Source organism: Castor canadensis, chromosome 2 (assembly GCF_047511655.1).
Source record: "Castor canadensis chromosome 2, mCasCan1.hap1v2, whole genome shotgun sequence".
In the NCBI taxonomy this organism is placed as follows: Eukaryota; Metazoa; Chordata; class Mammalia; order Rodentia; family Castoridae; genus Castor; species Castor canadensis.
The window spans coordinates 68009322-68153500 of record NC_133387.1 but is presented as its reverse complement, the minus strand read 5'-3'; the positions used below and the strand labels follow the sequence as shown (position 1 = coordinate 68153500).

The following is a 144179-nucleotide window of genomic DNA, read 5'->3' as shown; positions in this document are numbered from 1 at the left end:
GACAGTAATCTGACTGATATTAAGTATATCTAATGAAACAGGGAAGACAGGAGCACTGGAATCAGCATAGAATATCAAACCACCAGCAACAACTGGCAGGATCCTCCAAAGTATTGTGCTGAGCAGAGGAAACAATCCCAGCCCCATGGCTGGACCAGTTCTAGCAATAGGTGGAAGCATTAGGTTATCCCACTGATGCTGTTAGACACTGGGCTTATCTTAAGAACTCTCTTTGTTCTGGTTTCCTGCTCTCCAGGCAATTTCTGTTTATTATCTGACTTCCTCCTTAGGTTTGTGGAAATGGATCTGTTTCAGGGCTTTTAGTATCCCGTTTCTCATAATAGTTTTTTTTTTTTTCTGATCATGAATGAAAAACAAAGGCATTTGACTGCTGTATTATATGGCTGCTGTATTGTCTTCCCTGTAGATTCACCAACAGAGAGAGAGAGAGAGAGAGAGAGAGAGAGAGAGAGAGAGAAAGAACTGATTATACAGGAGTCTACAGTGCCTATGAGAGGCACTTCCCATTGCAGAAGAATATTCTGGCATTCAGTTATTCAGTTTGAAAGGAATAGGAGGTCTCAGCGGGCCCCAACCCCCTTGTTGGAGAAACCAGTACCAAACATCCCATGTAGATAAGATAAGCAATGCGGCAGGGCTCAGTTAGGGCATATAGAATGTGGGGAATGTGAGTGGGGGTACATGCAAGATGTGAAGTACGTGCAAGATGTGAGGTACGCGCAAGATGTGCTCTGCCTGCTTGCCCAATGTTGATAACGAAAATATGCATGCCACCGCAGTCTATATAAGATTTCCCCTAAAGAGGCTCAGGGTCGTGTTTTCCTAACCGGTCCTGCGTGTCCGTATGGGAGCTCGACCCTGGCTAGCCAGCCCAATAAACTCTGCTTTGTTGATTGCATTCTCGCCTGGCTCTCTGTCTCTCGGGGGAATAGGATTCCGGGTCCTAACATTTGGAGGTTCCACCGAGATTTCATTTTCTCGAGAGACAGAACCTGCCTGCGAGAAAGCAGGGGCGATCCCAAGTCCTAGGCGTTGGGAGGGGATCCCAGACCCTCATTTGGAGGAACTTGAGTGTTCCATTTGGGCCGCGGTGGGGATTCGGCCAATCCCCAGGGAGATTCATTCTGGGAATCTCGCAAGGAGGACCACAGGGTCCTATTGGGAGAGGCTTTCCTCTCATTTGGGCTCGAGCATTTTAGGAACCCTGGCGCCAGGTGAAGAACTAATTGAGCTAGTCGACCGACCACCCGTCAAGTGGACGCCTTTCGGCCTGATATCCCAGTTGGACGGTGAGGAGGTTGAATGGGGTGCGCACCAGTGTGAGAGAAGGACCGGTCCGAGCGAGTGCTGGAGAGTGTTGTGTGTGTGTGGAATTATTGTTGCCTTTACCCTTTTTGTTCTATCTCTCTTGGTGTTTGAGTCTCCTTCCACAATGGGACAGGGACAAACAACCCCAAAGTCTCTGATCCTTTCTCACTTTCCAGAAGTTAAAGAAAGGGCCTTAAATGCGGGTCTGTCATCAAGAAAGGTAAGTTCGACACCTTTTGTTCTGCAGAGTGGCCCACCTTTGGAGTCGGGTGGCCCATTCAAGGTTCCCTCTCCCTAGACCTGATCACTAAGGTTAAAGCAGTCATTTTTCAGCCAGACAATCGAGGCCATCCAGACCAAGTTCCTTACATTTTGGTTTGGGAGGATCTGGTGAGGAACCCTCCCCCTTGGTTAACAGTTTTTCTGACCCACCCCTCCAGTTCGGCCCCCGGGGCTAAAACCCCAGTCACGCCCGCCTTGGTCATAAAGGAGGAGGAAAAACTTCCTCTTCCCACCTTGACCGGTCCTCAAATTAGGGCATCTCCTTCACCATCTCCGGTCTTACCAGAGAGTTCCCCCCTTTACCCATCCCTCGCAGGGGCAGAGGAAGATCGGCCGCCTCCATACGTGACTCCCCCTGGCCAAGCCAGTGCCCCGGAGGAGGAAATTTCCTCATCCTCCTCAACAGGACTGGCAGCAGGAGGAGGAATGGGTCGAAGACTTCGCCCCCGAGGGATCCGGGAAAGGGAGGGGGAAGACGGGCCCCCCTCATCAACACAGGGGGAGGAAACTGTCCCTACACTTCCAGTCCGGATGGTGGGCCAAGGGGGACCGGGAGGAGGGCAACAGTTTCAGTACTGGCCCTTCTCCTCCAGTGATCTATATAACTGGAGGACGCAGAACCCGCCCTTTTCTGAAGACCCCAAGTGTCTCATAGATCTCCTGGAGTCCATCATGCATACACACCGTCCCACTTGGGATGACTGTCATCAGCTGCTCAATACTCTTTTTACGACGGAGGAACGAGAGCGCATCCTCAACGAAGCGAGGAAGAACGTCTTGGGGGATAATGGGAGACCCACAACTCTCCAACCGGCCATAGACGAGGCTTTTCCCCTACGCCGCCCTAATTGGGATTTCGGGACCGCAGAAGGTAGGGAGCGTCTTCGGATCTACCGCCAGACTCTTATGGCCGGTCTCCGAGCGGCCGCCAGAAGGCCCACCAATTTTGCAAAAGTGAAAGCAGTCATTCAAAGGGAAAACGAAAGCCCGGTCGGTTTCTTAGAGCGCCTCTATGAGGCATACCGTCAGTACACCCCTATTGACCCTGAGGCGGACCTCCACCGGTCTGCTGTGGTACTCTCATTCATTAATCAGGCAGCTCCAGACATTAGGAGAAAACTCAATAAACAGGAAAACTTAGGGGAGATGACTATAAGGGAAATGCTGCAGGTAGCGGAAAAGGTCTTTACCGCTAGGGAAACTCCAGAAGAAAGGGAGGAAAGACAGAGAAAGGAAGACAGGGAGGCCCAGGAGAAATTGAGAAAGGAGGACCGGGAGTTCCAGGCTAAGGAAAACCGAAAGCAACAGAGAGAAATGGCTCGTATTTTCCTAGCGGGTGTCCGGGACCAACCCAGGGGAGGGGGCCACGCCAGGACCCCGGATAAGGAACACTGTTTTTACTGTAAGGAAACGGGGCATTGGAAGAGAGAATGTCCTAAGTTAAAGGGAAGAAGAGGGTTTGGAAGGAGACCGGGGGAAAACAGGGAAAGGGAACGAGCAGTAGAGCAGGCCAGAGTCCTCCTAGCCGGAGAAGAGGACTGAAGGAGACGGGGCTCAGACCCCCTCCCCGAGTCCTGGGTAACAATGCATGTGGAGGGGAAGCCGATGGGGTTCATGGTGGATACCGGCGCCCAATATTCGGTTTTAAACAAGGCACATGGACCTTTGAACAAGGCACGAACAAGTGTTGTTCAGGGGGCCACCGGTACGCAGTTATGTACATGGACTACCAAAAGAAAGGTGAACTTAGGAAAACACCAGGTCACACACTCCTTCTTGGTCGTCCCTGAGAGCCCCGCTCCCCTGCTCGGACGGGACCTACTCACCAAAATAGGGGCCCATATCCATTTTGAACCAGATGGAATAATTGTGACTGATCGAGAAGGGAGCCCGATTCATGTCTTGTCCCTATCATTGGCTGACGAGCATCGTCTGTTTGAGAGTCAACAGGAACCAGGAGGGGACATGACTCATTGGGTAAAAAGATTTCCCACGGCCTGGGCGGAGACTGCGGGAACCGGCCTCGCCAAACACCTCCCGCCCGTAGTTATACAATTGAAGGCTTCTGCTCTCCCCATTCGGGTGAAACAGTATCCTATGCCTGAGGAGGCCCGAAGAGGCATAGCCCCTCATATCCACAGGCTAATAAAGGAAGGAGTACTGCGACCTTGTCAGTCTGCCTGGAATACTCCTCTGCTCCCCGTCCGAAAGCTGGGAAGTGGGGACTATAGGCCTGTGCAAGACCTATGAAAGGTAAACGAGCGGACGGAGGACATTCATCCCACCGTTCCGAATCCCTATACCTTGCTCAGCCACCTACCCCCCTCGCAAGTATGGTATACAACCCTTGATTTGAAAGATGCTTTCTTCAGCATTCCATTGTCAGAAATTAGTCAGCCGCTATTTGCTTTCGAATGGCAAGAAGATGGGGGCCAATCCGGACAGCTCACTTGGACCAGACTGCCGCAAGGATTTAAAAACTCTCCCACCCTGTTTAATGAGGCCCTGAGCCAGGACCTGGAACGTTTTCGTCGGAGCCACCCACGAGTCACTCTATTACAGTATGTTGATGACTTACTGTTAGCGGCAGAAACCCGAGAGGAGTGCATCAAGGCTACTGAACACCTGCTAACGGAATTAGGTGAGCTGGGGTATCGGGCAAGTGCCAAGAAAACTCACATCTGTAAAAGGTCAGTGACATATTTGGGTTATCGGATTGCAGATGGGGCAAGATGGCTGACTGATGCCATGAAACAGACTATTCTGGCTATCCCATCCCCGACATCCACTAGGGGGGTGAGAGAATTCCTGGGCTCCGCGGGGTTCTGTAGACTCTGGATTCCAGGATTTGCAGAAATAGCCAGACCCCTATATGAGGCCACCAAAGAAGCTCCAGATTGGAGTTGGGGAGAGAGAGAACAACAGGCCTTTGATCAGCTAAAAGACGCTCTTTTGCAGGCCCCTGCCTTAGCCTTGCCAGATCCTACAAGACCATTCACTCTGTTTGTAGATGAGAAAAAGGGGGTAGCCAAAGGAGTCTTGACCCAACAGCTAGGTCCCTGGAAGAGACCAGTGGCATACTTTTCCAAGAAATTAGACGCAGTAGCGGCAGGATGGCCCCCCTGCCTCCGCATCATAGCGGCCATTGCCGTGCTGGTGAGAGAAGCCGATAAACTAACCTTTGGACAGGCCCTCTGGGTAACGGCCCCTCACCCGGTGGAGGGAATCCTTAAACAACCCCCTGGGAAATGGATGACGAATGCCAGGCTCACCCATTACCAGGGGCTCTTGTTGGATTCCCCTCGGATCACATTCACAGATCCCGTAATCCTGAACCCTGCCACCTTGTTGCCTAACCCGGAACTGCAGACACCTGTCCATAACTGCAAAGAATTCCTCTCCGAAGTTACACAGGTACGGGCTGACCTAAAGGATACCCCCCTGTCCGGCTGCAAATTAAACTGGTACACGGATGGAAGCAGTTTTTTCCAAGATGGAGCCCGAAGGGCAGGGGCAGCTGTAGTCGACCAAGAAGGAAATACGGTATGGAGCAGCGCCCTCCCACCCGGAACATCAGCCCAAAAAGCGGAATTAATTGCCTTGGCAGAGGCCCTGGAGAGGGCAAAAGGAAAGCGAGTCAATATCTACACCGATAGCCGCTATGCTTTCGGTACCATCCATGTCCACGGGGCCATCTATCGCGAAAGAGGATTCCGCACAGCAGAAGGAAAACATCTAAAGAACCTAGCCGAAGTCCAGCGTCTATTAATGGCAGTGGAAAAACCGAAGGCAGTGGCAGTGATGTATGTCCCAGGCCACCAGTCTGCCAAGACGCCGGAAGCTGTCGGTAACAACAGAGCAGATCAAGAAGCAAAGAGAGTAGCAATGGTGAGTCCTCCCATGGAGACAGGGCAACCTTCCACGGTTGCGGCGATAGACGTGCCGGTCCCAGAGCTCCCTCCGCTACCCCCCCGACCAGAATACTCCACAGAGGATTTCACTTGGATGAGAGCCCACTCCCCCTTTAGAGAAGGGGAAGACGGATGGAAAAGCGACTTGGAAGGCAAGTTAATTCTGCCTGAAAAACTCGGACGATTCCTGTTGGCTAACTTACATAAGTCCACCCATTTGGGGCGGAGAAAATTACTAGACTTGTTGACATCTGCGCAGCTCCGATTTCCGAACCAGACCATAGCAGTCCGCCAAATTGTGGAAGATTGTGCCAGCTGCACAATCATGAAACCAGGACGAAGGGAGGGGCACCATACAGGTACTCGGGAACGGGGGAGGGCTCCAGGAAGAAGTTGGGAAGTGGATTTTACTGAGGTAAAACCGGGAAAGTTTGGGTACAAATATTTGCTGGTATTTATAGATACCTTTTCAGGCTGGGTGGAGGCTTTTCCTACAAAGAAGGAGACGAGTCAGGTAGTGGCAAAGGCTTTGCTAGAGGAAATCATACCCAGATATGGGGTGCCCGAGGCAATTGGGTCAGATAACGGTCCGGCTTTTGTTAGTAAAGTCCTGCAGGGACTAGCCCAGACTATGGGGGCCAATTGGAAGCTACATTGTGAATATAACCCCCAGAGCTCAGGGCAAGTAGAAAGGATGAATAGGACACTAAAGGAGACCTTAGCTAAATTGGCCCTGGAGACTGGCGGTGATTGGGTGACGCTCCTTCCCTTGGCCATCTTCCGAGTCCGGAACTCCCCCTATGTCCATGGGCTAACTCCCTTTGAGATCCTGTATGGGGCTCCACCCCCCATCATTCAGAGGACCTTAAGCCCAGAACTAGGTGATCTGGCCCCAAATTACCTGACCATGTTGCAGGCTTTAGCTAAAGTGCAACAACGGATTTGGCCCTTAATTCAAGCATACCACGCTGTTAAGAGGGACCCGGCTCCGGAACATGGCATAGTCCCAGGTGACATGGTATGGGTTAAAAGGCATCAGTCCAAAACCCTAGAGCCTAGATGGAAAGGACCTTATGTTGTACTGTTTACTACCCCTACCGCCCTCAAGGTCGACGGGATTGCAGCATGGGTACACCATTTCCATGTAAGACGGGCTCACCCTCCAGAGAAAAAACAGGAAAATTGGTCCGCACGGAAGCATCCAACAAACCCACTCAAGCTCTGGCTGATACGGGATGCTCCGAAAAACGAGAACACTCCAGATGCTCCGCAGCCCTCCTAGAATGGGATTATCACCTGGGTCCACTACACCCACATCAGACCGGCAGATCCGGTAGCTATGAAGAAAGGCTTCCTGCCAACAAGAAGGGTGTCCCACCACAAGGAAAATTTTTTCAAACTCAAACTTCATACTGGACCTCGGTAACTTTATTCCTTTTTCTAACCCTGTCCACCACTTGCTGGGGGCATACAAATCCACATCAACCTTTTAACCTGACCTGGATGATTGTAGATGTGTCCACAGGAGACATTCTTAACCAGACCTCCAAAGTGACCCCTCCCAGCACCTGGTTCCCAGAATTATACTTTGACTTAAGGGCCTTATTCACTGGCAGGGGACAATGGGATTTGCGCCAAAGTTACTTCTATGTCTGCCCCGCTCCCCAACCCAACCACAGAAAAAAATGTGGAGGAATCGCAGACTATTATTGTAAGTCATGGGGTTGTGAGAGCTCAGGGGATATATGGTGGCCACCCCCCGAACAGGGGGACCTTATTCAATTAAGTAGAGTCTCTCAATCTGGCATTACATACCACCAACCTAGACCTATAAATAAGGGATGCCCAACTCCCCCCAATTGTAATCCCATTATGATAAATTTCACTGATTTAGGAAAAAAGGCAACGAATTGGGAATTGGGTAAATCCTGGGGAGTCAGACTCTACAAAACAAATCATCCAGGAGCCCTTTTTACTTTGCGGCGTGTGCAACAACCAGTCTCTACTCTAACAATAGGCCCTAATAAGGTACTTAGGCCACCCTATGTAAAGCCACCTCCCCAACCTCCCACAGCTCATCACCTTCCCTCAACCATAGCCTGGGCTAATGTTACAACTCCAAGACCATCAGAAACCAGCCCTCCCCTGGTGAGGCCCAGTCTCATGACCGCATCTAAAGACCCCCTCTGGGAGCTAGTGGGTGCTGCCTTCCTGACGTTAAACCACACCAACCCTAACATGACTAACTCCTGTTGGTTATGTTATGATGTGAGGCCCCCATTCTATGAGGCAATAGGGCTAAACACCACTCACGATACCTCATCTGAGGAAAACCCTACTCAATGTTCCTGAGGAGACCGTAAGAGAGGTCTGACCATACAGCAGGTAAGCGGACAAGGAACCTGCTTAGGAAAAGTGCCAAAGAACAGACGGGACTTATGTACTGTTATTAACGCCAGTTCTACCTGGGAAAATGCTATTAAATGGGTAATTCCAAAGGACAATGGGTGGTGGCTATGCTCGCGGTCTGGACTCACCCCGTGCCTATCAACTAAGGTGTTTAACAGCTCTAAAGAATTCTGTGTTATAGTGACTGTGCTGCCCCGCATCCTCTATCATTCGGAAGAGAGTCTATATTCATACTGTAATACAAAAATGGTTGAAAAAAGGAAAAAGAGAGAACCTATTTCCACAGTAACTATTGCTACCCTACTCAGCCTAGGGTTAGCGGGAGCAGGAACCGGCATAGCTTCTTTGGCCACCCAGCAGAAAGGGATGTCTTCGCTGCGTGCAGCCATAGACGAAGATATAGAGAGAATAGAAACCTCCATTAGCCACCTAGAAAAATCCCTCACTTCCCTGTCTGAGGTAGTACTTCAAAACCGACGAGGTCTGGACTTGTTGTTCCTCCAAAAGGGGGGACTATGTGTTGCTCTAGGGGAAGAATGTTGTCTTTACGCTGACCATACCGGAGTTGTTCGTGACTCCATGTCTAAACTTCGAAAGAGCCTGGAACAAAGAAAACGAGAAAGAGAGGCCGGGGAAAGCTGGTTCGAGTCTTGGTTTAACCAGTCCCCATGGTTAGCTACCCTTTTATCTGCACTGGCAGGGCCAATAATAATCTTCCTATTACTTGTTACCATAGAACCCTGGATTCTAAACCGACTTATGACTTTTGTCAAAAGTCGAATTAATACTATCCAACTTCTGGTCCTCCGCCAACAATATCAGGCTCTTCATCCCCTTGAGAATGATTCCTCAATTTAGGCCGTAAGAAAAGGGGGGAATGAAAGGAATAGGAGGTCTCAGCGGGCCCCAACCCCCTTGTTGGAGAAACCAGTACCAAACATCCCATGTAGATAAGATAAGCAATGCGGCAGGGCTCAGTTAGGGCATATAGAATGTGGGGAATGTGAGTGGGGGTACATGCAAGATGTGAAGTACGTGCAAGATGTGAGGTACGCGCAAGATGTGCTCTGCCTGCTTGCCCAATGTTGATAACGAAAATATGCATGCCACCGCAGTCTATATAAGATTTCCCCTAAAGAGGCTCAGGGTCGTGTTTTCCTAACCGGTCCTGCGTGTCCGTGTGGGAGCTCGACCCTGGCTAGCCAGCCCAATAAACTCTGCTTTGTTGATTGCATTCTCGCCTGGCTCTCTGTCTCTCGGGGGAATAGGATTCCGGGTCCTAACAAGTTTTGGGGATTAGTGGGTGTGAATCTGCCCCAGAGGAGAGTAAGAGAGGCAGGGAGCTCTTGTGTTTCTGAGCCTAGAAAGAAGAAAGGAAAGGCCTGACCTAGAGTGTGGAAAGTTCTCTTGCTGAGGATGTGGCCAACTGAGCCTGGTTTCCTACGTGATAAACACATATGCTTCTAACTGCTGTTATTTTACCTTTTTTAGGCAAAGAGAAAATGCTCCATTCATAACATATGACAAGTGTGACTGTGCACAGAGTGTGCAACATTAACATCTAGGTTTCTGGAACGTACGTGTGGTATTGTTTCCTTCATGTCTAGCCTTTTAAAGTTTTTACCCCAGACTCAGTTTAAAATAAGCAATACATTAAAAAATTTAACTTAATTAAAATCCTTATACAAGTGCATTTTTACAAGGCTTACTCATTAAGAAAGGGGAAGGTGGAAGGTAAATGAATTTTCAACCTCAAATTCAACCCCTCATGTTCCCCTACACCCAAGAGGCAACGTGAGGTCTGTGCCCAGGAATTGGAAGAATTTTGATCCTGTTTCAATTATTCTGGGATGCTCCTGAAAGATACATAAGAGAAGAAAGCAGGCTGGTAGGAAAGTACAATTCTCTATTTACTTGTTTATTTTTTGTGGGGGAGGCGGTGCGCATTTAGAAAGCTTCAGAACCATTCTCCAAGAAAGCAGGATTTCTGAAGTAAGCAGAAGCACGGATTTTTACCATGGAATTGGAGGATTGCCTATGAGGGGATCCTCTCTGGAGATAATGGCTACTGTTGCCATGGCAATCGCAGATTCACCTGCAAATCCCATCTCTCTGCTCCTTTTGTTCAGAGAGAGCTCCCATTAAGCAGCCAGTGTTATTAGCAAGGCAAAAGCATTTGAGTGAACTGGTTGCCACTGTTCTGTGTACAGACCCTTTGTTCTGTAATGGATCTGAAACTCCCTGGTTGTTAACATAACAGAAGGAGAGCACTTGATAAAAAAGAATCCCTAAACTGTGTGTGATCTCTCTTGGACCAAATTTTTCTAAGAAAGAGCTAAAATCTTTAATTTTCAAATCCAGTGATCTCCAAGATCCCTCAAAATTCCCTAAATCTGCAAAGTACAAATTTCCAGATTTTACCTCCTGAGAATCTGAGTTAGTGGATACCGTAGTTTGTTTTGTGTTACTATAATTGAGTTCTCACAAACTAGGTCATTTATAAAGAATAAAGATTTGTTCATGGGAGCAGCGTGTTCATAGCCCAATCACCTCCCAAAGGTCTCAACTCTCCTATACCACTGAAATACAACCTTGGGGACTGTCTCCAACATGAAATTTGGGGGAATCATTTAAACCATAGCAGTAGGTCTCAGACAGGGACTAGGACAGAATTTTTAATGGGTACCATAGTTGATTCAGCTCCAGATGGGACAAGATCACACTTCTGAGAATCCTTTCTTTGAATACTGCCCAAGTATCCAGTAGAGGACAGAATTGGACAGTGTCTGTAAGGTGGGAGACGGAGAAAACAGAGAGCCAAGAGAGAGCCAAGAGAGAGAGGGAGAGAGGGGCAGGGGCTTAAATACCCCTCAGTGGGACTCAGCATGATCTGATTGGTTAGGATCTTATGGTTCATGCTGATTGGAGGTTGGGGAAGAAGGAGGGTTCAAGCTAGACTTGAGGCTGGACTGTGACCCTGGGAGGCAGGACTGTGACCCTGGAAAACAGGAGCTTAAGGGTGCAGTAAGAACTGAAACCTATCGGCACCATTATTGCCAACAGTGTCCTCTTTATGAAAGATCATGATTTTAAAGAGAACAGTTGAGTCTCAAAGAATTTCTTTCCTAATGAATGTGCTTTGAATCTGTTGAGGAGGAAACAACTCTGCCTCAACACCCTCCTCTCCTCCCCACCCTGCCCTGTTTCAGAGGTAACGTCAGTGTGCACCTGCCAAAGGCTACAGGTGACACTTCTGCTTTTATGTAAATGCAGTTTCTCTTTGAAGGAGAATTGAGTTGATCTGAATAAAGGTCCTATTTTTGAAAAGGATAAGTAAGTAATGCACTGATATTTACAATGTAAAAACTCTTTTCCTAAAAAAGAGCATTCTCAATTACTTACTTTTCTTTACAGTAGGTAGCCCAGGGAGAGCACCTGATGACCTCTTGGACTGCTGAGATTTTGAGGCTTTTTTTATTTTCACAAATTAGGAATTAAAAAAAAATTGGTTCCTGTTGCAATACATTGGCAGTTGTTGGCAATCTTTTTTGTTTTTGTGTTTTATTAATTTATTTTTTTGGCAGTAGTGGGGTTTGGACTTAGGGCTTGGCACTTGCAAGGCAGATGCTCTACTACTTGAACCATACCTCTGGTTATTTTAGAGACAGGGTATCACTTTTATCCAGGCTGGTCTAGACTACAACCCTCCTATTATAGAATTTCTGTGTAGCTGAAATGACAGGCACATGCCAATGTGCCCAGCTATTGGTTGAGATGGGGTGGGGAGGAAATGTTCAAACCTTTTACATGGGCTGGCCTTGAACCACCAGCCTCCTAATCTCAGCTTCCCGAACAGCTAGCATTACAGGTGTGAGCCACTAGCACCTGACTTTTTCTTTCTTTTCTATAAATTTCTACTAACTGTTGTGAACTAGGATCTCATTTGCACCAACCTTTGTAAACAGGTCACAGGTTAGGTCTACGTGCTGATGCTGGGTTGTTACATATTATGAAAGTAGCAGTGAAGGGAAGCATTGCAGGTGGTGATGAAGCCTGAAACCACTAATCCACGTTCTATCACATAATTGATAAGCTCCTCACTATGACATAGGAGTAATGAGAGTTACACCATGTGGTTATGGAGAGCATTAGACAATGTTATGCATGTTAAGCCTTTAGTGGGAGGGCCAGCACTTAGCAAGGGCCCAGAGTAAGCATGCTATTCCAATTTTAGAGAGAAGACTACTGCATTTGCTGTGACTTGATGGACATGCTCAACTTTATTTGGAAGATCAGGAGACAGAGCTATTACTATTTGGACTGGAAGAGTTAGCTCTCTGGTTGACATCTTGTGTCCATAAGGTGAATGTTGTGTTGTGGGCCAGTGTTGAGAGTTCTTGCCTCCATGGGCCAAAGAATTGGCTCATGAGGCAGCAGATTGACTCATGAGACAACAAGGTCAGCACACAAAGTAGGATTTATTAGAGAGAAAGGAAAAGCTACCCCTAGAGACAGACAGGGAGACCAGAAAATCGGTAGCTCCCTGTTGTTTACAAAGGGGGGAGGTTTTATTTGGTCCCTTTTTTGTTTGGGGAGTCAGGGGTGGAGTGGTCTTTTGACATATCTCTGTAAGAACACACTCTGTTGGGGAGGAAAGTCAGGAGCCAGGGGTGGAGTGGTCTTCCCTGCAGGAACATATACACAATCCTGTGAAAGCCTCCTGGTTACCAACCCTGTGGCATTTTGAGACATCCCCAGGGGCCATGACTTGTGAAACTGCATGTCCCTTTACGGGATGTAGGGCTCACAGTGCTCTCATGGGGGATTGGGGCAGTGGTTCATTTTTACCTTCTGATTCCCAGATCCAACAAGTCCTCCCTTCGAGACAAGCACCCAACTGTTGTTGGAGAAAAGGGGTGGCATCTCATCTGGATGCTTCCTGCTGACAGTGGGGCAGAAGGGGGAGGGGAGGTTCAGGGCACTCGTCTCAGGAGTTGACCTGTGTAGTCTCCAGGTGATGCTGATAAAACTGGATAGAGGGGTCATATATCAGCAGAGGTGAGTATCCCTTAACTAAGAGCTGGAATTTTATCTTTTGCATCTGTTGAGATATAAATTTGGAAAGAACATTTAGTATACAAGGCCCAAATAGGAGTGCCAAAAGAAGCATAAAGAGGGGGCCAGCTAGAGGTAAAGCCCAGGGAGCCCAGCTCAACATGCTGTCCCAGAAGGATCATGGATTGGCTAATTCTTGCCTCCTTTTTGTAATGTGTTTTCTTAATTGTTGGGACATGTCTCTGACCACCCCAGATTTATTAGTATAAAAGCAACACTCTTAGTCTAGGAAGAGGCATGTTCCACCCTAAAAAGGGTCAAGTGTATGCCTATTTTGGAGCACTACTGATGCAAGTGAATCTACTTAGTAAAGCCTGTAAAGATTGTGTAACTTGTTCTATATCATCAGACAATTTTTTTGATAATTTTTGATAAGTATGGACTGACAAGGCAATGCCCCCAATGCCAGCACCTATTCCAGTGGTGATTCCCATGGCTACTAGTAGGGGAATGATTTGAATGGCCCTCTTTGATCAAGTGTAGGCTGCTAGAGGAATAGGGAGAGATTAGTTGTTAGGGGTAATATTGATTTGTGGGGTTAGAAGGGCTAGAGTGTAGATTCTTCTCCAATCAGGAAGCAGGCAAGCATAGGCTGTGGTTCCACAAACAAAGTAAGTTCCAGGAAAGGGCAAACACTGAAGACAAAATATTAGATCAGTTGACAGTGTTATTTTAACACAAAGCTCTTAGGAATTTTCCCTAGTGGCCTCAACCCCTGTAGGCTTTGGAGGCATTGGGGGACTGGATGAGTCAGTTTTACGTTGGCAATATCGGGTCTTGTTAGAGGAAGACCCAATATTTTACCTGGTGAAGTCCCAAGTGAGTCCATGGGTGTAGCTAATACCTGTGAGAGTCTTGGGGGAGAGGCACAGCCAGCAGTTCTCGGCTAACCAGGGATTTGTATAGTTTAGGAGATCATGGGTGGAATTAAGTGGTCTGTATATCTGGGGACCTAATTCATAAGCTCTATTGGGTTGAGGGAGGCTTTCAAGCTAGTTGTTTGGGTTAGGCACCAAGCAGACAGGGCCAATAGCTTGTTAAATTTTCAATTCTTAAATTGTGAGTTGTTTACATTCTTGTTTCCCTTATCTTGAGTGTTGGTTTGTGGGTGACCTCTCCCCCTGAGTGAACATGGCTCCAGTGACTGGCCTTAAATGGTGAATACCTTTTCCTGTGTGTCCTGTTCCTTGTGCTCCACTTATTCTCATAATCTGGGCCTTACTTTGCCCTTAACAATGGATTCCTACTCCCCTTGTAGATTAAATTTTCAATTGTTAAATTTTTGATTGAAATTTTTCTCCTGTTCGTATAACCAGAAAGGTCTCTGTTCTTTAACATTTTTGTGGCATATGGGGATAGGCAGATGTGCAGGGACATTGTAGCAGTGGTGGGTGTACAGGGGCTGGAGTCGGGTTATCAAGAGGTATGGCCAAGTATTACACTTATCCCAAAACCAGGCAAAGACACCTCCAAAAAGAGAACTATAGGCCAATCTCCTTAATGAACATTGATGCAAAAATCCTCAACAAAATAATGGCAAACTGAATTCAGCAACACATCAAAAAGATTATTCACCACGACCAAGTAGGCTTCATCCCAGGGATGCAAGGGTCATTCAACATATGAAAATCAATAAACGTAATAAACCACATTAACAGAAGCAAAGACAAAAACCACTTGATCATCTCAATAGATGCAGAAAAAGCCTTTGATAAGATCCAACATCATTTCATGATAAAAGCTCTAAGAAAACTAGGAATAGAAGGAAAGTTCCTCAACATTATAAAAGCTATATATGACAAATCTACAGCCAGCATTATATTTAATGGAGAAAAACTGAAACCATTCCCTCTAAAATCAGGAACCAGACAAGGATGCCCACAATCTCTACTACTATTCAACATAGTACTGGAATTCCTAGCCAGAGCAATTAGGCAAGAAGAAGGAATAAAAGGAATACAAATAGGTAAAGAAACTGTCAAAATATCCCTATTTGCAGACGACATGATCCTATACCTTAAAGACCCAAAAAACTCTACTCAGAAGCTTCTAGACATCATCAATAGCTATAGCAAGGTAGCAGGATATAAAATCAACATAGAAAAATCATTAGCATTTCTATACACTAACAATGAGCAAACTGAAAAAGAATGTATGAAAACAATTCCATTTACAGTCGCCTCAAAAAAAATCAAATACCTACGTGTAAACCTAACAAAAGATGTGAAAGACCTCTACAAGGAAAACTATACACTTCTGAAGAAAGAGATTGAGGAAGACTATAGAAAGTGGAGAGATCTCCCATGCTCATGGATTGGTAGAATCAACATAGTAAAAATGTCTATACTCCCAAAAGTAATCTACATGTTTAATGCAATTCCCATCAAAATTCCAATGACATTCATTAAAGAGATTGGAAAATCTACTGTGAAATTTATATGGAAACACAAGAGGCCACGAATAGCCAAGGCAACACTCAGTCAAAAGAACAATGCAGGAGGTATCACAATACCTGACTTCAAACTATATTACAAAGCAATAACAATAAAAACAGCATGGTACTGGCACAAAAACAGACATGAAGAACAGTGGAACAGAATAGAGGACCCAGATATGAAGCCACACAACTATAAGCAACTTATCTTTGACAAAGGAGCTAAAAATATCTGATGGAGAAATAGCAGCCTCTTCAACAAAAACTGTTGGGAAAACTGGTTAGCAGTCTGCAAAAAACTGAAACTAGATCCATGTATATCACCCTATACCAAGATTAACTCAAAATGGATCAAGGATCTTAATATCAGACCCCAAACCCTTAAGTTGATACAAGAAAGAGTAGGAACTACTCTGGAGTTAGTAGGTATAGGTAAGAACTTTCTCAATGAAAGCCCAGCAGCACAGCAACTAAGAGATAGCATAGATAAATGGGACCTCTTAAAACTAAAAAGCTTCTGTTCATCAAAAGAAATGGTCTCTAAACTGAAGAGAACACCCACAGAGTGGGAGAAAATATTTGCCAGATACACATCAGACAAAGGACTGATAACCAGAATATATAGGGAACTTAAAAAACTAAATTCTCCCCAAACTAATGAACCAATAAAGAAATGGGCACGTGAACTAAACAGAACTTTCTCAAAAGAAGAAATTCAAATGGCCAGAAAACACATGAAAAAATGCTCACCATCTCTAGCAATAAAGGAAATGCAAATTAAAACCACGCTAAGATTCCACCTCACCCCTGTTAGAATAGCCATCATCAGCAACACCAACAACAACAGGTGTTGGCGAGGATGTGGGGGAAAAAGGAACCCTCTTACACTGTTGGTGGGAATGTAGACTAGTACAACCACTCTGGAAAAAAATTTGGAGGCTACTTAAAAAGCTGGACATCAATCTACCATTTGATCCAGCAATACCACTCTTGGGGATATACCCAAAAGACTGTTACTCCAGAGGCACCTGCACACCCATGTTTATTGCGGCACTATTCACAATAGCCAAGTTATGGAAACAGCCAAGATGCCCCAGCACTGACGAATGGATTAAGAAAATGTGGTATCTATACACAATGGAATTTTATGCAGCCATGAAGAAGAACGAAATGTTATCATTCGCTGGTAAATGGATGGAATTGGAGAACATCATTCTGAGTGAGGTTAGCCTGGCCCAAAAGACCAAAAATCGTATGTTCTCCCTCATATGTGGACATTAGATCAAGGGCAAACACAACAAGGGGATTGGACTATGAGCACATGATAAAAGTGAGAGCACACAAGGAAGGGGTGAAGATAGATAAGACACCTAATAAAGTAGCTAGCATTTGTTGCCCTCAATGCAGAGAAACTAAAGCAGATACCTTAAAGCAACTGAGGCCAATAGGAAAAGGGGAACAGGTACTAGAGAAAAGGTGAGATCAAAAAGAATTAACCTAGAAGGTAACACCCACGCACAGGAAATCAATGTGAGTCAATGCCCTGTATAGCTATCCTTATGTCAACCAGCAAAAACCCTTGTCCCTTCCTATTATTGTTTATACTCTCTACAACAAAATTAGAAATAAGGGCAAAATAGTTTCTGCTGGGTATTGAGTGGGGGGGAGAGGGAGGGGGCGGAGTGGGTGGTAAGGGAGGGGGTGGGGGCAGGGGGGAGAAATGAACCAAGCCTTGTATGCACATATGAATAATAAAAGAAAAATGAAAAAAAAAAGAGGTATGGCCATAACTAGAGGAGAAGGGAGGGTCGTTATACATGGAGGAAGAGGGACGGGGGCCAGAACTGAATCTCTAGGAGGCATGGCTGGATAACAGATGTAACAAGTGTCCCAGCATGGCCCCATTATGCAGGTTTATACCCCGTGGAGGCAGAAAGTGGGTCCTTGTTTGACACATAAATCAAATTGATTGCCCCAAGGGGGTGGGGGTGGGGTGATATACTTTGCATCTACAAGGGGGGTAGGAATCCATTGTTACAGGGCACAATAAGGCACAGATTATGAGAATAAGTGGAGCACAAGGAACAGGTCACAGAGAATAAGGTACTCACCACTTAAAGCCAATCGCTGGAGCCATGTCCGCTCAGAGGGAGAGGTTGCCCACAAACCAACACTCAAGACAAGGGGAACAAGAATGAAAATAACCCACAAAAAGAGAGAGAGAGAACATAAGTTATGTGTCCAACATGGTTCTTTTGAAGTTATTTGAGGACTTCCACTGGTTCACAGGAGTAGGCTAGAGTAGCTGAATGTGGTTTGGGGCTGGGCTTATCAGGAGGCTCTGGTGTCCAACGTTTGGCTTGGGAGATGTGAATCCAGGAATCTAGTCCAACAACCTTAATTCCTGTGGGGTAGATAACAGGACCAGGTATGGCCCCCTCCCAAGGAGCTTTAAGGAGGCCACAAGAGGCATGAGGAAGTTTAACCAAGACCATATCTCCTGGGCAAAATGGTGGGGAAGAGTCTCCCCTTGGCTCATCTCATCCCAGCTCAGAAAGAATCTGTTGGAATTTGGTTAGCTGGGTAGTGTGGAACACCAACTTGACAGTCTCAGTGTCCAGGAGGAGATTTTTTTTTTATTATTGTTTTATTATTCATATGTGCATACAAGGCTTGGGTCATTTCTCCCCCCTGCCCCCACCCCCTCCCTTACCACCCACTCCGCCCCCTCCCTCTCCCCCCACCCCCTGGATACCCAGAAGAAACTATTTTGCCCGTATCTCTAATTTTGTTGTAGAGAGAGTATAAGCAATAATAGGAAGGAACAAGGGTTTTTGCTGCTTGAGATAAGGATAGCTATACAGGGCATTGACTCACATTGATTTCCTGTGCGTGGGTGTTACCTTCTAGGTTAATTCTTTTTGATCTCACCTTTTCTCTAGTTCCTGGTCCCCTTTTCCTATTGGCCTCAGTTGCTTTTAAGGTATCTGCTTTAGTTTCTCTGCGTTAAGGGCAACAAATGCTAGCTAGTTTTTCAGGTGTCTTATCTATCTTCACCCCTCCCTTGTGTGCTCTCGCTTTTATCCTGTGCTCAAAGTCCAATCCCCTTGTTGTGTTTGCCCTTGATCTCATGTCCACATATGAGGGAGAACATAGGATTTTTGGTCTTTTGGGCCAGGCTAACCTCACTCAGAATGATGTTCTCCAATTCCATCCATTTACCAGCGAATGATAACATTTTGTTCTTCTTCATGGCTGCATAAAATTCCATTGTGTATAGATACCACATTTTCTTAATCCATTCATCAATGGTGGAGCATCTTGGCTGTTTCCATAACATGGCTATTGTGAATAGTGCCGCAATAAACATGGGTGTAAAGGTGCCTCTGGAGTAACCTGTGTCACAGTCTTTTGGGTATATCCCCAAGAGTGGTATTGCTAGATCAAATGGTAGATCAATGTTTAGCTTTTTAAGTAGCCTCCAAATTTTTTTCCAGAGTGGTTGTACTAGTCTACATTCCCACCAACAGTGTAAGAGGGTTCCTTTTTCCCCACATCCTCGCCAACATCTGTTGTTGGTGATGTTGCTAATGATGGCTGTTCTAACAGGGGTGAGGTAGAATCTTAGCATGGTTTTAATTTGCATTTTCTTTATTGCTAGAGATGGTGAGCATTTTTTCATGTGTTTTCTGGCCATTTGAATTTCTTCTTTTGAGAAAGTTCTGTTTAGTTCACGTGCCCATTTCTTTATTGGTTCATTAGTTTTGGGAGAATTCAGTTTTTTAAGTTCCCTGTATATTCTGGTTATCAGTCCTTTGTCTGATGTGTATCTGGCAAATATTTTCTCCCACTCTGTGGGCGTTCTCTTCAGTTTAGAGACCATTTCTTTTGATGAACAGAAGCTTTTTAGTTTTAAGAGGTCCCATTTATCTATGCTATCTCTTAGTTGCTGTGCTGCTGGGGTTTCATTGAGAAAGTTCTTACCTATACCTACTAACTCCAGAGTATTTCCTACTCTTTCTTGTATCAACTTAAGGGTTTGGGGTCTGATACTAAGATCCTTGATCCATTTTGAGTTAATCTTGGTATAGGATGATATACATGGATCTAGTTTCAGTTTTTTGCAGACTGCTAACCAGTTTTCCCAACAGTTTTTGTTGAAGAGGCTGCTATTTCTCCATCAGATATTTTTAGCTTCTTCGTCAAAGACAAGTTGGTTATAGTTGTGTGGCTTCATATCTGGGTCCTCTATTCTGTTCCACTGTTCTTCATGTCTGTTTTTGTGCCAGTACCATGCTGTTTTTATTGTTATTGCTTTGTAATATAGTTTGAAGTCAGGTATTGTGATACCTCCTGCATTGTTCTTTTGACTGAGTATTGCCTTGGCTATTTGTGGCCTCTTGTGTTTCCATATAAATTTAACGGTAGATTTTTCAATCTCTTTAATGAATGTCATTGGAATTTTGATGGGAATTGCATTAAACATGTAGATTACTTTTGGGAGTATCGACATTTTTACTATGTTGATTCTACCAATCCATGAGCATGGGAGATCTCTCCACTTTCTATAGTCTTCCTCAATCTCTTTCTTCAGAAGTGTATAGTTTTCCTTGTAGAGGTTGTTCACATCCTTTGTTAGGTTTACACCTAGGTATTTGATTTTTTTTGAGGCGACTGTAAATGGAATTGTTTTCATACATTCTTTTTCCGTTTGCTCATTGTTAGTGTATAGAAATGCTAATGATTTTTCTATGTTGATTTTATATCCTGCTACCTTGCTGTAGCTATTGATGATGTCTAGAAGCTTCTGCAGGAGGAGATTATTTTGAAGAAATGGACTCCCATATAGTGCCTCAAAAGGTGTCAGACCAATGAGTTTGGGGTATTTGTGAGTTGGGTCAGAGCCAAGAGTAACAACCTTGGCCACAGGAGGTGAGTTTCTTGAGCCAACTTAGACAAATGTTTCTTAAGCAGTCCATTGTCCTGTTTCACCTTACCAGAAGATTGGGGTCTCCAGGCACAGTGGAGGTGGTATTTGATTCCCAAAGCCTTACAGATCCCCTGGATGACTTTGGCTTGGAAGGCTGGCCAATTGTTGCTCTGGAGAATCCAGGGAAGTCCAAATCTAGGAATAATCTCATTAATTTGGACCTTAATTACCTCCCGGGCCTTTTCAGAGGAACAGGGGAATGCTTCTACCCATCCAGTAAATGTATTTACCAAGAACAGAGGTAATCTTGAGGTTGGGCCTCCTGGTAGGTGAGTGAAGTCAAATTGCCAGTCTTCCCCAGGATATGTGCCTCATCTCTGGGTCCCAGGGACAAGTAGGACAGAGTTTCAGGGATTGTTGCACTGGCAAATTTCACATCCCCTGATAATATTTTGGAGGGTATCTTTGAATTTTATCCCCTCAAATAATTGACTAGCCAGTGAGAGAGTCTTATGAATCCCTAAGTGATAGGATTAGTGTAAGGTTTTGAGGACCTTCCATTGGCTACTTTGTGGAAGAAATAGCTTGTCCTCAAGAGTTATCCACCATTCCCTATGGTCAAGGCAATACCCCTGTTCAGAGACCTGTTGGAGTTCAGTGGGCCAGTATTGAGGATGATGGGGGAGGGGGGAAGGGATTATTCCCATAGAAGGGGGGCTTGAACATAAGGTTTTTGGGCAACCTCTTTTGCTGCCATGTCAGCTCTATTGTTTCCTTTTGTTATTTCATCCCTAGATCATTGGTGCCCAGTGCAATGGATTTTTGCCACCTGCTTTGGGAGTAGGGCTGCCTCTAGAAGGTCTAGGATTGCTTGAGAGTAATTAATGGAAGATCCTATTGTAACTAGTAATCCTCATTCTTTCCAAAGAGCCACATGGGCATGGAGGACCATGAAGGCATACTTAGAGTCTGTATAAATATTGGCACTTTTTCCCTGAGACAGTTGTAATGCCTTGGTAAGAGCTATCAACTCAGTCAGTTGGGCACTAGTGAAAGGAGGCAGGGGCTCAGCCCATAGGGTCTGAGTAAGAGATGCCACAGCTGCCCCCACCCATCTAATTCCCTCTTGGACTGATGAGCTCCCATCAATGAAGAGGGTGAGGTCTGGATCTGAAAGTGGCTGATGAAGGAGATCACATGAGTGTGTAATTGGGCCTTCCTCTGTGGGGAGAAGGAATGCCGGATTTAAAGCTGAACACACTCAGAAGCTTCTTTTTTTTTTTTTTCATTTTTATTTTATTATTCATATGTGCATACAAGGCTTGGTTCATTTCTCCCCCCTGCCCCCACCCCCTCCCTTACCACCCACTCCGCCCCCTCCCTCTCCCCCCCACTCAATACCCAGCAGAAACTATTTTGCCCTTATTTCTAATTTTGTTGTAGAGAGAGTATAAGCAATAATAGGAAGGAACAAGGGGTTTTGCTGGTTGAGATAAGGATAGCTATACAGGGCATTGACTCACATTGATTTCCTGTGCGTGGGTGTTACCTTCTAGGTTAATTCTTTTTGATCTCACCTTTTCTCTAGTACCTGTTCCCCTTTTCCTATTGGCCTCAGTTGCTTTAAGGTATCTGCTTTAGTTTCTCTGCGTTAAGGGCAACAAATGCTAGCTAGTTTTTAGATGTCTTACCTATCCTCACACCTCCCTTGTGTGCTCTCGCTTTTATCATGTGCTCATAGTCCAATCCCCTTGTTGTGTTTGCCCTTGATCTCATGTCCACATATGAGGGAGAACATATGATTTTTGGTCTTTTGAGCCAGGCTAACCTCACTCAGAATGATGTTCTCCAATTCCATCCATTTACCAGCGAATGATAACATTTCGTTCTTCTTCATGGCTGCATAAAATTCCATTGTGTATAGATACCACATTTTCTTAATCCATTTGTCAGTGGTGGGGCATCTTGGCTGTTTCCATAACTTGGTTATTGTGAATAGTGCTGCAATAAACATGGATGTGCAGGTGCCTCTGGAGTAACAGTCTTTTGGGTATATCCCCAAGAGTGGTATTGCTGGATCAAATGGTAGATTGATGTCCAGCTTTTTAAGTAGCCTCCAAATTTTTTTCCAGAGTGGTTGTACTAGTCTACATTCCCACCAACAGTGTAAGAGGGTTCCTTTTTCCCCCACATCCTCGCCAACACCTGTTGTTGTTGGTGTTGCTGATGATGGCTATTCTAACAGGGGTGAGGTGGAATCTTAGCGTGGTTTTAATTTGCATTTCCTTTATTGCTAGAGATGGTGAGCATTTTTTCATGTGTTTTCTGGCCATTTGAATTTCTTCTTTTGAGAAAGTTCTGTTTAGTTCACGTGCCCATTTCTTTATTGGTTCATTAGTTTGGGGAGAATTTAGTTTTTTAAGTTCCCTATATATTCTGGTTATCAGTCCTTTGTCTGATGTGTATCTGGCAAATATTTTCTCCCACTCTGTGGGTGTTCTCTTCAGTTTAGAGACCATTTCTTTTGATGAACAGAAGCTTTTTAGTTTTAAGAGGTCCCATTTATCTATGCTATCTCTTAGTTGCTGTGCTGCTGGGCTTTCATTGAGAAAGTTCTTACCTATACCTACTAACTCCAGAGTAGTTCCTACTCTTTCTTGTATCAACTTAAGGGTTTGGGGTCTGATATTAAGATCCTTGATCCATTTTGAGTTAATCTTGGTATAGGGTGATATACATGGATCTAGTTTCAGTTTTTTGCAGACTGCTAACCAGTTTTCCCAACAGTTTTTGTTGAAGAGGCTGCTATTTCTCCATTGTATATTTTTAGCTCCTTTGTCAAAGATAAGTTGCTTATAGTTGTGTGGCTTCATATCTGGGTCCTCTATTCTGTTCCACTGGTCTTCATGTCTGTTTTTGTGCCAGCACCATGCTGTTTTTATTGTTATTGCTTTGTAATATAGTTTGAAGTCAGGTATTGTGATACCTCCTGCATTGTTCTTTTGGCTGAGTATTGCCTTGGCTATTCGTGGCCTCTTGTGTTTCCATATAAATTTCACAGTAGATTTTTCAATCTCTTTAATGAATTTCATTGGAATTTTGATGGGAATTGCATTAAACATGTAGATTACTTTTGGGAGTATAGACATTTTTACTATGTTGATTCTACCAATCCATGAGCATGGGAGATCTCCTCACTTTCTATAGTCTTCCTCAATCTCTTTCTTCAGAAGTGTATAGTTTTCCTTGTAGAGGTCTTTCACATCTTTTGTTAGGTTTACACGTAGGTATTTGATTTTTTTTGAGGCAACTGTAAATGGAATTGTTTTCATACATTCTTTTTCTGTTTGCTCATTGTTAGTGTATAGAAATGCTAATGATTTTTCTATGTTGATTTTATATCCTGCTACCTTGCTGTAGCTATTGATGATGTCTAGAAGCTTCACTCAGAAGCTTCTATCTGGACATTCTAAGAGCTGAGCCTGGTATTTGAGCAGTCTGTTATCTGACAGCCATAGTCCCCCTTTTGAGGTTAGGAGTCCTCCCAGATCATGAGGAGTGTATATGGTTAGGGGCTGGCCAAGAATTAGTTTTTGGGCTTCTGGGATTAAGAGACAGACTGCCCCCAAGGCTCTTAAGCTTCAAGGCCATCCCTTAGCCACATTGTCTGTTTCCTTGCTCAGATATCCCACTGGGTGTGGGGTGGGCCTTTGGAGCTGAGTGAGTATCCCAAGGGCTAGGCCACTCATTTTATAGCTGGAAACAGTCCTGAGTAGGCAAGCTCAGGGCCAGAGTCGATTGGAGTGCCTGTTTGAGAGTTTGGAAAGCCTTTTTGCTCTCTGGTTTCCATTCACAATAGAACTGAGAGTTTTGTTGAGCCTCTTCAAGAAGCTGGTATAAGGGCCTGGCTAAGTCTGCATATCCCAGAATCCAAATACAACAGAAGCCAGTAAAAGGCTTGCAGCTGGCGCAAGGTCTGGGGCAAGGAATACCCTACAATTGGCTTAATCTGTTCAGGACTTAAGGGATGGGTTTGCCCCTCCAGGCTCATTGCAAGATGATAGGTAACCCAAGGGAGGCAGAGTTGGGCTTTTTCTCAGTTGCTCTGGGAAGAAGAGGCTCAGTGGATCCACAAAAGAGTAGGTCATCAACATACTGGAGAAGGGTGACCTCTGGGTGTTGCCAATCCAGTAAGTCTTTGGTTAGGCTTGCCCAAAAAGGTGGGGGCTCTCTCTGAAGCCTTGAGGCAAAACCATCCATGTCAGCTGTTGTGAGGGATTGGTAAGGTCCTCAAAGGCAAACAAGGGCTGGCTATTAGGATGTAAAGAATGCAGAAGAAGGCATCCTTTAGATCTAGCACAGAGTAGTATTGAGCTTCTGGAGGTATCTGAGCCAATAGAATATAGGGTTTGGGGACAATCAGATGAAGGGGAATGACAGCCTCATTAATGAATTGGAGGTCCTGAATCAACCTCCGTTTATTTGGCCCCTGATGGACAGCAAGAATAGGAGTGTTATAGGGGCTTGAGCATTCCACTAAGGAGTTAATAATGGGCAATCTACCCTGTCACCCTTCAGGCTTTAGGGGATATTGGTTTTGATGGGGAACTGGGGGGAGTCTTTTAGATTTATTTGTACAGGAAGAGCAGGTTTTGCTTGACCGACAGTTGTACCATTAGTCCAAACTGTGGGATCTACCTGTTCTTCAATGAGGGGGAAACAAAAGTATTCCCCAGGGGAAAGTAGAATTTGGACTTTATGTTGGGACCATAAGTCTTGCCCCAGCAGAAGTATTGGAGTTTCAGGGCCCACAAGGAAAGAATGACAGAAGTGGAGGTTCCCCTAGGAGCACGACAGTGGCTGGGTGAAATAACACTCAAGAAGCTTGCCAGATATGCCCTGAATGACTATTTTATTTTTGGAATTGGGACCTGGAGAGAAAGGAAGGACAGAGAAGAAGGCTCCACTGTCCAGGAGGAAAATGACCTTTCACTTCTCTATCATTATGGTAACCTGAGGCTCCTCAGTTTTGATATCAAGGAGTGGAGCCTGGACAGGAGGCTCCAGGACCCATCAATCCAAGGGAGATGGCACCCTACCTTCTGTCCAGAGACAGGGGCACTTAGACTTCTAATGGTTGACATACCTATGGGACATGGTCCCAGAGGGGACCAGGGCTGTCTCCCAGGCTGCTTCCCTCTTTGACATTCTCTACAGAAATATCCTTCCTGTCCATGGTAGCATGTCCTGGGAGTGGGGTCCCATCAGGTGGGGAACTCCCTGAGCACAGTGATAAGGTCCTGGTGTTTTTTTATCTTTATCTTGCTTTTTAGTTAGGTCCTGGTTGTAATACACTGAGGTGGCAAGCTGCACCAGTTGGTTCAAAGATCTTTCTCCTTCAGCTACCACCTTTTGAAGTTTTGTACAAATGTCAGGTGCTGATTGAATAAAAACTTTATCCTTGAGGAGAACCTCCCCCACCTGTGACTCTGGGTCCACAGTGGTATGTTTTTGAATTGCATCCTTAAGACACTGTAAAAAGGCAGAGGGAGATTCATCAGGACCCTATTGTATAGTAGTCACCTGGGAATAGTTAGTTTAGTGGCTTGACCTTGGCCCTTTCTAGTCCTTTCACTACTAGGTAGATAAAGTGATGCTTCTCCATTCATACCCCAGATCATTTGGGTCCCAGTAGGGGTCTGCTTGGGAACACCTTGGGACCCTTTTGGCATCTGGGCAATCTCTACTCCCTCATTCCCTGAGGCTGGGGGCACAGGGGCCCACTGGAGGAGGAAATCATTTCCCATTTGAGTGTCCTGGGCCAAAATTCACTGCTTTTCAAGGGAGGTAAGTGTTTGATGATCTATGTTTCATTCCAACTGTCAGACCTAAAAGAGATGAAAAATTATGTGGACAAATATACAGACAATCCTGATCAATACATCCAGGCCTTTTATCACAGAAAAGATCTAATTGTAGGATGGTATTGCAATGTATAGAACCCTCAGGGGGCCACCTCTATTGATCCCCCAAAGGATATTTGGGTCATGCCTCAGTACAGAGAACGGTGAGAGTCTTCTTCTTAAGGTTGTTGGGGTCTAGTCCTTCCAGTGTTTCAAGAGGCAAGCCAGTGGAGATCTTTCAGGCACTGAGATTGGAAGACTGGGAGGAGCAGGTCCCATCTACAAGGCCAAAGAGCTCACAGTCAGAGTGCCCCCTTTATTGGCATGCCAACGGGAGCTGACTGAACGATGGCAGGTATCCCCGCAATGTTGTGACTCCCTTCTGCCATCCATGGCTAGGGCCAAAGGAAATAAAACTGTAACTCAGATTCCAGCCACCCTATTGAAGCCACTAACTAATGAGGTATCTTGTCTCCTTACCCTATGTCCCAAGCATTTGAGATGTTTCTACCAAAAGAAGCAAGCCAATTCAAATAGGACCCTATGAATAAATGGACTGATAACCACCATAAAGGCTCTATACATGAGGAGAGAGGGCTGATAACATGTCTTCTTTTCTCTGGGGAGGTATTGCCCAGGAAGGCCTCAAAAGGGAATGTTATACTTAAAAGGGTGGAAGGGGTGCCTCTCTTCTTCCCAGGAGCATTCTCCCAGGCAAGCCCAAAGCAAAGACCAGGCCACCATGGCAATACCAAATTCCCTAGGCTTGTCTCTAATCATCACACAATCATGACCCCTGGGCCAGGGAGGGTGGTAGAATAAATGCCAGAGGAAGTCAAAGAGGTAATAAAAAGACAGAGAGCATAGTCCCCATGGGAAGGTGGGGTCACAGTAAGGACAGGGCTGGGGAGGGAGTGAAGGACAGAGATGATTTAGGAAGTGGTGAGAGGACTGAGGGAGCATCTGTTCCCAAGGTCTGGGAAGAATGTTTGCCACCCTGAGGAGGACAGAAGGGGCAACCTGACATCCTAGGTGAAGGAGGGAGAACAGAGTCGAGAGACACACACATGCTCAAGGGATTAACAATTAGGTGTGCTTTCAGATCTCTCCCGCTAAGTGGTACTGGAATACTGTCAACCACACAAAATCTCCACTCTTAGGTTGCTGCCTCCGTCAGAAAGGGGTACCAACAGGTTGGGGAAGAAGAAGAACGCCAGGTGCCAAAACCAAACAGGCCTTCTCCAGCATAGCATAAGGTGTACCCAAATCAACCCTGGGCTCATTCTTGACTCGCAGGGAGGTAGCAGAGAGCACCCCAGAGCACCAACTTTGACCATGAGGTCAAAGTTGGCTAGGAGCTGTTGGTCCGATACCATGACGGGAAAGTCCCTCAGGAAGACAGGAACAGAGAAGGAGGAAGGGGGAGTGGCACAGGAAAGTCTGCTTTTGGCTAGTCCTCAGCAGGGGGTTTCCCCCAGCAGAAGTATCCAGCAGGGTGCTGGAGGCTCATGGTCACAACTTAGGCAAGCTTCTGCTGGTTTGGCGCTCAGTTGTACTGACCTTGGTTCAGGAGAGGTGTCCCTTCATGGTTGCCAGAAATGTTGCAGTCCAGTGTCAAGAGTTCTTGACTCCACAAGCCAAAGAATTGGCTCATGAGGCAGAGATTGACTCATAAGACAACAAGGTCAGCACACAAAGTAGGATTTATTAGAGAGGAAGGAAAAGCTGCGCCTAGAGATGGACAGGGAGCCTGGAAAATCAGTAGCTCCCTGTTGTTTACAAAGGGTTTTTTTTTATTTGGTCCTTTTTGTTGGGGAAGGGTGTCAGGAGTCAGGGGTGGAGTGGTCTTTTAACATATCTCTGCAGGAATATATACACAATCTTGTGAAAGCCTCCTGGTTATTCCATTTTTGAGGCATCCCCAGGGGGCCTCAAAAACCACTTGTCCCTTTACAGGATGTAGGGCTCACAGTGCTCTCATGGGTGATTGGGGCACTGGCTCATTTTTGTTTTCTGATCCTCCAGACCCAATAGTTGGAATTAGTCATTGTGAATCCCTTAATTAAACAAATGGGTGAGAACACACTAATAAGGTTAGATTTGACTCTAGCTCTCCCTGTTTGCTGCCTTTTCCTCCACATCCAGGTTCCACACTCATCCTCTTTACTGACTCATGTGCCTTATCCCTTTAATAACCAGAACTCCTATTTTTGCCTCAAGCTTGGCTCATTTTCTAAAATAGAATGAGGAGACTCCAGCCCTCAATGGAATCATTTCCTTCTGTGCATTTCAGCAAAGTGGAAGGGCTTGGGATAAACAGGGAGAAAGCCTGCTCTCCTTGATGCCTCCCACTGCCTCACCTCTTCATCTTTCCCGCCTTTCCTCAGGCACTCACTATGTGCCAAAGTGCTTCAAAGAAAAGGAAGAAAGGAAGGGGAGAAAAGAAGAGAGTGGAACAGAGAGTAGGAATGTATCATAGAAAAGGTGGCCAGGAAGGGGCTGCTGTGTGTGTGGACCTCAAGCTGAGAAAAGACTCCTTTGTTAGAGGACTGCAGGTGAGAGAGCAGGCTTCAGATGAAGTGAAGATTTGAAAGTACTTTGAAAAGGCTGAGATGATGGTGCTGATGCTCAGGTCAGAGGGCTCAGGGAAGCATGTTTATGGAGTGGGTCCCTAGGTTTTTGGTATATTAGGAACATCCAGAATACAGTGCCAATTTGTCAGTTCATTCTTACACTCTCCAGTGTTTATGAGGCACTGTGACATGTCAGGTACTGCTCTGGGAGCTCAGGATTTATCAGCCAACAAAATAAAGATTTTTTATGTTTTAGTGGGGAAAGTAGAAAACAAGTGACAAAGTAACACACAAATAAATTATGTTCTTTGTTGGAAGGTGTTAAGGTCGATGAAAAAATTAAGACAAGGTAGGGCAGGATAAGAAGAGAATCAGGAGTGCCAAGGACAGGTGTGTGTGTGCACACATGAGGCAGGGGGTGCATCACAAGGTGAGATTGAAGGAGATAAGGGTTTTAGCCTTGCAGGTGACAGGAGAAGGGGATTCAACCAGACTACACTGACAGCATAAAGGCCACAAGAAGTGGGTTTCAGCTCCAGGACCATCTCTAATCCATTTGATACTTGATGAGTAAGTTATCTGACCTTTGTGAAGTTGCATATTTCTAATCTAAACAACTTGCTCAACATGGTGGTTGTGAGACTCCAAAAAATAATGCATTCATGAAAGACACAATTATAAATTGTGAAGTGCAACCCCCCCCCACATTTGTTATATAATTATGAAGTGGACTCAAGTCCCCCTTTTCTCTTGCTTAAGTATCTCTCCAGCAATGGGAGCCCATTTCTGTCCCCAGGGATTTGGAGACTCAACAACAGAGCGAATGAACATTATAACCACAATGCTACCAAACAGGATGGTGGATACAAAGAGAAATTTTTTTTTTTTTCCAACAAGGGGAAACAGAAAAGAACAGAAAGGAGCCATGCATCACTGAATTCACGACAGTTCTGGGCTGCTCTTTGGGCTGGAAAGGTGTGATATCAGGAAGCAATGGGGAAAGCTGAAACCACTGGTGCCTTTCACTAGTGCATTGATGGTGGGGCATTGAAAGCCGGGGAAGGGGAGAGCCTTGCCAGGGTGGGACAGATGGCCATGTGGCTGCTAAGGGCTATGGAGAGGGAATACAAGATAGGACTAGGTCCCCTGAGAGCCTGCCTGTCAGCCCAGCTGCCTTTGTACTCCTAAGAGAGCTTCCAGAGGGTTCCCAAGAGTTCCCTAAGGGCCTAAGGTGATTATCTGACCCAACACAGAAAAATACCCACTCTTCCACTGCCCCTACCATCCTTGTTAAGGCAAGCATATTTCCCACTAGCAGGAGGAAGAAGGGGCATCTTCCAGTCACACTCCAAGGTAGAGGGAGGTGGGGGATCCTGCGGCAGACCCATTTTCTGTGAGCAATGCCGTTTATGGGGAAGTAGGGAGCCAGGAACTTCAGTAGGAGGAAGTGGGTACAGGAGTCTGGAGGGTTTGTATTTTGCTGTTGCTGAGCATAGCTCTGAGAAAAGAGGAAGAAAAAAAGCTCAGGCCTGAGAGCCACCTGCCATCACCCCAGGCCCCAGCTGCGCCATGGCTCCAGCTTGTTGGTCAAGAGAGGAGGCTCTGCCTAGTCCTGTTCTAATGGCACGTGTGCTTCCACAGGAGGGGATGTGGGCTTTGCAGAAATCCTATACTGAATATCAACCATTTGTTTCTGTTTTCCATAATATAGTTTATCTTGTAACTCTTGATTCTCACAACAATCTTGCAAGGCAAGTAGAAACAGTATTATCAGGTCCATTTTATAGAGCAGAAAACGGGTTCCTTGTGGTGAAATGAATTATCAAAGAGGAGTTGAACACACATGTGCTGACTTCTAGTCATTTGGTATTTCCTCATGTTTCATTTTTGCTTCTTTCTCCAGTGTTTTGGATTTGCCATCACCAATTCTGTAATGTTGCCAGGCCCCTGGACCCACATCCATTCATCCAGCCCCAGTGGGCAAGCTCACAGTGTGAGCACTTTTGTGTCTTGGCTCCTCTGGTGAGCCTAGGTTCTGGCTGATGTGTGAATTTGAGCTCCTGCTTTTGCTCTGTGCATTGTGTATATTTAATCATGTTGACGGAATTTACTTTAGTCCAAGTTCAGGCTGTTACCCTTTTTCCTCTCATTGTTTCTTTCATTTTTACCTAGAATCAAAGCAAGCAATTTGTCTTCAAATACATAGATTCTTTCTCTTTCATGCTCCCTCAGCCACAGAAGATGCTTCCTTTGAAACATTCTCCCTTTTCCCCTTGGAAGGGGCATTTAGCTTGGGGACAGACTATTGCCTTTGGAAAAGGAGCCAAAGTTCTCTGAGCCATTTAGCTCTTTTTCTTTTTTAAGCTGCATATTTGTTTTACTCTTCCCTTCCCTGTCTCAGTTTTTCCAAGTTTCCCTCCTGGCCTGACTTGAGACTTCTCTTGCTTAAGTTGCCTGAAATTTTCCTGCTGCTCTGAAACCTTTCTCATTTAATTATTCCAACCAGAAACTATGTTAACTTTTGCTCTGTCTGAAAAAGAAAACTAGGGTCCACCATTTATAATGAGCAGTTCCCTTTTGTGTTGAAGCAGGAGGTAGGGGCGCAATCATGTTTGCATTTTGTGGAACTTCCATGTTTGCAGAGTGTGTTTTTATGCATTTGATGAACCACAGCAAGAATGCAAAGCTGGCAGAGTGGGGATTATCATCCCCATTTCACAGAGGAGGGAATACAAGATCAGAGGACTTATAAATTCATGTTTTGGCCTTGAATCATGGACTTTTTCATAAGAAAACCTATTGTTTTAGAGTAGATTATAAAAGCTCAAATTAGATCCTAAATTGTTATAGGACATGACTAGGAGGGAATCAGCCTGACTTCTAACACACAGTATTTCTTGTTTCACTTTGATCCAAGGTCTGGCCAATTCTCAGAACTAAGGCTGGTAAGGTCAGCCTTGTCTACATTCCAGGGGTGATCAGCTATTATTATTATTTTTTTTTATTTTATTATTCATATGTGCATACAAGGCTTGGGATCAGCTATTATTGATTTTTGACACATCCTACCCAAGCTCCAAAGTTAGCCTGTTTTTAAAGATAAAGTAATCATATTGCAGTCAATTTTCTAATCAAAACTATCAACTTTTCAAATCTCCAATCTCATCCATTAAGTCTTGCCTTACTTTACTCTAAGTGAGCCAACCAACTTTTTGTTTCCTATGGGACATCTCACTGTCACTTTCATGCAACATTTATAGGACCAAGAGAGGCCTCTTCACTCTCAGTTATGATTGATTTTTCCCCCCTCTTTTTGCTCCAATTATCCTCCTAATTGGTGAATCTCACCAATACCCATGGACTCATCATTTCTTGCATCAGAGAAGGCCGACTCTCTACCTTACCGTCTGCTTTATGTTAATGCAGCGTTTGTGTTTTTGTGTTCATTGTTTCCATGAAAAGTCAAAGAAAATGTTATTTTCACTTTAACATAATAATTTTGGGTTTTTTGAGGGGAGTAATTATTTAATCCTAGAGATATAAGAAGCCTAACAGAGGTTACTTTCTAATGTCAATAAACACCTCCACAAAGCCTGCTTGAAATGCTCACTTCGCTTTTCTTACATTGACTATAAGTCCACTGATTTTAGATTCCACCTTGAAAAAAGTTAGATTAATTACCTTTTTATCAATTCGGCATTCTCTATGAATTAGATACTGTGCTATGGAATGCTTTGGGATGCTTAGGCAGAGAAAGTCTTTGTTCTCTGGAAGCTTGTAAGCTTATGTAGAAGTCAGATAAGTGAACCAACTGCTGCAGCAGTGTGAAAAATCCTATATTAGAAATTACACAAGATTGGACCAGGGACACTGGGGGCATAGGTGGCCTTCTAATTCTCTAGCAGTAGCATCTTCCCTAACTCCAGTCCCAAACAGCTGACTCTTCTCTCCATGACTTCAGTTCTTCCCGGGCTTTTGCATCATTATTACCTCTCCTGTCTCTTCAGCCCCTGGTGGTAACTGCATCCCACCATTGCTGGTGGATCAGCGCTCCATCTGCCCTTGCTGATTCATTTCACACTTCTGAGAGTACTCCTTTCATTTGAAGGTCTTCATTTGACCAATCTTAGGTGAGTTCTGTTTCTGCCAGAGCTGATCAACAAAGAGACAGACACTAGAAAACCAGGGAATTTTGCAGGGGACTGAATGTAGTTAAATAGGACCTACATACAGTGTGAAATGGTGGGAGGGCAGATGAATGGGCAGGGATGGGGCCAATAGAAACAAACTCATGAATGCTGAAGATTTAAAGTTTTTATTCTGAAAGCTCTGATTAGCCATTAAAGGATTTTAACCAGGAGAGAGACATAACTGGTTTTCTATTTTAGAAAAAAAAAAAAAGAGCTTGTTGGTCACTGTGTTTAGACACAGTGTCAAAGTGGAATGGGAGAGGTTAAGACTGTTGGCAATAATGGCGCCGATAGGTTTCAGTTCTTACTGCACCCTTAAGCTTCTGTTTTCCTGGGTCACAGTCCTGCCTCCCAAGGTCACAGTCTTGCCTCAAGTCTAGCTTGAATCCTCCTTCTGCCCCAACCTCCAATCAGCATGAACCATAAGATCCTAATCAATCAGATCATGCTGAGTACCACTGAGGGGTATTTAAGCCCCTGTCCCTCTCTCTCTCTCTCTCTCTCTCTCTCTCTCTCTCAGCTCTCTGCTTTCTCCCTCTCCCACCTGGCAATAAAGAATCTCTTGGCCAGATCACTCCTCTCCACGTGGTCATTTTGGGGCCTATATTTCCTTACAAAGACAGGGAGATTAGTTAGGAGGTACCCAGGGGAACAATTTAATAGGAGCTGAATCAGTTAATGATATGTCTTAGAAGGTTTCTTACCTTTGTAAGTCATTGGTTCCTGTCCTTCCAATGGTCTAGTTATTTTTTCTCCAGTTTTGGGAAACTCTCCTGTATCCTTCTGAATATCTATCTATCTATCTATCTATCTCCTAACAACAAATTAGCCAAAGGTACTTTCTATGTGCAATCAAAGAATCCAAACCAATATCAGATTCAAGTAAGAAATGAATAGAGTCCATATGAGATGGATGTATTCCACAGATACTTAGGAATAAGTGCAACTGGCTGAACTTGGTGACTGAAAGAATGTGTGTGGCTAAGAGACGAGTCAAGAATGACTGTTGGTTTTCAGTTTGAAAGACTGGGGAGATGCAGACTCCGTCAGATGAAGGATATTGGAGGAAGATCACATTTCCCACTCCCACTGTGGGGAGTGATGAGTAACTCAGTTTTGACAAGCAAGTTTGAGGTGCTTATGGAAATGTCCAATAGACACTCAGTTACGTGGCTCTGGAACTGAGGGGAAAGATCTGACTGCAGATAGAGATTTGGGAAGCATCAGCTTATTTGGAGCAGTGGGAGTAGATGAGGTCAGTCAGGAAGAGTATAATGAGAAGACAGGAGAGGAGCTGAGACAAGGAAAGGAGTCCACGTAGGAACTGGGCACCGTAGAGCAGGTAGGAGGCACATTTTTGTCTTAGCACAAAAGTGAAGGAACACAGACTAGGTTTGAGGGGTTGGGGAGAGTGGGTGGTATTCAAAGTTGGAGATTCTAATCTGGTTGAATGATGGCTGTATTGTCATCTGGAAGAATAGGATGTGGTGGGGGTGGGTGAATATTGAAGCCTAGGATTTCAGACATGGAGCAATTCAGGGAAGTAATTAATTAAACTTAAGTTGTGGTCACAAGAGGTCAAGGGACTGTGACGAAGGTGGCTGATGCATGGAGATTAAAGTGGTAGTCCAGAGGGAAGTGGTGACCCAAGTGGCTGAGTTTACGGTGAATGTGTAGTGAGGTTGGAGGTGAGCACGACAATGAGGGGCTAAAGGAAGTGTTCATGCTTTGGAATTGGAAATGGGAATTCTGCCTTCCTGCAGTACACACACAAGCAGAGCCTAAACTACAGAACAGCTGCTGTTCCAGAAGACTGCAGAGAAGCATCTTGGGGAGACTCGAGTTTCCCTCTCTGCAAGGAAGGATAGAGGGCTGGGAACGTCCTCGAGTAGGTTGAGAGTATTGATGGAATTGTGTATCATCAAACAAGAAATCCAAATGACAAGAAGACTTAGGAAGGAGGAGAATGTCAGGAAATTGGATCTTGGGACTAGAATATGGAAGGGGATAGATGATTCAAAGACTCTACAACCCCTTGGTTACGTGTCAGGATGACAAAGCATTGCTGGAATTCTGATGAAAGCTGGGATAATGCTGGTGGTCAGACTTGGTTGTTACCCATTCACAATAGCCTAAGGCTTTTCTGTGTCCTTCTATGCGGCACAAGCGAAGTCAAGTGGGTTGCAAGAAATTCTGGGACATTTGTTGGCCTGCAAGGAAGTAATTTCCATTGTAATCTAAAGAAGCAGCTCCTTTTCTAATAGGAATATCCTCCAAGAATACTGAATTAGGTGTTAATCTGAAATTTTAATTCCATAAACACTTTTTTGTTTTGTGGTACTGGAGCTTGAACTCAGGGCCTACACTTTCAGCCACTCCACCAGCCTTTTAGTCCTTTTTTTTTGTGTGTGTTAGGTATTTTCAAGATAGGGTCTTGAGAATCTGGGCTGGCTTCAAACCACGGTCCTCCTGATCTCTGCGTCTTGAGTAGCTAGGATTATTTGTGTGAGCCACTGGCACCTGGCCTCATAAGCATTTTAGACAGTAAGCAGTTCCCAACCTTTTTTTTTTTCCTTTTTTACTTCACTACAATTTACAGCTAAGGTCAGATACAAATGTAACTTCTGTGAAAATGTTTTATGAAGAGATTTTGTTAATTTTAATTAAAAGATATATTTATTGCAATGGTTTACTTCTAAAAAGATACATTATATCTGGGTGAATATAAAACCCATTTGGCCTAAATCAGAAAACCAGCAAGAAACATTCTTGCTAAAGGATAAGAAAAGACTTAAAATAGATTAAAATTATCAAATTAGGAACATTTTTGTGCAATATACAAAAGGCTCATTAGCCTACTGACAATGATTTTGACATTGTCTTCTCTTTTTGTCAACCAGACCTTCTCCTATACCATGAAGAGAAGTAAAAAACACACAAAAAAACTCAATTCTCTCACAAGAGGCTGCTTTCCAAAGAAAAGGAGGTGAAAGTTCTTGAGTTGATGACTCTAACCCGCTGAAACCGCTTCTAGTTTGTTAATCCTGACCCCTGGGGGTTGGGTTTGCAAATGCAAGTCTACTTAAGCATGGGAAGGCAGGATAGGCTTAATTATAAACTTCATCCGCCCAACTTTGAAAAGTTAATTGAACTGGAGCAAGAATGTGGAGCCATTTATTACCAAACTGAGGTGAAAACACAGTATTAAAAAGCCCCTAAATACAAAAAGAACTCGTTAAAAAATAATAAAGCCAAATAAAGAACTTTGTAATTAACTGGCAATTATCCTTACTCAGAAAAGAACACATATTGACAAAAATCACAAAAGTTTCTCATTGTTTATTAATTTTCTTCATAGAAACAAAAAAATGACTCGTAAACAATAGTTCCTCTTTCATTTAAGACTTTAAGCATCAATTGTGTGGTAAGTACAAGCAAATATGTCCTTCAGCGGCCATGTAACATGGGGAAGAAGAGTCGGGAGAAGCTTATACTGGTAATAGATGGCTTAGTAGAAGTAAAAATGTAACTTGCAATTTTATTTTAAGAAAGCAATTAAATTGTAGGAATGAAAAAAGATTCAGAATATGGGACCAGGCTACAAGGAATTTGGTATATGGGGTAGTGTAGAATGTGCCCTCAAATCTTTAGATTTCTGAAAATGAGAATTGAATTGCTACTGATGCCATGTCCCCAAATAAAATGAAAAACCTGATTAGCTGAAATTACTGAAGGTCAAGTGCAGATCTTGTAAAAGAAGATCTTGGACTCACATCATCTTCTACAAATCCCATTAGTACAGATATTCAGCCAGGGTGTCATATGGAACAATCCGGGGTGTCATGTGGAATTGCTCCTAAGTAAAGGCATTTGATGAATAGGGTCCCGTTTGCGCTCAGGGTAGAGGGGCAGGGAACTTTCTAGTCTGAATACAACTATGGAAAGTAGAAGCCTATGACTATTATTATTAGGGAATTCTCTCTTTTCTGGTTTGACCTCAGGAATTAAATTGTAGATAATCCAATAGAACTTAATCAAGACTAGGAAGCAAAGTATGTCCTTCAGCAACATTCTTTCAACTTTGTAAAAAATGAGCACCTACTATGTGTCAGGTACTAGAGATATATGTCCTTAACCTATAAACTAATATTCCAATGGAGGAATCAAAAATGACTGTAATTTTTGATGAACGTTATGACTGAAATGAACAAAGAGAGAAAAATGGGAAATGTTTAAGCTGGACTGTAAAGATTAACAGGAACTTGAGATGAAAAAGATCTTAGGGGGACCAAGAATATAGGAAGGGCCAGCTGGAGCTGAGGGAGAGAAAGTGAGATGTGCTGGAGAGAGGCAGAACTCCTTTCCTCATGGCTAGGATTTTATTCCCATGACCTATGGCACAGGGCATATCGTTTACCTATGTACTCCCCAAAGGGAGGCCCTATTCCAGGTGCTCAGATTAGGTCAGGGAGCCCAACACAAAATTTCTGCTCATAGGACTCTTACATTCCAGTAAATATCAGGACATTGATTGGATCATTGCTATGAAAGTTGTATGAGTGGCGAGTGAATGAAAAGAAAGGTGGGTGTGAGTTGGCAAAGGAGAAAAATCGTTGATACAGGGTGGTGGGAAGACTATGGTTGACTACTTTTCAGCCTTTCAAAATAGAAATAAAAAATCCAATGTCCAATCAGGTGTTGATTGGCTTAAGAACTAAGACATTGTTTTGTCTGGGGAGTATTTTATTTAGTACTTGACATAAACTGTGTTGGAATGGTCTATTTGTTCTCCAGTGTAGTTGAATGTAAATTGGGGTGGATATGTGTGAGAATGAGAGGATTGCTGGGGAAAATAGGCTTGGAGCTGAGCCAGGGGACCAGCAAGGTTTTGACAGAAAGACAAAGAAAAAAATAGCATTCCAGGCTGAGGAACAACTTTGAACAAAAGATATGGAAGTGCACTACAGCCAGGTAGAGAAGATGGTTCTCTTGTCACCCTGGGAAGACAGAAAGGCTCACCATTCTCAGGTTAGCTAGAAAACACAGTATGCTTTAGGCTTTTTAAGAAGAGGAAATTTAATGTAGAGAATGGGTCATAATGGCGATAGGACAGCTGAGAAGTCAGAGATGGTGAGGCAGCTCTGAGTTTAACAACTGCAGGAAGCTGTTGCCTCCTTCTAGGGCTGAAGGGACAAAGAGACATGAAGCTAGAGCCCAGCATCTGGGACCATCTTATAGAAACAGGAATCACAATAAGACCTGTCCTATGAGAGTTAGATCCATGAATGAAACCTGCCAGGGTGCTCACTTGCCAACTCTTCCCATAGGCTAGAGGGCAATAGAGCATGGAAATGCAGTCCCTTGTGATAGAGAGCAGAAGAGGGGCAGGAAGTGCATTAAAGACAGACAGGCATGTTATATATGGGGCAGCAATTCAGATTATAGAAGATGAGGCTAGAAGAAGGGACACTGGAAACATATCATGGCATATTTTGGTAGCTAGGTGCTTAGGTTTTATTTCTTCTTATTTGCTTCTTGTGTTTTAACTTCATGAGTAGTTTCTCCCCCTCAACTATTAGCTTTAATTTTTAGGTAATTTTACTTAGCCTTTTTTGGTGTCTACAAGAGTCCTTTTTCATCTTAATAAAAACATCTCCCAATATTATAAAACTATTCACCTTTTTTTTCCTTTTCTATTTTTTTCATGTTTTACGTTTAAATCTTGGACTCACCCAGAATTTAGTTTGATGTGAGGGGTGAATTAGAGATTCTACTTTATTTTATTTTTCCAAGTAGCTCACAAATTGTTCTGAAATAGTTATTAATAATTCAACAGTACAGACTTTCTCCATTAACTTATAATACTGCCTTTATCATACTCTAAACTCCCATATTCACTTGGATAAATTTCAAGAACAATGTGTGTCTACCTGTTTCTGCATGGCTCCCACATCGTTAGTTTTTATTTTCATAGACAGTAGGCTAACCTTCATTGATTTCATTTTTAGCATACTGTACTTGTGTTATGATAGATGTATTCTCATGGAAGCTTTTTGTTTGTTTGTTTGAGACAGGGTTTCACTATGTAACCTTTTTTTTTTTTTTGTGATATTGGGGCTTTGAACTCAGGGCCTTCACTTTGAGCCACTCTACCAGGCCTATTTTTGTGAAAGGTTTTTCGAGATAAAATCTTTCGGACTATTTGCCCAGGCTGGCTTCAAACCTCAATCCTCCTGATCTCTGCCTCCAGAGTAGTTAGGATTATAGGTGTGTGCCACTGGCACCTGGCAGCCTTGAACTTTTGATCCTCCTGCCTCAGTCTTCTGAGGGCTGAGATTATAGATGTGTACCTCCACACTCTGCTCTTATGAAAGCTTTTTGAAGAAGAGAAAACTACTTAAAATGATGACGATGGTGATAATAATAATGCAGTTATTGTGTGTTTACCAAGTGCTAGTCTCTGTTCTAAGTTCTCTGATTGTTTCATTTCATCTCTGCTATGTTATACATGTGTTCATCCAGTGAGGAGCCCATTCCATTATCTTCTCAATATTGTTTAGCCCTCGTTTCCAAAACAAGGGCTCATCAACTTTCTTCCTGTCATAAGTCACTACGGATTGGCTCAAATCCAGCTCTAGTCAGTGAACAAAGCACAGTGCCTTAGACTGTGCTGTGTGGGGATCTGCACCATAGCTCACATAGTTGGTATACCCCTCCGATTACAACATGTAGGCAGGCTTTCCCAGTTTCCTTCAATGTCTGCTCTTGGAAAAAAACTTCATGTCTACTTTGGGGCTTGAATATGAGTCAAGATGACTGTTTGGAGGCAGAATGAACCTTCCATAAGAGACACAGATGAACTCATATCAGATTGGGGATTTTTGCCATCCAGTGCAAGTAAGACATATTTTACAAGTTCACTAGACTTCCTGGACAGTGAGCTTCACCTAGTTGCCTATCAAAGACTAAACTTTCTGGTTTAAATGAAGATTAGGTAAGACATAGGTAAGTGGTTGAAGCATTGAAGGGAATGAGAAAATATTCTGTGGAGAATAGATGGCATTTATAACCAAAGGATTAAGAGTCTTTATAATAATCTTCTAAAAGAAAACATTTTTCGGTATCTTAGCCAGAGAGGAACCTCATTTCTTGCTTTAAGAGAGCACTCCATTTATTCTAAGGTGCGGAAAAGGAGCTGGAGTTTTGCATTCATCTGTGAGTGTCTCAGATGTTTGTGTGTTAACACTGACAGGTTTTAAGGTGTTGGTATTGCATGTGTTTTGGGGAAAGCTATCTAAAGAAAAATGTAACTGTCGAAACACCTGGATCTTTAGGGTTGTGAATAAGGTCATTTCCATCAGTCTCCAGCTTCCTTTGGAGAGTTTCCTCTGCTTTTTGGCTTTTCATTAGTCTTTCTTTCAGAGGATACAAATCTCCTGCTAAAAAGAGATTTGACTACCAGAGCATTAGAGGATTGGAAAGTTGTCTTTACTGAGTCAGGAAACGACATTCACAGTGAGTGACTCGAATATTTACATTTTATTCAAATTCCTAGGAGCTACATGGAATATTACACATGGAGGGAAAGCTTTGGGAAATCGTCAACTCATTGCTAATACTGATGGATGGTACTCATGTTATCTTGTGTCAAAGTTATTTGTGCTTTTCGTCCCCTCATTAGTTTCTAAGATCCCCGAGTGCTGTGTCTGAGTCATCTCTGAGCCCTCACAGCACCTCATGTGGTATTCAGTAGTCATTGTGCTAAAATGGAATTCCAGTTAAAGACAAAATTTCACTATCTTAAGGAAAGGAGGATTCCATCAGCCCAGAAATGCGAAAAAAGCACAATTTAAAATAATCTGGGTGAAAAAAACCTGTCTTAGTGTGACAGCTGTTATTGCATTAAAATAACATATAATTATTCCATTATCCATTATTGAATCTTTCTAGAACTTTGTAGAAGAGCTTTTGAGACAATCTAATATGAAAGAATAACCACTATCCTGGGTAGAAGAGAGAAAAACTGATAGAACTCAATTACAAAGTCACATACATATTCGTTTTTTTCTTTTTCTTTTTGGTGAAGTAATGGGATTTGAACTGTGGACCTATACCTCGAGCCACTTCGCCAGCCCTGTTTTGTGTTGGGTTTCTCTGAGATAGGATCTCTCGAACTATATGCCTAGGCTGGCTTTGAACCCTGATCCTCCGGATCTCTGCTTCCATCTGGGCCTGGCAAACACTCATTTTTAATCTCTTTTTCTCTTCCTCTTTTCTATCTTCCTAGAGAGCTGCTCTCTGCACCCATGGAAAGTTACCTTTGTAGCCTCTTTCTTCAAATCCTCCATTCACTTGTTTCACATTTTCACAAGGCTGTAGGATTTAAAAATCTTCTCATAATTAAGAACCTATGGAGTCAGGCAAAGAAAAGTTAATAATTTCAATTAGGGCTCTTCAAAGCACTCATGGAGAGAAGAAAAAGGCCTTTAAGGTCTGGCAATTCTGTTAATGAGTAATCATATCATATCTTTTTTGTTGTTTATTTGTTATTTTGGTGTTTTTAAATTACCATTTATTAGTTATACAGGGGGGTTGCATTGTGACATTTACAAATGTGCTTGCAATATATCTTAATTAGATTCACCCCTCCATCTTTCTCCCTTATCCCTCTTCTTAGAACAATTTCAATAGGTTTCATTACTCTATTTTCATACACACATACAAAGTATATTGATCGTTTGTTCTCCTTTACCCTTCCCCCTCCTACTGGTACCTACTCCTGCACAGGACCTGTTTTACCTTTCTGGGTATTTTTAAATCACAGGGTTTTGCCTTGATATTTTACACATGTATATATCATTCTTTAATCAGATTAGCCTCTTCTATTACTTACTCTTTCTCTGTCACCTTGCTCCCCTGTTATTCAACAGTTGTCAGTGCATTTTGTTATACTATCTTCATGTACAGATGCTATGTATTTCAGTATTATTCTCTATCATTCTCTTCTCCTCTCCTGTCTCAATATCATATCATTTTTTAAAATAATGTTATTGATTTAAGTAATACTTTTTCTTTTGTTTTTTATCTTATCACATAGTATCTCATGAAAATGATAGGCTCAAGGGACTTCATTTTAGAAATAATGGGAGAAATGAAAGCAGAAAGAAATTAATTATTTCTCTGTACCCTCACTCTTGTTTTAAAGTGTGAGACTTCTATACAGTATTGGCAAAAAAGAACCAAGCCTGAGATGTGACCAGTAGAGCAGAGGCATATGTGAGTACCAGAGTCAATTTTAGAATAGAAAGATTGATACCCAGAAAAATAAGAGGCATGTTAACTACTATATTAACCTTTTTTTGTCAAGGGCAATTAATCTTAGTCTAAAATCTGAGGTTTGTTTTAGGGAAGACTGTTGATTCCAGGAGTTGTTAGAATTGTAGTGGCTGATGAAGTATTTGATAGGTTCCCCCTTTCCTAAGGGCCCCAAAGAACAGATTTTCATCTAGTGTTATTACACAGAGATTGTACCTAAAAGCAAGATGGATAAATCAGTTAATAGGAATATTGACATTTCCTGGTATTGTCCCTGATTACTTTTTTAATATAAAATTTTATTAAAATAAAATTCACATACCACATCATTCATTTAAAGTGTATGGTTTTAGTATATTCACAGAGTTGTGTAACTGTCACAATCAATTTAGACATTTACATCACCTCCAAAACAAACCCAGATTAAAAGTCACTCCCTATCACCCCCAACCTCAGGTCAATGCAACCTCTAATTTACTTTGTCTCTATAGATCTGCTAATTCTGTACATTTAATCTAAATGAAACCTTACTGTATGTGGTCTTTTGTGACTGGCTTCTTTTATTTAGGTGTGTTTTCAAGGTTTATCCATAGGGTAATATGTTTCAGTACTTCAGTCTTTTTTGTTTTTTCTGGTGGTACTGGGGTTTGAACTCAGGGCCTCATGCTTGCTAGGCAGGTGCTACAGCACTTGAGCCACTCCACCAGTTTTATGTTGGGTATTTTTGAGATAAGGTCTCTCAAACTATTTGCCCAGGCTGGCTTCGAATTGCAGTCTTCCTGATCTCTACCTCCTGAGTAGCTAGGATTACAGGCATGAGCCACTGGCACATGGCACTTCAGTCTTTTTGTTGCTGAATAATAACCTATTCTATGGTTATACTGCAACCCATTCATCATGGTGGACATTTGGGTTGCTTCCAGTTTTACCTATTATGAAGAGTGTTGCTATTTGTGTAGTAGTTTTTATGTGAATGCAGGTTTTCATTTATCTTGGTATATATACCTAAGAGTAGAATTGCTGGGTCATAAAGGAACTTGATATCTAATCTTCTGAGGAATGGCAGACTGTTTGCTGAAGCAGCTGTGCCATCTCACATTCCTCCCAGCAGCACAGAAGGGCTCCAATTTCTCCACACCTTCACGTCATTGTTCTCTTTTTGAATATAGCAATCCTGAAGGTAAGAATCGGTGTCATTGAAGGTGTAGTCTTCATTATTCTAATGGGAAATTATGTTGAGCATCTTTCAGGTATGTTTCTTGCTGTGGAGAAAGTCCTACTCAGATCCTTTGCCCATTTTAAAATTGAATTGTTTTTCTTTTATTATGAAATTATAAAAGATCCTTCTATATTCTATATGCAAATCCTTTATCAGATGTCTGATTTAAAATAGTTCCTCTCATTCTGCATTGTCTTTTATGTTCTTGATGATGTCCTTGGAGGCACAAAATTCTTAATTTTGATGAAGTCCAGTTTAATCTATTTTTTTCACTTATTCTTTTTGTGTCACAGCTGAAAACCTATTGCTGGATTTAATGTCATGAAGATTATACTTAAATTTCCTTCTAAGAGTGTTATTATTTTAGTGTTTAGATTTAGATCCACTGTAAGTTCATTTTTGTATATGGTATGAGGCAGAGGTCCAACTTCATTATTTTACATGTGGCTATCCAATTGTCCCAGCACAATTTGGAGAAAACACTGTCTTCCTCATGGAGTTGTTCTAAAACCCTTGTTACAGATCACTTGGCCATCAAGACGAGTATTTATTTCTGGACTCTTGGTTCTAATCCATTGATCTACTTGCCCTTCATTATGCCAGAACCACACGGTCTTGACTACTCTTCCTTTGCGGTTGGTTTTGAAATCAGGAAGTATGAATCCTCCAAATTTGTTCTCATTTTTGAAATGGCTGTAATTATTCTGGATCCTTTATATTTCTATATTAGCATTAACTTATAACTTTCTGCCACTAAGCCAGCGAGGATTTTGATGAGTTTTGTATTGAATCTGCATGTGCATTTGGAGACCACTGTCATTTTACCAGTAAGTCTCTGATCTGTGAACATGGATGCCTTTTCATTTATTTAAATCTTATAAAATTTCATTCAGCCATATTTTATAGTTTGAAGAGTATATGTTTTGCACTTCATTTGTTAAATGTATTCCAGAATTTTTGTTCTTTTGCATGTTATTATAAATGGAATTGTTTTCTTTCATTTTCAGATTGTTCATTGCAAGTATCTACAAATACCATTGTTTTTGTTACCTGATGTACTTTTGCTCTAAGTTAACACTTAAGCTGTAACAGAAAAGAGCTAGCTACAAGAAATATTATTTGTTTTAAATATTGTGGTAACAGAATAGAGTATTATACTGTAAACAATGGTTTTATTTTGCTCTGAGAACTGAACTATCTCATTTAAAAGCAGGTGCATAATGCAAAGGCATTAAACACACCAAATCCATCCTGTAGATGGCTTTTGATGTTCAAGTGTCTCCATGAATAGCATGGTTTATTTCTGTTTGTGCTTCATTTTCTCCAGCAACAGCAAATAACTACTGACATTATAATTCTCTTCTTTCAGAGCTCAACTTAATTCCTTAGAAAGCTTTTCCTACCTCACACTTGTATGGTTTCTTTCTGTATTTAATTGGAAAGGCATTCCGAGTTTATTTCCTAATCACACTTCTTACAATCTATAATTATCTTGTTTATTTATTGTTCCTTGCTCTGTTTGTTCACTCAGATCCCCAGTGGCTGACAAATAGTAGTTACTTATAAAGTGTACAAGTGAAAAATGGATTTTCCAATTACAAAAACATTTACTAGGCAACTACTGAACACGGCAAAGCCATAAGCAAATGACACTGATGTCATAATCGCGTCTGCTTTTGATGTGCAGACTTGTATCAAAACTTACAGGTTTCCCAAAAGATGCCTTATAATTGTGTACAGAAAAGCCAGTTGTGTTAAAATAAAAACAAAAACATACCCGAGAATATCTGGTTATTACAGCCTAAGTCCACATTGCTTGGCTCACTCATTGTTATACAAAGTAATCTATCGACATTTGAGAGGTAGGAGTTATAACTAGAAACCTTTAAAAGAAGCTTCAAGTTTCTATAATACAAGAGATGTAGAGATCCTTGCATGCTCAGATTTAAATAGCAGAATATGGCTGTGGATTTATTCACATCACATATCTGAGCCAATGCTGAACCTTAATTTAACATCTACGTCTATTCTTGTAATTTTAACTGGAACATCATTTTATTACTCCTCTTTACTTGCCCATCCCCATAGCTAGCCCTAGTATTTGGTACTCTTTTGGTGGCCATTTTTCATTTTTAAAAAGCCAAATTAAAAAAGAACTCTTTATGAACACTGTTGCATCCCCAAAAGAATTGTAGGAGTGTAAATATCACAGGTCAGAAAGGCTCTCATTGGCTAAGCGCATCAACCCTCAAGTGAGCCTCGAAACCAAGACTGAAAGCCAGGACAGAAAAAAACCAGTTAATACTTGTCATGGACCAAAAGTAATCAGTTAATTATTATCATGGACCTAAAGAATTGTTCTTCAATAGTTGAACTCTTGGATATTAGATCTGTAAGTATGTCTGGTTTATTTTGTGTGTCTCAGGAAGGCTAAAGGAAGGATTTTTAAAAATCTGCATACATTTAGATCCTGGTATTTACAATCATTGAAGTATTATGAACCATTTGATGATTTTTTCAACTAATTAGAGATTCTGAAATCTTTCATCCTATTTTGTAGTGTGTATATCTAGATTAATGTAACTTCAAAATATCCTTGGGTCAGTGGACAAACTCAGTGAAGACAAACTTTTCCAAGTATTCAGGATATACCCTATGTATTTCACTAAGACACATATAAGATTTTAAGAGAGTTCTGGAACTTTTGACAAAAAAAGGAAAATGGTCCTTTGTTATGAACTAATGCATGTTTTATTTGTGATTTGTAGAAACAGAGGATTGAATTTAGAAAGCAGGGTCACTCTTAGAATGAGGAGCCTTTCATGAACTTTGTAGAAGGGTTGATGTCAGCTCTTATTCACACAAACCCTAGGGTAGTTGGATTGTTGGCTGTATTTTGGTGCTAAGAAAAGCAAAGGCCAGGAAGGTTAAGAGTCAGTCATCAGTGATAAGCATTTGAGGAAGTAGGGATTTTGTGTTTTAGAAAATTTAATAAGCCAACTTGATCTGAGAAAGTTAATCCTAAATAATCTTTTATCCAGATTAATTAGGGAACATCATTAAATTTTCCCTAAAAGTGAGCCAGGAAAAGATTCAGGCAGGAGACTAAAATTATCCTATTTCTGGAGGAATCATGTATTATTAATTCTGAATTCCAAAGATTTCACATGGTTCTTGGCATATAAGCATTTGATAATCATATTGAAAGAGAACATTTTAATTTTTTTCTGAAAGTATTGGGTACTTTCAGCTGTAGCTTCATGGAATCCTAAGTGTTGAGGATGGTTTCAAATGGAAATGAGGATGCTGCTTTGAAGAACTTGATTAAGGAAGGAATTTGTGGTACACATTACTTGGCCCAAAATTTTATAAGATTTTAAGAAAGTTCTGGGACTTTGACAAAAAGGGAAAATGGCCCTTTGTTATGAACTAATGCATGTTTTATTTGTGATTTGCAGAAGCAGAGAATTGAGTTTAGAAACAGGGTCACTAATAAAATGAGTCGCCTTTCCTGAACATTGCAGAAGGGCTGATGGCAGCTCTTATTCACACAAACCCTTTCCTTTGCCTATCCAAGACTTGGAATGTTTTGATTGTACTGTCTGTCCTGATCTATAAAAAAATGTCATGCAGTCTCTTCCATATCGTAGAATGAGAGCCCCCTGTTCTATGTGATTTGCTTGATTTTCATCTGATATTGGATGCGAAGAGAGGCCTTGATGCCAAGACCTGTAGCTAATGCCTTCAATGCCAGAATTTCCAAGGGAGAAATAACATGGGCCTCCCAAAATAAGGATCTCTAAATTAGAGGCAAAGATTACAGGGGCAGGTTCAGTTCTTCCTGATAAAAGCCTTAGAGATGGGAAGTGGAAAGCATCGGGAAGAGAACTGTGAAATATGGTAGTGGAAGAATGGGTTATTAATTGCTGTGGTCTGAATGTTTATATCCTCCCCAAAATCTTATGACTTTGGATGATTGTGTCAAGAGGGCAGAGACTTCATGAATGGGATTAAAGACCTTGTCAAAGAGGCCCAGAAGAAATCTTTTGTCTCTTCTGCCAAGTGAGGACACAGTGAACGATGGCATCTATGAGCCTGAGAACAGTCCCTCATCAGATACTGAATCTGCTGGTGACTTGATCTTGGACTTCCCAGCTTCCACAGCCATGAGCAGTAAATTTCTGTTGTTTCTAAGCTACCCTGTTTATGATATTTTATTATAGCAGCCAAACAGACTGAGACACTTCTATGAGCCTCATGATCCATAATACAGCCCTTTAAGCCAGGAAACTATGATTCTCAACCTAATTCCCTTGGCACTTTGGAAACAAGGAATCAAGAATCTCCTAAATTTTAAAAATTTCCTAGCTTTTCCTCCTTCCTTCCTTCCTTCTTTCCTTCCTTCCTTCCTTTCTTCCTTCCTTCCTTCCTTCCTTCCTTCCTTCCTTCCTTCCTTCCTTCCTTCCTTCCTTCCTTCCTTCCTCTGCCTCTCTGATTCCTTCTCTCTTTCTTTCTTTAACCTTATTCAAGAACTCTGTAAGATCATAGCTGTTGAAAAAGCTCCCAGGCTTGATATCCATATGTATGGCCCCTTTCTAGGTCATTTTTGTTCTACTTTGTAATGAAGTCTGAACATGGCAGCACTGAGAATTCTGATTCAAATAATTTATAATAGTCAGTGAGCTATCTCTTCTTGTTCCTTGGGGAATCCCCACCACCTATTCGGACATACATAGTACTCCTTTCACTTCTCTTTGATATATCAAAACTTGGCAAATGTTTCAAAAGATGCCAAAAGAAACCTGAGCACATTTTTCTCATCAAACCAGCTGGTAAAGAGAGCGTTGATATTAAATAATCTTTAAAAAAATAAGCCCAATTACTGCTTCTGGAGTGATAGCTGAGGAGCCTTGGTCTTGACTCTTTAATGGATGGCCTACGGCAGGGAAGAATCCCCTAGCTACAGCACCTGATTCTTGAGAAGATGCACATGCATGTCCTTTAGAAGAGGTTTCCAGGGAAACTATATAACTTCTATTATTTTTTCTGAAGTTTATTAAGCACTTAGCATGCCTGCTAGTCCCTGGAGTTCTCATTTGAAATCAAGAGCTGGGGTTGGGGATTTAGCTCAGTGGAAGAGCACTTGCCTGGCAAGTGTAAGGCCCTGAGTTCGGTCCCCAGCACCGGGGAAAAAAAAAAAAAAAAGGAAAAAAAATTGAAATCAAGAGCTGCTGAAAAGTGTTTGTCTGAAACACACCCACATAACCAGAAATCATTTTTATGCCTCCCTCACTAAATATCAGCTGCATACTCAGCTGGGAAGAAGTAAATGACCTGGGTTCATTTCTAGGGTGGTAGATAGGGAGGATTACCTTCTGTTCAGTGAATTGCTTTTCTTCTTTGTTATTGTGATGGCTACTAATGAATGATAGTTATGTTCAGATTGAGTAGTTGTATCCTCCCAGTTAGGACCTATTGAGCTAAGCAGATAATATGAATATCAGAGAATTTATGTTTGTTTTAATATGCAAATAAACTCTTGAGCACGAAAATCACAGAAAACTTGGCCAAAATATTTCTATACATTCTCTGTCAGTTGTGAATGAGTTTAATATACCTCGTCTATTACCTTGCCCATGTTTCCAGTGTGGTTGGGGTGGATCCAGGTAGCCATGTTTCCACTAGCTGATTCCACATTCCTGATCATAACTGATTGGCCTTGAGGCAGACTCCTGACAATGTTGAGCCAATGCAATTTGAGTTGAAATGCAAAGGTGATGTAGGTTTAAATTACAGAGTCAAACCAGAGGGGAGCTGAGAGGCAGTTATGCTTAACTAACCCTTTAACCCAAAGGAGGAAACTAGTACACAGGGAGAGCAGGACTGAAAGACACATAGAGAACGATAAGAAGGGGAGTGTGGGGGAGAAGACAGATATTGGAAAGCTTTTGATGGATTCTACTCCCTGTTTCTCCACTTGGGAGGACTCAGTGTACTTTCTGATTCAAAGTTTTGTGAAAGAGTTTCCTGGTACTTTCAACCAAAAGGTCCTTATAAAATATCCATCTTTTCTATAATCAACTTTTACTCCAAATGGCCTTGGCTTGTGGGTTGTTGGTGTTGCCATTTTGGTGCTGTGGTCAATGGTGGCACTACAAGATGTCCTCTTCCTGCATGGGTCACAGTTCAGGCTTCTTCACACTGGTCATGGCTAGGTAACTCATACAGGAATGCTCCCTAGTCATGTGGTGGTTTCTTATTAGAGTGTCAATGGGCTTTTTATAGAGCTGACACAGAGCAGGTTGGTCTTACAGAGAAACAATTAAGGAGAATCAATGTTTTCCCAGGGAGGACTCAGGGGGACTTGGGTAGATATGAAGCAATCTTTCATGAAGTCCAACTCCATTTCCTCTTTGTCCAGATGAGAATCATAAAGACCCAGGAAAGAGATGTGGCTTGTCCTGGGGTGGAGTTTGACTCCCTACTTCCTGCATCCTTCCCAATCCCATTCTGCTTCTAGTACTTTCTTAATGAAAAGACAATTTAGCTTTCTGGATTCTTTCCTTCCGGGCTGTAGTTGGAATATGTAGAATATACATGGGTTATGGATGTAAACATTCGGAATATGTGTCTAGCACATGGGTGGCTATGGATTTTATGTCCTTGATACAGTTTGAATATGTCTTCCACATGATTGTGTTGAAGGCTTGAGCCCCAGTTGGTGGCACTGTTTTGGAAAGTGGTGAAAACTTTGGGAGGTGGGACCTTGCTGGAGGAAGTGGGTCACTGAGGGTGTGCCTCTGAAGATTATACCTAGTCCGTGATCTTCCTGTCTGCTTCCTGTTCACCTCACGGTGAACATGCTTCCACTGCTATGAGGTACTGCCTTACTACAGCCAAGTGACCATGACTGAATCCCCTCAAACCTTCCTATACTAAGTTGTTTATGTCAGGGATTTTGTCACAATGATGCAAAAGGAACAAACACACAAACTAAATACGTATCATTATTTCCCTTGAAAGTCACTTGTGTATTTCAGTCACTGTGGAATGAACCCAGCCTCCTCTCCTCAGCTTCGAGGCCTTTTAGATTTTTCACATTTTCCTTGTTGCTTTTACTCTTTCATCATTTAACTGACACTTGTGTCATGGTGCTCTCTTGGTATTTCCTGACTCATCTTGCATTTTTACCTCTTGAGCCCTTTCCTTATCTCTTAATCAGAATGAACTCTTGCCACATTTGTAATTTTTGACTCTTTATTTAAACTTTTATTATAATGCATCACAACCGTCTTGGCTTCCTAGTTAAGAGGTCCATCATTATATCCCTGGCTCCACTCCCAAGCTAGAACAAAGCAGGTGTCAGCAGATAATGGTTTAGCATGGGTTTTCCTCCATCATAGTCAGATGAATGCACTTGGTCCTTTCACCAGATGGTGCCTGATTATATTTGTTTTCTAAGGATCACCTAGTCTAGCTGTCATGTGCATAGTAGACAATGAAGGTTTTGCTGAGTAGAGTGGATTGGTCTTATGAGCTCCCACAGTCATTTTCATATAGGTTTGGGTTGCACTGAACTAGTTGCAACTACCGGTTTCAGTGCTTCCATTTGTGACTCTGCACCCTCCCCCTTTAGCACTGCCTTATTAGCTCACATCCATGCATAGTTCTTGTTGCCTGTGTCTGTTTACTTTTACCCTCATTTTATCTAGAATGATCTGACCCATGTGTTGAGATGGATTATACCTCAAGAGCTAACTCAAATGTCACCTTCTCTAGGAGGTCTTTCCTTATCTCTTAGACAGAGTCTCTTAGTTGCCTTTGAGCTGTGGTGATGTTGGTTAAAATCTAAAAGAAGGCAAAAAAGGAAAGTTGAGCAAACAGTTCTCTGGGTATGAGAAGGGTCTGAGGGTGATGTCAATTTTTCTTTCTAGTGGATAATGAAGCATTCTGAAGCTATTAAGAAAGTGGTAACTCTGAGCCTGGAACTGAGTTCCCTGAAATTTTCTGGAAGCTTCCATTTGATGATTGCTATTGAACTTGTACCTTTGAAAACAAAACAAAACAAACAATAAACAACAACAAAAAACCCTGGAAGGTAGAAAAGAGTGAGAAGAAAAAGTGGGATCATCACTTTATAAAACATTGGTAGCTCCCCTTCCCCACCATCACTATCATCACCATCAGTATCATCTCCTGAGTGCTTGCTGAGGTACATGTTCCAACTCTAAAGTTGAGGAAAAATGATCTTACAAAAGTGGATTGTATGGGATATGTGTAGGCAAAAATGGGATTATCTCCATGAAACACACATGCCCATTTAATTATGTCTGCATGTATTTGTACAAGTCAGGCTTTATGGTCTGAAGGTTTCCTAATAAGGTGAAGCTCAGACTTTATACACATGGATTATTCATAGGTTACTGGCTATAGCTGCTGTTTGCAAATATGGGTGATGTTTGTGACTTTATGTTTTTAGATTTGACTGACATTACTAAGTAACTACTCTGTTCTGGGCAGTGAGCTCAGTTCTTTCACATACATTAATTGGTTTGGATTCTTTAATCTTCTAAACAGTTCTGAGATGTACTAGTTATCTATTACCACATAGCAAATTACCCCAAAATTTAGTGGCTTAAAACTTATCGTCTCATCACTTCTTTGGGTCAAGAATCCAGGCATGACTTAGTGGGTTCTCTGACTCTTGGATTGCTCAGGAGGTTTCTCTTGAAAGGTGCATATTCTCACTTATGTGTTCCTTGGTAGAGTTCAATTACTCATGAGCTGGTGGCTGGAGCCCCCTCTGTGTTCCTTGTCACATAGTCCTCTCCATGGAGCATCTTATAACATACCAGGTGGCTCCATCAAATTGAGCATGTGAGAATAAGAAAGCTAGAGAAGGCCAGCAAGATGAAAGGCACAAGTCTTTATAACTTAATCTTGGAAGTGACAACATATCACTCTTAGAATATTTTATTTGTTACAAGCAAATTGGTAGGCCCAGTTTATATTCAAAGGGTCAGGAATAACCTAATGGGTGACATGAATAACAGGAGGCAGACATTACTGGAGACCATATTAAAAGTCTACCTTCACAGAGATAGATATTTCTCATTTTACAGACAAAGAAACTGTGGCACCATTGAAAGAACAGAGATGACAGATGATATATGTATTTCATCATATCTGATGGACTTTTATGCCTCTGAGTCGCATTTCTCAAGCAGAGAAATGTCAGTCTTCTTGATTGTTTGGCTTTCCTCACTCACAGAATGTGCTCTGTGTCCTGTAGAGACTTGCTATGGAAAATATAGTCAGGAGGCAGCAGCCTTGGCCTCACTGAGGAGCTTGTTGAAAATGCAGACTCTCAGGCCTTAACCCAGACCTCAGGAATGGACTCCATATCCCCTGGAGAACCATGTGCATGTTAAAGTTTGAGAAACATTGCTTTCTGGGGTTCTCTGCTGGCTTCAGGTGCTCTGGAGGTCTTCTGTCTGTTGGTCCTGCTAGTTGTTTGCCTTTCAGAGATAGTGGAGAATATTAATTTTTATTCCTGTACTAGTTCAAAAGCAGAGGAAGTGAAGTCTGTGAAGTGAAGCCTTCTTGTCATCTCCTGTCTTGTATAAAAAGGAGCAAAGTAAGAATATTAATGAGTGTTTCAATAATCTAAGCTACAGCAGGAGTCATTGGTGTGAACCATTATAGACAGCAGACAAACATGAATACCAGTTGATATTCTAGTTAACTCTAGAGTGAACTACAGAAAAGCTGTGCAGAAAATGAGACTTCTTAAATGATATTTTGTTTAGGCAACATAGATGACTCAAAAGTATTATGCTTATGAAAGAAGTCAGGTATAAAGGACAACATACTGTATGAGGACATTTATATGAAGCATTAGAAAAGGCCAAACTACAGTGATAAAGCTTTTCAGTGGGATCTTAGGGATTAGGAAAGGTAGGAGAGAATTCAGTGCAATGATGGAACCATTCTTAATCTTAACTGTGGTGGTAAATATCTGGGCATACACATTTATTAAAACATCAAATTTTATGTTTAAAAATTACTGAGTTTTATGTAAATTAATCTTCAATAAAGCTGATAAAAAGTAAATGGAAATTAGTGCATTGTCAATTGATTGTAGTTCCACTAATTTTCTTTAGGCCCTGAACCTAGGAACTAATTTGCATTGATTAGAACTAATTTGCATTGATTAGAGAAGGATGGTATTTAGATTTCTTGGTATCTAATGTTGACAAAGAATAAAACTTATTTTTCCTTTGAAATTCTACTGGAAAGACACCATAGTATAAAATTATTAAGATTTCCATCTTTAAGGCACTCAAAGGTCATAGAGGAAGTCATTGAAGTTTTTGATTTCCTGAATTTTGTCAGCCTTCCTTGAAAAGGAATGTAGAAATGATAGCTATCATTTATTGAACAATAATTCCAGGCCAGAGGTAGGCCTACTAAATGCTTCACTTTTGTTATTTAATTTAATCTGCATAGCAATTCAGAAAGTGAGTACTACTGTCCTCCCCAGTTTATAGAGGAGAGAGCTGAAGCTTGGCGAGATTAGATAAACAACTTGTTCAAGTGACAGTTGGCACTTGGTTTTAGAATTATTTAATGCCAAAGCCACTTAACCACTCTTGTTACTGCTCTATCTATTCTAAACCTGCTCCTGCCTCATCTTGCTCAGACTCTAAAATGAATTGTCTCCATATTTCTGGCTTAAGGTCTCCTCTGTGTCCACAACCACACATGCTGGCTCTTGTGAATCTGTGTCCTTTAAGTCTCCATGGATTAAAGTGGTCAAACCCATCTATGTGATGAAAACCAGCAGATGTTTCCTGATACTTTGAGCAATTAAGGAATTGTCTTCTCTGGTTTCCAGACCATGGATTGAGCAGAGCAGAGCCTGGTATAAGTCAGGGATGTAGCAGTGGTTTTTGTGTCTATGGGATCTTCCCAAGGGAAGCCCCAGCAGTCATAGTGTTCGTTGTTTTGTAGAACAGGTGCTATGTGATGAGGCAAAGGAAAGGTGCAGTGTGTGTGGGAGGTATTGGAGGTTGGTATGGCTTTGGCCACCATACACATTTGGTGATGGAAGGCACTATTCAGCCTTAAACCCTGAACATGGCTGGAAATGGTGGTGGATCTCTCTTCCAGACACTCTGGATTCATTCTAACTCTTAAGTATAACCAAAATTTTGTAAGTTTGATTCCCAGATGACTGCCCATCTTCTGTGACATACACAGAAGTGCTGCTAGGTGCTGCAAAATGATTCTGTATTCCTTGGTATGTCCCTGTCCTCTAATACATCCTCTGGGTCAGAGTGCCAAGGGCCTGCCGCACCTGGCCAGACTCAGTACCCAGCCACAGAAGGGAAAATTCTTACCAAAGCAGCAGGCTGTGAGATTTACCCACCCCTACTAATGAGCAAGTGCTTAGAAAAGAATCTGACATTCATAAGAAGTGAAAATTAGGCTGTTTGCACCTCCTGGGGGACTTCAACTGTGAGCTAGAGAGCCAGGCATGGCCACACAAGTTGCCTGAGGGTTGCAGAGCTGAGAAGAGCTGTGCCAGGAAGACATCTCTTACTAATTGCATAGGTACTCTCCCTCTTGAGGCCCCCTTCTCCTGCAGCAGTGCTGTGCTAGGGAGAAATCAAGGCCAGCCTCAGGAGTAATGGGCTACAGTTGGGTAAAGTTGGCTGAAGCAGGAAATGTCAACATGGTCATTTTTATGCCAGAGTGTTCTGATAATAGCTTTGATGCCACTGCTTGGTGATAGACTTCACATGATTTTTTTTTTCCTTTGAGAAACAATTTTTTCTTTTTTTAATGTGTTATGATGTAAGCTAAAGCTATGGTTATCAGGCAGATATTTTTCCCAAAATTGAAATTCTTAATTTCCCCCTCCTTGTTAAGAAACTCAAATAATGGAAGTCAATGTCCTCAAAATTCAAGAGAAAGAATAATTGTAAAGGAAATAACCACTATTTGTAGCGATGTGTGTGTCTTCTCCCAGTCTTTTAATTCATATGCAGATCCATCTTTTAACTTGAACATGATTGTGGTGCTACACTGTCCTGTAACTACCTGGTTTCATTCCACAACATGTCATAAGTCTATATGAATAGCAGTACATTTTGATCTGCCTTTTCCTTTCCAGGGCTTCACTGTACTACACTGTGTGGATGTGGTTTAATTAACCAGTCTCCCATATAGAGACTAGGCTGCTTCCAGTTTTCTTTTTATTATTGTTATTTCAAAGAATGCTGATAACTATTTTTGTCCATAATAGTTACATACTTGTGCAATAATTTCTGAAGGATAAATTCTTGGATGTAGACTTGCTGGTCTCAATTTGATAAATTTTTTCAAAACGTCATGCATGAATTTACCAACTGGCATCGCTCTCAGGAAGTGATAGAATGAGTGCCTTTTCTTTCAAATTAGTACCAACGCTGGGTAGTACTAATCTTTGCTAAGCTGATGCAAAAATGAACTTAGGTTTTTTAAATTTGTACTTTTTAAATTAAGAGTGTCTTGGGGTTTTTGCTGTTATATGATTATTGGACATGTGAGTTTCTTACTGCAAATTCAGTATTTTCTGAGGAAGTAATTATCTTTTACTTACTGATTTAGAATTTTTTACATATCAAGAAAATTATCATTGTTACATTTAACTGTAATAAAACCTTTTTGTAATAGCAGAAAATATTAAACAGGTTTACTGATATAAGCTCTGTGATCCTTCTCCCTTGACCCCTCCCCCAAGAAGAAACCTCCACAAAACTTTCAGTCCATGATACTGTATTAGTACCCTAGAGATGATGTAACAGAGTACTGTATCACAAACTAGGTGGCTTAAAGCAATAGAAATGGATTCCTTCACAGCTCGGGAGGCTACAAGACTGAAATCAACATGTTGGCAGGGCCACACTTCCTTGGAGGTTTCAAGGGAGGATTCTTTCTGGCCTCTTCCTGCTTCTGGCACCTCCAGGTGTTTCATGGCCTGTAGAAACATCACTCTAATCTCCACCTCCACATGTGGCACTTGTCATACTCTGTTTATAAAGACACCAGTCACACTGGATTAGGGCCCATCCTAAAAACCTCATCTTAACTTGATTACAACCTATTCTCAAATAAGGTTACATTCACAGATACTGCGGTGTAGGACACAATTCAACTTACAACAAATGCCACCCATGATGAAGTGTCTGCTATCACCAGCATGTTATAAACACTGTAAGGGGTGGGCTTGGATCAATCTTGTTCTATATTCTAGTCCACAATTCAGTGTACAGTGTCTGATAGGTACTGGACAAATTCTTTCTTTTAAAAAAGATTCTAAATTTCAGGAATATCGGAACTTTTAGACATTAAAAGATGCACAGACATCAGATTCTTTCTTTTAGTTAAATGAACATTTATAATTAAAATACTTGCAAGGGAGAAGACTTGGGTTATACAGAAGAGACTATCTCAAATTTCTTACTTTAGACAAGTATGTGTTTTAGGGTCCCCTGGTACCTGTCCTAAAGCAAGTCTTTGAGAATATGTAGATAAGCACTCAGATTAGAATCAATTTATTTATCAGAATTATTGGGTTGGGTTGGGCATGGTGGCGCATGCCTGTAATCTCAGCACTTGAGAGGTGGAGGCAGGAGGATCATGAGTTTGAGATCAGGCTGGCACTACACAGTGAGTTCCAAGCCAATATGGGCTACATAGTAACGCCAGTCAAAAAAATTATTGGGTTGGATGAAACCCAAAATAAACCAACAGATTAAGAAACCCCAACTTACTTTCTTCATATTTTAAAATATAATTGCCAATTTATTATATAATCATGTAAAGCAGAACCTATCATAATCAAAGAATTTGCTCCAGAAACTTACTTTCCAAATTTCTGAACTTCAAAAAATAATTAATTTCCATTAATATAGGAGTTACAGCTTCCAAATCATGCTGCAGAATTCCAGCATCTATTAGTAAAAAAAAATTATCTCCTAAAAAAAATATCGTTACTAGAGTTAATTTTTTGGAAGTTAAGAATACTCTTTAGTTAATATGCTTTATCCAGAATGTCTTTCCTCTGTTTTCTCCAGACCATCACCAACGTCAGTCAAATGCAGTTCTATGGAGCTAGTTCTAAAATATATGCTTTGCCTTCCTTTTAGTGACTGTCGTTCCACTTCAAGAGCAAGCTTTTAGGTACTGGCATACAGCCTTAGAGATGAGGCATCACAATTTGAACTGAAGCAACATTTTCCTTGGGAGTTTTATCTGCACTCATGCAGATATGGTGTGTGTGTGTGAACAGGGCCCCAAGGCTGTAACTCAGGTGCTCACAGTACCAGCTGCATGTGACTTGTGTAGTCACCCAGAGACCGCATTCAGCAGGGCACTGACTTGTACTGGGCTCTGCCAATTTTGTGGCCAGTCGTCTAGGTACACGTAATAGTTGTTTTGACCTGATTCATCTGAATTGGGATATGGATTTTCATTTCACGTTGAAGTTGAAAGGTGTGGGTAGTTCTCCAGCAACAGGATGACCCTGATTCTAGAACATTTTCACAGGTATAGAAATTGTTGGACACATAATTCACTAGGAACAGTAAGGAAGGAAGCATACAAAGCTGATTTTTGCTTCTCTGTAAGTCTATAGAGTTGAAATTACATTCTCATTGGAATATGGAAGAAGAAAGCCCAAATGTGATATCATGAGTGTGTGTGTATATGTGTGTGTATATTTCAGCTTTTTGAAAGAACTGGTTCATTTGAAGAGCAAAGACGTATGCATAATATATGTCAATATGCTAAATATAAACACATTCCTCTGTAATTCTTTTATCATCAAGATAAATTCTTTTATCATCAAGATAATTATTACAGCAATTCAGATGAAAAGCAGAATTCATGCAAGGTCTGGGCTTGGCTGATCAGAAGCTTATTGAAAACATCTTCTAAATTTGAAAGCACCATTCTTCCTGTTCTTCAAAACAATGGTAGGGAGAGAGAGTCTAGAAATGCCATAAAACATCTGACTTCCATTCGTACAGAGAAATAAAATTACAGGGCAGGGTCCTCTGCACAGGGGGACAGAGTGTGATTTTGAAAGGATGAGTTGCAAAGGAAAAGGAGTTTTTTGTAGCTACCTATGAGCCAGGGGAAGGCACCATGAGCATGGAGGCAGAGTCACCTCCACTGCTATCAGCCTTGCAGGACTTCTTCCCCTGCTTGTGTGTTAGACTCATCTGGATGAGTCAGAAAATTGATACCTGGCCCTGATCTCATTATAACCTAAGATCTGGGACTCAGGCAAAGGTGTCTTTAAATACCCTAGTGATTCTTATTTGCAGCCATGGTTAAGCATCAACTGGCCTTTGCATAGAGAAAAAAGAAAGGTTTAGGCTACATCAAAGTCAAGCAGGTATCTATTTTGAAATTTTAAAACTAAGAATTATGTTTATATCTGATTATACTTAAACATATATCATTAGCAGTTATTGCTATTGATTAACTATAAGTAATTAAAGATGTATAAATAATTTAATAATCTCTATGATTAATCGACACTTTGAATAAATGGCAAGATGTTTAAGAGATGAAAAATTTTTTTGGTGGTACTGGGGCTTGAACTCAGGGCCTCATGCTTGCTAGGTAAGCACTCTTGAGCCACTCTGCCTGGGCTGGCTTTAAACTGCAGTCCTCCAGTTCTCTGCCTCCCAAGTAGCCCCAGCACCCAGCAAGAGATGAAAATATTTTTAAAGGAAGATATTTCAATTGTCTGTAGGAAACTTAGATGTGTCAACTTTTAAAGGTTTAAACAGAAAGCAGTGTTCTTCCAAGCTTGGAAAACTTTTTAGATAGCAAAAAGAATAAAGAAAAAAACACTGTTGAGATTAAAATTTAAAATCAAGCCATTTCTACAACTAAACTTGTATTTCCTAGAATGCCTCCTTTACTAATTTACTTTTAAAAATCCACTAAACAGCTGCATAAGTAAGCACTTATAATTCCAGTAATCCTAGCGCAGAAATTCTTTTTCAACTAATTTCTGAGTTCTAGGGTAAGCTTGTCTTTGAAGATTTGTCAAGTCCATAAAGGAAAGTGGGAGGGTGGCACCTGAAGAAGGAAGGCAGGGAAAGGGGGAGAGGAAATATGTTGGCTTGAAAGACTCCCTTTAGTTACTTCTTGTTCCAGTAGGGAGAAGTCTACACAATGGTATTAGATAATTTACTCTCAGTGGCACAGTTAAGATAAAAGGTCTCATCTCTATTTTTCTGATTCATAACCCTGGAGCCAGACCAGCAGAGGAAGGCAGAGCACAGGTTCAGATATTATTACCCTCTGTCTTCGTTCATCTCAGCTGTACAGTGTAAAAGACTTGTAATTGCCAAAGACTCTGAAAAGACTTTCCTTGCTTTCAGCACACCACTAACATCTGCAGACACAGAATGGATGTCTGGAAGCCTCATCTGAGGAATGAAATAAAGGTTATAATGATTACATCTTTCTCTGTTAAGAGCATAAAGAACACAGGACAGACAAAATTGGGAGTAGACGTAGATGAAAACAGGTGGCACCAATTATTCTAAAGAGTTTCCAGAAACACTCAATAATAAGATAGTCAGGCACAATAAGGAGGTCACCAGTGTGTTTAGATTTAGAATATTCTCCAACATCACTGAGACAAATGGGAAAAACAAACATGCAATAACCTAGCACTGCGTACCAACCGTAGCATCAGTAACACCAGCATTTTTTTCCTCCAGTGAAGAGTTCAGCTAGAGAAAGAGCTACGTTTCTGAAGTGCCAGCTTTCACATCCCCTATTGCATTTTAAATCCAAGTTTGAAGACTGACATGCTGATTTAAAAGCTTTAGAACACTAAGTTGTTTTGATTCTAGTCCAAATTATTAGGCCGAGTGTTTCTCTCCTTGTTTGATGCCAAGAACAAGATGTAGGAACCAGTTAAACTGCACAGTCCATCCTTTGTCTCTGCAAACTTCAATCTGATCAAGAAAATACTTTTTAGCATCCTCCTCATTCTTCCCCACTGTTAGGGCATCCCGGATATATTCAATATCTTCTTTGCTTGTTAACTGGGGCATCCCCGTCATCAGCATCATGGAGAACAGGATGATCAGTAGATTAGTGTGATGGCGAAGGGCCAGATAAGCCTTGACACAGACATCCTAGATAAAGGAAAAGAAAATACTGTTACTGTGACAGTAACTGAAGGCTGAAGACCCCTGGGTGTACCAGAATATATAGTTATTCTGTATATATGTTACCGTCTATGTGAAGAAACCATCAAAAAACAAGGTAGGTCTCTGCCTCATATCAAAACCTTGACAAGAACATAAACTATTTTTATAATCTCTTCAAGACTTCAGTGTTGTGCTGGAGGAAAACTAGTTGATTCAGATAGGCTTCATCTTAATTCCTAGTTTACCTTTTAAATTCAATTTCTTTCCTAGGAAATCGAAGGCAGGAGTATCTGTAGTCTCTGAAGAGAGGTGAATCTCTTTTTGAACATCATACTGGAATCAATAAACTTCATGCAAGCAAAACTAATGTTTGACAAGAACTAATGAAATGCAAAGAAATGTGGTGTCTGAGATTTAGTGTTCATCTATATACTTTGTTCTATTCTAAGAAAATAGATGAATTAGCTTTTCACTGATTCTCAAAATTGTTGAACTTTGAAATTTAAAATTTTTAAATTTAAAACAAATTCTGAATACTGAGTGAGAAGAGGGCTTTAAAATATACAAAGGCTGATGCCTTTCTGATAGATCTGGAGCAGGTGATAGAGGTGAGTTTTGTCTACTTATTAAGTAGCAGATATGATTATGTCATTTAAATTGTTCCAAAGCATGGGAAAAAATGGAAGGTTCCTGATTTCATAACTTGAGAATAGCCCTTAACACCAAAACTTGATAAAGATGGTACATCAAAGAAAACTGAAGTTAGCGATTTTTCATGTATTTCAAATGAAATACTGAGTACAACAGTGTTTGTTCCAAAACTGTGGTTCATCATAGAAATGGTAATGTAATAACATCCATTTCTGATTTTTAAAAAATAACATGTAAATTAATATAATATTAGATGGAAACAATGTGAAGAATTATCTAACATTATAAAAATAATTGTAAATAATGAAATGCCAGAAAAAAGAAATAAAATAAAATTATTAGTCTTCTTTGGACAGTGAAGGGAAGAAAAATTCAAATATTATTTGAACTAATTTTTAATAAACTATATTTTCATACAATTAATAAATACAATGTTGCAAATAGGAATTACAGTTGGAGAGCATAATGAAAAAACAGATACAGTGATTAATGGTAACAAGATCATGATACCACAAAAACATGCAGAATTCATTTTTAAAAACTAAAACTTTTCTGTGTCACATAAAACTTGACTATATGAAGTGTCTTAGCATGGTCCTTAGAGATCAAACTGCTTCTTATCAAGATGTAAATTATTCTCAGATTAATCTAAAAACATAATGAAATTTCAATAAAAATTCTTATTGGTTGCTTGAACTCAGAGATGGTTTTAAGTTCATCTAGCATAGTTGGGGCCTGAGTGAATGAATGCTTTGAAAAATCACAGTAAGTTTTAGTATCTGCTTGTCACAGCAGATATTAAAACATTTTACAAAACTGCAATATTAAAGAATGGTGAGAAATGGTATTTATTCTTTAAAAAACGTTAAATTTTGTAGAACAAAATGAAAAGTGCATAGTCACATCTAATAAATAATGTATAATAAATGTGACTTCTCAAATTGGTGGGGAAAAGATTTAGCAGATGGGGCCAGGACAATTGGTTCATCATTTTGGAGAAAAATGAAATGAAATTTTTATTCCAGGTGATAAGCCAAAATAAATTCCAGATGAATTAAAGATTAAAGCAGAAAAAAGGTCATGGATTGGGGAAGCACTGTCTGAAGAGTGCTTGACTCGTCCTTTCAAGCACTGAAAGGAGAGTACTGAAATGTAAACACTTCTGAGGAAAAAAGAGAGCTAAAGCTCTTATTAAGAGAGAAATGACAAAAGAATTTGCAATATGACAGGTTACTCGTCCCTCAGTCTCCCAAATTGTTCCTACAAATCCACAGCAAAGAGATCTTTGGCTAAAAATATAGGCCAAGGACATAAATGAGAATTCACACCAGAAAACATAAAAATAGATAATAAACCTATGAGAGCTCTGCAACTTCATTAATAAAAAACCGAAACAAACAAGTCAGAAAAATATCTGGAATGGACTTTGGTTGTGTTCCTATTTTAATGATAATACCCAATGCTCATCCATCGCAGGCTGATGGAAGATGGGAATATGTATAACCTTCTCAGCAGATCATTTGGTAAAGTGCATTGAAAGCTTTAGGGTGCTTGTAAGGGATGTAGAACTTAATTGTGGTGATGATTACAAGATGTACTTGTCAACACTCACAGCACTGTACACCTAAAAAGGGTGGATTTTGTTGTCTGTGGAAAATGTTTCAACAAACCTGACTTTAAAAGTATCTATATAACTTTTTGCCAATTATTTCCATGCTAGGAATGATAATTTGCTGTGATTTATCTACAAGATAGTTCACTAAACATTCTTTTAAAATGTGGCAGCCTAAATGGAAATTGATAAAAAAAAGAAAGGTTTGTGAAAAGTAACTACAGTTTCAGGCTCTTGCAACTGTAGGAATGATAGTGCAGATGAATATCAAATAAGTGTGTGGAAGTGTTTGATTTAAGAAGAAGGAATCGAACAGCACATGTAATGCCATCCCATTTTGACCAGTTAACACAAAGTATTTACATGGAAAGAAAAATAAAAGTGTGTAAGTCAAAATTTTTTTTGCTTATTCATATCATTTGTAAGTGATTATAGAGGCCAGGCCTGCATCATTTTGCATCAGGGCTGAAGCATGGTTGCATCACTCTGTCCAAGTAAAAAGACCCATGGGCCATTCTGGCATCTTCTAAATAAGGCCATCTGTAAAATGCCAGAACCAGGATGTAGGCCTTTTCAGTCCTCTCTTTTTCCTACCACTGGCTTCATGTATTCTCTCTCCTTATCATGAAGACCCAAAGGCCTATTTGGTCTGCTCCTCCTGGAGTCCAGGTCTCCACTGTGCCCTGGCCACAGCCCCAGTGCATTAGTGCTCTTGCATTCCTAATGACTCCACTGATGTCCAGAAATCATTTTCTTTGCTCATCTATAGGACTCATGATGTCTTTCTCATTTCTGGGTAATTACAGAGGCTAAGTGCAGGCTTTCCCTCAGGCTACAGCCTCATTAATTTGCCAACTCTAGCGATTTTCACACCAGCATTAATGCGGATGTCTTTTGATTTTGAATTAGAGTACATTCTGATTTTTAATTATTTTCTATCTTTCTACACATGGGGGCTCCAGGCAAATCCACTGCTGTGTGAGCCCACTGTGTGGCCAATCTTTAATGGAAAATTTTCAATGAGGGAAATTAAGCTGAGAGGAAGTTATTACCACATAAATCCATAGGTGCTCAGTAAATTCTCATTAGGCAGTGACACGCAGTGCCAATGATCATTGCAGTCCCCAAAGAGACCCATTAAGGGAAAGGAACTGTCCTGCTTCTTTTGAAGGCCATTTAACCCATATTAATTATTATTAGGGGTGGTGTTGAGGATAGAACCCAGGGCCTTGTGCATGCTAGGCAAGAGCTCTACCACTGGGCTATATCCCCAGTTCACATGGATGATTTCATTGGCTTTAATTTATTTGGTTAGTTCTCATCTTCAAAGACAAGGTCTCTTCTATGAGAAAGAATATCTTCCCCAAATTTAACTGCATGCCCAATACTTGTCAGATACAATGATCAGGCTCTGATTGGCTGCACAGACTTAGAGACTCTGTGCAGATTTTGCTGAAATGCAGTACAGAGCAGTGGTCATACAGCAGATTCACACCTAAATGTATTAATTCAAATCTTGGCTTTCTTATTGACAAGCCATGTGTCATCAGAGAAGTCACTTAAATTCTTTGGATCTTAGTTCCCTCATCTGTAGAATGAGAATAACAATGACAATACCCAATTCATATGGTTGTGGTGAGATGTAAATACTATATTGCTGGTTGGCTTTTATTAGTAAATACTAAGAAGAGTTGATTATAGAACACACATACTTCTCATTGCCAAGGACATCATTTTCCCATCTAGACCAGCTATCCAAAAATGACTCATTACACAGTGCAGACCTAAGGAGTGAGGTGGGTTGGAGTGGGTGATAAGCCTCACTCCATCTAGTGCTCAGAGGAGGGACTGCCTTTACTTTGACCCATTGAGAAGGGTGGGACATGATGTGGAACACTGGCTATACCTGCAGGTGCCTCTCTTGCTTTGGGGACACGGTTGAGCACCTGCTTTATCCACTCAAACCCCAGAAGTTTCATTTCTGTCCTTTGCACTCATCTGCAGGGTCTATGAGCTTGTCTTGACCATATTGCTTTGACCTGGTGGCCTGTGGTTTGAGCAACAACGAGGATGTGACTCACGGGCTCAGGGGAAAATCTAGAACATAAAAGTTCCTGGCTGTTGAAACAGAATTTCTTCTGGCTGCTAGAGCTGCCTGTCATTGAGCTCAAACATTTTTCTCAACTACTTGTCAGAGGTTTTGCATTACTGAGTGGAGAAGAAGGAATAAGAGGAGAGTCTGAATTGGGAGACCTGGTTTAATGTGTTTACTGATGAGGGAAATATTACATTATTATTTATATCATTAGCTGGAATACTCTACATTAGTAGCTAATAAATAGGTTGAGCCTACTTTGCACATCTGCTCTTAATTTCATTGTTGACTTAATTATAGCATGTAAGCACTAAAAGAAAGCATTGTTTTTACAAGCTACCACCCCCATGAGTCTTGGAAACAAAGGAATTCATTACCACTTTGGGGCCCACACCTTGACTTGACTTGCTAACTGAACTGCCCCAACTAAAAACAAACTATTTCTACACACAATCAACTAATTTCTTAACCATTGATGAGCTGTGGTTAAGGTCATATGAAACACTTGGTCCTGCAATCAAAATCCTCCATTCTTCTCTTGAAATGAAGAAGTGAAGCATTATTGTATACATTCACAAAAATGAAGAAATAATAGTAGCACCATGAAACGGAAACTGCAGGGAAAGACTCTAAGGCTGGGGGCAGAGAGAGAGAAGAAAAACTCACAAATATTCACCAGTGGGAAAAATGTTCCTGCCCACTTTTCCTAAATAGTAATTGCTGCCTCTGTCTGCTAAAGGAAGGACACAGTGGGGGAAAAATATTTGAGTTACATGGGAAAGGATTTTATTATTTATTTAATTTTGTAAGAACCAAAGCCCTGGCCAGCCAGTATCTTTAGGAATTATTTTGACAAACAGGGAAGGTCATTGATTAGCAGACCTAATATTGAAAGAAGCACTCTCTGGTAGTCTGATAGCAAAGGGTGTCCAACACTTGGCCGTGCACTTGTTGAGTTTGAATTGGAGGTCTTGTTGTCATGGACTTGAGAATGATTCTCAGACTAGCTGTCTAGCAGGGAAGGGGCTGTACTGTGGTCTTCTCATATGTGTAGCTAGAAATTCACTAGAAGCCTAAAGGCTATAATTAGGCTGTTCTACTTTAGTCAATATTCTGAATAGTCTATATGTTGGGGTGTGTGTGTGTGTGTGTGTGTGTGTGTATTCATTTTCCAGCCTTGTTCCAAAAAAAGATTTAAGGTGAAGTATTTGAATATGTAAAAGTCAAAATACTATATATTACAGGTGAATGGAAAAAGGAAAAGGGATAATAAAGGAAATTGTCCATAATAGGCTAGGGAAAGAGACTAATTTAAAACCGTATCTCACAAATTCTATATACTCTTATGCATAATCTTTAAACATCTCTAGCCAAAGGAAACTCTAATCCATTTCTCCATGCAGTATTTAGAAAATTTTAAAAACCTATTTGTATAGAGAAGCACTGCTTTTGTACAAACTAAGACCGATAGAAATTTCACAAGAGAATCTTTCTGGAGAGTACATTTTGTAACATGACAAATGGCATCCTTGATCATATTCTTATGGTAGACAAAACAATTGTCTAAAAGAAACTGAACATCAAGAGAATGACATCAGACAAACTGTCACTCTTGATTAGTGTTTAAAAGTAATAGGGATCTAATATTTTAGGCTCTGGGTTACCCTCTATGCTGGTCCATGAACCCATAAATCCAACCCAAGGCCATCTCTTCAGTCTTGGATTCATATCTCTTGCAGAGCAGTAATTAAATTCAATAAGCCAGTCCTAACAATTTGACAATCCCACACAATTCTGCATCAGGGGGAGATATCACATAAACATTCAAACTCCTACAAATGGCTGATACTGGACCTTTCTCTGCAGGTATCGTCCCATGGGTAACACAGAGAGATGTGAAGTACTCAGAGTTTTCACATGGAGGAGGATGAGCCTGACCTTGTTAGTGGGCCGGAGTGCAAATCCCCAGAGGGAATCCTTTGGCAGTTGGTACATAATGTGTTAGATGCACTTGCCACCACCCACTTGACCTACAATAGACTTAATTAGATTAATTTCTGGTTAATCACATGAGTTCCAAATGACTTCTTTGCTTTGCTCTGCTCTCTTCCCCCCCTTCCCCCCTCTAGCTCATGGACTGTTTCAAGTTGGACCCAAATTTCCTTTATTGACTCATATTCTACTACACACTCCATGGATTGCTATGTGCCATCCATACTGTGCAACTGTACTTTTTGTTCCTAAATACTGATTGCATGTGTTTTCTAACTTCATGCAGTTGTTCTTTCTGCTTGGGTGTTTCTTCCCCTCCCTGCATCTGCCTGATAAAATGAAACTGAGTTCAGCCTAAAAATGCCTGAGAAAAAACACTTTCTCCTCTGAAGAGTTATTTTCTATCCTTTGGGGCAGAATTAATTGCTCCGTCTATAAACCACTCCTAGCACACTCTTCGCACAAAGTATTCCTTCACACAGAGTCGTATGGGCCTCTCTCTTGCTGCTTTCTGGAACTGCGATGCAGCTCTGCATCGCATCTACCCAGCACAGTGTCTGTGCAGTACAGATAATCTGCATATGTGAAGTGAATAAAAGCTTCACGTGCAGAAGCCAAGTTCAGGCCTGGGCAAGATTCACTGCTTTAAAATCACAAAGAATTGGAGAATAATTATATTTGAAGGATACTGAAACATTATCTAGTCTTCTTAAGTGCAAAACTTGATCCTGTGTGCCTGACACAGCACCTAAAACATCATATTTATTAAGTGCAGGCTGAATCAATGTCCTATTTTAGAAGTGGTGAATAGGACCTGGTGACCACAGCAGGAAAGAGGAGGAGGCTAAGAAGGGCTAGCCAGCAGGTTATAGTTATACCCAGTTATACATGCCACACATAGGAAGGGGAGACAGAGAACTGTGGGGAATAATGGTGAGGTGACTGCAGTCCTCAGAAAAGTGTCACATGGCAAGGTCTCTGTGGTCCCTGTGGCTGGATGTAGGGAGGGTACTTGAGTCTCCAGTTGGGCAGTCAAGAGGGGACCAGGTCCCAGTCCTAGGTTAACAGGCAGAGGACTCTGCTGGAGGAACTGAGGCAGAAGCAGTTAGAACAACCTGGGACCTGACGGTAGAGCCAGTTGAGATGGACTTCAGTTGAGAACCATTACTTTTAAAAAAACTTCCTGAGTCAGCACTCTGCAAAGAGACTGGGCATGAGCTCAGCCTGCAGGCTGCAGCCTTGGCATGTGGATAAGACTGCTGGTACTGGAAAGAGGGCAGAGCCTGGTGACTCTGGCAAGACAACTTGCCTAGATTAAAGTAACACAATGAACTACCTCCAGACATCCTAAGAAATGCTTCTCAACAGCGACATCTAGGGGCAAGTGGCTTTCAGGGACACTCCTCAAACTGCCTGCATTGCTCAAATGTGGGTGTGAACATTATTTGGTTCCTTTGATGGCCAGATTTACCAGGCACACATTTGCTTACTGCCTACTGTGTGCAAAGGACATCTTAAAAGTATTTGTGTTGAGAGAACAAGTTGTTCATGTTCTGTATTGAACGTGTCCTATATGTATATTCCACATCCTGTTCTCTGGGCATGGGTTGCTGCTCTGCTTGGGGAAAAATGTAACAGTTATCTCAGTAAAGAAGTCACCACACAGTCGCGAACAGGCGCCATATGATACTCCTAACTCTGTATTATTTAATGAGACACTACACATCATAGTCAGGCTCACTACCTTCCCCGAGATGGTGGTTAGTCAATCTGGGTCCATGTTACTAGTTCATAAACTCACAGAATACAATGTATGGCAGGGAAAGAGATACCCTGCTGGTGGTCCAGTCTGATTCAACTTCTCCCTATGCAGGAATTGCCCCTCCATCTTCTGTTCCTTTACTCAGTAAACACCTTCTGAGTGCTTACTGTGTCTCAGGTTGCGAGTGAGGAACACAGGTCACACCTGGCCCTGATGCACAGAGTCTGACATCTGGTAAGGGAGAGGCAAATAGCAAACAGCTGCAAGGTGAATGGATGCAATGCAGGAGACAGGCAGGGACTGCAGCAAAGAATAATATGAAGGACCCATGTTAGAAGACTGCAGTGGGAGGTGACATGGAAGCTGAGGTCCACAGGGCAGGGAGAGCCTTCAGAATAGAAGGTTGGAGCAGTGAGACAGTATGGGGTGGTGGAAGAAGGCTGCCCTCAGACGGAGTGAGGGGAGTGCTGTGGGAGGAAGCTACAGGGGGCAGGCTGGCCTATGGCATGGGTCTTGCAGGCCAAACTTAAGTTTTATTCAAAGTGATGAACCACCTTTGGATGGAAACTAGTGAGCCTTCCTCGGTTTGAAGTAAGGGATAGCATTACATCTGTTTCTTAAGTTCAGTTTTACCTGCAAATTCTGGTTGAACTACAAACATACATTTTTTTATTTACCAGTACTGGGTTTGAACTCAAGACCTCACACCTGCTAGGCAAGTGGAACCACAGCCCCGGCCCTTTTGCTATGTTTGTTTTTCAGTTGGGGTCTCTTGCTTTTGCCTTGGTGAGCTGGACAGCCCTCCTTCTACATTCATATCCCTAGTAGCTGGGACCACAGGTGTGCACCATGATACCCAGCTTATTTTTTTTGAGATAAGGTCTTGCTAACTTTTGCCCAGGCTGGCCTTGAACTGTGATCTTTATGTCTTTACCTCCAGAGTAGCTGGTATTATAGGTGTCAACCACTGTGCCAGCAACCCACAACCTTTTAAAAGACAAACACTACTTAATAGGAAGGAAAAACACGGAAATGTTGACTGTTATTTTTGGAGTGTGGAACAATAGGTTTCTGGTAGCTTACTGATATTTTATTTTGCTATCTGTTATTTTGAACAAAAAGCACTTACTACTTTTAAACTTAGACAAGGCTAACAGATTCTTATTAATAAAAATAATGGAAGCCATTTACACTTGCCATTGATATAAATGTGTTGATGTGTTAATATGTGTTCTATAACTGTTCACCAAAATTTAAAATAAAGTAGCACAAAATGGGCTAAACACTGTTTATTTTTTTTTCTTTAAATCTCTTCAGTAAAGGGGAAATTTTTCTAAGGAGAATTTATTCATGAAAACTGTCATCATTAATATTAAAGTTGATGTTCAAAGGGGTTTCTCTATGTATCCCTGTTGTGAGTAGACTTTACTTTGGTCCGTTCAACCCCTTTCATTACTCTTCCTTACCCCTTTACCTCCCACCCCCCTTTTCAACAGCTATCAATATACATCCTTATATCCTCTACCTTCACAGATGTAATGTTTTACGATATTACTGATGCTCTTTCAGTTTCTTTTCCTTTCCTTTTTTCCCTGAGTTCCATAGAGTAGTTCCACTATTTAATAATGAAAGACAGGACTGTAAAATAGGTACAGTGTGTGTGGGGGGGTACCAGTGGGAGAGTGAATGAAGGTTAAGGTGAGGGTATATGGTTAATGGACTTCATATACCTATATGAAATAGAACAAAGAAACATCTTGCAATTGCTTTAAGTGTGGTGGGGTGGGGAGGGTTGAGGGGGAGAGACAATGTGGGCAATGTAAATAATGTACAGTATAAGTCTAATCAGAATTGTCACTATGAGTCCTCCCTGTATAACAAATGTATCCCAATAAAAATTTTGTATTAAAAAAGTGCCATAATTAATTCCTGCCTAGCACCCTGTGTATAGGGAGCTGCTCCAAAGGCTGGCAGGTGTTCTCGGTTCAAATGGTAGGTCTCAGTCTTGTGTCTGTCTAATTATAGCTTGTTCTTGAACTCTCCTCTATTCTAAAAGTAATTTATGAATAGGGTCTCAGGTTAACCCAGCTACCTGGAAAGGAGAGAAGTGGGCTGCACAACCTTCCTCTTTCACTTCCCTTATTTCCATTCAGAGGTCTCTCACCACTCATGTTTTTATTCTTTGTGGACAAGGCTCACCTCACCCTTAACAAAAAGTGGGTCAACTTTTCTTCACCTTTCCTAACAAATGTTCAAATATGCAACCCATATTAATTAACCTTATCAGGTCAAAATTAGCAATTCACTGGAAATGAGCCTCCTTTAGTTCAAAATGCAAATGTATACCAGTTGCTTAAATATGGCAGCTTGACTATATGAGATTCTGAAACACTGCTGAGAGAGTTTAAAGATGTGGTCCCTGAGCCTGAAGAATTTCTTTGAGCAGGAAGCTTTGGAAATTCTGCATATACATAATTCCCATGGTGCTGTTCTGAGGAAGGTGGGAAATACTGGGGGGGCGGGAGGTAGAAGAGCAGGTAGAGGTGGGGTGCCACTCCCTCTTTAACCAGAACATACTGCTTTGTCATGTTACTATATTGCCTAAGATTTCATATCAAACATGTTTTCTCAACTTAAGAGTTTTCAAAGTTTGGAGACTCACTATGGTGTCCACAACAATGGTGACCATGGTTTACTGAGTCTCTGCTGTGGTTCACGCTGGGCTGAGCATTCTTCATATTTCATTTAAACAACTCCTACCTCTGCCTTTGGCTGGAGAAAATGAGCCGTTTGTTCCTAGACAACTTCTCCACCATTGCCATGAGGTGTTGTCACCAGAAGTCCAAAGCCATGGGGTTCCCCAGTGTGGGCCTAGAACCTCCAAAACTGTGAGCTAAATAAACCTTTTCTGATTATAAAAACATAATAAATAATCCCTAGAAAAACCTCATGAGGTAGGTCTTACTTCATCTTTACAGATGAAGAAAGCAAGGCCCTGAGAGGATAAGTACATTTTATCATGTACACAGTTTTTAAGCAGCAGGGCTAAGATTTAAACTCAAGTTTGCTTGAAAGGCCTCCATTTCAACCACCATGCTACGCTCTGTACTTAAAGCTCTACATAGGTTTATTCATAAGCACTTAAAGTGTCCTCTAGAACACAGATCATATATGTACAACAAAATTCATCAAGGTGTGGTTTTGGTGGTGAGCACTGCCTAGATGCTGCTTTAATGAAATACATTGTTTTTTTGGTTTTTGGTTTTGCTTTTTTGTTTTTTGGGGGACAGGGTGTTGCTACATAGTCCAGGATGGCCTTAAACTTGCCATCTTCCTGCTCCCAAGTGTTGGAAGACTTCATGTCCAGCATGAAAGAGGTCCCCAAAAATGGAGAAACTCTCTCTTTGGACCAAGAGGACAGACTGCATGAAGGCTCCCTGGAAATGTGTTGCTTTGGGTAATAGTTGCTGGTAGGAGCAGAGCTATTATCATGTTATGAAATCAGGAACCTTTTCCTGTGCTGTGGAACAATTTAAATGACAATCATACCTGTTGCCTAATAAGTGGACAAAACTCACCTGTATCACCTGCTCCAAATCCTTTGGTGAGATATCAGCCATCATGTATTTTAAAGCCCTCTTCCCCCTTGGTATTTAGAATTTGTATTAAATTTTAAATTTTAGAATTTCAAAGTTCACGCAACAATTTTGAGAATCAGACAGTGAAAAGCTAATTCTAGGCCTCCTCATACCCAAAACCTTTTTATTAAAGAATGTTTGAAACTGAAAACAGCAACAGCAATGAAGAAAGCTAAAGGGGAGTGTTATTGGGCGTTTACAGGGTGACATGGCATTGTGGGGCTTTAGGGAGGAAATGCCCCCCAGTAACAGGACAGATGGACCATCAACGTAGGAACATAACTAGCAAAAAGAATAGAGCACCAACACAGTAAGGAAAATGATGATGATGAAAAGAATCTCTCTATCTATCTATCTATCTATCTATCTATCTATCTATCATCTATCTATCTATAAATAAAGAAGGAAATCCTGTCAGTAAGGCCAAATTCCTTGTGTTTGTCTGATTCTTTGAGTCACAGTTTGCTGCTGTCATGTTTGTTGGAAGCTAGTCAGATGAACACCATTTCTAGAAGAGTAGAACTGAGTGTTTTTCCCCCTTAAAAGGTGAAATTCTTCCAGATTCTTTTTTTGAACTATTTCTTTCTCTTCCAGGAAATTGTCAAAATATACTTTTAACTTTAAAGCAAAACAGGACTGAAATGTGTCAAGTCCCTGGAAATAGTCTGAAACTCAATTGAGTTTATGCAGAAAAAACACACACTAAACCCTGAAGACCATCTGGCCACAAGATCTTGGTTTCTGTGCCACCACTGGAACTGAGAGGGGAGTCTTGCAATTACCAAATTGAGAATCACCCAGGAGAACAAACAAGAGAACACACAAGTTCCACAATACTTCCAAGTACCTGTTCCACTTAAGTTCAAGGTCCATGTCATCTTCCAAGGGTCACATTCAACTCAAGAGGGGTCTTGGGAAAAAAACTGACCCTTGAGCTATGAGTACAAATCAATCCATGCTTAAGAGGCACTATGGGAGTGGTTAAAAAGAACCCAAGACAAGTGGATATATTAAGTAATCACACTTTGTCTTTATCTGTTTTGTGTTTGTATTACTATAAAATAGGTGTAGGTGCAATTTTTTAGAATTGTGTCCATTCACAGTTATTAAAATTAAAAGTGTAAAATGTTCTCATTGGGCATTTGAATTTTGTTTTCTTTTTCAGTACTAGGGTTTGAACTCAGGGCTTTGTGCTTGCGAGGCAGGTGTCTATTGCTTGAGCCATACCTTCAGCCCTTTTTGCTCTGAGTCTTGCTTTTTGCTTAGTCAGGCCTCGACTGTGATACTCCTGTTTTACCTTCCCACTGTAGCTGGGATAACAGGCATGAGACACCATGCCCCACTTTTTTCCATTGAGAGGGTGTCTTGCACGCTTCTTTTCTTTTCTTTTTTTTTTCTTTTGCCTAGGCTGGCCTGGGACCAAGATGCTCCTGAGCTCAGCCTTCCGAGTACAAGCTAGGCTTATAGGCATGAGTCAGCAACACCTGGCTGTATTTGAAAATTTTGATAGTCAAAACTGGACCCTAGACCAGGCAGGACTGAATGAGAAACTACATAGGATCTGGACACTCCTGAGGAGAAGGCAGACTCCTGTGGGAACTTGCTTACAGCAAGCAGGACAAACTAGAGCTCTCCTGGTCAAGCTGATGAAATTTCCAATGAGAGAAAGGACTACCCTTCACAAAGACGAGAGAAACACAGGATGCTGTAGCAAGAGTTCCCTGTGTTAGTGACATAAATGCACACATGTGGAAAAGAAAGAAATGAAGCTCACAATTATTTGAGAGCCCTGAAAAATCTGTGTGAAGTTTGATTCTTCTAGTTAATGCCAAGAATGCATAAATATCCAACCCCAACTTTCCCCCAGGTCACCTTCCTTAAAGTCCTCTCTTTAGCACCAGCGTCACTTTCACTTGCTGTTTGGATTTAGACTGGAGGATTACTGAGATGCATTATTTTGCACTTGGGAAACGAATAGAGGTGACAGGGAGGAATAAGGTAGGGTGAGCCATGTCAGAGCCACCATGTAGGAGAGGTGAGGGCTGCAGGGTACTGCACACGTTTGGCTGGCTGGTATTTGCAGCAGGCATTGAAGAAGGAGGTGACATACCTGAAATTTTTGGAAGTGTGAGCTTGTCTTCTTTCCAGAAGTTCCCATCACAAACAAGAAGTCTGGAGTTAGCACAAATGGCACTCTTTCTTTATTAATGCCCAGGAAACTTTTGTAATTCCCAAGTATGTGCCCAAAGTCAATATGGAATAGATTTCCTTAAGAGAAGAAAATGTCTGACATCACTACATGGGCATAAGTGCTTGTAATAACATTTTGTTTGTTTCTTGAAAGAATTTTTACATTGCCTGAAAATGAGCTATTTTGGGTGAGAGCATTTTTCTACAGTGTTTTATTAGCTTGTGATATTTTCGGTCTTAGCAGGTGTGTAGACGTAGCAGCCACAAAGCATTCTTTGAATGAGTCTGTTTCTGATAGCCTTCCGGTGTTCTTTAGGTGACAGCTGAATGCCATTAAAAAAAATTCTTGCCTCAAAAGTATTCTGAGAAACATAAATCAAAACTTTCTAGCTAATATGTCACCATTATGCCTAGGACTCTCTCATGCCTTTCATGTAACTCAGGACAGGCGAAGTTGCCTTCTGCCTGGGGAAGGGCATCCACCCTTTACTTTTGGTGTGCTATAGAAAGCCATCATTCTGAATCTCCTTTGGGTCATTTTCTGCCTCTGCACCATCACCACCACGATCATTTCTCTTCACTTATTTAGTCCTTTATCATTTCTATAGCTCGTAAATGCATTATCTCTTGTGTTCTTTCTATTCTCACATGAAGTAAACAATTTCCCCCAATCCAGTACTTTTTCTAGGCTCTCTTTTTCCTTTGAGCTAGGGCCTTGACAGGGCCAGGGCCAACCTCAGATTCCAGATCTTCCTGTCTACTCTTAATTTGGTTCAAATTTCATATATAAAAATCTCCTGGTGGGAGGCAATACTGGCTGCTGTCAGAGCAGACAGTGAACCAGCCCGGTGGGGAGAGGTAAGGGAGACGGGACATGTCAGCTTTTCTACAGCACATGGCGAAGGTGATCTCTCCTACCTTCCATCAGATGCAGAGAAGTGCCATTATCCTAGCTCTCCCTCCACTCCCTCTGGTGTTCTCTTCTTAGTGGTGCTAGGGTTTGAGCTCAGGGCCTTGAGCTAGCCACAGGCACTCTAACACCTGAGCCACACCCCCAGCCCTTTTGTGCTCTAGTTAACTGTCATGTAGAGTCCTGAGGGCTAGCCTTGGATTGTGATCCTCCTATCTATGGCCTCCTGCAGCACTGAGATCACAGGCACTTGCCACCAGGATTATATGTTGAGATGGGGGGAGGGTCTTGCAAACTTTTTGCCCACACTGGCCTTTCCTTGAACCACAATCCTCCTAATCACCAGTAAGCAGAATAACTGGGATTATATATGTGAGCCACGGTGGCCAGCCTCAACTTTCCCTTCTTACATCTCACTTCCTGCCTTTACTTCCCTTACTTCCTTCTGGCCTCAAGGGGTGATTTATCTAGGGCAATCACAACATCAGTGTCCCTATACAACAGTGACTTCTAAACCCTGTATTCTGGTCTTGAACTCCTTTTAAAAATTACTCTGTGTCAGGAGGCTCAGGAATGGGGAGGTAATGGTTAATGAGGACAGTGTTTCAGATGGGGAAGATGAAAAGCTTCTGGAGATGGATGGTGGTGGTAACAGTGTAACAGTGGCGATACACTCAGTGACCCTGAATGCCATGCTTAAAACAGAAAATTTTTTGTTGTATGCATTTTACTACAAAAAAAATTATTCAACATAGATAAACTCACCTGTTTCTGAGATCATAATATTGTCGTTGTGCCTGTCGCCTATTCCAAGAACAAAGGTTGCCACACAGTAGCCTGCACAGGAATAAACAAATCTCTCCACTGCTGCCTGAAACTAATTAAAATGCATCTGAATATTAATTGTCTTCTAACTACAAAGAGCAGCATGAGCCTATTACAAATGACTTTCAGCAAGACACTGTTCTGGGAACCAATTTCAGAGAGCAAGTGAGTTGTGTCTGCTTTCATTAGCATTATATCCATTAACTGCCAGCTTTTGCATTTCCTGCTTATATTTTAGGCAAAGATTGAATGAATCATAAAAGCACCAAGAGGACACAAGAGTCAAAGGCAACAGTAATTTAATCAAAAGGTTCACTTCCTCTCCATGCATCACTTGCCCACAACTGGATGGAACCCCCAGCAATTTCTCCTTCACTGGTGAACTTGTGTTTGCTTGTGACCACTTATGAGTATGCCTGGGTTCACAAATCCACAGGTATACAGATTAATAAGTACTACTAATTGCATTTCCTCCCCTACAGGCTGCTAACCATGCAAATGCAAAGTGCTAATCCTATGCTTGAAACGACAGCCCATCAGCCTAAGCACACAGCCTGTGAAGGATCCAACAGATGCACTTCAAAGGGATGGGGGAGCTGACATTTTCAGCATCCATAATTTACCATTTAGGTTAGAGTGCAGTGGTAAATTATAAATTACTTTGTTGGGGATGCGGTATTTCTCAGGTAGGAGAGAATTTATTGGTAACTAAATCTTTGTGCTCACCAACAAAAATAGACAGCCATAAAGAGTGCTCATGGATTATTTTACAGAACCAAATTCTATGCAAAGCATGCCTGGTAATCAAAGGAGAAGCAAATGCCCATGGAATCAGGAACTGAGGGCCTCTGTTTCAGATATGTTTTATCATCACAGGAAAGTCCTTAAAACTCCATTTCCTCATGAGTAAAGGCCTTCACCAAAACACAAGAGGCAGGACACCGGAAGATCTGTGAAATCCTGGAACCTCTATTGCTACATAGAGGACAACTTGTAAGGAGGCTTTGGCGGGGGGAGAGGGGGGAGGCAGGAACTCACCTTTTCTTCAATAGGGCATTTTTCTTTGAGCCAGTGATTCAGGACTTCATCTTTGAACGCGCCTGTGTTGCCCACTGTGCTTTGTTGAATTTTGGCAATTGTTGTGGCATCTTTCACAATCTCAATCATTCCTATAGGAAGATGCACAGAGTTTGATGGAGACTGGAGCCTGGGATCTGCCCCAAAGGAGAAATAGCTGTGTCTTTGTTGAGTGGAGAGCAGAAGGTGGTTTTTTTGTTGTTGTTTTAGAGAGCTATTTTCCAGGTCTGTGTTGTTGATTATTTTAGGAGGAAGAGAAAGAACAGAAGGAGAATATAGAAATTGTATGGGATATTCTCGCAATATCCCTAAACACAAAGAAGAAAGGGTTGGTTTTGAGTAGTAATTAGAAAAGGCATTTATGTGTGGAGCAGAGTCTTCTTCACTTAGAGATCAGTGCTTATCCTTTTTTAAGTTACAAGGTCAAATGGAAATGGTTTTGCACAGTTTTCTCATCAGAAACTTGAATAAAAATATGTTTGATTGAAATTAAAATATTAAATGTCTATAAAAGTACCTGAGTAGAGTGTGTAATAGCTTTGACAATAATTCTTGAATTTAAAAATAAGTGACAGATCTTTCTGTCTAATTTTAAATGTTATTTGTGAGAGGAAAGTTTAAAGTGTAATGAAACAAGTTAAAGTTTAGAGGTGGAGAAGTAAAGAGGAGGGACCACATTCTTACTAAAATCATTTCCATGTATAGTCACAAGGATTTGAATCACGTATTCATGTATTTTCAACACATCCATATTAAATCGAGAGTTACATTCACCAGTCTGGGAACACTTTCTTTTATATGGATTATAATAGTAATTTTTCATTTGTTAAATGCCTACACTGAAAGAATTATACTCCTTTAAAACTAGTTGAGTGGTATATTAGCCTCCCGACGTAACCACGTACCTATTTTGTCACCAGTTGAAATGCAACCATATGGCAGGAGGCACAAATCCAGTGATTCAGTCTCCCAAATGGACTCCATGATTCGTAGAATCTGGGCATCAAAACACAGAGCCATTTATATTACATATTTATTCAATATACTTTTCTTCTCCCTTAAAAAAAAGGCAATCTTATCTGGTTACACAATTATATTTATAAATTTAAAATGTGTAAGTAACAACTCTGTCTCCTTTTATGTTTTTAACTACTCTACTTTCATGGATCAACTTGGTGCCCTAAAGCATCCTATTATTGCAAGCTTATTAACTTTAGTCCCTGAAATGAACTTTGGGGATGAGGATAAAGAGATTTCTTTGGGGATAGGTTTTAGCCATGTCTTATTACCCGTCTGTTCAAAAAGTCTTACTTTGTTATACATGTTTCCCAACAATAACTGGAATATCCTTATAAATCTTTACTGCCCCAACACCCATGAGACATTTTTTAGACTTACAACCAAAGCAGCAGCAACAACGATGCTAAAAATGGCTAACGTTTACTGAGTGCTCTTTTTGTGTGATCCTTGCCTTAACCTTACACTGGGAATATGATTGTTATTCACACTCCATGGGTGAACAAAGGCTTAGAGAAGTTGAGTAATTTGCCCGTAGCCATCAAAGAGCCTCAACAATAAAACAAAGTATGCAAAGATCAAATACAAACCTTCCCTCAAAATCAGAGGAATAACAGAGTGATTTTTATTGCTTTAAAGGGCTCATCTTTGAACAATTCAAAAGACTCTACAGATTTATTTGAAATTGAGAAAACTTTTAGGGGATTTCTTTTTGTCTTCTTAAAAATACTTCTTGGACAATACACATAACATTCTTGAAAAAAAGCAAAGCAAGGGTATTACTGTTTCCATATTAGAAATAAATAAAAAGAGAATCTTAGAGAGGAGAAAACATGACCAGTTTTTAAGTAGCCTACCTTTAAGTTAATATGGTTTGCCTATTTTAAATAAGCCACATTAAGTTTGAGAAATTGTTACCTCTACAATGTTGAGCAACTAGAATCTGGAAAATATCTCTTTACTGATCTCTGAAGCTAAAATTTACACAGAAATGACACACTATATGAAAACGATGAGCACTGATCATTTCATCATTCCCCTAACAATCACTTCTGCATGATTTCTCCAACAGCCTACCTGTCATCTTCTCTCTCCTTCCCATCTAATATTCACTTAGGTTTGTGTATGTGCGTCAAAGGAGATGTATGTGAGGAGAGTGTCTATGGGTATGCAGATATGTCTGTGGACAGGAATACACTGGGTACTGTGGATAAATGTGGCTGAATTTTTTGTTACCAAGCTTGGAATGGAGTCTGTGATGAAGAGGTTAGGCAAAGGAAGTATATCTGGCTACTTGGGAATAATGGATATGCATCCTTGAAGGGATGGACAGAACTGTGACGCTCCTTAGATTATGTATCTAATGGTCCCCAGCTATATTCCCCAAGTGGAAACTATTAGATTAAGCAACTATTAATCTAATAATAGTTGATTGATAGTCATATCATATGAAAGAAGAGAATGGGAATAGAGTGAGTCGAAGGCATATTTTATATTCTTTCTTCCAGATAATTGAAAAGCATTCCTTAACACGAGCCTACCTGTAAAATCAGCATGTCTTGACGCAGATCATCACCATGTTTAAAGATAATCCCAATCGTTTCATTTGACAGGACTGTTGGATCGGCACATTTAAACTCAAGCCACAGAGGCTTTTTCTTGGAGGCCATCACTTTACATTTCTCAATCTGTAAGAAAGCTGTCACATGTTTCCTACATACAACGGATACACATTGTGCAGACACAAATTCTCTTGCAAAGCATTACTATAAACAACCAGGGCAAAGTCTGAGCTGGAAAACGATTATCAATATTTGAGTAAAAATACAGAAAGTATTCTCACCAAATCTGGAGATGTAATGTGAGAGCAAATTTGTAACATTTCAATCAATGTTTTTCAAACAGTCCTCGAAGGAACCCTAAGGGTCTATGGAGATGCCAAAAAGTGCACACATCCCACCCTGCCCACACCCACTCCCACAGGACACTGGTATTCTCAGATCCCCTTTAATTCAGAGCACTATTATCTGTTCTCATATTTGGCTTCCCCTCTAAGATTTAATTTGAAAAGAGAGTTTGAGTGCTACCAGTGTCTAAAACACTGTTATTGCAGAATCAGATGCAACAAGCCAATTCTAACAAGATGAAATTTAACAGAAATAAATGGAAAATCTGCCCCCCCTTTTACCCCTGCCCCAAATTCAGACAAATTTAAGGCACAGGAAACATGGCTTAGTCGTCACTCAAAAATAAAAGAACTCAAGAGTTTTAGCCAAAAATGTGTTTGCTATGGATCAAAAGTATGATGTGGTCTTTAAAAAGAGCAAACACAATGTGAAAGTTGTACTAATATATCATAATTTCTACCAGTTTCTAAATGTAGAACAGTAGATAGTATATACTTTTGTAATGAGGTCAGTTTACTGGTAATTATACATAAAATTGAACATGCAAGGAAGGAAATTTCATTTCTGTCCATGAGGTTTAACGGCTACAGGAGTTGCTATCCTGCCACACAACAACCAGAAGACCAGGGGAAATATGGGACATAACTCTTTTCAGACATTGGCTAACAGGCAGTGGAGGTCTCTGGCTTCTGAGAGAAGGAAGACAAATGAAGACAGTGCTCTAACTGCCCCAATTTACTGCTGGGGGCTCTTTCTAGTTAGAGCAGAGAGGGGATCCAGGCTAAGCCCATAGTGCAGCAACGTAGGATATAGTGACAGAAGTCTCAGCAGGACAGGAGAGAGGGAACATTTTGGCTAAAAAATTTCCTAATGTGATAGACTATAACTCCAGTCCAAGAAACTCAACAAAACCCAGTGCGCTAAACAGAGAGAAAACCACACCAAGGTCCATCATAATTTTCTGAAAAGTAATCAAGGAAAGTCTTAAACCTAGAGGAAAAGAGATATTATGTAGAGAGGATAAAATATAAGAACAGAGACTTACCATCAGGAAATATACAAGCCAGAAGAAAATGCTTTTGAAAGAAAAAACGTAACCTGGAATTCTGTATTTGGCAAAAATGTTTTTAAAGAATTAAGGCATATTAAGAAGTTTTCCAGATAAACAAATGCTGAAAGAATTTACTACCAGCAGACTTGCAGCATAAAACATTAAAGGCAGAAGGAAAATTATGTTGGATGGAAATCTGCACCTATATAAGCAATCAAGAATATCCAACATAGAAAATATGAGGGTAAGTATTAATAAATGGTTTAATCTATTTAGTCTGTTAAATATATCTTTGTTTAAAGAAAAATAATAAGAATGTATGGTGGAGTTTATAACATATGCAGAAGTTAAAGGCATGACAAAAGTAGCAGAAAGCATGGGGGTGGTTAATGGAGGTACCTGTTGTAAGGTTCTTACACGTACACAAGGGGGATTGTTGTTTGAGTGTAATCAAGAGTGTGTGCTATTGATATAAGCACAGACATTGAGGAAATGGAGAAGAAGAGCGAAACTAGGTATAGACCAACACATAATATGGTCAGCTGATATTTGACATTTCTGGAAAAATTCTGGTGGTTATATGGTAACATTTGTCAAAACTCATTGAATTGTATAGTTTAAAAGGACAAATTTTATTGTATGTAAAGGACACCTCAATAAGCTGATTTAAAACAAAATGGAAGGGAAATTACTTGGCATTGGGGCTTTCAATAGCTGGTGATTAGAGAACGGACTTGACAGAAGCCCATGCAGAGATGCTCCAACTTCTCTGTGTCTGTCAGTTTTTAGGGACCGGACCCAAGAAAGCATGCTAGACATTTGCGAGACATAAAGACCACTTAACAGATATCCGAGTGATACCTACCACCAGGGCTCCTGCCTTCAGTCCAGGATCATAGGGAACTCGAAAGCTTTGTGGTAGATTGGAATTCTGCAGGTTTTCAAGCTTTTGCTTAAGTTGTGAAATAACTGTAATTGTCAAAAATGCACAAGAGTTACTGTGAGTCCAAGAAATTACCAATATTATCTACAGCATTTCCTGGGTCCATATTTATTTGTAGCATTCTATATATATGGTCTGGGCTAGAGCAGGAGAAAGGGGGCCTGGGGTTCTGTTTTTGAGAAGCTAACCATTTGAGGAGGCAAGATAAGTCAGGCATACTGTGAGCAACACAACTGCATTCACCCCCCCAACGCAGGATGGAAATATGTGAAGGCATGTGGGAAAACACACAGATACCCTATAGTTAGAGGGTGATGTGTTCGAGAGCGATGCTAAGGAATTAATACTATTTGTTTTCTTTTCAGCATGTGAAACTTTGAACTGTGATCTGATTTGGGGAACAGACGTTTGAAGACAATATTGGATTTAGAGTTCTGTAAATGCTTTTCAAAAGAGGAAATTAGGATGTATAGAGAAGAGGCAGGTGACAATCTCAAAATTCTCAAGGCAAAAGAAATAAATTAAAAATTATTTTCTGAATAACAGACATAATGGAAGCCAGGGCAAATCTAAGATTATTATTATTGCTGGTGTAGTTTTAGTAGGCAGCATTATTGGTGTACTAGAAAAAAAACCAAAGAGAAAAATAGAAATTTAAAATATTCAGACTTAAGTCACTGGCTAAGGACATTACTATCTGCTTTGGGCCACAGTACTAGGCCTAGCTGTATGAAAAGGAACGAGATATTCTTTCTCTTCAAGGTTCATGCAGTTTATCAGGCCAGAAAGATGTGTTAATGACTAGAATTTAATGTAGTATCAATCAAAACCTATGGGACTGCAGAGAGGGAGTGATTAATTTTCCTAGGATAGGGACAGGATTTCTTAGACTACAGATAAGAGGAGTTTGGAAATGGCTTCGGAGAGGAGGGGTGTGTGTGTGTGTGTGTAAAGGTGATAAATATATCTATATCTAATCTATATTACTCTCAGGTATAGATATATACAAAGAAATGCAAAAAATTTAAGATAGCCTCTCAATAATTTATTGCCTCAGAACATGAAAAATTTGAAAGTGATGTGTACATAGTCAAAGATGGGGAGAAAAAGGTAAAAATTTGGAAATAATCTTTGTGTGTGTGTAAAATGATTCTTAAAAACTACATCTTATGTCTATTTTATGTTTTATTTTGCAAAGAGTTTTATATTTATTATCATAACTTTATTATTAAAAATATACAAATTTATAGTTTTTAAACATTAACTTGTAAAAGGAGAACTTTACATATGCTTACTCCGTGCAGACAAGAGACTCAAAATGTGTTCTTGTCTGCTTTGAGGAAGCTACAACTTGGGTTCCAGAAAAAATCGTAATAATGAAGGCATTTGGAAAGAGAACTGAGAAAAATACAACCACAGTACCTTGGGAACTGACATCATACTTTTCAGCAGACAGGGATTTAATATCGATGGTGACTTTTTGTAGCATCTCAATTACTTGGACCTGTTGGGTGAAGTCTTGAAGCATGGCCATGCCACAACCCCGCAGATAGGCTTCTAGGATCACAGCGAATCTCTGTTGATAATGTCTGGACTGGGCTATCTCACTTCGCAAGAACCAAAACAAGAAGTGACCAATTCTTTTGTTCTGAGACAGGTACAAGAAGGTTGAGATGATCATGACTAATGCTCTAGGTCATTAGGCAATTCCTGGTGGCCTAAAATGCCACACTGTTATCACAGTGGAAATACTTACTCTTAAGCCACGCTTTAGCAGGAATCTGGCAAGGGCACTGTCATGGTATGGTTCAAATTTCACAGCCTACAGGAAGAACATGTTGTCATTTGAAGGACTGTTGGTAAGTCAGGAAAAGGAAGTGGAGAAAAACTAGTGCTCTGCTTAAGTGGGTGTTTATGGCTAGGGTAGTAGGAATCTTACCAGTCACTTAAATCCAATTGTTTCTTTTAGAGGATCAGAGTAAAGGACTTGCTTAGGATCATAGAGTAGCTGATGAAAGAACTGGGACTAGAGGCAGAATTCTCCAGTCACAGTCAGGTGCTTCTGGAAACTGCAGAGGTGAAGAGACTAAGGACATGTGCTCCAAGTAAGGGCTGACTTGATTTATTGGAGTGCAGAGAGAAAAGATGGAGATGGCTAGAACAAATCTATAAAATGGAAGGTAGGAGAAAGGTTGTTACAAAGAAGATGAAGAGTGAAAATACAGTATGTGTAAGGAGAGGAATATTAGATGGGAAGATGTGCAGATGTGACGAACCTAAAACTTCTGTTTTGGACATCTTCTTGACAGTAACTGAGTTGCCTCACAGCTTCTAACTGTAATACCCACAGGCCTAGATCAGCCCACACAGGACACTCTTTACCCTTCCCCACCGTGGTGCTGTGGTATATACAGAGCTCTTTATCAGAATATCCCAGATTTTATGTGCTTCCTCAGGTAGAATTTGGTCTTCATTTTTAGTGTTTAGAACTTTTCATGTCATTGCTAATGAAATGAATATTGACTTAGTGATAGCTCTATTGCTGAAAAAAAGAACCAATAAAATGTAAAAAATAATTAATTCTTGATGAGTGCATGTATATTTGTTATAGCATTCTCTCCAGTTTTCAGTAAGTTTGAAATAGTTCATAATTTTAAAAGCAGGAAAACTAATAAATATTGTTTTGATTACACATGCACATATAAAGTTAGGGGGTAGATATCATGTATAAACCTAAAAGACTTAAAATAAAGTATATTAGAGTATTCTTTTTATAAATAGAAATAACCTATCATTTTTTCCAAAGATCAGAAGGAATTTTTATTTTAGGGCCTGGAGTTTTCTTGGTATTATTATTTACAATTCTTGCTCTGTTTTTCCAGATTGAAAATGAACAATACTGACTTCATAATGTTTCAATTTATACGCATGCTTTCAAAAGTGCTTTTCATGGGTGTGGTCAAAGAGGTGCCATTATAGCTTTATCTCAGGTCTTAATTCTGGGAATGTGGCTATTTGGCCATCAGGACTCACTTTACATATGCTTTAAGTTTCTAACTTGAATGTGAGGTTAGAAACATGACCTTCTTCTTGTTTCACTTCTGTAAAGAAAATGCAGATCTCAACTAGGAGACCGTTGTATCAGGAATGAGTCATTTGGTCATATCTGAAAATATCGCAAAGAGTTTTGCAAATGACTACTACTCTTCAAATTTAAGACCACAAATTCAATGGTAATATTACTTACTGACCTCTTTCATTTAAAACATTTCCAAGAAGACTACTATTCATTTTCTAATTCTGCAAGGTTTCTTTTTGGAAAAATGACAATGAAATACAAATTATATTAGCTCTGGGATCTAGAAGGGCTTATGCAAATTTGTTATGCTGATTTTGTTATAGAGAACTAGCAAATTGAAAATCATTTAGTTATTCTAAAATTCTTCAGTTATGATAGTATCTGAAGAAGCAGGCAGGAAAAAAGTATTGGATATATTTAATAACTGAAAGCAAAGGTCAAATGTTCAAGTGTCTGACTAATGGGAAGGTAGAGATTCAAAGTTAAGAATATCCAACATGCTTATCAGAAAACTCCAGGGACTGCCTACTAATATAGATAGTGGTTAGACAATTTGATGTTTAAAATTTAGTCTGGCTAATCCTAAAGATGTCAAGTTAATCATCACCTACACAGAACTTTCCCTGGATTCCCTCAATGGAAATCAAGTGTCCTCTGGCCCCATTTTTTCAGAATGCTCTGTAATTTTCCCTAAAGTGTTTTTCACAATTTGCTATTAAATGTGTTTATGTGTGTACTCATTTACTGTCTTCTCAGTATATGTTGTTGATTTAATAAATGAACATATCTGTGTTCTAAAATAGCATTTTAATTTCAATTCTTTTACTTCCTTTTCCTTGTCAGGCAGTACAATATAATTTGAGAACTGCTGTTGAGCAGAAATGTTGCTCCTTGGTTCTTTAACTAACTACTAGCTAAACCTCAGGCAAATGACTTAGACTCTCAGGACCTCAGGGAACATCATGGGAACCAGAGTGGAAATTCAGTTCTGTACCTGTCTAAGGAGAGTTTTCAATATTCTCCCCAGATAGGAAGTGTTATTTTACAAATTATAAGAAGCACAGGTGGGGAGTTAAGACTTTTCTCTCTAGCCCACATTATCCTGACACCAAATGGACACAGGACATTTGGGGGTAGTGAAAAGGGCAGGGCTTGAAGTCGGGCTTTCTAGGTTTGAATTCTTGTCTTTATTTATTTATTTATTTTTTTGTGATACTGGGGATTGAACTCAGGGCCTCATGCATGCAAGGCAAACACTAAACCACTGAGCTATATCCCCAGCCCCTCTTGTCTTTTTTTTTTTCCTGGTGGGATTGGGGTTTGAACTCTGGGCTTTGCACTTGCAAAGCAGGTACTCTACCACTTGAACCAAATCTCCAGCCCATTTTGCTCTGGTTATTTGGAGACAGGGTCTCATGAACATTTTGCTGAAGCTGGCCTCAAACTGTGATCCTCCTGATCTCAGTCAGCCTCCTAAGTAGATAAGATTACAGGCATGAGCCACCAGTGCCTGGCTCTGGTCTTCTTTCAAAGTTTGTGACCTTGGACACATTACTTAGCCACTTTGTGCCTCAACTTCCTTATGTATAAAATGCAAATGCTGGGCTGGGGTGTGACTCAAGTGGTGCAGTGCTTGCTCATCAAGTGAAAGGCCCAGTACCATTAAAGAAAATGCTAATTTGACTTCCATCATAGTCATTGGTAGAATCAATGATATAATACACAAAAAGCATGTAAATCATTTGGAGCCTTGGCACAAGAAAACATTCAGGAAGTTGAAACTCTCATTAAAATAAATGAGAACAGAGTATTCCTACAGGGCCAATTCTTCTAAAAAATAAAGTATAGCAACAATGCCTTTAAAAAATGCTTGTCAGCAAACCTCGGAGAGAGTGAAAAAGTAAATGGAAAAGTTCTACTTTTTAAGGTGGCTTCATCAGATCTATTCTGACTGACTGATCACCAAAGTCTGAACAAAGAGTATCTGCTGACAACTGAATGGGGTGCCTGTGTACATGCAAATAAATTCCCTGAGAGGATGGTTTCCTTGGTAACATTGACATGCCATACCTGCACCAGTTGTAGAAGGTAATGCAAAACATCATCGTCCTCGAGGCTCTCCAGTTTCTGAACTGCAATGGCTCTCACATTTTCATCTGAAAAGTTGCAGTCTAGAAGTTGCATGGTTAACCCAACATCCAAAGCGCTTTGGTCCCAGACCTCCCTTCTCGCTAACAGTTGGTATGTTTTGGCCACAATTTCTTGCTGTCCCCATTTCACTGAGCTAAATAACTTTGGGTAGGCTTCTGGATGCTTCAGGCTTTCATATCTAAAATGCCAGAGCAATTCTTTGTCCTCCGCTGTGAGGGGATTAAGTGGATCAGTGGCTATGATGGCCTCCAGTTGTTTGCGAAGCTGATTGGGCATTTCAGCTCGAACCCGGTCCCCTTCCGGATCAGGGGTGGGCCGATGCTTGGGCAAGGCTATTGGGTGACAATAATTGTCCAGAAGAATGGAGATGGACATTGAGTTCTCCTTGTCTGGGTTGGTCGCTGATGTGAGCTTATCAGCATTGAAGCTCCCTTGATCTCCCTTCCCCGATATCTGCCACATGTGGAGCACATACTCCCCGTGGCGCAGGAGGAACCGGTGGTCTATGAGCAGCAGGTTCACATAGTAGAGGAGTTGGGCTTTACCCTTGGACTCAGAACTGTGGGTCTCTGCAGAGACCTTGCCGGAGAGTGCTGGAGTTTTGCCACAGTAGATCTGGAGGTTCAGCAGAGCCCCTTTGGGCAGGTCCTTGATTTTGATACTGAACTCAAGCCACACATTCCAGAGCACCTCCTCTGTGAAGGGTTTGGGGCTGGTTCTCTTTTGGCAAAGGACTTGCTGCCCATGCTGGATGTTCGCTTCCACAAAAACTATGAGGTCGGTGTTCCGGGGCAGGACAGGGATATCAATGCCTCGGATCTTGACCCTGAATTTCCGGTCACAGTCCCACAGGGACACGGTGAACACACTCTCATGGTCCTTACCATGGATGGTCAGCTGCTCGTGGTAGCCAGTGACTCCCGTGCAGTCATCCACCAGTGGCCACTCTTCTTTCCTCACCTCGTCCAGGGCTGGGTCTGGAGGTGTGTCAAGCACCAGGTGAATCTCTTCTCCATTCTTGAGGCAGTGCCTCACCCACTGGAAGTTTTTGATGGGCGTTTCACCCACCAGGTACTCATCCCGGCCACAGACGCGCAGCACAAAGTCCTGCTCGTTTAGGCTTTCAGGGATACCCATTAGTGACTTCTTCTTGGCCATCTTGGTGAAGAAGCTTTGGAGGATGATGCCGGGGGTGTCATCTGCCGAGACCTTGATGGTCTGGCTGGTGGTGCTGCGGTGGATGATGATGAAGATGCAGTTGTTGGCAATCTTCTTCAACAGGTACTCTGGGAGGGGCTTGGATGTCACCCAGGGGTGCATGGCATAGAGCTTGGCATCGCGGCCGGCCACCTCGGCCATGCGAGGTGTGACCAGTCGGCGGCGCGTGAACTCCAGCTCGTCATCGTGCACATTGCTGACGTCAGTGACATCGTAGCCGATGAGGGCGGTGAGCTGTCGCTGGAAGGCCAGCGTCTCCTCGGAGGGCACACGCCGCTGCACCACGTGGATCTGCCCGGGGCTCCTGTGCAGCACCTTCCAGTAGCGCAGGCAGTCCAGGGTCTGCACTACCTGGTACTTATCATAGATCTCGTACCACTGTCCCTTCTTCTGGTAGAGCAGGAGGAAGCTGTCTGGGCCCAGCCGGTGGTAGAAGTCCGCGGCCGCGCTGATCTCCAGGGCGCGCAGCCACACCTGCGCCTTCATCTGCTCCACGTTGCCGTGGCCCGCCACGTGCAGCAGCGCGGTTTCGGGGGTCTTGCTGTGGCGCTGGCTGGTGGGCAGCACGAACTCGATGGGGATGAGCTCCATGGAGGACAAGCTGGCTGCCGCGCTGCGGGGCTTCATCCTGCGGCGCCTGCGGAGGTTGTCCTCTCTCAGAACCACGGGCTGGTCATAGTTCTCCAGCTCCATGCCCTGAGCGACCTGGGAGCGGAGAAACAGAGGGCTCGGTCTCAAAAAAAAGCCCTTTGCTTGTCTGTTTTCTTGCAGGATGGCAGAGAAAAGGTGTGGTAGACTGACTTGCGCAAAAGGACCCAGAAAGGACCAAGTACTTCAAGTTGGAGGCAGTGCACCGCTTTGGCCACGAACCTCGGCCTGCCATTTACTGTCTAGCTAAGCAACCTGAGCTACTTGTATCTCTGAGCCTATTTCTTATCTGTCAGTTTGGTTACAATACCTCAGAGGGTGGAGGTGAAAATTAAATAAGATAGTATTCTTAGCTGTATGGGTGATATGCCCAGTCTCTCCACTTTTGTGTTTATTAAAAAAATAAATATATAAAGCACTCATTTGGTGCTGTGCCTGACATATAATATCTGGAAAAAGGGTAACTGTTTAAAGCATACTGAAACACACCAGTAAGAAAAAGGACAGTTAAGGACCAAGTTCTAGTTTGTAAGGTGCAATATAAGATGCTGAAACATCACTTTGAAAACAGGCCTTTAACGTATTTCCTTTGTTGGGATTCAGACTTCTCTAACTCAGACACCTTGCCCAATCTCTTTTCATGTTCTCTATTTTCAAACACTGGACCTGTTCTACTCTCTAGTCAACTTCCTGTTTTTCTTCTTTTCATTTTTAAAATCCTAATTAAGAAAGCTAGTCATTTCATTCCTAAAAACTAAAAAAAAAAAAAAAAAAAACCAAAAAACAAAAAACCAAACCCACAAATGTTGGAGATACATAAAATTCTGAATCATGAAATGTGTAAATATTCTAGTTGTCATTATTAGGGCAGTATCGCTCAGGGCTGTACTCTCCTAATATGAATATTAACTTTGTACCAATTTGTTTCATCTGCTTTTGCTTTAGGTAGGATGGAAGACAGGATTTCTGGACTTCAGGGACTTACTAAGGAAACCCCAAATGATTATTTAACTTCTTTTCTGCTTTAGCATTTTTATCTCTATATCAGGAATTCACAAATTTATTCCCATTAAATTATCTACTCTGCAGACATTTAATAAGTATCTCCCCTGCACAGAACATTTCAGTATAAGTATGATGTACTGCAATAAGAAAACAATCAAATGATTAAAATGCTAGAAGTCTTAAAATTGAAAGATGAATGATAGTTTGAATTTAAAAACTAATATCACTATTGAAATACATTATATTCTAAGAAAAAATCAATTATTGAAAGAAAAGTTAATGTTTCAGAAAATATCATTTACTCTCTTAGATAACTAAGTTAATGAGATTCAAAATGACTTATATCCTTCAGAATAGTGGAACATTTGATGCATACCAGAAAGAAAAGTTTGTTCAAAGGTTAGAAAGACAAGTTTCATTAGGTCTAAGCTTATGTTCAATTCTTGGCTTAAGTTATTTTTAAAGTCAGTAGTCATTCTCTTTAAATATAATGAAGTTAAATTTAGTAAGTAAATGAAACCAACTGACCCTTGCAACTTAAAACATTCACTTTGATCTTTTGCTACATAACAGAATAACTAACAAAGAAGAGAACTGTAAGATATATTGATATTGGCACTCACTTGAAACAAAACATGCCCAGATTTAGGCAGCATACAAACAGACAGCAATATTTGCCTTGTTAATATAAAAAAATCTTATACAATATAAGATACAGAAGAAAACCAGCTGCCCAAATACTCACTGATTTCCTTCATGGTTGGAGTTATGATGCTCTCTCCTTTTATGAAAAGATGTTAGAACCACTGTACATACAGTAATTTCTAAGCATGCATTTGTAAGAATATGAAGTCTGGCTGGCATAGGCTTCTTGGCCCTCCCTCTTCCTCCCAAACAAAAACAAAAAAGAACTGATACACCTGCAAGCTGTTGTCAGAACCTTGTGGATATCCACAGTATAGGTTCAACTCGACAATGAAACGCAGACATTGAGTGGTAGGATCATCTTAAGAACCGGCAATGGTTCCCCATAAAAACATTCTACCAAGAAGGAAGTGTCACTATTGCAAGTCAGACCCAACAAAGGGCAGAAAATAGAAGGAAGCTATACCTGGTAAAGTAGCGGAGGTGATGCTGCTCAGGGATCATTTGTTTAATTTTTGAAAACAAAACAAGTTCAAACCTACCCCGTGCACCTCTCAACTCTTCCGCTTTTCTGGAACTCCCTTCATATCCAGATGCAGAGGAAGTGCTGCAGTCACCAGGAAGGAAGTTTTAACCAAGTTGATTATACATGTGATCGCTCATTTTAAAAGTGTCAGAAATGCATTTCCTGCTGAAGCAGAGATGGAGCAAGAGCAAGTGTGAGCAGTGTTTACCTTAGTTTTTTTACTCTTTGAATAGATTTTTCAAAAACTGAGGGACTGAGACAAATTAAAATTAGAGATCCAAACCCAAAATACAGCATGAGACATAAACAGATGAAATATTTTTGAACTAGTTATGTAATACAGGAAAAGAAAGGCCTCACAGCTACAACAGGAGATAGCTTGCTAGGAAGAGATTCAGAGCTAAATTAAAACTGTTACCCTCATGGGAGTTCAAATACACCAGGTTCCTACACTGTTACTGAGGGAGGGGAAGAGGAACTTAGAGATCTAGAGGACTGCGTTATTAAGCTGGACATTTTCAAAAGCAGTGTCTGGGAGCTCACTTCCTTTGTTTGGTGAGAGAGTTCTCTATTTTTTTTTTTTCCGGAACATTTAGATCCCAAAATATCACTAGCTTAAACAGAAAGTCCTGCAGCAAGTGTGTGTGTGTGTGTGTGTGTGTGTGTGTGTGTGTGTGTGTGTGGCAGCGGTGGTTGTGTTGAGGGTAGGGGCTTACTGTGAGCAAAGACTGACTACAGACAAAGCAGACCAGTACCCTCTCCTCTCCATCCCTCCTTATACCAGAGTTCATCCTTCACCCTGGGCTCCCTGTGAACTCCAGCTGAGCTCCAAGGACAACCAGAAGGGTGGAATTGGCCTCATGAATCTCTCAGAACTAGATAGCTTCAAGTTCCTCTGAGTTCCTCTGATATTAAGGTAAATGATTCTTTGATCTGCTCTATCTCCTTTCACATGGTCCCCCCTTAGGTCTCAGCCTTTTTAAATACTACTTTAATAGCTGACACCTGCAGTCAAATCATTTTATTCAAAGGTCACTTCCCAAATATTTAGAGGAGGCATGTCAGCTTCCCAAAGCATATTCCTATATAAGAATACTCCCTTTGGAGGCTGGCTGCTTTAGAAGCCTCAAGGCTGGACTTCTTAGTTGGTCTAGCAGGAAGACCACCACACTGTAGCCACCAAGTTACAGTGTCAGTTTCACACAGAGTGTGTGGGAGGGTTCGTGGTGGTAGAGGGCATGGGAGGGAGTTTTCAGGTGGGAGGGCTGACCTTAGAGGGACCATAAGCCTGGCTAGTTCTGTTCCCTAGACCACCCAAACACACACCACAACACACGTTATTCCAGAAATGCTAGACTCAGGCTCGTGGGTCCTCTGGTTTCTGAAGGAATTATTCAACTGTTCAATTATGCAAATGTTGCCTGTTCTATGACTAAACTTGCAAATACTTCAGTCTTTATTGGTGGTTTGATTAAAAGTACCCTTCCTCAAAAGTATCTTCCTCAAATCCTAAAATTTGACTGTATATGGTGAATGTTCCTAGGCAGAAGTAATGGCAACTGCCTCCTCCCTCCGTGTAACTTCTTCCTCTCCACCAAGGCTGATTTTACTAGTGAGAATATTTTATCCCCAGAATCATTAGGTTAGTGGCGTCCTAGATCTCATCATTTTCTCTTTACTAACATGTTTCTTAATTTTCCTCCTGTGAGTCTCCATGCATCTAGTACTGTGATTTTATACATATAATGGACACTCAAACCATCTTGGTTGAAAAAATGCAGAGTCTAGCCTTCTGTATCCAAATATCACAGAAATGACAAATGGAATAGATTAGAAAACAAAAAGGGAGTTGGACAGGTCAATAATCGAGAAAAAGTATAATAATTAGTTGTTGACTCTTTGCAGTGGACTTCAGAGAAGTTACTTATAGTCTAGTTGGAGAGACAAAATATGCAGATAAAAAATATGTGGGATGTGATGGTGCATGCAATCCAAGTGGTCCAGCTGCATCCTGGTATTATAAGAACACTCATGACACCTATGGATGTCATTCTTTATCCCTAACATATGCCACTCCATGTCTCTCAGTTCTTAATCTAACAAAAGGATAATAACCACCCTAGGAAGTTGCTATAAATCTTCACTTTTCAACAGAACAAAGCCTTACCTAACTGTACTATGTAAGATACTGTTTTAGACAATTCCAGGAGTCACACCAACACAATACACAAAGAAAGGCCATGTAATCTGTGTGTTTCTTTTTCAGAGAGGGAAATGTTTCTAGAAGCCTCCTTCATTCCCTTATGTCTCTGGCCAGAATTGTGGCAAGTGTTCATTCATACTTCAGCCAATCAGTGGAATGGGGGATAGAATTATATGAATAGTTTTGGCTAATCAAGGCTTACCCTGTGTTCACAGCTGGCCAGAGAATGGTATATACCAGAGCAAAATGTTAGGGCTTTGACATATAGGCAAGGCAGAGCTGGGAAGGACTGCAGGAGACTGCCGGAACCTTCAACACAGAGAGGCAAGCTATTATCAGAAAGGCAGAGGACAGTGGCTCCAAATTCGGGGAAACACAGCCCTGGGGATCTACAACCAGGTCCAGGTGCCTGTGGAATAGCCCACTTCGTTTTCCATTCTTATTAGCAGAAGTTGGTCATTGAATATATTTTTCTCTATTTCCTTGTTCAGTTAAATTTTGCCTATGCAGCTTAGGAAGCATCAGAAATTTCTAGAAAAGAATTTTTTTGGTAAATTGATTTTAAAAATTCAAATTTCTTAGCATAATACATTAGACCCTTTATGACTGATCCTTAACTCTCTGCCTCATATTCCAAATCACCTTTACAACTGAATGAAACTGGCCTCTGCTCCACGCTTGTTAGGCTCCTGCACATTCTGGGCCTCTGCATGCTGCTTCATCTGTCCCCTCCCTCCTCCTGTTCTCCCTCCTCTTCTTTCTCCATTGTCCCCTCATCCCCTTGGCCATTTAACTAACTCTTGCTTTGTCACTATTCAGGTTGAGTAATGTCCTCTGGGAGGGCTTTCTGGTTTAAGAAAGTACAGGGTTTGAAAAATGTTCCCACTAGTAACCACCATAATAACAATTCACCATTACAAGAACAAACTCTTCTCTAACTCTTTCTAGGTGTCTTGCATGGTTCTAGTCACATTAGCCCATTCATTCATTTAATCCTCACATCATCCCAAGGAGAGGACACTTCTATGATCCTTGTTTACAAATGATGAAAACAGGCACAGAGAAGTTAAGTGGCTGCTCCGGGCCTGGCAGCTGGGCAGTGGCAGCCATCAGAGTGCTTCTCCCAGGGGAGGACAGCTGTTTACTCTGCTGTGTCCTCCACCAGATGCGAGGTCTTTTAGATGAGTAGATGAGTGACTGCTGTGTTCATCACTCTGTTCCCCCTCCCCTCCCTACCCCCCCAGCTTGGAGCATATGAAGAAAAGGTCTTGATAAATATTTGAGGAATGAATTTGTTTGTTTAGAGTGTGTCTTTTTTTTTTTTTTTTTGGAAAATCACTGGATTCCTTTTTGTTTACTGGAATAATGCAAAAAAATATTTCCAGACCAATCAAAACCCAGACAGCTCTTCCCTTCCATCAAAACTAAAAGCCTGCAATCCACCTCCTTTTCAAATATCAGAACATGGAACTGCCAGACTCTAAACTGAGAATGTCAGGCTTTGGAAGAAACAGCTCTCCTTAAAAAGGCCTGAGAAGCAGTGCCCATGATAATGTCACCTGCAGCGTCCTGACCAGGCCCTGACACCAGGCTCTGTCGCAGCCAGCCCCTCTAAGTCTTCCTCTGCGCTAGGACCCTCCGCAAGGCCCTTGAACATGGAAGAAAATGGGCTACAGAGCTGGAACTCAGGGAGGAACTCAGTTCGACTAACACTCTTAAGGATCCACAGTGCTTTAGTGTTTTAGTGTCTGTTACAGCCCTGGTGTTGATCCAATCCATTAGTTTTCGTGTTGTTCCCTTGCTAATATGTACTGAAATATAAGACCAAAGACTGCCTATCACGAGTCTTGTGGCAAGACCTTCTCCCATGAAATGGTTTACCCAGAAACAAGAATCAGCGGATTGGCAAGGACTTTATCTTCTTTAAATACCCACCTGTCTACCTTTTTCACACATACGTGATGTTGACCCAGACAAAGCTTCATTCCTTCATTCGCGGGATTTTTTTCTGTTCAAGGGCCTTGCGGAGGGTCCTAGCGCAGAGGAAGACTTGGGAGAGGGGCTGGGACAGAGCCTGGCGTCAGGGCCTGGTCACAGGTGTGCAGGTGACATTTATAATGGGAAATTCTCAGGCCTTTGTAAGGAGCTTCCAAAGCCTGGGATTCTTAGAGTCTGGCAGGAGTTACATCCCCATGGAAGGAAGCCAGGAGGCTGCCTGCCTCTCTGGTTCAGAGAAAGGGCACGGGGGGTGGGGAGTGGGGGTGGGGGGTGGGGGTGGGGGGTGGGGGTGGGGGGTGGGGGTGGGGGGGCGGGCCGGGGTTGGGGCTGCTGGGGGCCGGAGCTGCGTGCTTTCCTGGCGCTTGGAGGGAGAGGGGGCCGCTGTGAGCCCCTAGGCCTGCGGGGCCTGCTGCGTAGACAGCCAGGGGCCAGGGCCAGGGGTCGGGGAGGACCTGGCCTGCTCTTGCCTGCCTCGCTATGTATGCCTGTGAGACTCGCCGGTGCACCCTGGAATTACCTGTGTGCTCTGCCTAATCACACGAACACGGCTGCAGATGGCGAAGGCCCTGCCGGGTGGGTCTCAGCGAGGCGCGAGTTCCCTGGCGCTGTGCCCCCTCTTGACGCAGTCTCTAAAAAATACAGATGTCAGGGCACCCTGCCTTCCTAGTGGGTTTTTCCTCCTTTCCTCCTCGCATACTGACTTGAAGGGGAGGGGCTTCTGGGGCTGGGCATGTGGTTTCCTAATGGGATGCAGGCTTCACGTGCGATCAATTTGCACTTTGACAATGGTCACTTCTGTATGTGTGTTATGTGTTGATAAAGGTTCAAAAATACTTTTGCTTAAAGATATTTTTACTTAAAAATGCCTAAAAATTAAGCTACCCATTTTCTTAAACAATTGAGGTTCCCAGCCCCAGTTCTTGCAGATTCCTCCTCTTGTGAATGGATGGAAGTGGAGGCCAGTTCTGAGCCTCCACTCACTTCTTTTTGAGCGGTACTGGGGCTTTGAACTCAGGGCCTTCACCTTTAGCCTCTCGGCCAGCCCCCCTACCCCCCTTTCTTTTGTGATGGGTTTTTTTCCGAGATAGGATCTTGCAAACTATTTGCTTGGGCTGGCTTTCAACTGTGATTCTCCTGATTTCTGTCTCCTGAGTAGGATTACAGGCGTGAGCCACTGCAGGATTACAGGTGTGAGCCTCTGCGCCCGGCAATTCTGAGCCATCTTGTCTGCTTCTCACAAGCTCTGACCTCTGCCCAGTCACTCCATTTTTATTTTAGAGGGCCATAGGGCTAAGCAGAATGTTATAAAGGAAACATGGTCACTTGTGGACTCAACTGGAAGGAGAGGGGCCTCCCATCCAAGCTGACGTTGTGGAATTCCATTCATTTATTCATTCACTTGTGCATTCATTCTCATTTGTTCATGCATTCATTCAACATTTATTTTGGGTATCTATGGAATTCTTGTCTGCAAGGAACTTGCAATTTAGCAGGGTAGGGAAGATGTTCACTTCTGTCATCATGAAGCATGGAACATAAGATATGTCATTGGAGCAGTACAGAGAAAGGGCTGTAGGAACATGGAGCAGGATGCTGTTTCTTTCGGCTGACTGTTCCAGAGAGAAAGCCTCAGGAGGAGTGGCAGGGAGAACAGGTAGAATGCAAGTTGGCAGAGGTGATGGAAAACAGCTCCTCTGCATTCAGCAGAGGAAATTGTGTAAGGCAGCTAAAGATGAAAAGAATGAAAGAAATCTGGAATCTAAGAGAGGTCAAGAGAGCATGGCCTATGGTCAAGCCATTGGGTTCCTGACAAGGTCATAGCAAGAAGTGTAGCCTTTTTTTTTTTTTTTTTTTTTTAGTGGAACTGGGGTTTGAACTTAGGGCTTCATGCTTGCAAAGCAGGCACTCTACCACTTGAGCCATTCCTTCAGTCCTAGAAGTGTAGCCTTAATGTTGTAGGAAATGTTAAACAATTATGAAGAACTAAATTGAACAGAGTGGGAATGGAAATTGGGAGCAATTAGAGCACATCTCCAAGGTTCCCTCTGCTTTCTTTCTTAAATTAACAATTTTATTAAGGTCTATTTAACATACCATCCCCTCCAGTTTCAACCTTTCACACAGTTCTCTGAGCCATGTGCTAATGGCTGTAACATTTCAGTGCTTTCTTTCTTTCTCGCCTTGTGGTTCATGCAGGTTGTATAGAGAAGGTGCTGTTCTAGGGACCTAGCTCCTTTCTTAGTGCTTCTGTTCTCTTTTTTGAATCCAAGAATGGCTCACTTTTCTTGTGCTCATTTTCCATCATCCAGATCTCTGTCACATGTCTGACCAAACCATAGGGGTGGCTGGAAATACAGCCTATCCGTGTGCCTAGAGGGAAAAAGAAAATAAGTTTGGCAAACTCATAGCATTATGTTTACCACATGTACTATAGTTAATAAAACTTTAATGAGCATGATAAAATGTAAGCACTATCATACATCTGATTTTACACATTGTCAATTATTTCTGTCACAAGACACTTGGAATATAGCCCTCAAGCCTTAAGCAGTCATTGATGTTGCAATTATTTCTTGTCTCTATATTGAGTGGTAGTGATAAGCAAAAGCTTTTACAAAACCAGGAACCAGTTTCTTACCCTGTTGTCTTTTCCAAATTCCTCTATAGCAATGCAGTTCTTTTTTTTTTTTTTTAATTTGTCAGGAAATTCTGTTCTAATCAGGCAGTGCAGTAATCCAGAGAATATACACAGAAAATGAAGAGAGATTTGTAGATAACTGTGGGATTACATTTGTTGACCTTAATCATTGTCAAGGCCAATCCCAGATTTTTAAAATATTCACACTTTTGGAGTGGTTTTCAAGGTTGCCTAGGCATGAACACCCTGACACAAGATGAGAGTTGAGGATGGTGCAACATGTTTTATGATATTTATGATAGTCCATGTTTTATGATAGTCCATGTTTTATGGACTATCTCTGTAAGTAGTAAATGTCACTTCCACCTCTATTTCATTGGCTAGATATCAGTCATGTGACCATGCCTGATGCAAGGGTGAGAGTTTAAGAAACACAGCCTTTGTTGCAACTCAGCAATGACTCCACCCTATGGAGCTGGGGGAGGGCCCACCATCTTTGATGAATAGCTAGTCATCTCTGCCCTCGCTGAGCACCTTCTCTCTTTTTTACCCTGATTCTGCCCAACTAGATGTCCTAGAGAAACTGGTTTTAAGAAACAAAAGGAGACCTTGATTCAATACAATGGATCTAAAATAATTAAGTGTTTTAGTGGTGGTTTGCTAACATAAATTTATTGGATTGATGGTACAAGTCCCAGACAGGTGGAATGGTGTGGATTATCATAGGGTGCTAAGATCCAAAGGAGATAAAAAGCAAAGGCAGACCAATGAAACAGAAGACCTAGACAGAAATTCATGCAACTACAGTTGATTTTTGACAAAGGAGCCCCAAACATATGTTGGAGAAAAGACAGCTTCTTCAGCAAATGGTGCTGGGAAAACTGGGTATCTGCATGGAGAGAGCCGAAACAAAATCCCTGACTTTCACCCTGTACTAGCGTCAATTCAAAGTGGATTGAAGACCTTAATGTAAGACCTGAACCTTTGAAACTGCTCCAGGAAAGAATATGAAAAAGAAGGTAACATAGAGGCATAGGCAATAACTTCCTGACCAGAAACCCAATATTCAGCAATTAAGAGAAAGATTGACAAATGGGATTGCGCCAAACTATCAAAAGTTGCTGCACAACACTGGAAACAGTCACTAGACTGATGAAATACTCCTCAGAATGGGAGAAAATTTTTGCCAGCTATCCATCTGACAAGGGATTAATAACCAGAATTTACAGGGAGTTAAAAGCTAAACTCCCAAAGAATCAACAACTTAATAAAGAAATGACCAAATGAACCAAACAGACAATTTCCAAAGGAAGAAGTGCAAATGACTAATAAACACATGAAGAAATGCTCAACATCCCTGGCCATGCAGGAAATGCAAATCAAAACCATGTTAAGATTTCACCTCACTCAAGTCAGAATGGCTATATTAGGAACACCAGCAACAGCAATTGTTGGCAAGGATGAAGGAGAAAAGAGAACTCTTCTACGCTATTGGTGGGAATGTAAATTAGAACAACCACCATGGAAAGCAGAATGGAAGTTCCTCAAAAAACTAAAACAGATCTACCATACAATCCAGCAATACCATTCCTGGGCATATACCCAAAGGAATGTAACTCTTGATACAATAGAGACACTTGCACACAGGATAGAATACTTGCACACTCATGTTTATTGAAGCATTATTCATAATAGTCCAGCTATGGAAACAGCCCATATGCTCTACAACTGATGAATGGATTAAGAAAATGTGATACACACACACACACACACACACACACACACACACACACACACACACACACACTGGACTATTATTCAGCCATAAAGAAGAATGAAATTACGTCATTTGCAGGGAAGTGGATAGGACTGGAGATCATCATGTTAAGCAAAGTAAGCTGGGTTCAGACAGACAAAGGTCACAGGTTTCATTCATAGATCCAAAAGCTAAATGTATATGTGAATGCAAACATGATCACATATGCATACATATAAAACATATTTGTAAAAGTGGGATTGTTTGATAGGACTAGTGGGAAGAGGAAGAGGAAAACAGAATGATAGAGAGTGAATTGAAATACATTGCATCTGTGTAGGAAGATGACCTAAAGAAATGCACTGAAAACTACTGAATAATGGGGGTAGAGGAGAAAGGGTAAGAAAGAGTAATAGATGGGGTTAATCTGATTAAAATACAATATATTTATGGGTGAAATATCATGGCAAAACCACTTTGAACAATGAATACTTAATAAATGAAGGACAAGAATGTAAAACAGGCCCCATTAGAGGGTAGATGGGAGGGGGTAGTGTGAATGGAGAAGGTAAAGGGTGTGAATATGGTCAAATACCTTATGTACTTGCATGAAAATAGAACAATGAAACCTGTTGAAATTGTTTTAACTAGTGGAGGGAGGAGGATGAGGGAGAATGATGGTAGGGTGACCCTAAGCAAGATACATTGTAAGTGGGTATGGAAATGTTACAATGAAACCCCCTGTACAACTAATATATGCTAACAAAACTTTAAAAAAAAAAAAAAAGGCAAAGGCAAGTGAGGTAGGTCTTTTTAGGAGTACTCCAGGTCTTCCCCTAGAAGGCAGGTATGACTACAAGTCCTCTACTCCCTTGGAATTTGGGGTGATCATGTGATTCAGGTTAATCAATAAAATGTGAGCAAAATTTGCACTGTTTGCCATGTTTCCTTCCTTCTGTTTGTGGAGACCTTAACAGTACATATTGAGATGGAACTTTGTCAACCTGGCCCTTGTAGACTGAGATGAACAGACTGATGACCCACGTTGGACTTGTTCTGAACTTTGGTGGGGCAAGCTGCTAAAATCTTGGATTGTTTTGTAACTGTGGTCCAAATTAATTTAATATAACAAGTTAAGGTTCTTGAAAAAAAAATAGGCTGATCCAATATTTGGATTAGATTTTATGAGATTAATTTAAAGCCTTTTTGGTGGAAATTTTGTTAAAATCAATTTTAAGTTACATTAAAAAGTCTATTTATTCACTAAATATAATGCCTAATTTTGTAATGCTTCAAAAGTGAAGTTATGTCACAGAAATTGCAAACATTTATGTAATGTTTAAGTTAAACACTTTTATTAAAAAATTAGCAAATATTTTTCACGAGCAGCTTTTAAATGACATGTATTATTTCAGGGTTTTAGATACAGCTTTTAATAGAAGTAAGTAAATTATATTTCTTTTTGCCTTTCTTTATGAAACCGTTCCTCTTTCCCCACAGGGATTTTGTGTGGCTTTTCTTAGAAAAGCCTCCTTTTTAATGGTATTGAAATAACCAGTTAAAACCAGAGGAACTGTTTTTCCTTTTGTCTCCTTGGTTCTGCTTTGAAAGTTCTAATTACCATATTTAAATTGCAATATCAGAGGTGGGGCAAGATGGAGACTGAGTCAGATCCTCCCATGATCTCTCCCCAGACACCTCAAATTAAATAGCTGCTCATGTACGGAATGACCACCACAAGAGCTAAGAAAATCAGATAAGAGACCTTAGTGCCTGCTTTTAATATAACAAAATGAAAAGACACATTGAAGAAGTTAGGAAGGAAAGAGTTGCCCACATCATCCCTCCCCAGCTCCAAGCAACCAGCATGGAGAGAGACACCTTCTATTTGAGGAAGGGAGAGAGAATTAAATCCAGGCCTTAGTCCTGAAACCTAGTGCTTGAGCCTACCACAGGTTAACCCAGGGCTGGGCAGAGCCCTTGGACTCCTACCAATCAGTAGCCACTGTTGAGCTGCTGGAGTTACATTAGGCGGTCCACTGATGGCTTCCACTGATCTGCCCCCCCCACACACATAACACCAGCCCCACACCAAACACTACCTACTGGGGAGTAGGGCATGAAAGTAGCAGAGGACTTTGTCTCATAGACCAGTTCCAGACCTACCAAGGTGAGACCCAGCACCTGATAGAAAACAAAGGCTCCAAAGCAGGCCAGAGTTCACAGAGCCTCTAGACAGGCCCTCACATCAGGCACAGACCTGTGTGCCAATGGGACAGACTTGAGTTTCAGCCTACATAATTTCCAGCCCTGGAGTGGGCCTGGGGTATGCTCACCCTCCTCCTGAGACCCTGCAGACCCTTTGTAACTGTGAGACTGAGGTGCAACTCAGCTTAATGTCAGTCTTGGTGGCGAAGGAACTGTTTCCACCACCTGTCCCCCAAACTTAGGCAGCACAGCTATTGCTAGGTTAATACTTACAGATGGGCCTCTAGCACTGCCCCAGAACTAGGCAAGACTTGTGTCCCAGTGTGAGTGACTTGCGTTTCAGGCTACATCACCACCAGCTACAGTGTGGGCCTTAATGCACAGCCATGACTATGGAGGTACTTGCAGTTATGAGAGTCAGGCATGACACAGCCTACTGTAAGCCTACCTGGCCAAGGGACTGCCTTCACCAATATTACTTCAACCTCAAGCAACAGTACAAGATCCCATTCTCTGGGGGTAGGACAGAGTCATAAACACAAGACTTTGCCCTGGAATTTAGTGCTGGGCTGTTGAAACTTAACACTGGGCTCCTAACCACCCCCATTCCCAGGCCTGGCTACAGACTGAGCCTCTGGAACAGTTCTAGTGCCAGGGAAAGACACATAGATCCAATCTATTAGACTTCTATTCCAGCCTGTGCAACTTCTGTCTGGTTGTAGTAGTCCTGGCCCATGAGTCCACCTCAGCAATGGGCACCCATAGCAGTGTGGGCCTTGTTCCTACCCCAGCATTGTGATGGTCTTGTTGGGATATGGGCTCAAAGTGTGACACAGCTTGATGGCATTAGTGGCCACAGGTGGGACCAAGGTGCCCTAGGTTTCTCTGGGGCTGATACATTCATGGTGACTCTTCCTAGAGCCTGGCAGAATTCTGAATTGCCTGACCACAGGCCAAGCAACTGCAGATAAAGCATCTGGGTCTATTCTGGCCATAGGAAGAAGCTTGTGGGGACAGACTACTCTTTCTAGGTACTTTCCTTGTTCTTTCTGAACAACACACTGACAGTGTATTTGGGACAAACCTGGGTTCATATTGCCCTCTAGTACTGAAACAGTGACAATACACCAATAGCAATTCCCAGCAAATCAGGACCCAGGCACCACCCAGTGGTAAACTAGTGGAAGTACCTCCATGCTTAGGGAGAATAAGCAGTCCGCTTAGAATTTCAAGAAAGACAGAAATAAACAAAGCTACATTAGGAAGACAGGAAGAAATAACTAATTCTTTAATGCCTAGATAATATTGCACACCAGCAAGCATCAAGAACTTTCAAGAAACCATCACTTTGCTTAATAAAGTGCCAGCAAGTGACCAGATAGTAATAAGTATGGGCAAATGCTCAAAGGATTTGAAACAGCTATTTTAAGGAATCTCACAGAGCTTTCAGAAAACAAGAAATGTTTTAATACTCTAACAAAGAAACTTAACCAAGACATGGAAGCAATTAAAAAATAAGTGAACAGAAATTCTTGAGCTGGGAAAAAATACCACCCACTGAAATTAAAAATATTATAGAAGGCATCAATAGTAGGATAGAGCAAATAGAAGAAATAATTAGTAAGCCAAAAGCAAGCTGTTTGAAAATATACAGTTGGAGGAGAAAGAAATGATTGAAGAGGGATTTAAAAAAATCTTATAGGAACTTTGGGGTGGTATTAAAAGACCTAATATTTGAGTTATTGATGTTCAAGAAAGACTTGAGAACACCAAAGGGGTAGAAAGTTTATTCAAAGAAATAATAAGAGAAAACTTGCTAAGACAAGAGAAGAATACAAATAACCAAGTACATGAACGTCAAAGGTCACCAGTCAAAGTTAACTCAAATAAGTCTACCCCAAGATATCTTATAATCTAGCTTTCGAAGGTGAAAGGCAAAGAGAAGTTTCTCCAAGCAGCAAGAGAAAAAGATACAAATAACACAAAGGGGTATTTCAATTCATTTGATAGCTGACTTCTCAGCAGAAACTACAGGCTAAGAAAGAGTGACATACGATTTTCCAGTACTGAAGGAACAATAGCAACAAGACAAAATAAAACCTGTCAACTGAGAATGCTGTACCCACAAAGCTATCCTTTAGAAATGAGGTAGAGATAAAGACTTTCCCAGACAAGCAAAAGCTGAAAGAACATAACTCCATCAGACCTGTTCTACAAGAAATGCTGAAGAAAGTTCTTCAAACTAAAAGAAAAAAATGTTAATGAGTAAGAAGAAAACACAGGAAGGTATAAAAGTCACTGATAAGAGTTGTTATACAAACAAACCCAGAAACATTCTAATATTGTAACTATGGTGTATAAACCACAAATATCCTTAGTATGAAAACTAAAAAACAAACAATTAAAAACAAACCATATTAAGATGTCAAGAGATAAGCAATATAGGATGATGTAAAATTGGATATCAAAAATTTTAAATGTGAGGAGAAATGGAGTACAAGTATAGTTTTCTTATTTGTATATTCTCTCATTGTTTTGTTAGTGTTCTTATCTTTATGATCGTGTTAAGTTACTATCATTTCAAAATACCTTTTTATAATCAAAATATTTTTTGTTAGCCTTATGGTAACCACAAAGCAGTATCTGTAAGAGATAAAGCAAAATTGATAAACCAGGAATCAAAACACACTACTAGAGCAAGTCATTTAGGAAGACTGTAGACAGGGAGAAAGGCACAACAATGAAAGTAGAAAACAAATGATGTAACGGATATAGTCAGATGTTATCTATCAATAGTTACCTTGACTGTAAATGAGTTAAATCCTCCAGTTAAGAGAGATAAGAGTGGATAAAAAAATTAAATATCTGACTATATATTGCTTACAAGAAACTCATTTCATGTCTAAGAACATAAATAGAAAACAAGGGATAGAATATGATATTCCAAGAAAATGGAAGCCAAAAGAAAGCAAGAGTAGCTATACTTATATCAGATAAAACATATTTTATTTTATTTTATTTTATTTTCCTTTTTCTTTAATTATTCATATATGCATACAAGGCTTGGTTCATTTCTCCCCCCTGCCCCCACCCCCTCCCTTACCACCCACTCCCCCCCTCCCTCTCCCCCCCAATACCCAGCAGAAACTATTTTGCCCTTATTTCTAATTTTGTTGTAGAGAGAGTATAAGCAATAATAGGAAGGAACAAGGGTTTTTGCTGGTTGAGATAAGGATAGCTATACAGGGAGTTGACTCACATTAATTTCCTGTGCATGTGTGTTACCTTCTAGGTTAATTCTTCTTGATCTAACCTTTTCTCTAGTACCTGTTCCCTTTTCCTATTGGCCTCAGTTGCTTTTAAGGTATCTGCTTTAGTTTCTCTGCGTTGAGGGCAACAAATGCTAGCTAATTTTTTAGGTGTCTTACCTATCCTCACCCCTCCCTTGTGTGCTCTCACTTTTATCATGTGCTCATAGTCCAATCCCCTTGTTGTGTTTGCCCTTGATCTAATGTCCACATATGAAGGAGAACATACGATTTTTGGTCTTTTGGGCCAGGCTAACCTCACTCAGAATGATGTTCTCCAATTCCATCCATTTACCAGCGAATGATAACATTTCGTTCTTCTTCATGGCTGCATAGAATTCCATTGTGTATAGATACCACATTTTCTTAATCCATTCGTCAGTGGTGGGGCATCTTGGGTGTTTCCATAACTTGGCTATTGTGAATAGTGCCGCAATAAACATGGGTGTAAAGGTGCCTCTGGAGTAACAGTCTTTTGGGTATATCCCCAAGAGTGGTATTGCTGGATCAAATGGTAGATCAATGTCTAGCTTTTTAAGTAGCATCCAAATTTTTTTCCAGAGTGATTGTACTAGTCTACATTCCCACCAACAGTGTATGAGGGTTCCTTTTTCCCCGCATCCTCGCCAACACCTGTTGGTGGTGGTGTTGCTAATGATGGCTATTGTAACAGGGGTGAGGTGGAATCTTAGTGTGGTTTTAATTTGCATTTCCTTTATTGCTAGAGATGGTGAGCATTTTTTCATGTGTTTTCTGGCCATTTGAATTTCTTCTTTTGAGAAAGTTCTGTTTAGTTCACTTGCCCATTTCTTTATTGGTTCATTAGTTTTGGGAGAATTTAGTTTTTTAAGTTCCCTCTATATTCTGGTTATCAGTCCTTTGTCTGATGTATAGTTGGCAAATATTTTCTCCCACTCTGTGGGTGTTCTCTTCAGTTTAGAGACCATTTCTTTTGATGAGCAGAAGCTTTTTAGCTTTATGAGGTCTCATTTATCTATGCTATCTCTTAGTTGCTGTGCTGCTGGGGTTTCATTGAGAAAGTTCTTACCTATACCTACTAACTCCAGAGTAGTTCCTACTCTTTCCTGTATCAACTTAAGAGTTTGGGGTCTGATATTAAGATCCTTGATCCATTTTGAGTTAACCTTGGTATAGGGTGATATACATGGATCTAGTTTCAGTTTTTTGCAGACTGCTAACCAGTTTTCCCAGCAGTTTTTGTTGAAGAGGCTGCTATTTCTCCATCGTATATTTTTAGCTCCTTTGTCAAAGATAAGTTGCTTATAGTTGTGTGGCTTCATATCTGGGTCCTCTGTTCTATTCCACTGGTCTTCATGTCTGTTTTTGTGCCAGTACCATGCTGTTTTTATTGTTATTGCTTTGTAATATAGTTTGAAGTCAGGTATTGTGATACCTCCAGCATTGTTCTTTTGACTGAGTATTGCCTTGGCTATTCGTGGCCTCTTGTGTTTCCATATAAATTTAACGGTAGATTTTTCAATCTCTTTAATGGATGTCATTGGAATTTTGATGGGAATTGCATTAAACATGTATATTACTTTTGGGAGTATAGACATTTTTACTATGTTGATTCTAACAATCCATGAGCATGGGAGATCTCTCCACTTTCTATAGTCTTCCTCAATCTCTTTCTTCAAAAGTGTATAGTTTTCCTTGTAGAGGTCTTTCACATCTTTTGTTAGGTTTACACCTAGGTATTTGATTTTTTTTTAGGCTATTGTAAATGGAATTGTTTTCATACATTCTTTTTCTGTTTGCTCATTGTTAGTGTATAGAAATGCTAATGATTTTTCTATGTTGATTTTATATCCTGCTACCTTGCTATAGCTATTGATGATGTCTAGAAGCTTCTGAGTAGAGTTTTTTGGGTCTTTAAGGTATAGGATCATGTCGTCTGCAAATAGGGATATTTTGACAGTTTCTTTACCTATTTGTATTCCTTTTATTCCTTCTTCTTGCCTAATTGCTCTGGCTAGGAATTTCAGTACTATGTTGAATAGGAGTGGAGATAGTGGGCATCCTGTCTGCTTCCTGGTTTTAGAGGGAATGGTTTCAGTTTTCCTCCTATTCCTAGTTTTCTTAGAGCTTTTATCATGAAATGATGTTGGATCTTATCAAAGGCTTTTTCTGCATCTATTGAGATGATCAAGTGGTTTTTGTCTTTGCTTCTGTTAATGTGGTTTATTACGTTTATTGATTTTCGTATGTTGAACCACCCCTGCATCCCTGGGATGAAGCCTACTTGGTCGTGGTGAATAATCTTTTTGATGTGTTGCTGAATTCGGTTTGCCATTATTTTGTTGAGGATTTTTGCGTCAATGTTCATTAAGGAGATTGGCCTATAGTTCTCCTTTTTGGAGGTGTCTTTGCCTGGTTTTGGGATAAGTGTAATACTGGCTTCATAAAATGTGTTTGGCAGTTTTCCTTCCCTTTCTATTTCATGGAACAGTTTAAGGAGGGTTGGTATCAGTTCTTCTTTAAAGGTCTGATAGAATTCAGCAGAGAATCCATCAGGTCCTGGACTTTTCTTTTTGGGGAGACTCTTGATTGCTGCTTCAATTTCATTTTGTGTTATAGGTCTATTCAGGTGATTAATTTCCTCTTGGTTCAGTTTTGGATGATCATATGTATCTAGAAATCTGTCCATTTCTTTAAGATTTTCAAATTTATTTGAATATAGGTTCTCAAAGTAGTTCTAATGATTTCCTGGACTTCCATGGTGTTTGTTGTTATCTCCCCTTTTGCATTCCTAATTCTACTAATTTGGGTTTTTTCTCTCCTCATTTTAGTTAGGTTTGCCAGGGGTCTATTGATCTTGTTTATTTTTTCAAAGAACCAACTTTTTGTTTCATTAATTCTTTGTATGGTTTTTTTGGTTTCTATTTCATTGATTTCAGCTCTTATTTTTATTATTTCTCTCCTTCTATTTGTTTTGGGATTTGCTTGTTCTTGTTTTTCTAGGAGTTTGAGATGTATCATTAGGTCATTGATTTGGGATCTTTCAATCTTTTTAATATATGCACTCATGGCTATAAACTTTCCTCTCAAGACTGCCTTAGCTGTGTCCCATAGGTTCTGGTAGGTTGTGTTTTCATTTTCATTGACTTCCAGGAACTTTTTAATTTCCTCTTTTATTTCATTGATGATCCATTCTTCATTAAGTAATGAGTTATTTAGTTTCCAGCTGTTTGCATGTTTTTTGTCTTTACTTTTGTTGTTGAGTTCTACTTTTACTGCATTGTGGTCAGATAGTATGCACGGTATTATTTCTATTTTCTTATATTTGCTGAGGCTTGCTTTGTGCCCTAGGATATGATCTATTTTGGAGAAGGTTCCATGGGCTGCTGAGAAGAATGTGTATTGTGTAGAAGTTGGATGAAATGTTCTGTAGACATCTACTAGTTCCATTTGATCTATTGCGTATTTTAGATCTTGGATTTCTTTATTGATTTTTTGTTTTGATGACCTATCTATTAATGATAATGGGGTGTTAAAGTCTCCCACAACCACTGTGTTGGCAGATAAAACATATTTTAAATCAAAAGCAGTAAAAAGAGACAAGGAAGATCATTATACTGATAAAGGGGTCAATCGAGAAAGAGGAAATAGTGATTCTACATAAAAATGCACTCAATGTCAGAGCCAAATATGGAAAGCAAATATTTATAGACCTAAAAAGAGAGATAGGCTCCAATGCAATAATATTTGGGATCTTTAACAACACACTTTCAGTAATGGAGAGGTTGTCCAGACAGAAAATCAAGACACAGCAATTAAAATACACCCTAGACAAAATGGACCTTATGCATATCTACAGAACATTCTGTCCAACAGCTACAAAATATACATTTTTCTCATCAGTATGCAGAGTGTTCTTGATAGACAATGTGATAGGTCACAAAACAAGTCTCAATGAATTTTAAAATAATTGAAATTGTATTAAATATTTTTCCTGATCACAATGCAATAAAAGTAGAAACCCATAACAAGGAAAACTTCATAAACTACACAAATATATGGAAATTAAACAATTACTTTTGAACAGCTAAGAAGGAAATCAAGACAGAAATTTAAAAATTTCTTGACATGAAAATGGAGATACAGCATACCAAAACCTGTGGGATACAGCAAAAGCAATACTAACGGGGAATTTTATTGCAATCAATGTCCACGTCGAGAAAGTAGAATGATCTCAACCTATCATTGCATCTCAAGGAACTAGAAAAGAAAAAATTTAAAAAACCTCCAAAGTTAGTAGAAGGAGAGAAATAATAAAGATCAGAGGAGAGATAAATGGAGAGTAAAGTAGCAGTGCAAAGAACCACAAAACAAAAAGCTGGTTCTTCAGAAAGATGAACAAAATAAACAGACCTTGAAGTAGACTAACTAAGGAGAAGAGAAGACTCAAATGTGACCAGAGATGAAAGGAAACAGTTACAAAGGACACAAAAGACATTGCTATAAGAAAGTATATGGCAACAAACTTGATAAACTAGAAGTAATGGACACACTCCTAGACATACACACTTTATTGAGGCTAAACTATGAAGAAATAGAAAATCAAGACAGACTAATAACAAGTAATGAGATTGAATAAGCTATACAAAGCCTCCCATCAAAGAATAGCCCAGGACCAGATGGCTTTATTTCTGAATTCTATCAAACACTTAAAAAAAGTATTAGTATTTATTCTCTTTGAGTCATTCCAAAAAACAGAAGAGGAAGGAATTCTTCCAAACACATTCTATGAGGCCAGCATTACCCTGATCACAAAAACAGACAAGGACACAATGAAAAAGAAAACTATAAGCCAACATTTTTGATGAACATAGATGTAAAGCTCCCAAAGAAAATATTAGAAAACAGAATCCAACAGCACATTCAGAAAGTTGTTCATCAAGATCAAGCAGATTCAGTCTAGAGATGCAAGGATGGTTAAACATACACAAATCTGTAAAGATAATACATCATTTCAACAGGATAAAGGGCAAAAAACATATGGTCATCTCAATAGATACAGGAAAGGAATTTGATAAATTCAACAAACTTTCTTGATAAAAAATGCTGAACAAATTAGGTATTGAAGGAATGTATCTCAACATACTAAAAAACATTTATAGTAAGCCGACAACTAACATACTTCATGGAGAAAAGTTGAAAGCTCTCTCCAAGATATGGAACAAGACAAGGAAGTTCACTTTCACCATTTTTATTCAAGGTAATTCTGGAAGTCTTGGCCAGAGTTATCAGGCAAGAGGATGAAATAAGAGCATCCAAATTGTCACTGTTTGCAGATGACATGATCTTATATACAGAAACCCACCAAAACTATTAGAACTAATGAATTCAGTAAATTTGCAGGATTCAAAACCAACATACAAAAATGCTCTTAGCAAGTTATCTGAAATAGAGGTAGAAAGTGACTCTATACAATATCCACAAAAATTAAAATGCCTTGGAATAAATTAAATGTAGAGGTGACAGAGCTCTACAATGAAAACCATAAAATATTGATGAAAGAATTGAAGAAGTCACAAAAAAGAAGACATCCTGAGTTCATGATTTGGAAGACTCAATATTATCTCACATGGTAGGTAGGAAATAGGATGGACTATTCTAGTATTTTCCAAGTGCCCGTCTTATTCTGACTAAAACAGAATTCTTTGGGATACTTGTTAAAAATATAGGTTCCCAGGTTTCATTCCAGTCTCCTTGAATCAAAACATCCAGATGACGGAAATCTGATCTCTCTAAATCATCTGGGAGACAACCGGGTCCATATAAGCAAAGGTTGTTGTATGAATCTGTTTTGAATTGCTATAATGAAATACCTGAGACTGAGTAACTTTATAAAGAAAAGAGGTCTATTTATCTTACAGTACTAGAAAGTTTAGGGGCATGACCATTGTCATTATCTGGACTCCATTAAGGACCGCATATGGATGTTGTTTGTGAGAATAAGAGATTGTATGACAAACCAGGAGCTAACAGAGTGATTCAGGGAGGGGCTCAGGCTTTTATAACAACTTAATCTGATGAAAATGAACACAGGGGTCCCAAGAGGACTATCTTAATATCTTCTGAAGGCAGTTCACTTAGTGATCTAAGGACCTCCCATTAGTCCCCACCTCTGTACCACCAAACTGAAGGCCAAACCTGTAGCACATGAACCCTGGTGGGGACAACCCACATCTCAACCACAGTATCAGAAGACCCTGAAGAGGACAAAGCATAGAGCAGAGGCCCTTCCTGTTCTTCATCTGCCATGAAGATGTGCTCATTTCTTCTGCCCAGAAGTCACCTGAGATATTAATATGAGACCCTTTGAGAGAAGAGAAAAAGTCTGATGGAGTTCGAACTTTGAGTTAACAAAATATTTATCTAAAAGAGACTGTTTCAAAATTGCTAAGATGGAGGTACCTTTTAATTAGTGGATTTAATTCTTCTCTGTACATAGTAATAAAGTTCCAAGAACAAGATGAGGTCATTGATGAAAAATAGATACGCTTTTTCTTTGCACAAAAGAATCTTGGTATTTATTCTATTTTCTCTTACTCTTTAAGTAACTAAGCATTTCTAAAATTTGTTTGATATCAGACAAATAAACTTTGTTAAAATTTTGTGAAAACTACTGTCCTGCACAACCATGCCAATATATGTCACCTGTCCTCTGTCAATTGAAAGGGAGGGAGAATGAGAGAAGGGGAGAGAGAAGAAGAAGGAGAAGGAGAAGAAGAAGGGAGAGAGAGAGAGAGAGAGAGAGAGAGAGAGAGAGAGAGAGAGAGAGAGAGAGAAAGGGAGAGAGAGAGAGAAAAAGGGAGAGAGAGAAAAAGGGAGAGAGAGAGAGAGAGAGAGAGAATTGGAAATTATTTGTACAAACATCTGTTAACGTGTCTAGGAACAGATGGTGTTTGATAAAATCTGAGACATAAGTGATTTAAATTCCGTGGTAGGATGAAGGGTAGACAGGGCATTTCATGGTCAAGTCAGAGCTTGAACCTTTGTGATTAGAACCCATTACTGCTGACGTGGGCAGATGTTTTCAGTCAAATCTAGTCGCCTGACAGGCCATCATGCTAATGGAACTTAAATTAAATGAAAATTAGCTGACTTATTTTAACAAAAATTGATGGAAACATTATTGTGTCATGTGCCGAAAGTGATTCTGAAAGTAGAAGTAGAACTTTAGAACTTGTAAAACCATTCTACAATTGAATTCTACATTCAATTCTACAATTGAATGACCAGAGCCCAGGTTCTTATTTTAGTTTTTATATGACCAGTAATAGACAGCCTTTGAGTATTCTCCAGTTGGGAAATCATGCACTCACAGAAAAAACTCATCTGGTGAGAAATAATGGAAATAGTGAGATTAGGATTAGAGGATCCATGCAGAAATTGTCATTATTCATTGTGTTAGTCAGTTTTCCATCACTGTGACAAAATACCCAAGACAGTAAGCTTATAAAAAGAGGAAAAGCTTACTTTTGACTGATAGTTTTGGAAGTTTCAGTGTACAGTTGGTTGTCCCTGCTCGCTTTGGGGCCTGTGATGAGGCACTGTATTATGGCAGGAAGCAACCTGCTTATCTCATGGCAGCCAGGAAACAAAAAGAGAAAAAGAAGAAGAGATCAGAGACCTGCAATTCTCTTTGATGGAATTCTCCCAAAGACCTAACTTCCTCTCACCAAGCACCCCTCCCAAAGGCTTCACTGCCTCCCAATAGTACCATGGGCAAGGGGGACACTTAGCCAAACCATAGCATCCATGTTGCAGTACTCATGGCCTGGACCAGACAGTGGCTGTGAAAATGCAGGAGAATGAATAAAAGTGATAGGCAGCTTGACATCAGTGAGAAAGGAGTAGGCAGAGGCCAAGCAGTCTCCAAAGTGTCGAGCCTGTGGGCTGGGGAAACAATGACACTTTCGGCAGAAATGGGACACTGGAAAAGGAGTCTCATTGCAGGGCGAACGTCTTTAACATCACTTACTGCATTTGGGGCTCAGATTTTAAAATTGTTTATTTTATTTTTTAACTGCACTTGACTAACTTCATCCATCCTCCATTCCTTTAAGCAAATAAATGTTTTATTTTTGCCATTAAGGCTTTGGTGATGGCAAGCACCAGGATGAACCTAGTATCTGAAAGGAATGACTAAAAAATTTCTCACCTTATAAATGGATGATTTTTCCTTATACTTTGGATTCTAAAAGGTTTATATAATGACTTTAGAGTCCTGAAGTTTATAGACAAAAGATGTAATTCAAGCATATAGTGAAATAGTATGTGTTATATTAGATGAATTAAATTATTATTAAAGAAAATCTGTGAAATAATGAACTCTTAGCCTCTGTGATGAATTCTCTTGAAACATTGTTAGTTGGTTTCAATATAACTGCTTTTTAAAATGTATGTAATTTAGCACCTAGCATAGTGTCTCAAGATTAGGGACACTATTTGTTTTTAATATAATTGTACTTCTGAGTTAATCTTTCTTTTCTTTTTTTTTTTTGTGGAACTTGGTATTGAACCTAGAGCCTTGTGCATACTACACAAACACTAAACCACTGAGCTACATCTTCAGCTCTGAGTTAATATTTTCTTAATTGAACTAGTTAAGAAATGTCCTAAGTCCGAATTAAACTCTGCTCAATCACATCCTTAGCTTATCATCAAATACTTCCTCTCAAAATTCTTTGTTTATGTAGATCCTAAGTCAGAATATCCTCTTTAGCTCTAATATAAAAGAATCTTCTAAACTGACCACTGAGGTGTATGGATCAAGTCTTTACCAGTACATTGTACATAAAATTCTGTATACAACTTACATATGTGAATGTCTTATATAACAACATTCATAGAGGGTAGAAACTATAAGATCAATTAAAAAAATTTAGAAAAACAGAGTAGAAGAGACAAATATGTGTATAGTAGAAAGACTGAAGCATGAAGATTAAATTTTAGAAGACAATTACAGTTAGGGATGGAAGAAGGAAAATCCAGCCGTTCAAAGAAGAGAAGAAATGAACAGAGAATCAGGAGAACCTTGCTGTCATAGTGTACTTGTGTTACTATATAACTAAACACCATAAAATGGGAGCTTTAAATGACAAATTTATTTCTCAGGGCTATGGAAGTTGTAAAGTTCAAGATCAGGCATCAGCAAATTCAGTGTCTGGTGAGGGCTGTATACATTTGAGAGAGGGTCATCTAGCAGGTCTTTTCGCAGAATTGAAAGCCAAGAGAGTTCTCTGGGTTCTTCTTCTATAAGGGCAAGAATCCCATTCACAAGGGCCCTACTCCTGTGACCTAATCACCTCCAAAATATACCACCTCCTAATACTTTGGGGATTAGTGTTTCAACAGAAGTGAACCCTGGAGCTGGGGTTGGGACAAAAATGTTCAGACCATAGCATTAGTATCAGAGAAACCCAATCAGAGCTTTCTAAGAGAGGGTGAAGTTGGATGGCGATCAACAGGATCAGAAGCAGCACAGGAGAGTCCTGAATGGCTCATTGAACTCAGGCAGGAAGTGTTTGGCCTGATGCAAAGAGAACAATTTCAGGAAGGTTAGATATTTTGTCAAGATGAGAGTGGATGTGAGAGAACAGAAGAGGAAACAAAGAGGCTGCAACTCAGAGAAACTTTTATCACCTTTAGCCAAGCGCTTACAGCTGACTTCCTTGAAATGCTCCATTTACTTCAATAAATGACAAGCAAACTGTTAGTGTGTCTGTAAATCATACTCAAAACAATGACTTTGTATTGTTTTCACTAATTAACCAAGACAGGAGCTCATTAGCTAATGAGTACACACTAATGATCTGCCCAAGTAGTTACAATTGTGGTGTTATTAAGATGACTTGATTGATATCCCCTTTAGCATGGGTTTATCTGTTCATAGAGACAACCGGGGTTGTCAACTACCAAAACAGAATTTTTGTTTCTAAATCTAGGGTTCTAAGGCTGGCAGGAAAATATAAAAAAGGAAGCAAGTAGTAGAGATTATACTAATTCTCTACATTGTACGACACTAAACAATGAAAGTCCTCATGGGAATAATGTAGAAATTATTTTGGCGGGTCCATCACTAAGTCCTTCCACTACAGCCTTTGGTTGCAGCTGAATTGTTGACTATTAGCTCAGTTGAAAACACATGTCCTTGTTTCACCTGGTACTAGTGTTTCTCTGGTTTTATTCTTCTCTGCCTGTCCACAGTAAGTCTCCTTGATTCCTTTTTTTTTATGCCAGTCCCTCAAAGGGTGCTTTATTCTGGCTGGTATAGTCACAGCTTTCTTCTCACTTTATGCCTCTTCCTGGAAAATCACATGGCTTTGCCTAGAATCCAAACTCAGGTGGTCCCTACATGCCCACTTCTTTCTCTTTAACTTCAGTCCATATTCTCAGCTGCCCACTGAACAGCTCCTGTGGGAGTATTTATAGCCAACTTGAATTCAGTCTCCCAACCTGATATTTCACTCTCCCTCAAACCTGCTCTGCTTCTCTTGGTTGATGGCCCTAATGTCTACCCAGCCAACTGAGCTAGAAACCTTGGAATGACCCTAAGTGCTTTCACCTTTCCATCTCCCACATCCAGTTTGCCTCTGAATGTGGCATTCTGCTCTTTGACATTTTTCTCTATGAGTTTTGATATCACTTAGCATGGAATAATCACTTACATATCCTTGAATGCCATTTTGTTTCATTCTACATGTTATTGAAAGATAAATTTTAATTTGCAGACTCTAATGGATGTGGAATTGGCATTTAACTCTCCAGAGGTGCTGTTTGTTGGAGCACAATGTAAGTAGAATAGTGCAGACTGTGTTGATGGCCTGTAGCCACTCCATGGGGACATACGCCTCAGCTCTCATGTACTTAATCATCAATCGGTCAGCCCATTTTTAAGAGGCTTCCCTGGCTGCTGAGAACAAAGAGCTGCACAGTTTGTCACTACTCACACAGCTGGCTGCTTCCTCTTCTGATTCACAGCAGTGTCCTAGAAATCTGCTGAGATGTCCCACAGGCTCCTCAAAACCAATGGTCCAGAGCTGAACACATCTTTCCTCCCACTCAGACCCTTGCTTCTTCCTTTGTTTCCTATTTCAGTCAATGATACCACCATCTACCCAGATGCATGTGCCAGAAACCTGGGGTTGTCTTTGACCCTCTTGCTTCTCATAAACTGCATCCAACTGATCTCAGGTTCTGTTGATTCTAACTCCAAGATAATTCTTGGAATAGGTCCACTTCATTGTGCTTCATAGCCAAAACCCCAGTTCAGGTTGCCACTATATCATACCTAGATGGCCTAATACCACCTGATCTCCTTGCATATTTCTTTTATTTCTATACTTCTCAATTTTCCCTTTCACATTTCATCATGTATGGTAATATATATGTCAAATATTTACCATGAAGAATGGGAAAAGCAGGATCTACAAAAGTCAGAACTTAACTTTTAGGGTTATTTCATGGCTCATGAAATACCTGGGGTGAGTCTGTATAGTTCACCAACAATTCCCTGGATCTGGCCCACCATTTTGGTGGTTGGTAGTGGTTCCCTGTAGCTCAGTATCAATGGGGACCATTCTGTGGATAAGGACAATTGAAGCATTTTCCAGGAATGTTGGCAGAAATCTACAGTCTACCTCTCTACATTCTGACTTAGGTTTGCCTATCATTCATTCATCCAACTTTCTCTTCCTTCCATGCCATTCCAACCCTTCTGGGAAGCTATTATGATTACCCTACGTCTGTTTGGGAATGGGGGTCGGTTGGAGACTCTGAGTTCATATCATGTTATGGCTAAATTATGATATCACAGGGCACATTTTCATGGATTTTTATTTTGTGCTCATTGCTTTAGGGGAGGGATATAGAGGTAAGACAACAGAAATTTTTGATTGGGTTTCTAAAACCTTATTAATAGACTGTGAGTGGATTATGGAAAAGATGATTTGTCCGAGTCAGGAATAATAGCAGGAAAGACTTTATCCTAGACTGAAAATACAATCTCCCATCCTACTGGACTGCAATGTTTGATGGAAAGGAGAGAAAAGTGAGAGAGGGGTGACTGGAATAGAAGGGCCTGTGCTTAGCCTTCTGGAAGTACCCAGGGCAGAAAGAGGATCCTAGAATAAAACTGCTGCAGGGTATGCTCAAAAGTACCTTGCAAAGACACCTGGGCCCCAAGAGTCTTGGGGAAGAAGCTTATGCACACAATTCTACTAGTTATAAATGACAGAAACCCTCAAATGACGTTTACCTCCCTCAGAGAGACTTTTATTATAGTACTAAGGAAGGCAGTCTCTACTCTTGGAATTGTGGGCCTGAGGTGGGATGGGAGAGGAGGGGTTGTTGCAAGAGCCTGCCTGGCTCTCCAAAGCCCGCTCAGTCAAAGGCGAGCTCAGCCTCTGCTGTCACAGGCATGTAAGCTTGGTGCAGTCATACAGTGACAGGCTTTTTCTTAAGTGTCAGGCACTCCAAAGCCCTCTTTTCTCATAGGCAACCCCCAAGGAGGTACAGATCCCTCAGTTAAAAATCACTGCAGAAATGAGTCACTATTAGTGGTGGGAAGGTGTGCTTCTTGGCTGTGTGTTGGAAAAAAAAAAGTAAGCAACTGTAACTATTAGGTTTGTAAAGAATTGAGAATAATGAGATTAAAAAATTTAAAAAGTGGCACTGGAGCCTCATGTTTTCACTATTGTTTCAGAGTCAACATGGCTTTTCATATTTTTTAATACAGCTTAGGTATACTTGATTGTGAGATAACCTGAATATTTTAGTCAGCCTGTGTTAAATCATGGGAACAGTGAATGACAACAAATCTCAGAGTTATTCTGTGCTTTATGAACTAAATGGTTTCCTCACCATGACCCAACAACTCTTAAATCTATGCATCTTGCTTATATATTTACTAAATTATGAAAAGGTTAAAGATAAATTAGTAATTAATTTTGCCTACCTGTGTGAAATAATTTGTACCTGCTTCTTACTTACAAATCACTTATTTATGTGTAATATTAAGATGTATATGTATGTGCCTACATATAACATACATATAACAATTGTTTCCACACATATTTTGCTTTTGCATTAATGAGAAAACTAAGTAGTGTACATAAAATTGTAAGCTAGTATGTATGTACTATTGTAAACATTTCCTTCCAAACCACTTCCAAATACCATGAAACTGCTAATCTGGTTCATTTAAATTCTTGTTTTAGCAAGTTCCAGTCATTGCATTACAAGTAGTAGCAGGATGTCCCACAAGGGTGGCAGTCCTGTTAATAAGGAAGACCCTGAGCCTCAGTGACTGAGTGTCATGTCTTTGGATTAAATATTTTAGTGGAATAATACAAAGGGATAGTTCTTTCCAGAAGAAATGCAGTCTCACTAAGATGAAAAAAAAAAAAGCCAAGTAAAGACCTTTTAAATGATTTGAATTAGATATGAAAGTTTGGAGCCATGCATTAGTAAGAAAAATCATGACTAAAATGAAAGCCAGTATGGATTGCTAGAGACAGTGCTATGCTTTACATAGCTTGCTATGTAAAGGACGTTTGAAGAAGCAAAACTGGTATTTAGAGGAAGTGCAATTAGCCATGCACATTTGCATGTATTTTTTTTTTTTGCTAATGGCATTCTGAAGAATGCAAAATAAACTTATTTTACCTACATTTTGACTGAAAAATGAGGTATTAGTAGGGAGTTATGAGGAGGCAACATTAAAAGCAAATGCACTCTAGATTTTTTCTTTGTTATGCTTCTGTTGTTAAAAGAGCAATGCTTTTCAAATCATAGCCTTAATTCAAAGAAGTATTATTCTGAATGGCTAATGGGAACTGACTTAGTCATTTCTTTTTTCCAGTGGCTTATAATTATTGTTCATGAAATTAATTTTGAAGCTGAGCCCTTTCTAAAATGCTTTGTGGATAATGGCACCATAGATTTAGGTGGTAAATCTCAATCCATTACTGTTTTGAATAGAATTGAGAGAAATGAGATGAAGTTTTTGTTATTATTATGAAAATTTCAAGGAATGATTTGGGTTTGGATAAAATCTTATAGTGTACTCATTCAATCACTCAGTGTCTTAGATCACATGCCTCAGAAACAGAGCCTGAGCTGAGGACTGTGGTCAAGTGAGCAGTCATTTGCTTGGGGCTTCCCAGGAGAGATGTAAATGCCAGGCACTGCAATCCACTACCAGAGCTGGCAGACAGCAAGAGCAGCCCAAAAGCAATAGTATAAAGATGAGTTAGGTGGGTGGAGTCTTTGGCACCAAAAGCACAGAAAGGGATGAACAAAAATAATAAAAGGAAAATAAAGATATGTTGAGATCAGGAAACTGATGTTATCTGCTGTACTTTAGTAAACATACAATTGTCCTTCATATCCATGGATTCTTCATCCTCGGATTCAAACACACATGGATCAAATATATTTGGAAAAAAAATTGCATTAGTATTGAATGTACAGACTTTTTCTTGTTGTTACTCACTAAACAATACATTATAACAACTGTTAACATGCATTTGCATTGTATTAGGTATTATAAATAATTCAGAGATGATTTAAGTATATGGGAGGGTGTACATAGGCTATATGTAAATACCATGTCATTTTATATAAGGGACTTGAGAATCCTCAGATTTTTGTATTGCCAGAGGTTTTGGAACCAATTTCATATGGATATCAAGGGATGATTTATCAAGCACCTAACTCTATGTTGGACACTTTCTAAGTTCTGGGGATTCAGTGCAGTGTAAGGCTGTGGGGCTTCTGTGCTAGTGGGGGAACATACAATAAGAAAAGTAATATGTGAACAACATAAAAATAACACAGTAATCCATGCTATGAAGAATGGAAAGCAGGGCAAGGGAAGAGAGAATGACTTGAGGCACAAAATTAGATAGGGTAGTCAGGGAAAGTCAAATAAACAAATTCTATGAAAAGTACATCCAGGTTTCCCTGGAACTCTTTCATAGGGAAGTACTGGCATTGTGTATTGTTTCTCCCTAACCCTGGGAACTTCTTTCTGTGGAGCTCCTAGGAGGGAAGTGAACCTCCTAGTTGAATAAAGCCATCACAATAGGTATTCTTGACACAGGAATAACAAACATAAAATAAAGGTATACACCCCTCCACATTTATTTCTAAATGTTCTGAAGTCAAATATTTGGGGAAGCAAAGGAAAAAGAAAACTAGTTTTGTACATTCAGAATTCTGACACTGTACATTAGTAACCACTTCAACTCTGATTAAGAACATTAAACCATCTGTTATTTGGGGAGAAAAGATAGAAAACATAAAATTATTTTGAAGTTTTTATTTGAAAATCTGTGACAAGCTAAATTACAAGGCAGACTCTAAGAAAGGCATGCAATTAGGTCCTGGTGTTGCAGAGGTAACAGCCAAGGTCTGATACTGGATCTTATTTCAGAGGTGACTGGACTCTTGTCACTAATCCCTGCTAAAACTGACAAGTGACTGCCAATCTATTAATATCCAAGGTCATGTTTGTGGGGAATTTTACTGGAAATGCCATTTTTAGAAATTTTTTTCCTGGCTATTTTATCTAAAGCAACTTGTGACTTCATTCAACTGTCTTCTTGCTACTTCTTCCTTTCTCTTCGAGCTTTAGGGCCAGAGACTTGAGCAAGAGGTGGTGATGAAGGAACCAAACAGAATTAGTTAATCGGTAGTGACTCCTTTTCTCCCCGCCTTTCTTATTCTCCATGATACATGGTTCAAGACCTTTTCATAGGAAACAGAAGATAGGACACAGGCTATAGTGGTCCCACTGTGTAATTTTTCTTAAGTAATGCTTCCCAACTTTGTCTTAGTTGAAAATATACTTATCATGTTAAGAAATTAAATGGGTTGTGGATTTTGAAATTTCATCAATGAACATAAAATATCATCAAAATGCTAATTCATTATAATTAAAAAATTAGAATATAATCAATCTAAATAAACTAATTTAATAATATTGAGAGGAATTGTGAGATAATGCTCTTTGATACATACTATTTTAAAAGTTAAAAAAGGGCACTGTTAATGGATAGTGAAATATACAACAGTATATTTTGTGCTGCTGTAACAGAGCTCCCGAGACTGAGTAATTTACGAAAGGCTAAAATTTATTTTCTCACAGTTCTGCAGGCTGAGAAATCCAAGGTCAAGGCATAACAGATTCAAGTTGTCTGGTGAGGGCTGCTTTCTGCTTCCAAAGAAGGCAGAGGGAATGCTAGCCAAATGTGGAGTCTCTTCCATGGGAGCTTGAATCTTATCCCCAGGGGAGGGTCTTTCCCAAAGGCCCACCTCCTCTATATACATTGGTAACACCTGAATTTTGGAGAGGACCACATTCAAATCTTAACAGTAAAGGGGATCAGATATCTGCCCCTTTGGTCAGCCCAACTATAAAGAAAGAGAAAATGACCTGGGGATGTGAAATCACAGTAAATTAAGAGCCATCTTTCACTCAATAAATATCTATTGATCACCTACTGATCTAGGTTCTGGAGATACAGTGGTAAAGATCACAGACAAAACTGTGAGAGAAATGTGAAAGTTGTCAGAATCAAATTGAAGTTGTCTGTGTCAACCCTAACAACAAGAACAACAAAAAAAGTAAATAAAGCTGGGAGGTGATGAAGGAAGGTTCTGGCATGATCTAGATAGTGACAATCACAAAAGACTGCCATAAACACAGCTTGTACAGAGGCCATCACAACCTTGTACAAAAAGTACTTCTACAAGGACACCTGCCTAGCAATTCTCTGTTCAACCTCAGACTGATGCCATGTTTCTTACTTACTAATCACTGCCACCAAGAATTATTGTTTCAAAATATCTGGTGTAGTCCTCATTTTTGTCTTTAAAAATTTCCCCTTGCCTCAACCTCTTTGAACATACTCATAGTTTATTATGCTCTGTGTATTTCCATTGCAATGTATTGTTGTTCCCAAATAAATACCAGTATTCTTGGAAGCTCTTTTTCTGATTTTTTAAAAATTTATTTAAATTGACAAAACCCTGCTCTCATGGGACTTCCATGCTAGAGATTGGATATAGACACACATGCAAACTGTGGCAAGTGTTGAGAAGGAAATAAACAGAGCAATAGAGTAGGGGTTGGCAAACTTTCTATAAAGGGCCAGATAGTAAATATCTTAGGCTTTCTGGTCATACTGTCTCTGTTTTAACTATTCAGCTCTATAATTGTAGCAGGAAAACAGCTATGAACAATATGTGAATAAATGGTCATGGCTGTGTTCCAATAAAACTTTATTTATACAACAAAAACAAAATCCTTCAGATCTGGCTTGAGTTTTGTGATTTGCTGACTAGAGTGGGAGTGTACCCTAGAACTGAAGTCACCAGTTCTAGGGTGAGGATGCAACAGGTACAACAGGATAAATTCAAGTGTAAAGTATAATTGATTGATAAGATCACTTGAATTTTAATTTATTATTAAAGCTTCATGATAGAAGATTATCATTCTGGTGACATTTGGATATTAGCCAAGACTTTAGGCAAGAAAGGAAGTATTTATGGTTGTGCCTCTGAAATCATATCTAATGGGTCATTACTCACTTCATCTATCTTGAGGCCAGCCCTGGCAGACAGCAATGAGAGAATTGTCTACACAAAATCCAGGAAGGCAAAGTATGTCATTGGTTTATGTGGTGGACAGCCAGGAAAATGCCCATTGTGAATCATGCATTTCCCAAAGGAGGACCCTTTCCTCAGAATAGAATTTCTCCAAGGAGTACATTAATACATTGAACAGAATGAGATGCAATTAGAGATGATTACAAGCATCGCGATGCTGATTACAAGACAGATCAACTAGAAAGTGTTTTCTCTAAAGTACGTGAATGTTTCTACCTTCATAGCCACAACATCTATTTCTACCCATACCTAGATTTGATATACAATCCACATACAATGTAGAAATTTTGAAAACTACAATCACTATGATCAACCATCTCTAACACTTACTTCCATACCTGTCTTAATTCACACCACCTGCCCAGCAAAACCACAGCTCTGGATAAATTCAACTTTGCCCCACATCTGTGCAGCTGATTGTGGCAGGTGACTAATATAACACTCTCCCTGCCCCCATGTCATTGGAATAAATGATCACAAACCCCAAGTAGACCTTTAATGCCACATCTCTCTGCTCCATTCATTCCTCTACTTTCAGAGTGACACTGCTCCTTCTCTTCCTTCTTCTCCCTTTCATCTTCCTCATTTCTTTTGAATTGAGGTATAATTAACACTCAATGATGTACACTGATCATTAAATATGTAGTTCGATGGTTTTGACAAATGCCTGCAGCATGTAGCCATACTCCTATCAAGATAGGGAATATTAGTCAGTACCACTCCAGAAATTTCCCTTAGGTCTCTTTTCAGTCACTTCCCACACTCCTCACCCTCAGGCAATCACTGTTTCAATTTTTATTCTAGGTGGCTACTTCACACTTTTTATTTTCTCCCCTCTGAGAAATCAGCCTTAGCCTTACTCTCAGATGATGATCTTGTTTCCTACTTTCACTGAGCAGTTGAAAGCAGCAAGAAGTGTCCACTCCTCTTCCATTTGCTTATGCATACTTCCTGTCTGTATCTCTTACCTAAAGCTGAACCCTCCCATCAAAGGTTGCACACCAGCCAGTCTTTCATCTTTCTTTTATTTAATTTCCTACACACCACCAGACCCATTCCCATCTACACTTACTTCTGTGCTCTCATGAGAATCCCCAGAACTCTGAGAAACAGTTTGGAAGTCAATGAAGAACAGTTATACTCTGTCAATGAGGAACATTGAAGGGAGTTGAGCTTAGCAGTCCAAAGTCATAAAGCTGATGCCTTGTACAGGGCTGGCAAATCAGTCAGTGCAGGATGCCAGTTGAATTGAATGTGTTGAACGGTCGCCAGTTCTCAAGTAGTGGTTACCTAGACATCACTTAGAGAATGAAGAAAACATGAAGGTATATATGTATATATATTTGCATTACATATTTTCTTCTGATAAAAATTTATATCTGTCTATCTATCTATCTATCTATCTATCTATCTATCTATCTATAATACAATAGTTAAGAGACCTTTTGTGATATATGTTTGTGTCTGTTAAGATTTAAAGGAAAAAGAAACTTCCCCTGATCCCACTTCTACTAGCCCCATTTCTTTGCTCCTCTCTATAGAAAATCTCAAAGTGCTTATCTCACCTCCCCAACTTTAATTCTCCTCAATTTGCTTTGAACTGATCTTATCCAGGCTTGCATCCACATTGTTAAATTCAATGGAAAAGTTCTGTCTTCTGCAGGGTTTATTGCGATCGAGTCCTCCTTTCTTTCATAAAATGTTATCACTTGGCCTTCCTAGGGTTCTTGGGCTATCTCAGTGCTCAATTGTTCTCAGTCTCATTTACCCCTGTTGGTTTCTCATCTCCCTTAACTCTTCATCAGAACATGCCCCAAACTGTAGTTTATAAACTACACTTGTAGCTTTTACCATTTGAGTTGATGGCAAACTCTATCCTTCAACTCTGCCCCACATCAGGACAAACTCTTGAAGTCAGTTTTGAAATATTTATTTTCTAAAATATGCCCAGTGAATGTATGTATTTGAAAAATTGGAATAAATTCAGCTTTCCTGAAAAGGTCCTAGAAGAGCATGCAGAATGAGGTGAAGAGAGTAGCTAAGCAGCAGGTCCCCTTGACCTTGGGAGGAGTGATGATGTGAGAAACAGGAGGAAGAAGTGTGTTGCCATGCAAAGCTCAAATCATTTGGAAGAATAGAAATAAACCAGGACACTCCAAAGAGTCTTAGCTGACTAATGAACAATATCTGAGCCCACAATCTAACACTTCTGTGTATAGCAATGAATATGGCAGCTTCACTATCCTATCACATCTAAACACACACTGTACAGGAGGAACTAACTGCATCAAGCATGTTATCCTCTGCTTTTGGAGAGAAGAACTCTTTTAAAATCACAATGCCAGTCTTTCTCAAAGGATCCTTTTACAGGCCAAGTGCATCAGGAATAAGTGAGCTGGATATAAAATGCAGACCCCCAGGCCTGTTCCTTTCTACTAAGCCAGAATGGCTGGAACTGGAGCAGAGGGGCCTGCCTTTTAGTCAAGTACTTTGCGTAATTCTTACACACAATTTATTTATTTATTTATTTTCATTTGCATATTATTATTGTATTGGGGGTACATTGTGACATTTACCAAAGTGCTTACAATATATCTTAGATTCACTCCTTCCATCACACTCCTTTATCCCTCCTCCCCACCTTCTTAGAATAGTTTCAGCAGGTCTCATTACTCCTTTTTCATACATGAGTACATATTTCATATTCTCCCTCCTTAACCCTTTCCTTATGTCCTCCCCTGTCCTGCTGATACTAACCTCCAGACAGGACCTGTTTTACCTTCCTGTCCTTCATTTTTGAGACATTGTTCTTTGTTTTAGATAACTATATGGGGAATTTAATTATGACATTTCCATATATATAGCTTTATATCCTGAATTTGTTCATCACCTCCATTTTTCTCCTTTTTCCTTTAGTCCCCTTCTTATGATGATTCCAACAGGTTTAACTATTCTGTATTCATTCTTGTATAGAAAGTACATCAACCACATTCACTTTCTTAACTTCCAATTCTTTTACCTTCTCCCTCCTGTTAGTACCCTCCCCTTTGTGTGGCCTGTTTTTCATTCTTGTCCTTCATTGTTTAGATTGCCCACACAACTTGAAACGTGCCTAAGAACTCTCTGCTGTGTGACAGGTCCCAAAGGAACACAAAGAGCTATTATTTTGGACTGGAGTGGTAATGGGAATGAACAGTGTCATGAAGGAGAATAGGAACTGAGGCTTTAGTTGAGTTTCATTAGCTGGGGCAATGGGGAGCTGTCATTCTAGGAGCGAGAATGGCTGGTCAGGCAACAAATTGCACTGGGGCCATTGGCTTAATCATAGAGAAGAGATGACCAGTGGGGGCTATGACTTCCCTTCCACATGGCCATCCTGCAGCCCCTCAGGCTTCCCTTTCATGCAAAGCCAGGGTGAGGTTGGAGAGGAACTGAACCACAGAAATCTGGCTTTGCTTTATGCTCGCTTGTCACGAGTAAGCTAAACTGGCTGGCTTTCTGCCTTCTGTCAAGTTGGCCCTTCTCTGAATTCAAGCAGAAGTACGAGAATTTTTTTGCCACTCAGGCTTGAATTTTGCTGTCCTCACTATTTGAGATAACCACAAGCTGACTATCTCCAAATAGAAAGCTGCACTTTCCACGCTACCCTCACCTAGGGCAGGACAGTGCAGCCAGCTAGGACAGCACCTGGCTAACCCCATGCCTTTAGCAGCTTGGCAGCCTCTGGAGTGATTGTGTGGCATGCAGCAGATCAGTTGTCATAAATAACCCAAGTGCCAGGACCAACTGTTGGATCTGGGAGTGGGCTGGTACCTCCCTGTCTCGGTTACCTGGAAGTTGTCAACCTAGTAAACAGTGAGCATTTAGTCACTCACTGCTGCCCACTCAATGCTGTCAGTCCCCACCCCTTTCTCTATTTCCAGCTGATGCTATTTGAGCCAATAGACAAGAACAGAGGCATTCATCTCTTTGTGAAATCTGGGATCTGGGCTCAGCATCATGCAATCCCAGCCCTGCTCCACCCCAGAAGTCCATGAAGGATTGCTGTCTCCCTGCCAGCCCTCACCAGTGTGGTGCAGCAGAAAGAACAAGGTGAGCTTGGATGGACTAAGATACAGGCACAGTGTGATGGATGTGGTGATACGCTGCCCAGTGTCCTCTCAACAAGGACTTGTCTGAGCTCTGGGAATGTTCTCAGCAGACAGTTGTCAGCTTCCAGCCCTGAAAGCACTTGCCTTAGCTGTGGAAAGCCACCTCCTCCAAGGCTGTGTCCTTCCCATGTGGTCCATATCCAGTGATTGATTGAAGCAGGTGTAGAAAAGCCTGTTGTTTGGCCCAGTGCTGGCCAACTCAGATGAGCCTCCAACTCTTGCGTTCTCTTTCCCTCACAGGTGCTAAACCTAAGGACTCCCCCCAATGAATACCTCAACCTTTCTTCTTGAGGAACCCAACTTGCCACAAAGGAGTTTAAATTTAAGCTTAGCGATTTATGAGCATCTGATTTGGGAAGCAGTGACTTAATTTCATCACTTGCTGAAGGAAAATAAATAATAACTTCTTCATTGGCTTATTATGAGTGTATTTAGTTTAATATGTGGTGTAGGATAATCTCTCATAAATATTAGATATCATGATTCTTGGGCAAATTATGTAACTTCAACACATTCCATAAATTGTTCATATAAACTTCAAAGCCCCTCTCTTTTTCCTTGATTCACTTTTGTAATCCTTAGAGTTATATGTTTTTTGTGGATTACAGGATTTCAGTTTTCATATTGTAAACCTCTGAAGCAGGCATGACATCTATTTTAAAAAGAGTATAGTTGGCCAAGCCTTACCATGCTCCTTGGGAATGTTCACTGGTTATTATGCAGTCATCCCTTGGTATACTTGGGGCATTGGTTCTGTACACCACATACAAATGGATGTTCAAATCCCTTATATAATAAAGTGCAGTATTTGCATATAACCTACACACATCCTCCTGTATACTTTAAATCATCTGCAGATTACTTATAACACCTAACATGATGTAAGGGCTATATAAGTAATTGTCATACTGTATTGTTTAGTGAATAATGACAAGAAAAACTTCAGTACATATGCATACAGCTGCAACTCTCCTTACCTCCAATATTTTTGATCCATGGTTCCTGGATCAAAACCATTCTCATGGTTCCTTGAGAACGTAGAACTGTGGGTGGAGGGCCCACTGTGCTAGCTGACAGCCACATGCTCTGTTAACCATGCTGAGTCCTGCAGGGACACGGAAGTGCTCTGGGAATTCCGGCTGGAGTGACGAGGAATAAGAGCCAGATGGAATCTTCTGAGTGCACCGCTCTCCCATCCCCCCAGTTCATCTCATCCATGAGGAAACTTAATTTAGGTCATTTTTCTCTTTAAATAATGGTATTTAAATGCTTATGTGGAAATTTTATAGTCCCATCTTTATTACTCTTATGTAAAAGCTTGGTCAGTTCTAGGAACATTGTCTTACTCTGACACCTGCTGGACAGGTGGAAAATAGCAGATACCTGTAACTAGTGTTTTTTTGTGACTATAAGCAGAGAAATTATATCTTCCTCACTGCACTCATTTTTAATAAGATATCCTTTCCCTATTTCTCCTGTTGAACCAAAGACCTGTGTTAGATTTCTTGAGTGTGATAGTTGTATTGCTAAAAGCCCATAGTACTTTTTAAAAAATGTCATTCTATAGATACGCCTAATGTTTAATGATGAACAATAATCACATTCATTACATGTAATTGTGGTTTTGCACACAGTAACCCCCCACCTGAACTGCTCACCTATCAGGTGGGCTCTGTGAAAAGCTTGGAGCCATTCTTAAGCCTAGATTTGCCTGTTAGTGGGCACTGCAAGAAACCATCTGATCTAGACCAAGCCTCTCAAGGATGGAAGTAAGAACGGTCCAAGATGATCATCAGGTGTTATTTTTTTAAGGTTCCTCCAGGGATCACAAGCCCATAAATTCAACTGTTTCATTAACCCAGTAAGATTTTTGTTACAAAACCCTATCTCTCAGCTTTTATTTAAACACATTTTCTTTTGTTTGCTCTCCTAAAGTTTAGAAAGGACTAGCAATATCCTATTTGTCAATACAAAAAAAAAAAAAAACCTTTCCAAAATATGTGAGTAGGTTATATTCTAATTACCTGCTATGATCCCCTTTTTACTGTACTTTTTCTTTGTTTATTTAATGATTTAATCATGAAAAGGACTTTCCGTGTAGTTCCATACTTCTTTTCCTGGAAAAATAATGACTTTGAGATGAATTCAGCACCCAGAATACAAGCTCATAGCATTTGTTAGCACATCCATGGGAACTAATTGATCCTGTTGGTCATCTGAGGCTCTGAGAAGGTGTACAGGAAGTGCCCTGATGCCTGTGGTGGGCGGAACAGGAAGGAAAGGACATGGATTTTGGATCCAGTTAGATTCAGAACTGAAAACTGGCTCTGCTACTTACTAATTATGGGTTCTCTTTGCCTTAGTTTCTTCATCTAGATATGGAGATAAACATAACAACTTGTATATAGTCCTTTTAATAATTTAATGATACAGTTTTTGGCCATTTTAGGTGCATAGTTATTTCTTTTCCTTGTTTTCAAAGAAATATCATTTTGCTTGTATCTTTCCCAGGGTCACATTGAATAGCCCACTATTAACAGTTCTACCCATGAGAGATGCCATTTCTGAAAGTCCTTGAAAAGCTTGAGCTTTTCCCTCTTCAAGTTTTTTGACTACCACAAATGATCTCTGCTCTGCTGTTACACTTCTCAGATATCCTTTGGTTCTCATGCTGTCTGCTTTCAGACTTTAAAAAGTGGTCCTAGGGATTTATTTATTTAACAGATATTTATTGAGCTCTTACAAAGCTCTAGCACTGGAAATGAGCTGCGAATACAACAAAGAACGAGTCTTGTTCTCATGGACCTTTTATTCCAGGAGAGGATGGAAAAAAATAAGGAAGATAAAGATTATGATTTACTAAATGGTCATAAATGCTAAGTGAAAAAATAGGGCAGAAAGGGTGATAGGGATTGCAGTGTGTGTGTGTGTGTGTGTGTGTGTGTGTGTGCGCGCATGCACGCCCTGGGAGATGGTTGACTCATTATCACGAAATATGTGAGGGCTGAGTTTCTTGTGGTGACATAAACAGGTTAAAAAGTATGCTGAGGTGGATCTTGATGGTTTCAAGGAAGATAATGGATAATGGTATGGAGTGAGAAGCTGGGAACCTGGTAGGTTGGGCTCTAGCTAGGAGCACACACAGTCCCCTCTTCATTCCTGTCAAAGGTGACATGGAAGAGAACATGGGGAGGGGATTCTTATCTTTGATCACAGGGAGTTGGTGGGCTTACCTTTTGAGTCCCTCCTTCAGTTTCTGGTGACAAGATAAGCATGGAGACTGTAAATGTTGAAGTCTTGAGTCTCAGGCCTGACAACTGTGGATGAGAAGGAGGATGAGGAGAAGAGGAAGAACATCACCCTGTTTCTTTGGAACATAAGAGAGTTATGGAGGATCTCACACAGCTCATCAAGCTATGAGCTGTCTCCTTGGAGCACGTATCTTAAGATCCAATATAAAGACATATTGTAAGAAAAGATTTAGTTCACACTGCAGTGTGAATTGTCTGGGAGTGGAAAGTCTGCATTCTCTTCTTGGCTGCCTGGCTCTTGGCACAGTGCACTACCCTTCCTAGTCTATTTCTTCTTCATCCCTATGATGAAAAGCCTGCCCTCTAATATTCATTTCTGCTAAAAAAAAATCCCATGATTTTTAAGAACAAGTTGCAATTTTATCTCTATTGTTGGAGTTTTGAATGAAACATAGACTTTTGTTTATTTTCAGTTGAATTTGGAAGTAAAAGATGTAGGAGTGAGATTAAGTTTGCTTGAAAAACAGCCAAACATACCAGAATGGTAGGAGTGGATCTTTCAGAGTTTCAGAAGAATGTGTTTGGCAGGAGATTTGCTGACTTGATCAAAAGGGCCTTTCCATCTTCCCAAGGGAGGGGTTGGGGGGCAGAAAAAGATCCTGGCAAAACCAAGTCAAATGGTCCTTTTGTGAAGATTCTGCATCCCTCTTGACTGAATTAGTTTCTCCATGGGAAGGCAAAGGGCAGGCCAGTGCCAAGGGTTAGGAGGAAGACCAGTAACCCACGGAGGAGCAGCAGTGCATATAAAATTACCATTTAATAAGTGTAATGAATGAATGAATGAAAGTAAGACAAACCAACAGATATGAGGAAATTGGGGAGATTCAGGGAGTCCAAATTTAGCTTTGCATTCGCCCCTCACACAGTTTAAGAATTTATTCCTAAATGTGGTTTATGAAAACTTAGAATAGGAGTGATCACCAGGACCCACCATGGCTTCAGCAAGGTCTGGTCTTGTCAGTCTCTCACTGGTAGAGTCTCTAGACATATAGGTTAGGGGAATGCTGTGGACATAATTCATCTTAATTTTGGAAAAGCAAATAAATTCCCTCTTGATCTTTTTTGGTGAAACATCTTGATGTTCATTCGGTTATGATAATTTTCAGTTGGTAGAGAATTTTATTCACATAGTGTTGATTATGGATTATGTTGATTTTCTACCTGTAATGAGGTATTTGTGGAATTCCACAAGGTTAAGTCTTAAGCCTGACTGTTAACTTTGAAAAAAATTATTTATTTTGAAATAATTATAAATTCACAGCAAGTTGAAAAATCTATCATCTATCTATCTTTCCATCATCTATGTACATATCTATCTATCTAGAGTTTGTACATATACTACACTCAGTTTTCCTCAATGAGATAACATCTTTCATAGCTATATAGTATAATATCAAAACCAGGAAATTGGCATTGGTGCAATCCATGGAGTTTATTCAGATTTCACCAGTTTTATAGGAACTCACATGCACTTATGTGAGTATATGTGCAGCTCTGTGCAACTTTATTACATGTGTAAACTCATGTAACCAACTCTACAGGCAGGATACAGAACTGGTCCTTCCTCCAGAAGGTTCCATCTTTCTGTCCCTTTACAGTCACATCCACACCTCCTCATCTCTAAACCCTGACAACCAGGAATTTGTTTTTTCTGCATATAATTTTATTTCAAGAATATTATAAAAATGGAATCATAGTGCATAAAACTCTTTGAGATTGAATTTTTTTCACATATACGTTGAGATCCATGAAAGTTGTTGCATGTGTTAAAAGTTGCTCATTTCTATTGCTGAGTAGTGTTCCATTGTGTGACTGTATCACAATTTGTTTAACCATTCACTTGTTGAAGAAAATTTGGGTTGTTTTTGGCTTTTCTGAATAAAGCTATTATGAACGTTCATGCATGGAATTTTACGTGAACAGAAATTTTCATTGCTTTGGAATAAATACCCAAGAGTGCAATTGCTGGGTTGTATGGTAATTGTATGTTTAGTTTTGCAAAAATTTGCCAAATTGTTATCCAGAGTGGCCATAACACTTTGCATTCTCATGAGTAATACATGTGAGATCCAGTTTTTCAGCATCCTCACCAGCAGTTAGTGTTGTCTCTCTTTTTAACTTTGGCCATTCTGATATCTGTCATTAATTTGATTTTAATTTGCACTTCCCAAATGTTGAATGTATTTTTTTACATGTATATTTTCTATCTGTATATCCTCTGGTAAAATGTTTGTTCATGTCTTTTGTGCATTTTCAATTTTCTAGTTAGATTTTATTTTGCTGTTGAGTTTTGAGAGTTCCTTATATATTGTTGATATAGGTTTTTTATCAGATAAATGACTTGCAAACATTTTCTACAAGTCTGTAATTTGCCTTTGTATACTCTCAACTTGATCTTTTGCAGAGCAAAAATTTTGACTACTGATGAATTCCAATTTATCAATTTTTTTGGGTAGCAGTTTAAGGTGGATTCAGATTCCTGTAGTACCTGGGAGACTTTGGGGGAAGTGCTGTAACCTCTTTGTTTCTGCATCTGTAAAATGGGATTATTCTTTGGGGTTTTCTATTGCAGACATTATAATCATCATTAGCTTCCATTTTTAACTATGGGGTTAATCACTAAAGAGAATTTTAAATATATTCACAGGTGTAGACCAAATATTGAGATCTGAAAAATTAATCCTTTGGGGACTTTTTAGGGGGAAATCTGATGGCCACAAAGTCTCTAAGGCTGAAAACATGAAGAGAGAATTTCTAAGACTGGACCAAATAGAGGCCTTGGAATAATTTCAAATTTTCTTAATTTCAATGCTTATTTGCTATTTGTGTTTGATTTCTCCTTCTGTAATCTCATTAAGATTAAGAAATAGAGTGATGTACACATCAGGAGAAGAGAGAGGACATATATACCTTCATGATTTGTGGAAGCACTAGGCAGAGCATTTTTTTTTCCAATACTGGAGTTTGAACTCAGAGCCTCATGCTTGCTAGACAGGTGCTCTACCACTTGAGCCACTTGGTTATTTTGAGGTAGGGTCTCACTATGCTGGGGCTGGTCTGGACCATGACCTTTCTATTTGCGCTTCCCTTCATAGCTAGGGTGATAGGCATGTACCACCACAGCCCACTATTTGTTGTGATGGGGTCTTGTGAAGCTTTTTTGCCTAGGTTGATCTAGAAGTGTGATCCTCCTGATCTCTGCCTCCCAAGTAGCTACGATCATAGGTTTGAGCTGCTGCACCCAGCCTATGCAGAGGCTCTTGAGTTAGATAGAACAAGAATTGAACTTGGCTTTGGCACTAACTAGCTGTAGGATCCCGGGAAAACCACTTATCTCCTCTGAGTCTATAAAATGAAGTTACTGATAGCTATCACATGAGAAATACATTTTAAATGAGCTGATATGTTTACTAAGAACCTAACACAATACTTGGTTTGCAGTAGGCTTCCAGTACCCGGCAATGATAATTACCAGTAATAGTAGAACTATTTCATTCAAACTGGGATACATGAAGACATTCCAAGAAGTATGCAGACTCATATCAACTTCCAGATGCTAGATATTCTCTCTCTCTCAATACATACCACACACACACTCTCTCTCTCTCTCTCTCTGTCTATATATATAGACATATATATATATATACATTTGTTTGCTTAAAAATGCACCTGAATCAGGCTGCTTCTTATTTTCCACCTTACTTTACAACCTCCCTCCTTCTGCCTTACAATAGAATAACACATTTTCCATCCAACACGAATCCTACTGTAGTACATTGTCTGTGGTGTAGAAACTTCTGGGATGCCAAGCAGAGGCAACTCAAACTGTGGGCTTGTGAGAGAGAGCCTCCTTTAATCAAGATGGCATCAGAACCAAAAGTATTTTTGGTGCCTCTTGTGTTAGGGAGAAAGTGTACTGTAAGCGGATATGCTGATTTTTATTGGGGTGCTTACATTTTAGGTGTATGGTACAATTTAGGGAGGGGGAGTGACTGCATTCTCCCTCTGCTGTCTTCACTACTGGCCAAAAAGACAGTGTTTTTGAGGAAACACATGTTGAGACTAAGGCACAGAACATGTCAGAAATATTGAAGATGGTAGCATGTTATTCACCTGGGCGTCAAACTCATGGGAGGTCTCTGTGCTTTAGCTATCTATCTTGAGCTATTCAAGGTTTGTAAGAAGTATGCTGGGAGATGCCAGTCAGCTATGAATCGCATCCTTTCTGCAATTTCACCATGTCTGTAATGAGACCAAGCTCAGTGAATATGCTCATTTATCTGCATTTTGCTCTAGGTCTCAGTAGAATAATTTGCATGATTTGAAGGTAAAGACTTGCAATTTCTTCCAACATATCAACATTACATTTTCTAATAGAAGAAATGTATATTAAGGTAAGTTAATGTTCTGTATTTTCTTAAATGTGCATTCAGACTCATAAGAGAAACATTTACATTAATTTTTGCTGAAAGTTTACAAAATCTTAAATCCAAATTCATTTTTGTAAGGATACAAATCTCCACTTCCTGTCACTTACCAACCACTTTTCTGCTCACTTATGTATTCCTCCCATGTACTCATTAGGTATGCAGTATTAGTTTGGGTGGCCATAGTAAAATGTCATAGGCTGGGTGGCTTAAACAATAAAAATTCATTTTCTTAACACTCTGGGTACCTTTACATGGGGTGGGGAGAGAGGAAGAAAAGAGAGAGAAAGAGAGAGCTAGAGAGAGAGAGAGAGAGGAAGAGAGAGAGAGAGAGAGAGAGAGAGAGAGAGAGAGAGAGAGAGAGAGAGAGAGAGTTGTGTCTCTTCCATTTTAAATTTTTAAATTTTCTTCTGGGCCAGGGATCAAATCTAGGGCCTCTCACACACGCTTGGCAAGCACTCTTCCACTGAGCTATATCTCCAGCCCTTGTCTTCATTTTATAAAGGCAGCCTTCTTACAATCACATTTTGTTGCTTCACAGGCCCTGTTTCCAAATGCAGTCACATTGGGGTTTGGGTCTTCAAAATATGAGTTTTGAGGGACTACATTTCAGTCTGTAGCATTAGGTTTCAGTTACTTAACAGGAAGGTATTGCAGATTATACTCCAAGTAATTTGGGAGGCTGTGTTTAATAGCCCTTAATGTGCATTTCATAAGCTTGTACACATTAGGGACCCTGTTCTTTTTCTTGCTGTTGATTTACAAAAAGTATTTAAACTATACTGTTAAAAGTAAAACATCTCCTTAGGTTCAAAAACAAAAACAAAAAAATCCCCTAAATGCAAATCTAATAGTCAATGACCACATTAGAAAATTGGCTTGATTTAATCAAGATTAATTTCTTCCTTCCAGATGTTAATATACTGATTCCAATTTTTCCAAATGTATTATTATATAAATCTAATTGTCTTCTATCAACCTTGGGAAGAAATTACTGATCTATATCTATCCTCAAGTGTCTTGGTCTGTCCTGTCATATCTTTACTATACTTTTTGAAATATCCTTTAAAAATGAAATTTGACATTTGTACATAACTTACAAACTTATGTTTCTGTTTTAACCCAGTTTCATCTACTTTAGATCCATATGGAAGAGGAGTGCAAGGAAAAGAGTAGCAGAATAGTCAATAGTCATGTGATAAGTTTTGGTTAAGTCTTTTCTGTTTATATGTCCTAGAAACTGAGAGAGTGAAGAACTCAAATGACCAGGTAACAATGTGTGTGTGTGTGTGTGTGTGTGTGTGTGTGTGTACATATACAGGTATTGTAAGTTAGGTGGTTTTTAGTTCTTTCATAAAATTCAAAGAGAATCTGGATATGTAGTTACATAGTTTTTGATATTAATCCACTATCACTTTTTGTCTTGTAACTAAAAAAGCATTTAAATAAGAGAATGACACTTCCATAAGAAAACACCTAATATTTTCATTATTAGTTTAATTGAACAAATTTCTTCAGAGCTTATGTTGTAAAAATAAAAAATAAGAATGGAATTGAATCTGATTCCTGTCTGACTTTTACCTCTAACAGCCACAAATACATGAGCTAATTAAAAAGATCCATGTAATCATTTAGTATAATTTTCCAATAAAACTTTACCTGCCTTATTATATAATTATCTATCAAAATACATGATATACTTATGCTGCTTTGGTCAATTGTGTACTAAAAATCATTGTAGAAATACTTCAATCCAGAAAGAATTAAAATTCTAAACAGGAATAACATAAAATTTTCCCATTGTCAAAAAAAAGCTTGTTTGTGAATTTTTAAATGAACAAAAGTGGCATTGCTATGGCATTTTGAGTTTATTGGACACAAAGTGTGATAAATTTTTTTTAAAAACTCAGTTATTTATAATACGCTGGAAAGTAAGTTCATATTTTTCAGGTATTCAAATTTATGATGAAAAGTTTTAGGTGTCTACTTGAAAATGTGTATGAGAATACATAAATTGTCAAGGTTCTCTTTGGAAGTAGGAAAGAAAAAAGTTTGAAGACCATTGATTTAGTGTTTCAGACCTTTACAGTTTGTTTAATAGCAGACTTCTTGGGGAAACTGTGGACAGAAAAATTTGTAGCATAAGAAAGAGCAGATATGGATGTTTTGTTGATATCAGCTCTTGTGACAGGAAAGTATACCTGGAAAAATAGAAAAAAAACAAGCAAAACAACAATCCCCCCCAAAAGCCCACAATTCCCAAATTTCTTAATTTTTGGCTAGCATCTTGAGACATTCATAACCATCATTTGTGAACTTTGCAAAGCAGATTTATGAAGTTGATTCTCTCTTCTGATGGGTTTAATTATAATGGAGACAAAGAATCCATGGTTAAAACCATGATTACTACAAAATGTGCCTGGCATTGTATTAATTGTTAGAGACCCAAAGAAGAGCAAGAAAAGAAGACCTCTCAGACAATTCACAGGACAGATGAAATAGAGAAATTAATGTTTAGAAGCTGAAAGTCACTGGTAACGTATTTTGAATGCAGTATTTTTCATTCTCACCACATGTTTCTGTGTGCAGAAGATTTCTGTGTAGAGAAGATCACCTTCACCAATATGCATGGACATCATTCAGTTCATTGAGGGGCCAAATAGAACAAAACAACAGAGGAGGAAAGATGAGTTTGCTCTCTCTCTTTGTGTTGATTCATCTATCTTTTCCAACTCTCTGATACTGGTGCTTTTAGTTCTTGGGTCTTTGGACTTGGGCTAAATCATCCCATGGACTTTCTTGGGTCTTCAGTTTCCTTACTGCAGATTGAAGAATTTAGCCTCCTTAATCATGAAAGCCAATTCCATGAATAGGAGATATAAATATATATATACATATATATAGCATATATATACATATATATACACACACATATATATATACATATATGTATATATATCCATATATATAGCATACATGGATACACACACACACATCTTATTGGTTCTGTTTTTCTTGAGAACGCTGACTAATACACATGGATTATGTTAAGGTTCTCTGATCTTTGGGGTTTATATCTTGATATTCAAAGTTAAGCCTCTAGAGTTTTTTTTATTATTATTCATATGTGCATACAAGGCTTGGGTCATTTCTCCCCCCTGCCCCCACCCCCTCCCTTACCACCCACTCCACCCCCTCCATCTCCCCACTACCCCCTCAATACCCAGCAGAAACTATTTTGCCCTTATTTCTAATTTTGTTGTAGAGAGAGTATAAGCAATAATAGGAAGGAACAAGGGTTTTTGCTGGTTGAGATAAGGATAGCTATACAGGAAGTTGACTCAAATTAATTTCCTGTACATGTGTGTTACCTTCTAGGTTAATTCTTTTTGATCTCACCTTTTCTCTAGTTCCTGGTCCCCTTTTCCTATTGGCCTCAGTTGCTTTTAAGGTATCTGCTTTAGTTTCTCTGCGTTAAGGGCAACAAATGCTAACTAATTTTTTAGGTGTCTTACCTATCCTCACCCCTCCCTTGTGTGCTCTCGCTTTTATCATGTGCTCAAAGTCCAATCCCCTTGTTGTGTTTGCCCTTGATCTAATGTCCACATATGAGGGAGAACATAGGATTTTTGGTCTTTTGGGCCAGGCTAACCTCACTCAGAATGATGTTCTCCAATTCCATCCATTTACCAGCGAATGATAACATTTCGTTCTTCTTCATGGCTGTATAAAATTCCATTATGTATAGAAACCACATTTTCTTAATCCATTCGTCAGTGGTGGGACATCTTGGCTGTTTCTATAACTTGGCTATTGTGAATAGTGCCGCAATAAACACCTCTGGAGTAACCTGTGTCACATTCTTTTGGGTATATCCCCAAGAGTGGTATTGCTGGATCAAATGGTAGATCAATGTCTAGCTTTTTAAGTAGCCTCCAAATTTTTTTCCAGAGTGGTTGTACTAGTTTACATTCCCACCAACAGTGTAAGAAAGCCTCTAGAGTTTAAAAGAAAAGGAGAAGTCCTTATTTCTTCTTACAATAGAAAGCCACACTCCTGAAGACCAGGATTTCTGCTGTGCATTTACCAAAATCTCCTTTGCAGTTTGTAGTTCATGACTTTTGTTCTGCCTGGATGATCCTTCCTTGAGGGTGGTCTATACAGAAAGTGCTCAATAAGTGCTGAATGATGGGTGAAAGGAAAGGGCAGGAGGGACTAAATAGCACTGTGGTTTAATAATTTAAAAAAGTGTCTCACTTCAATTGGGAAGTCATGCGTGTTTCCCAAGAGCTCTTTCACTGGGAGACCATGTGTTTCCAGGCAGCTGGCTAGTGTAAATGCTGTGGGGAAACCTTCTCAACTCCTTGCAGCTTGCCAGGAACTCAGTCCCGGTATTCCTGGAATTGCAGAGCAGGAGTGATCCATGTTCATCTGATGCTGTGTGAAGAGTCTGGGCTGAGCTTCCAGAAGAAGCTATCTAGATGGTAATGTCTCTAGAAGTGGAAGAGGCCCACACTTGGGGGTCACAGAACTGGTGGACTCCATGTGAAAGGCTGGACCCTTCACTTCAACTCCTAGCTATCTGATAGCAGTTGTTAATTTTAGTGTGAATACAAGTCACTATGGACAATTGTTTAATGTCGATTCCTGGAAACTCCATCCAACTAATCTGATTCATGTGTTTGGGTTGGGGCCCAGGAATTTACATTGCAACAAGCTGCTGCTGGGTTGTGTTTTGAGAAGGCTAGACTCACATTTAGAAAGATTAGGGAAAAAAGTTAATAATCAGTGACCCTACAACCCTCAGATCCAGACCAGAGGGGCTCCTGCCCTGTGGGCTGTGGTTTAGAAGGCCCTGATTTGGTCTTCTTCTGTTCATGCACCCATGGACATGTACCCAGTTATCCTATGGGATGAAGAGTGTGAAGGTTTAAGGGAATGGGGCAACATGGAGACTGTCCAGCCTTCCAAACCATGAGCTAGGTGACAGGGAAAGAAGGACAGAGGCAAAGACCAGGAAGGAGAGGGAGAGAGATTTATTACCTTATCAGATGTTGGCTCGTGTGATCATGGAGGCTAACAAGTCCCACAATTTGTGGTCTGTAAGCTAAAGCCCTGGTAAGCTGGTAGTATGATTTGGTACAAGTCAAAATACGTACAAACCAGAGGTGCTAACGGTGTAACTCCTAGTGAGAGGCCCAGAGAATGTCCTTGCACAAGCAGGAAGCAAACAGGGATGGATTCTCCCTTACTCTGACTTTAGCTCTATTTTAGCCCTCAATAAATTAGTTGACGCATCCACATTGGGGAAGGCAATTGACTTTGCTGAGTTCATCAATTCAAAGTTAATCTCATCCTTACAGACCAACCCAGAAATAATGTCTGATCTGAGCACCTCATGGCCAGTCAGTTGACATATAAAATGACCATAACAAGCTCCCAGCTGGGTACGGACTTCTCTGGTTTGTTTCCAGAGAGCACATTCTGCCTGGCATGCCCCTAGCCCTAGCAGTGACCCCTGGCAGCTATTGATAGGGATGTGGATTAAGTTGACTATATGAGTTGCTGTGTGCACTAGCAGCTGAGGAAGTCCTCATGGAGGGCTGGCTATAGGAAAGAGGGAGTGTGGGCTAGGGTCAGGAGTTGGTGCTCCCTGTGCCATATTCCTGCACTGGCTTTCTAGGTGGTTTTGAAGGTATATTGATCAGGTAGGAGAACAGGACATATTTTCTCAGCAATTTGTTAGCTATGATTTATGACTTCTAAGTGTGGGCCTTCTTTGTTCTAGCCTTGAGCTACCAATGTTGGAGGCAGTTCTGATCAATGCTTTCAAATTAGTTTTAGAATTTTTTTTTTTTCTGAAATCAGACAACAGGAAAGGTAAAATGGACAAAGATGAAAGGAACCATGACCTCCAGGCTTGGCCACGCTGGCAGGGCCCAGAGAGGGAGACAGCCAGGCTTGCCGGGCAGAATCAGCCTGGGTACAACCCTGTCTGATCCTCTCATTTATGAGGTAAAAGGATGGAAAAGAACATCATTCTGTTCACAAAACTGGCAAATTTAAGAGTGGATCACAAGCCAGGTTTTCTAATCTTATTCTTTTCAGGATTCTAGCCTCCCCAGCATGAGTCAAGTTGCTTTAAATTTTTCTTGGAGTGACATATTGCCTGGAAATACAAATACTTTTTGAGACAATTTCAAAACATTTTCAAGAATACACACATATGTATATGTGAATGAGTGTAGACTTGATCAGACTTTGAAGAACAGTTGTGTATAAAAAAGACCTATTCAGAGTTGATTTATTTTATAAAAGGATTATCAAAGGAAACTTTGACTTATTTTTAAGTGTATTTTACACATTGGAAATATAAAAGGATTCACTATGTGACAGTCACTCTCTTTGACACCATACCCGTATATCCTAACACACATATTCCTTAAAATACACAGTTACTTTTGTTTTTGCTTTCTGTTCCCATGAGGTCTGCAATGCACACTTATTCAAGTAGTTGACTGCGTAAGAGCAACTAAGAAAATGAGTGGAGGTCGAAATCCTATTTATCTTCTTGTTAAACTGAGTGTCTGACATGGCCTGTATCCAGAAGGAGGAAAGGTGCCATTTTTTAATCTCAAAAGTCAGTCTTCTTGTCAGATCACACACCTTGCTTATGAGAAGGGGCATGTTTGCTGGGACAAGTCTCAGAGTGACCACCAAGTTCAGGACGCAAGGATGATGCTGTACCCTGAAGAACAGGGGTGTCTACTCAGGAGGTGGTCACCTGGGAATTTAATCTGTTCCCTCCACCTCTTTGCACTCCCTTGCAGCCACGACAAAGAATGCCTTTCTGGAAAGAAAATGTTGGCAAAAAGAATGGGGATGGAGAGGAAGGCAGCTACAGCAGACTGATTTCTGTGATTTCCACAGAAGAGAGGAGCTCACTGCTGTTTCAACCTGTATAATAACTAGGTACCAGGACAGAATTAACTAGAGTTAGGAAATGGAGCTGACAAAGTGAGTAAACCTAGCTGGAGACCAAACATTTATTACTACTAGTCTGTAAGCTCTGAACAAAGGAAGTGACTTGTCCAGTGTGAATCAGCAATCTCTATGAACACGGAGGGGCACATCTCCTGTCCTTGCTCAATCCTGAAACCTCACTCTTGGGCCTCCTGGAACTTAACCATCCATGATTAGCCAAATCCTGTATCTTCAGCCTGGGCTTTGAATGTGCCTACTGCCATCTTTCTCTGATGAAAACCTGGGCCTCTCCTGAAGATATCCTTTCTGAACACACTTTTTGTCACATGCTGGCTGTGGTTTCCTCCCCCATGGTTGTGGGACCTGAAGGTGGGGTACATTTCATTTTTCTCTCCTATTCTAGATCATTCTCTTTTCTTCTTAAAAGTGCCTTGCATTGAATATCAGGTCATCAGGTTATGTCACCTGTTCTTCTCATTTTGCTGACATATATTATCCTGAGGTCATTCCCCTGTCCTTTTGTGTTCCTGTCTTATCATAAAAACCCTCTTCCTGTCTTAATTCTTAGCAATTTCAAGGCATGTGTAAGGTTGTCTCTTCATTCCTCTATTCTCTCAGTTCCCCATTTATCTCTCTTCCTACAATCTTGTCCTTCCCCTTTCATCACACACATGGTGGTATGAGGCCCTGTTGTTATTCATAGCTGTATGACTTCCATGACCACAATACATGCATCTCAGTCTCTAGCTTCCTCACCCTTGCCATCTTCCTAGGTCTAGCACCTGGTTTGTTAGGAAGACCATAAGAAAGTACCATCAACTGGAAATGTACTCTCACAGTTCTGGAGGCTAGTAGCCTGAGGTGAAGGTGTGAGTAGGTTGGTTGCTTCTGAAGGTTATAAGGGAGAATCTGTCCCATTCCTTTCTCTTAGCTGCTTACGGTTCACTGGCAATCTTTGACCTTGTTTGACTCATTACTCTGATCTCTGTCTTCATGTTCACATGAAGTTAAAGCAATAATATTCTTACCCATGTGTGCATGACTGTGTTCAAATCTTCTATTTTTATAAGGCCACTAGTCAGATTGGTGGAGAACCCAACCTACTCTAAAATAACCTCATCTTAACTAATTGACCCTGTTTACAAATAAGGACTGTTTACATTCTGAAGGACTGGAGGTTAGAACTTCAACCTATGCTTAGGGAAGTGCACAATTATCCTATATCACAGCCATCTCCAGCAATTCTTCCACTCCATGTGTAGTATTGTCTTATGCGCCCCTGACCCTTCTCCAAGCTCCAACACTGCAAACTCACCTATTGAATATCTCCCTGGCCTACTCTCTTGCAACTCCCACTTGGTTGATTTTTCTTGGTAAAACCATAACTTTGGTGACATTAAGTTTTCCACCTGTTCAGTGCTTGAAACCATGTCACTGAATGTGGCTGGAGAAAAATAACCAACCTGTACTTTGATGAGGATGTTTAATTATTATGCATACCTCTCTCTTCCCTGCCTCCAATTCTTTGTCTACTTAAAGCTAAAGCTCAATTTCTATATCCCAAAGATGGCCAGAGCTGAACTAAGTGCTGTCTTCCCATGGCTGCCTATACCAAGTAACAAACCTCCTTTATCTGCTCTTCTCCATGTCTCTCTGTTTGGCGTATAGGGGCGAGTGGCTGGACCTGATGTGGAATCCCAGGGCTT

General features: G+C 40.5%; 1 protein-coding gene and 2 long non-coding RNA genes across 7 annotated transcripts; 1 reads left to right on the top strand and 2 right to left on the bottom strand.

Moving 5' to 3' along the window:
• Positions 1 to 58470: 58470 nt before the first annotated feature.
• On the bottom strand, positions 58471 to 91946 carry Pik3cg (phosphatidylinositol-4,5-bisphosphate 3-kinase catalytic subunit gamma). Of its 5 annotated transcripts, none has more exons than XM_074064968.1 (11): positions 91800 to 91946; positions 87661 to 89664; positions 84268 to 84333; positions 83934 to 84159; positions 82434 to 82537; positions 80152 to 80298; positions 78499 to 78589; positions 77555 to 77685; positions 76457 to 76568; positions 74702 to 74859; positions 58471 to 60826 (listed from the first exon to the last, which is right to left on the bottom strand). In XM_074064968.1, exons 2-11 carry the CDS (start codon positions 89650 to 89652, stop codon positions 60548 to 60550), a joined length of 3306 nt encoding a protein of 1101 aa, XP_073921069.1. In that variant the 5' UTR covers positions 89653 to 89664; positions 91800 to 91946; the 3' UTR covers positions 58471 to 60547. The 5 variants fall into 5 exon arrangements, with proteins under 5 accessions (XP_073921069.1, XP_073921068.1, XP_073921070.1 ...); XM_074064967.1 differs by having other exon boundaries at positions 91724 to 91851; XM_074064969.1 differs by lacking the exon at positions 91800 to 91946 and adding an exon at positions 91358 to 91707.
• Positions 91947 to 92329: 383 nt separating this feature from the next.
• LOC141420677 (uncharacterized) lies at positions 92330 to 128735 on the top strand. Its single transcript, XR_012445201.1, has 3 exons — positions 92330 to 92699; positions 127524 to 127692; positions 127992 to 128735. It is a non-coding gene; the product is annotated as an uncharacterized lncRNA (long non-coding RNA).
• LOC141420678 (uncharacterized) lies at positions 124170 to 130484 on the bottom strand. The gene is made up of 3 exons (XR_012445202.1): positions 129776 to 130484; positions 128729 to 128890; positions 124170 to 124900 (listed from the first exon to the last, which is right to left on the bottom strand). It is a non-coding gene; the product is annotated as an uncharacterized lncRNA (long non-coding RNA).
• Positions 130485 to 144179: the final 13695 nt, after the last annotated feature.

Coding starts and splice junctions, on each gene's coding strand:
- Pik3cg (XM_074064968.1), bottom strand. CDS start 89,652: ATGGAGCTGGAGAACTATGACCAGCCCGTGGTTCTGAGAGAGGACAAC. Junction 82,538..83,933: donor GTATGATGTCAGTTCCCAAG/GTACTGTGGTTG, acceptor TGACAATTACAG/TTATTTCACAACTTAAGCAA. Junction 74,860..76,456: donor TATTATGATCTCAGAAACAG/GTGAGTTTATCT, acceptor TCTTCTCTTAAG/GAAATCTATTCCATATTGAC.